The sequence below is a fragment of the Ctenocephalides felis genome, unplaced genomic scaffold, assembly GCF_003426905.1.
Source record: "Ctenocephalides felis isolate EL2017-DRISC unplaced genomic scaffold, ASM342690v1 CF-g0.4_SCAFFOLD_01886, whole genome shotgun sequence".
Lineage (NCBI taxonomy): Eukaryota > Metazoa > Arthropoda > Insecta > Siphonaptera > Pulicidae > Ctenocephalides > Ctenocephalides felis.
This window is the reverse complement of record NW_020538040.1, coordinates 113694907-113804796: the sequence shown is the minus strand read 5'-3', so window position 1 is coordinate 113804796 and position 109890 is coordinate 113694907. Positions and strand designations below refer to the sequence as shown.

Below are 109890 nucleotides of genomic sequence, written 5' to 3'. Positions count from 1 at the left end.
ATTCAATCAAAGTTTGTATGGGAAGAGCATGGAAAAAATTTTGAAAATTTAAAAAAAAAATGTTTTAGGTATGACTTAGCGACAAATAAATGAGTTTTATTCATTCATTTGTTCGCTAAATTACATCTAAAAAACATTTTTAAAATTTTTGAAAATTTTTCCATGCTATTTCCATACAAAACTTTGATTGAATTGTGCTCTATCTAAACGATAATATTATATTAAGAGCTAAAACTTTCAGAGAATTGTTTTTTATCTATTTGGAACCATTTGAGCCCCTGGGAGCAAGGAAATTCGAAAATGACCCTTTTAAGGACCACCCTAATATATATATATTTATATATATATATATATATATATATATATATATGTACATGTATGTATGTCAATGGTGGTCCTTAATCTGGATGTTTTCGAATTTCCTCGATTCCAAAGGCTCATATGCTTCCAAATTGATAAAAAAAAATATCTGGAAGTTTTAGTTCTTAATATTAACCAAAGTTTCTATGGAAATAATATAAGTAAAATTCCATTTGTTTTATAACTTAGGAGAACCCGCGCGTTGCTCGCCTCGGATTTTGATGAAACTTGGCACAATGGTAGATTTGATGCCCAAACTGACCGTGGTAAAATATTAGAGGCCTATGAAAAGCGGTTCAAAGGATTAATTAAAGTTTGCATTTTAGCAGCGCGCGGTATGCATAGCTTGCAATGCTTTTTGTTATCAGTAGCAGATTGGCTGAGTGGCTATCGTCATGGAATTATAATTTTTGTTTCGGGGTTCAATTCCCAATTCAGATTTAATATTTTTTATTATTTTTGTTTGATATTTATAATTTCACGTGTAAATAATATCAACAATTATTTGAGTTTTTGATTAATTATATATCTTTCGCTAAATATTCCATAATAAAGTCCTCTGTAACACCTGTAAATTTTTATTTTGATATTACTTATGAAACTTACGATCATATAAATGTTAAGTGATTCCTGAAACATTATAATTTTGTATTAATAACAAAAAAAAAAATACGAAAAAGCGATATAATTTATTTCCATATAAAAACTATGTTCAAATTTACTGCAATTTCAAAGCATTGCAATTTGGTAGCAATGCTTTGCAATTTGAGCCTTTGGAAGCAAGAAAATTCGAAAACATCCATATTAAGGACCACCATAATACATATATATATATATATATATATATATATATATATATATATATATATATATATATATATATATATATATATATATATATATATATGTTAAAGAATTTAGTTTTGATGTTGAGAAATATGAGTAAGTTCTTCAAGGGCATACATCAAATAAAAGGCAAAGATTTAGAAGTTAATCTTTAATTTTTCCAAACATTTCGACATAGGATTTTATGTCATCATCAGTGAATCTACAGAATGAACATTGAAAAATTAATATAAACTAGGAAAAAATGACAGAAATTGGAAAAAGAACTATAGATATAAGTAATATAATTATAACAATAACAATTATAACTAAACAGATAGATAAACAAGAGAAATGAAAAGTAAAAAGAAATATATACAAACATACAAAAGCGTAATATATATACATATTAACATACATATATACATTAAGATGAACTTCTAAATCTTCGCCTTTTAGTTGATGTATGCCCTTGAAGAACTTACTCATATATATATATATATATATATATATATATATATATATATATATATATATATATATAGCATGCATTTATGAATATGAATGAGTGATAAATGTTAAGTTATGCTGATGTGGGTGTCATTATATATTACATATTTTGTATAAGTGTGAGGCTGGTGTACAAATTGTTTATTCTATTTAAATTTTTGTATTTTATTTGATTTTTTCTAAATTTTATTTTCAAATATAATTTACAATGAAATGTAAATGCCATTTTTCTGACCTAACTACAAATTTGTGTAAAAAATGTGACTACTGAAGCAAATAAGTTTTAGATCATTTTCAATCTCCAATTATATATATATATATATATATATATATATATATATATATATATATATATATATATATATATATATATTAGAAAGTCGTATTTGATGGGTCAAAAAAAGACGCTTAGACACATATGATTTTCGGATTTTAGGCATCAAAATAAGATACTTTGCTGAAGAAACCATACCTCTAAAATGAATTCTGATCTCTCGTGCATTGACGCTAAGATAGGGTTGAATTTTGAAAAATTCCGTTTTGCGTCCAAATGTATGAGCAACCCTCCACTAACTTTGAAATGCTGCCTTTATATTTGCTATCAATCGCTATAACAGCCTCTGCATTTGCCAGTATTAATTTGGAAATGCTAGCTAGCAATTGAACATGTTGTTCTGTTTCCTTCATGTGTAATGGAATTTTGAGGTATTTTTTTTGTGTATGTGTACGAATTAATATGCAAAAAAAGGGAATACATTATATAAACATTTGGACGCGATTGGGGTACTTCCAATTGGTCAAAATGAAATTTTTCAAAATTTAACCTCCGCGTTTGGGTCAATGCACTTAAGCATCTCGAACGAGACTCTCTCGCGCACCGAATGCGTTCCGATTTGCTCTTGTCCGAGAACCTGTGATTCTTACGATTTGACGTATTTTTGCTTTGCTGTGAATAGTTTAAAAAATATTTTTTTTGAATTTTTAATTTAAAAAAAAAATTGTAGTTGACTACACCTAAGTCTGTTTTTACACGGTCTTTTTGTACACGGTTTTGATATAACACGGTTTGAAAATTGAATATTTTTAATGTTTTTACATGATTTTATTCCATTTAGCACGATTTGAAATTTTATGTACTTAAATTTTTTTGTCAAATTTAATTTTTGCGAAGTATGTTCATATCACAAAAAAGTATTTATGAAGGAAAAATGTCTGAAACCATCGATAGTATCGATAGTTTGCGAATACTAGCTTAAAGATTTAAGTGAATTCCCCTTTAGCGTGTACAAACAATTTTTACTGGTCAAAGCAAATGTGAATAGCACTAATTTAGGGGAATTTCCTTTATGTGCATACAATAAAATTTTACTGGTCAGAGCAATTGAAACGTGTTAATATTTTGTGAACTGTCAATGCAATAAGACGTGTTTGGTAAAGAAATTTTTTGCAGGCAAATTTGATTTTCCATTAAATTTAATTTTAACGCATTAAGATAAAAGGTAAGCCAAAAAATATTTTGTATTTATTCACTTATTTATGTTTTTTAATTTTGTTAAATATTTTATGTTATTTAGTTACCCATTTTTGTATAAGATCAATGTCTTTTTTTACACGGCTTCTTCTGGAACCAATCTACCGTGTAAAAACAAACTTAGGTGTATATGTATATTATAATTTCTACAATATTATTATGTCGATCAAAAACAACAAAAAAAACTGCTTATTTTTTGACGTTCACAAAAAACCCTAGCATTAAGTGGTCAAAAACATTTTTTACTGGTTTTGTCATGTAAAGTGCCAAAATTTCTAATTTTTTGCAATTTTTGTATGAGGGACCTAACAGGCTAGGTCCAGGTGGTAAATCATGGACATGTGCGGACCGGCTATTCAAAGTTACTGGTGGTCGATCATTCATTTGTGTATAAGCGACTTTTAAATCGACCCTTCCTCATATATATCTTTCGTAATTTAAATAAAACAATGGACGGTGGCTGATACGTGAAATGTCAAACGTTCTTGGCAGATGATGTTCAATTACTTTTGATAGGATGTCTTACGTGAATATTGTTTAATTGTGATTGAATTGTACTAAGTAGTTTTGTTTGTAGTTTTATTTTTACACAGAAACGTTATTAAACGGATCACAAGTGTTACTAGAAACTCAAAATATCAACATTATTGAAATGTTAATATGAAAATGCACTTTTTGGCATTGCAGCACTCTTTTTTTGCAAATCATATTTTTCTCAAACACGGTGCTCTGAAACATCTCATTTGTAAAATTGTATACTCATTGGTATTTATCATAGACCTTATACAATTTCATGGACTGCTAGTCCCCATACATTTCTCAAGTAAAAAAGTGCCAAAAGATGTTCTATGGTATGAGGGCATACGAGGGTAATTTCGCGGCCGAGATATGTCAAACTCGATTGCTTAAACGTCAAATGAAAGTCCGTGTGTTCGAAATTGTTGGGTAAATATTATATAATATACAATTTAGGTTGAATTAATGAATGTAATGAACTATTTATTCATTTATTTATTTTAGGTATACAAAGTGTTCAAGGAAAATTAGAAAAAAAAATAAAAAAATATTTTACATATTATAAAATTCACTGAAAATAAGAACAGTTGGCTAGAGCTATTATGGGAAATTAGAAAGAAATAATGAAATATTTGTTTAATTGTAATATATTTATTATTGATGTTTAAAAAGCACAATTTTCGTGTGAAAGTGGCGTACATGTTTATCAAGTTTGCTTTTTTATGTTCTTCATGGTGCATTCTATTTGTTAAGTACATTTTACCACAGACCAAACACATTTTAGAAGACATTTTACTTCTTATTAGATTTTGTCTGTTACTAACAATTTTAAAACGTGTATTTTTATCCTCTTTTAGGCAAAAAACACGAGCGATCAAACATCTCGTGAACCCAAGTAACTGTAAAATTTAAGTGATCGAGAGCATTCGACTCATAGATAAACAAGTATAATAGATCGCTATGTCTGGCGGGTCTCCAAAAATAGTAGACCTTTGGAGACTTTTTGTACGACTTATTCCTTAAATTATTGCATTGTTTATGAATCCTTCTTGTCATTACATATTGCATTCCTTGGTTGTCAAAAGTACTACTGCGCTTTGTTCGTGCATTTTGCAGCAATTTGCAGTACCCCCAAGACACCTATTCAATATAATAACATGTTGACATATCTTGATTATATATAATTATTGCTGCAATTATTATTAAAAAATACCTTTGCGGAAACTTGTATTGGAATAGCTAAATATTTTAACCCGCACTTGACACTTTTTTGGGTACTATAAAAACACTTTGCCATATTAAATTTCACAAATGTTCACTTAAACAAAATTAATTAATTAGAAACAACACGAGTTCAAACAGTTAGGTTATTCGTACTTGACATACAGCGATCAAATACTTGACAGCCACATGAGTGTCCTTATGCAGTCACTACAATGTTCCTTTTTAGGGTGTGAAGTTTGCTGTATTAAACGTCAGAAGTGTTTCACATTCGCTGCAAAGTTGAATGGGATTTTAGCGTTATTATGTTTTATTTTGTGTGGTTTTCGTGCTATGTGTTCTTCTGTTCGTCTATTATTTTCCGGCGTTTTTTGCTACCTCGTTTTTTAATTATTTTGTGCGTTATTAATACGGTTTTAGTATAATTTTCTTGTGAATCGTGTGTTGCTCGTCATTATTATATTAACATTTATTTTTTTTAATTACTAAGTTTATTATTTTGTTCATATTTTTACAGGTTAAGGTCTTTTTCTTTGTTTTTACGTGTTTTATAGGTTAGGGTTATTATATTACTATTTATGTTCTAGCTATTTTACAATTATTAGATCGCTTTAGAAGTAGGTATTCCTGCATTATTTTATTTTTAGACAAATATATAAGGTACGTTTTAATCACTTAGGTTAGGTTGCATTTCAATTCATAGCTAGGTTACATTTCATTTAAGAATTTCATATTTATCTCGTTAGTTGATTCCTACGTTACTTTTAGCTCATATTATAGGTTTAATATTTTAGTTCATATTTCTTTTTTATACATAAGTTATCTTTTAATCATAGCTTAAGTTAGTTTAGGTTTATACTATAGTTCAACCCCTTTCTTTTTATATTCAATATGAAAAGGTAAAACCAATGTATCCATTGCTTTAAAACTTTTGCTTCCACTAGTTCTCTTTGCCGTCACAACAGGTTAGTACATCACATACAGCCTAAGCAGTACTTTCAAAATTTTGAATGTACATTTTGCCAAAAAATTTTGCATGCTCCTTCCTCATTACAAAGGCACATCTCCTACAGACTCCAAACTCCAATGCACGTATTTTTATGATTCCCGAAGTAATCCAGAAATATCCCTTGCGCTGCATTCTTATGCTCTACCCTCTTCATTAATTCCTTCCACTACTTCTTATTCATGTACCCTTACTGCTTCACAAACTTCTTACACAACTCTTCCTGCTTTGCCAAATCCTTCTACATCATTTCCTTCTTCACCAATACCAACGACAGCCTTCCATTCATATGCTCTTCCTGCTTCACCAATTCCTACAACATCCTTCCACTCGGATGCGCTTCCTGCTTCACCAATTCATATGACAACCGCTAATTCCAATACTGTTTCCTTTATTCGACAACCATCTTCCCCACTACTTTTCCAATCATCCAGATCGCTCACATTCTTTCCAGTGACCCCAACGCGACCCAGACCCCAAGATAATGCTTCGCTGTACTCAGAACATTTTACAGGTATTAAAATATAAGTATTATTTAAATATATTTAATATTACATCCACAAAGTTACCATAATTGTTCATTTATAGGTTCTACAAGGGTTCTCAGAATTACTTGCCCCATTGAGGATTGCGGGAATGCTTACACACGGTACAGCGCACTACAAAAACATACTGAGTGTCATCATCACATCAATATTGAACACAAAGACAAACTGTTTTCTTCTATTAATGGTTTGTCAACTTTTAATTATGAAGATTTTCAACAAACATTTCTATAATTTCATCTTTTGCTATAGATTTTTACAGCTGGAAAACTGAGATTGAACAGAACAGTATTACGTCATATGTGAAGGACACTGCAGCATACATAACAAAAGACAATTGCTGCACCATTCAATATTATAATTGCCATCGATCACACAGTCACCATACAAAGGAAACATGTTTAAGGGGTAGCAAAAAATTGGGCATGCTTGTCCCTCACGAATTATGTGCAAGGTGTATAATGACGGACATGTTGAAGTTGATTACTGAAAGACACATGTGGGACATGAAAATTTGATAAAATATGTGCGACTGGATCAAAATTTAATCAGAAACATCAAGGGTATAATTAATTTATTTTCATAAATGCAATTATCACATTGTTGTAAGTTCTTTGTCATTTGTAATATATTTTTTCCAGATCAAATTAAAGCAGGCGTAGATGATGACTTTATTATAAAAAACATACATGAAGATTGTTATAACAAAAAATTACTGAGACCACTGAGAGCTTCCATAAAAAGGCGGGTGTTACCACCAAATGATACCTTTATAAATAAAAATGATTCAAGAAGTGTAGCCGATTCTTTGCATTCTTTGCATTTAATGCTGGAAATAATTTAATTATCTTCATAATTAACTATTATTGATGTTTGCTTTATTTGCATAATTCATTTAAAGTTATGCCATTCATTCAAGTTATGGAAATGTGTTTCAAATTGTAAATATCTATACATTATATAGCTTTGCCAGTATCATAACACACTGCTTATGTGTGCATTTTTGTGTCTAACGACAAATAATTTAATTATGTTAATTAAATGTGATTGGTATTTGCTTTATTTGCATAAATATATTTATTATACCATGCTTTAACAATATTATGGAAATAGGTTTTAAATTGTAAATATATGTATATTAATATGTTCTATAATTTCAATAAATTTTTATTATTATAAATGAATAGTTTTTCTTCTTTTATAAAAAACAGTATATTTTTGATAAAAAAAACAATGCTAAAGCTTATGTTAACGCATTAATTTTTTATTTGTTGACCAAAATAAGGTTCAATTTTTCAATACCATACGTACTGTTAATTTTATAAAAAGGTTGAAAATAATTTCAAATGCCTGAACAAAACTTTGTGGCACCTTACAGAACTCCACCTAATTGATTGAGAATTTAACAAAATTCAGGTATATAAATGCACGTCACAACTATTTCGACAGATTATTATTCACATTTTTATACAAGAACTTTTTCGGAGAAAACAGTTGTACGTTTATTTAACTTACTGAATAAAACTTCTTACATAAGTACTACATTTTACCACTTTCAGACTCAATATGATTATTACTATATACTATGACAGTACTAAATCCTCTACGTAATATTATGATCGTAGAGAAAAATTAAATATATATAATATATTGATATACATTAATATATGAGAGCTGAAATTAAATTGTAACTGTCACATTGACGTCTATGAACTGTCATTATGTACTAGGGTTATTTACACTTTTATATTGGTACGCCTGCTTTGTTTGTCACCTCTTCATGAAGTATATTGTCGTGTCAAAAAATGGCCGCCAGTGACTGCATGAGGAACCGTGTGACAGCCACTTGCATGAACCACGAACAATTTGTAGTTGAAATTGAGTGCACATGAGCCATCTGTTTTTAAAAATTGAAACTACTCAGGACCAAAACAGTGCAACGCGCATTTGTTCGAAGATAACTCCCCATGATTCGACTAATCTCGGTAAAGCTCGTGTTCATAGATAAATAAGCATAAATAGATCGCTATCTCGGGCCATTTGACGTTACTCTCATTTTAAATTACGAATAGATCACTACATGGCAGCACATGTACATACAGTATGTAAATTAACCCCTGGTATTACTTCTACATTTGTACATAAAATCAATACAGCCTTTATCATAGATAAATAAGCATGCTCGTGTTCGTATTTGACATATCTCGGCCGCGAAATTACCCTCGTATGCCCTCATACCATAGAACATCTTTTGACACTTTTTATGCGCTCAACTAGTAGTCCATGTATTGTATAAGGTCTATGGTATTTATAAAACATTTTCTAGGTTATATTATTTTATATTTATGTTATTACTAGGCATTAAAACATGCTAAGAATAGGAGTATCATTATACAGTGATGGTTTCACACCGTTTGACACATGTTTGACATCGCTCAGCATACTCAGTATACCTAAAATGAGGTGTGAAGTTTGCTGCATTATATGTCAGAAGTGTTTTACTTTTGCTGCATGCTCAATGGGGTTTTAGCGTTATTATGGGTTTGTTCGATGTGCAGTCGCCGACAGTACACAACCGTCAGACGCATGCGCAGATCGTTTTGACCGTTCGATGTGTCCAAACTGAATCCCAAACTGTCGTGGATTTTTATCTACGCGTTCGGTCAGCTCGGTTTGATGCGTTTGTACCAGTTTGTGACTGTCGATTCGTGACTGCGAGAATTGGTATTATTGTCTATGTATTGGTGTCTGACGGTTTCAAATTTTAATCTGAGCGTTATAGGCTTACTTTGTAGCTTTGTTTATTTTTGACTATTGTGACTATTATTGTTATCTTCTGTGCGATCAAAATGCATTTACAATCAAATTATTCATTCAAAACGAGAAAAGACCCGAATTTCAAAAACTTTTTTCTTATCGATAGTGTTTTGTGCGAAAGGATATTCCAAGTTATTAGAGTTTATACGTATTTTATGTGAAAATGTTAATAATTATAAAATTATGAATCAAGGTAATTATAATAATAATAATATTGATATATAAATATAAATATATAAATATAAATAAATATATATTAAATAAATATATATTATTAAAATTTTTCAGCCACAAGTCGAAAAAAGAAAGAAAGTAAATGCAAAATCTTCTTTAATTTAATTTTTTAAAATATTTTTTAATTTACATGTAGTTTTCTTTTATAAACATATTTCAAAGTCATATTATATATATATATATATATATAATATATATATATATATATATAATTATAATAATAAATTGTTAGTGCTTATTAATTTCTCATTTTACTAAATATATATTATTTTATAGAACTAGAAGAATTTTTAATATTTCCTGATGGAGCCGTAGGTGTTCAAGATGCTGTTTGGTCTAATGAGAGAACAGCATTTTTAATACAATGTTTTAAAAAATATAAACCGAATGTTGGGTCAATAGAAATAAGAACAATCAAGGCAATGTGGATTGTAATAAAAGCTGACATGAATAATAAATTTGGAACTACGTTTACGGAAGGCAACATTGAGAATCGTTGGAGAGTGCTGCAACGTAATTATAAGAAATATGTCGACAGTCGAGCTACTGGTACGAATAATGATATAAATATATAAAATAATTTTATACATATTAACAATTATGTCTAATAGGGGAAGGAAATTTCAGTTTCCAGTATGCAGAAGAGTTGGATGAAATATTTGGCAATAGCCACAATATAAATCCAGTCTGCATACTGGAAACAAATGATGTACAAGAAATAGAAAACATTCCACACAACCAACAAGCGCGGGATGAAAGTGCACATGAAGTTAGAGAAATTATTGAAACTTCAAGGAGGAGGCAGCGCCGTAGAAGGCAAAGTATTTTAGAGAAAATGAGAGAAGACCGGTTGAGATTTCAAGAAAGAATAATACAAATAGAAGAAGAAAAATTGGCAATTTTAAAACAAAAATATGGAGTGCTCTAAAATAAAATAATATTCATAAATTTGCAATAAATATAAATAAATCATTATCCAATATAAACGCCTGACTTTAATTTATTAATTCATTTAATTTTTTTTCAATACAGAACATTCACAGAATAATACATTATAAGTACTTGACAAGAGCATGAAATAATATTTATTATTATTATTAAGACGTGCTTATGAATAAATTATTGAATACATAAATAATGTAGGTTTTGCCTAATTAGGCCTATAATGGTAAATTAGCTGCAATTTGATCCCGTAATATTGAAGCATCTGTTGAATAAGGATCAGAATCTGCCACATCATCTGATGTCTCATTATTTTCATCTTCCATTTGCAAATATTCAAATTCATCAGTGAGACTCATATTATATAGAACGCAGCAAGCTCTTATAAAGTGAGAAATAAGAGTTATATTTCTTAGTTTTAAATGATATAGTTGTTTGAACTTTTGTTTTAGCATGCCAAATGTATGCTCAATTTTAATTCGATTACTGCTGAGTTTTTTATTAAAATTTTTCTGAATTACTGTAAGGCCATGAGTATTCTTATAAGGTGTCATCAAATTTGCATTTAGTGGGTAGCCATTATCTCCTAATAAAATAAAATGTCCACATTTTTGAATTAAATTTGAGCCCAATTTTGATTTTCGAAATATTCTGGCATCATGAACAGAACCAGGATTTCCAATGCACACATCTATAATTTTCTTTTGGTCATCACAAACTGCCTGAATCTGTAAAATACATATAATTGTAAACTGGAATACTGTAAAACACATATAGATGCAAGTAGATAAAAAGCAGTACATGAATTGAATAAAATCCTTTTCGGTTCATATATGAATTTGGATCCTCTATCGGTTTATCTATTCGAATGTGGCAACCGTCAATTGCACCAATTACATTTAGAAAATCATTTTTAGCAAATTCTGCGGCAATCACCAACTTTTCCTCATCACTCGGCCATTTAATAAATTTTGGGGATAAATTGCTTAAAAAGAAAGCAACCCTTTGCACTATTCCATGTAAAGTACTTAACGTTATATTAAAACGATCACTGACATCCCTGTAGCTGGATGTTTGGTGTCCCGCAAACCATAAAAATATTAGTATCTAAAATAATATGTAATTAATTATGATTTTACTGGTTTGTCAATTATAGTACATTTTTTACCTGATTAAATGCACAGATTTTTCCGAATGGTCCATATTTAATTTTGTTATAATATTTACTATCTTCATATATTTCTGATATATTAGAACACGTTGTTTTGCTTATTCTGAAGTGCTCGAGAAATTGTATGTCATCAAACAATGGCACCACTTTTTCTGTCAAAATAAAACTATAAAATGATTAAATTGCACTTATGGAATATTATATTATATTAACCTCTTTTAATTATAATAACTGATACTTACCAAGATATTCTTCATTTTTTGTAACTTGAACAAACTCTAATAAATCTAACTCCTCCTCATCGTTCTGCAAAAAATCATAAAAAAACTCGTTGTCACTCATTATGTTAAATTCTCTCCATAAAACACATTAAACATTTCATTTACTCAAACTGAGCAAATAAACAGAAACACGAAACGAACTATACCGAAGACATGCGAATGAACTCTCGGCAGTTTCGTCGCGTTCGATGTAAACCGTCTTGTCAAACCGTTGGAAACTGTCATGAGATGGCGCATGCGCAGTGTAACAAATCAGAATGAGTTTGGAAGAGTTGTGGACTGTCACAAACTGCTCACTGCGAACAGACCCTTTTTATTCGTGGTTATTTGTTCCCTCTCCTCCAGTTCATTCATTCTTTTTGCGGCGTGTTTTTGGTTGTTTCTTCTTTTACTATTTTGTTTTTATTATTTTGTGATCTATTCATATTTTTTTAGTATATTTTTTAGTTAATCGTGTATTCGCCGTAATTATCATATAAAATATTTATTTGTTTAGATTATGTTTTCATTACTTTTTACTTGCTTTATAGGTTAAGGTATTTTTCAATAGCATTCACTTTATATTTCATACATTTTTTATCTTTTATATAGGTTTATAAGTAGGTATTATTGCATATTTTTATTATTATTGATATATGAAAAGTTTTAATAGGTTACCTTAGATTACATTAAATTTGATTACATTAAATATTCATGATTTTAATACGTTTTTAGTTGCATTGTTCACTAGATTCTATTCTTTACATAAGTTATCTTTTAATAATAGGTTACGTTGCGTTAGGTTTACATGAATTGTCTTTTAATAATAGATTATGCTAGGTTAGGTCACTTTTTTCATTCAACGAGAAAGTGCAGAAGCAATGTAATCATTGTTTCAAAACTTTTTAGTGCATTTGTTCACTTTTTCGGCACAACAGATTGGTACATGGTAAACAGCCTAAACAGTTTTACAAAAATTTTAAATGCATATTTTGCCCAAAGATATTACATACTATTTTCTCATTGCAAAGGTACATCAAAACCTTTCAAACCTCAATTCCTAATATATCTTCGATAGACTCCATTATCTATCCACTGCACATTTTCCAATAATTTCAGAATTAATCCGAGAACATCCCTTGCATATCATTCTTATGCTCTGCCTTCTTCACTAATTCCTTCAACATTATTTCATACATATACTTTTTGTTCTTCACCTATTCCTTCAACATTCTATTAATCGCCCACATTCTTACAAACAACCCCGACGAGACCCAGACCACAGAACATTTTATTGTACAGCTGCACTCTCAACTACTAGTTTTTACAGGTATTGAAATATAAATATAATTTAGAATTACATCCACAAAAATTACAATAATTGTTAATTTATAGGTTCTTCAGGGGCTCTTCGAATTACCTGTCCCATTGTGTATTGTGGAAAAATACAGGTGTATTAAATATTGCAATTCATATAACCTTGTTGCAATTTTAATTATAATGGAAAATATTGATGGATATAGATCGAGAATTATAAATCAAAACCATATAGAATGGAGTAATTGCAAATAACAAAATAAATATCAATTATGTAATAAGTGTATAATTGTACATTGAATAAGATTTTAAACATATTGGCAAATATTAAAAAAGTCTTAAGCTTAATCAACTACGATGGCGTTTATATATAAAAACTTGAACTGTTATATTTTATTTAACTTCAATTTTGAGTGGTTTGAATTTTCAATTAGACTGGGAGATCTCAAAAATGAAAGTACAACCATTCGGAAATATTGTGCTTTATTTGCTTAAATATATTAAGCCATTACTTAATAACTTCTTTTACTTATCTTATGGAAGTGTGTTTTAAATTGTAAATAATTATATAGCTTTGTCTGTGTCATAACATGCATTCTTTATATCTAATGTCAAATGATTTAAATATCTGAATGATTAAATATGAATGTTATTTGCTTTATTTGCATAAATGTTTCTCATTTTTTTAAAACCATGATGGAAATAGGTTGTAAATAAATGTATATTGATATGTTTTATAATTTCAATAAATTTTTTTATTACAAATCAATAGTTTTATTTGAGTCGATGGCTATGATAGTTTATCAACATATTTTCAATTATAGGAAGTCATATTCATGCTGATCGAAACAATGGTAAAGTTTATGTTAATGCAGGTTTAAAGTACACTTTTATTTTGTTAACAAAAATTAGGTTTATTTATTCGATCATTAAAATTTTTAGTATCTTATTGACCATATGTACTATATAGTATAATATATAATTTCTAATTCCTACACAAAACTTTATTCGACATCTTATTTACAGAATTCCACCTTATCGATCAAAAGGAAATTCATTTATACACATATATTAAATATTTGTAGATATAAATATATATATATATATATATATATATATATATATATTTAATATATACAATATTTGTAGCTGTAGGTATATATATATATATATGATATTCAGTTTTCAGGGCAATACATCAATTAAAAAATTTGTATGACTTTAAAACATTTTTATTTATTCCATACGTTTCGACACATTGTTTTGTGTCATCTTCAGTGGACTATGCAATTGAATTAATCCTAATTATTTCATATTATAAATGTTCACAATGCACAATCTTAATTATTTCATATTATAAATGTTCACAATGAACAATCCTAATTATTTCATATTATAAATGTTCACAGTGCACTAAAAAACTAATCCTTGTCATTTTAAGTTGAACAATATATAAATTTTTGACTGAGATTTTTATGAATTGGTGAAGTACATCGCGCCATACATTTCTGTGCTCCGATGTACGGGTGCCTACTTGATTCAGTAGACAGTAGGATTCATTTATAATATGAAATAATTAGGATTAATTCAATTGCATAGTCCACTGAAGATGACACAAAACAATGTGTCGAAACGTATGGAATAAATAAAAATGTTTTAAAGTCATACAAATTTTTTAATTGATGTATTGCCCTGAAAACTGAATATCACATATTTCAACATCAAAATTATATAAAAAATTTAATATATATATATATATATATACCCAGTAAACCACAAAACGTAACAAAGCCATGAACGTTACGTAACGCTGGCACGTCCGCACGAACCAGGTACGTAACCTGGGAGGCACACAGAAGCATCTATTTCGCGGGCAAGAACGTAACGGCTGTTTCGTTGCACACTAATACATCGCGGTTACATTTTTGCTACGTATCTAAATTGAATAAAAAAGCGTGTAGGTGTCTTTTATGTTACATACTTATTTAATTAAATTTCCTGCAAATATAGAATATTAATAATAATTTCGGATATTTAGTAATTTTATTAAATATTATCATTTACAATATACAAAATTTACATATTACATAGTTAACATTAGAAAACTAAAATTTGACAGTCCATAAAATGTTAGCCTATAAAAATAATTATTTATTCATTCATAATATGTATTATGTTTAACTCTCTTGGCAACTTCAGTTAAATCAGACTTGGCAAAGTTAAGTCTTGCATTAAATATGTTCAACTCACTTGCATCTGTTAATGTATATAAAATAGAACCTTAAAAAAAACCTTAAAACCTTAGAAACATTGTACACAAATTTTGAATTGAAAACATTGTTAATAAATTAGTCATTTGTGAACATTACCTCTAAACATACTCATTTATTTGAAGTTAATGACTATGTAGTTCCTACGATCATATGACAGAGATAATTATTCCATGAACACACACTCAATTTTCTTGCATTGATTTTATCCTATTAACTTTCAAGATCTGAATTACCTAAAAGTAAAACACTACAAATTAGTACTAAATCATATTAGTTAACATTCTCTTCATGTAGAACCTTAATATACCAATTCTGTAATGCAAGATCATCAGGCTCGAAATACTCAACAATTCATGTTCTCTTCAACACTTAATCCATATAATGTGTGATATCCGGTGCATTCTTTGTTTTCCTTCTTGAATGTTTTTAAGTCTTGCTTGTTTCTTTGGTAACAATTTATCTTCTTGATTAGAGCAAATTTCCATAGTTTGAATTCCATTTTGACATAACCCATAGGGGTTATGAGCACTCTTTCTCTACAATTGAAAAGCAATTTATATCAGTTTTTGCTTAACTGAATAGTTCTGATACTAATGAAATTATAAAGAATATGTATGATCCATATATATTACACTTATCTACCTATAATATTCATATCATATCACTGAATTGAGGTTATGTGATTTTTGACTGGTCTGTCAGAAATTTCAATAATTATGTGATAAATCAATTATCACAATACATAAACAGAATTTGCATTGCACATGACCTATATACTGAAAATAACTAATTAGTCATTACTATAATAATTTGTAAATTAAAAAAAAAATATTGCAATTATACTCACCTTTGCTGGTTTCGTATTAAATATGTGAATTTCCTAAAAGTACAACATTACAAATTAGTACTAAATCATATTAGTTAAAATTCTCTTTGTGTAAAACATAAATATACCTATTCTGTAATACAATATCATCACTTAAGAAATACTCCACAATTCATTTTCTTTTCAACACTTAATCTTAATATGTGTTCTTATTTATCGATATGTGTTCTTATTTTTCTTCTCGCATGTTTTCAAGCCTTGCTTGTTTTTTTTTTTGGTGGCAAAGAATTAATAATTTCTAATATATTATCTAACTTTGTATTTATCTTCTCTATTGGAGAAAATTTCCCTAGTTTGAAATCCATTTTCGTAGGGGTTATCAGCACTGTAATTCTCTCTAATATTGAAAACCAACTTATATCAGTTTGTGCTTAGCTAAATAGTTCTGATACTAATGGAACTATAAAAAATGAAGATGTATAAAACTATATAACTTACTTCTCTTTATTCATATATCACTGAATTGAGGTTATGTTTCTGACTGGTGTGTTAGAAATTTCAATTATTACATGACAAATCAATTATCACAATACATGAACAGACTTTGCATTGAAGGCGGCCTATATACTGCAAATGACTAAACATTATTATAATAATTTATAAATTAAAATATATTTCAGTACAATTAGACTCACCTTGTTTGCCGGTTTCATATTAAATACTTTTCCAGCTGACTGTAACTAATTTCTACAACTGATTTCGCACTAAATATAAAAGCTATTAATAAATAACGCTTCAATAAAGGAAATATCTTGCATTTCAAACATACACGATAAAATACTCAATTATGCGTCCACGATGCACTGACCGAGTTAACCTATATTTAATTTGACATTTCGATCATAAAACACTTCACGGCTATGTTCAAAGGCAAATGTATGTAGTGATGGGCGTTGAATCAACGAACGGTTTTTTTCAACCGTTTCTCCTTCGCTAACGAATCAACCGTTTCGACGCAACGAAACAACTAGTTGAAAAATCAACTGGTTTGTCAATGAGTTAAAAACATGGCGCCCAGTTACTTTTCAACGAAATGCATATTCGTTCGTTGTCGAATATTACAATTGAAAAGCAATAGAGTACTCTAGGGGTTCTTTCTTAAACTTATAATAACCACAGAAGTTACCACAACGTAACACATTTTGTAACTTTCGTTTCGAAACTGATGTTAAGTAAACGAACCGATGCTGTTACGTATAGTTGTGAGCTTTAACCACCGTCGACGCGTTTAAACGTTTACAATACTGCTTTGTTCGCATCTGTCGGTACGTGGCGTGGTACGTTGCACGGTCACATAGATTCGCCTTTGAGAATAGCCGTGAAGTGTTTTATGATCGAAATGTCAAATTAAATATAGGTTAACTCGGTCAGTGCATCGTGGACGCATAATTGAGTATTTTATCGTGTATGTTTGAAATGCAAGATATTTCCTTTATTGAAGCGTTATTTATTAATTGCTTTTATATTTAGTGCGAAATCAGTTGTAGAAATTAGTTAAACAGTCAGTTGGAAAAGTATTTAATATGAAACCGACAAACAATGTGAGTCTAATTGTACTGAAATATATTTTAATTTATAAATTATTATAATAATGTTTAGTCCTTTGCAGTGTATAGGCCGCCTTCAATGCAAAGTCTGTTCATGTATTGTGATAATTGATTTGTCATGTAATAATTGAAATTTCTAACACACCAGTCAGAAACATAACCTCAATTCAGTGATATATGAATAAAGAGAAGTAAGTTATATAGTTTTATACATATTCATTTTTTATAGTTCCATTAGTATCAGAACTATTTAGCTAAGCACAAATTGATATAAGTTGGTTTTCAATTGTAGAGAAAATTATAGTGCTGATAACACCTACGAAAATGAATTTCAAGCTAGGGAAATTTTCTCCAATAGAGAAGATAAATACAAAGTTAGATAATATATTAGAAATTATTAATCCTTTGTCACCAAAAAAAAACAAGCAAGGCTTAAAAACATGCAAGAAGAAAAATAAGGACACATATCGATAAATAAGAACACATATTAAGATTAAGTGTTGAAAAGAAAATGAATTGTGGAGTATTTCTTAAGTGATGATATTGTATTACAGAATAGGTATATTAATGTTTTACACAAAGAGAATTTTAACTAATATGATTTAATACTAATTTGTAATGTTTTACTTTTAGGAAATTCACATATTTAATACGAAACCAGGAAAAGTGAGTATAATTGCACTGTTTTTTTTTTAATTTACAAATTATTATATTAATGACTAATTAGTTATTTTCAGTATATAGGTCATGTGCAATGCAAATTCTGTTTATGTATTGTGATAATTGATTTTTCACATATTTATTGAAATTTCTGACAGACCAGTCAAAAATCACATAACCTCAGTGATATGATACGAATATTAGAGGTAGATAAGTGTAATATATATGGTATCATACATATTCTTTATAATTTCATTAGTATCAGAACTATTCAGTTAAGCAAAAACTGATATAAATTGCTTTTCAATTGTAGAGAAAGAGTGCTCATAACCCCTATGGGTTATGTCAAAATGGAATTCAAACTAGGGAAAATTACTCTAATCAAGAAGATAAATTATCACCAAAGAAACATGCAAGAAGGAAAACAAAGAATGCACTGGATATCACACATTATATGGATTAAGTGTTGAAGAGAACATGAATTGTTGAGTATTTCGAGTCTGATGATCTTGCATTACAGAATTGGTATATTAAGGTTCTACATGAAGAGAATTTTAACTAATATGATTCAGTACTAATTTGTAGTGTTTTACTTTTAGGTAATTCAGATCTTGAAAATTAATAGGATAAAATCAATGCAAGAAAATTGAGTGTGTGTTCATGGAATAATTATCTCTGTCATATGATCGTAGGAACTACATAGTCATTAACTTCAAATAATGAGTATGTTTAGAGGTAATGTTCACAAATGACTAATTTGTTCACAATGTTTTCAATTCAAAATTTGTGTACAATGTTTCTAAGATGTTTGGTTCTATTTTAGATACATTAACAGATGCAAGTGAGTTGAACATATTTAACGCAAGACTTAACTTTGCCAAGTCTGATTTAACTGAAGTTGCCAAGAGAGTTAAACATAATACATATTATGAATAAATAAATAATTATTTTTATAGGCTAACATTTTATAGACTATCAAATTTTAGTTTTCTAATGTTAACTATGTAATATGTAAATTTTGTATATTGTAAATGATAATATTTAATAAAATTACTAAATATCCGAAATTATTATTAATATTCTATATTTGCAGGAAATTTAATTAAATAAGTATGTAACATAAAAGACACCTACACGCTTTTTTATTCAATTTAGATACGTAGCAAAAATGTAACCGTGGTGTATTAGTGTGCAACGAAACAGCCGTTACGTTCTTGCCCGCGAAATAGATGCTTCTGTGTGCCTCCCAGGTTACGTACCTGGTTCGTGCGGACGTGCCGGCGTTACGTAACATTCATGGCTTTGTTACGTTTTGTGGTTTACTGGGCATTAAATTTTGATAATATAAAAATTTATTGACTTATAATTTTTCTTTTTGCTAAACATAACAATTTTACAACTATTCATAGTACTCCGAATTGAATTTTTATAACAATAAGGTTATGATACTTACTTTATTTTTCTAACCGCAGCGATCCACTTTTCCCATTGATTTTCTTTCCACTTAGCTGTAGAAAATGTATAAAATTTGCAGTCACTTTTTCTGCTAGTATTTCTACAACCCACTATACTACAGCTTTACATATAATGGCTCATTTTTAATTATTTTATTTAAATTTGAATTAAACAAATATTTTATGTGTTTTTGTCATAGACCTTATACAATACATGGACTGCTAGTTGAGCGCATAAAAAGTGTCAAAAGATGTTCTATGGTATGAGGACATACGAGGGTAATTTTGCGGCCGAGATATGTCAAATACGAACACGAGCTTTACCGAGATTAGTCGAATGCACTCGATCGCTTAAATTTTACAGTTACTTGGGTTCACGTGATATTTGATCGCTCGGGTTTTTAAACTAAAAGAGGATAAAAATATACCTGTTGTAAAATTGTTAAAAGTAAAATGTCTTCTAAAATGTGTTTGGTCTGTGGTAAAGTTCCTGATTGCAGTAAAACCTGTTCTGAATGCTTCGCAAGTATTCCGGGAAATTCGATATTCATCGATATAAAAAATCGAGATTTCATATCCTTCCGATGAAATGTTTAAATTATATTTATATATAGAAACCCTAATTCGAAATTCTTTAAATTTAATGTACAAAAGACCTTATCAGCTTTGACGCAAAAATGTATTTAACAATTAGAATGCACCATGAAGAACATAAAAAAAGCAAAGTTGATAAATATGTACGCCACTTTCACACAAAAATTGTGCTTTTTAAACACCAATAATAAATATATTACATTTAAACAAATATTTCATTGTTGCTTTCTAATTTCCCATAATAGCTCTAGCCAACTGTTCTTATTTTCAGTGAATTTTATAATATGTAAAATATTTTTTTAATTTTTTTTCTTATTTTCCTTAACCACTTTGTATAACAAAAATAAATAAATAAATATATAAATAGTTCATTACATTCATTAGTTTAACATAAATTGTATATTATATAATATTTTCCCAACAATTTCGAACACACGGACTTTCATTTGACGTTCAAGCGATTGAGTTTGACATATCTCGGCCGCAAAATTACCCTCGTTTGCCCTCATACCATAGAACATCTTTTGACACTTTTTTACTTGAGAAATGTATGGGGACTAGCAGTCCATGAAATTGTATAAGGTCTATGGTTTTTGTTTAAAATTTTGGTTATAATAGCTACATTTAATGCTCAAAGTAGCCACTATGAACGCTTCGGTCGATTTGACTTCCTCTTCCATGCCTTCGCACATATCTGTGGTACGTATGTGCATAGATAAACAAGTATAATCTATTCGTAAATTAAAATGAGTGTAACGTCAAATTGCCCGAGATAGCGATCTATTTATGCTTATTTATCTAGGCGTCAAATCGCCAGACATCTATTCGTAAATTAAAATGAGTGTAACGTCAAATCGCCCGAGATATCGATCTATTTATGCTTATTTATGTAGGCGTCAAATCGCCAGACATAGCGATCTATTATACTTGTTTATCTATGTTTTAGGCCGTATATCGAAAACGTACTTTAATTAAAAGGTCTGTTCGCAGTGGCAGTTTGTGACGATCCACAACTCTTCCAAACTCATTCTGATTTGTTACACTGCGCACGCGCCGTCTCATGACTCTTTCCAACGATTTGACAGGACGGTTTACATCGAACGCGACCTAACCTTCACAAACCGTTTAGTATAATTCGTTTTGTTTTTATGTTTGTTTGGGCAGTTGAATACTGATCTAATACTACTAGTTTTAATCAAATTATATTATTTATTATTTATATTTTTTTTAGCTTTATTGTTTAATATAATAATAGATTAAAAATATAATAAATAAGTTTTTCGATGTTTATTTTCATCAAATATATAAAACAGTTATTTAATTATTTATTTTTAATCGTTAAACTCCTGTAAATTTGATGAATTTATTAATCTCATACTTTATTTGAGGTTAGAAAAGTCAAGAATTAATGTTTTCAAAGAATCGGCATCCATGTTCTCTGACAGTCACAAACGCATCAAACCGAGCTGACCGAACGCGTAGATAAAAATCCACAACAGTTTGGGATTCAGTTTTGGACACATCGAACGGTCAAAACGATCTGCGCATGCGTCTGACGGTTGCGGACTGTCGGTGACTGTACTCCGAACAAACCCGTATGTAGTGATGGGCGTTGAATCAACGAACGGTTTTTTTCAACCGTTTCTCCTTCGCTAACGAATCAACCGTTTCGACGCAACGAAACAACTAGTTGAAAAATCAACTGGTTTGTCAATGAGTTAAAAACATGGCGCCCAGTTACTTTTCAACGAAATGCATATTCGTTCGTTGTCGAATATTACAATTGAAAAGCAATAGAGTACTCTAGGGGTTCTTTCTTAAACTTATAATAACCACAGAAGTTACCACAACGGAAGGCCTATAAAGAGCGGCCGTATAGCGAGGCCCGGGTGTTTAATAATGGCTACCTCTAAGACGGAAGACGGAAGTGTCTGGTATGAGAGATTGTTCAAAACATCTATACAATAGTATTATTTTATACATATTATTATATGTATATAATATGGTCATTACAAACACTTTTTATCATTTATTCTATAATTCTATCATAGGTATATTCATTTTTACATTCATACTTTGGTCTAATTTATTTATCTATCTTTATAATTTAAGAATATAAAGATATCATATTCTAATCATGGCCATACCAGGCCATACTTTCTTATGCATAGCGTTAATATCTGATCGCTACATTAACTTGAAACTTAAAAATACATTTTGTTAATTTTATGTTTTCTCGAGAGTCAGCATCAAATGAGAAAAAAGATAAGAACTAGCATTGAGTAGTTTTGTGCGACGGTTGGCCGAGGCCTTTTTTTTTTATAAATAACAGAATAGGTAAAACTTTTCTTACGTTATAGCTTACATTAGGACATATTCGAAATCGTGCTAAATAGATTTCAGTAAAAACAGCTGGGCTGTTTTTTGAGAAAAAAATTTTCGACGAATTTTGAGAAACTTTGTTTGACAATAAAGATCATGGTTGTATCTTAGAGTAAAAAAAAAACCTCTAACCTATGCTACCTATATCGAAAAAAAAATAAGATAAAAAAAAAAACAAATATAATTGATAAATTCCACTCACAGAAAAATCTAAAAATAAAACTGGCCTAACCTCTAATTACAACACTACTCACAGAAAAAATAAAATTAGTATCGATCGAGAATGCGATTAACCATAATATTCATTTATCTATACGATTAGCAATGATTACAACATGACAAATTTAATATGCCCATGCGCGAAGCACAATTATGGTCGACAGACTCAAATTTCACACAGCCAACTTCACAGTGTTTTTACACATTAATACATGCAAAACCGTACAGTAAGCTTCTGTCAAAAAGACTGACTGGATACTCTTGCTGGTACCCTTGTACCAGTCTGTCAAGTTACACAAATAACACCCCGCACACACTACGGAATACATGTGCAAGTAATTGGTTGCGCAAATATACAGTAACGTTCTAGACAATATAATTATATGGTAACGCCTGTAGCCGGCTCAAGAAGGAAAGTAGGTGAATAAATAATGAGTATGTGAATGAAAATAAATTAGCAATCTACAAAAAATTCTTTAATAAATACTTTCAACATATGAGTTTTCAACTTATAAAATCAAAACATTATATGTTTATTCATAATTGATTAATATTTTAAATTTATACCTCAGATTGACAAAAAAAATATTCAGAATACTGATTATTAATATGTGACATTACAAAAATTATCATTGATTTCTCTCAGATTCTGTTATTAGTTTTTCAATCTTCCATTTTCCTTTTTTCTCAGGATATTTCTTGAGATGATTTAGCCTATAACTGTTAATATTACCACCTGAAGGCATTACAACTAAATCTGTTTTACTCAAAGCTTTAGTGATGAAGTCGAAAGTGTGATTTGAGCTTTGAGAATCATCATTGGATACAGCATCATCATTGTCATAACTGTAAATATTCTTATTGACTTCTTCACATTTAATATCATTTATACCGTCCAATGCACTGTTATAATCACATTTTGCATTTTTCATTTCATTTTCATTCACATTAGTTATTACATTTTCAGAAGAAATCTGTTTGCTATGCACCCTCTTTGTTTTTTTAAATGATGGAAAATAGTCTGATATGCTGGTAACTCCTATAATAAGTAGAAACACATTATATATATATATATATATATATATATATATATATATATATATATATATATTAAATGGTAGAGTCTTGGATTTGTGTATATTTTGTAGTTTCGAACAAGAATCCAAAAAGTAATAAAAAACAAGAAAAAAGTTTTTTAATAAACCATTTCTTTATTTATTTATTTTTTTACTGTCGACGTTTCAGAACTAGGTACGTTCCATCTTCAGGACATCTGTCAAGAAACATGATCTTGATGAGATTTAAGCTAACAATATGTTTAAGAAAAGAAAATAGATTTTTTAATTGATAAATTAGTTGAAAAAATAATGTACAGAAATATGATAATATGATCAAAATGAAAATGATAAAAATAAATGAGTGGATTATATAACAGGATATTAAAAATGATAATTTTTTGAAAGTTATGGAAAATTTTAAGAAAAGGTTAATGACAAAATTGAATTAATTACCTGTATGTTTGAATATACGTTAGCACTTTTTCACTAAAAAAGATTTTAACAAAAATTGAATTTATGAGTTATTTTTCAGCCGAATAGATAAATTTTGTAAATCAAAATTACTATAAGTTCTGTCTTTTTCAAAATTATTATTTGAAAACCAAACAATATTATTAATATTAAATCCTGTTATATAATCCACTCATTTATTTTTATCATTTTCATTTTGATCATATTATCATATTTCTGTACAATATTTTTCCAACTAATTTATTAATTAAAAATAATTAAAAAATCCAATCTTTTCTTAAACATATTGTTTGCTTAAATCTCATCAAGATCATGTTTCTTGACAGATGTCCTGAAGATGGAACGTACCTAGTTCCAAAACGTCGACAGTAAATAAATAAATAAATAAATAAATAAATAGTTTATTAAAATCTTTTTTTTGTTTTTTATTACTTTTTGGATTCTTGTTCAAAACTACATTATATATATATATATATATATATATATATATATATATATCTTAGTAAGATACATTATTGATGGATCAATATTTTTAATTATATTTCATGAAATAGTTTATAACATTACGTAGCTACCTGAAAATCCTGAAAGTGAATTAGTTGAATCTTCTGTTGGCTTCATGAAAACATACATTGGTTTATAGGCTCTAAATGCAATATTCACATTTGGCTTCTGATTATCTGTTTCAACCTTAGAAGTTTCTACAAAACAAAAACAGTCAGAGTTTATTTAAATTAACATTATATTTTTAAATATCTAATTTATATATAATTTAATTTAATTTCTACTTACTATTATATTGAGCAAATTGCTCATTTAGTAGTGCAATAGAGTTACTGAGTCCTAACACCCTGTCATGTTTGATTGAAGTGATCTCTGAGCATCTCCTATTTATTAATCTTTTTGCATTTTTTTCTCCTGATTAAGGTAAGCAAGACAAGAAAATAGTGTCAAATCAATTGATTTTTAACATCAGACTTAATAACAAATTTATGTGATACCAGACGTTTTTACCTTGTTTGATAGAATTACTACTTCCAAATTTTGAATTATCATTTATTGAACAACTTGCACTATTATCCATTTGTTCTAACATTTCATGAATATCATAAAATATATCAGGCCTATCAGAAGTTACAAATTGCTTTGATTTCAAATCATTTTGTAATTTCAAAAACTCATTTTCTTTTTTCTTTCCCTCATGTTTCAATTGTACTGACTTGTTTTTTATCTTTTTCTTCATGCTTTCAGGTTTTTTCAGACTATTTTCATGAATTCCATCATTTATAAGCTTTTTATTTGCTTTCAATAGCTTCAATTTTTTCTCTAAATAATTGGAATATTCTTTTAACAACTCATCTATTGTTTTTATTTTCAGTGCTCTTAACATAATAATCAAACGTTTTTTCCTGATAGCAGCATCTTTCTGTAATTTTTTGTCAATAGTTGGATTGGCAACTGTATTTTCATGTGTTGTTACCAACTCTTTCCTTGCTTCAGTTTTCATGGTTTCTAAAAATGTAAATATATTTTTATTATGCAAATTATAATTTGTATTATTTTCAGCAGCAGCAATTTTTGTAGACATACCCTGTGTTGCAGAAGATGCAAATTCATGTGAAACTTCAGAATTAGAAATAATATTTTCGGATGTCTTTTGTAATTTTGCTTTTGTTTTCATTGTTTCCAAAAATCTATACCAATTACCTTGCTTCACAGAAGTATTTTGCTTCTCATTAGAAAAGTTAGACTTGTTCATAATTTTTAAATTATTTTTCTCTAAATTAGATTCAAAATTACTATTCTGAGTAGCTTTAGATGCCTGACCATCCTGTCTGTTGTGTGAGCTATTCATAACGCCTTCCTGATCCTTAAATTTTTGTAAAAGAACATATAGCGGTTTTTTTAGGTATCTGTTGACTCTTTGTGGTCTTTCTTCAAGAATATCTAAGCTTCGGGGCTTTGATGCAATTATTTCCATTTGATCAGGATTGCATAAAACATCAAGTTTATCATCAGAATTGTGGGACTCCTGTTTTGAATTTTCTATGTCAAGATCACTTTCATCTAATGGTATTAATGGAGGAGGTCTCGATAGATTTTGATATTCATGTTCTATATATTCTTGTGGCTCATAAAATATTTCTGTATGTTGATTAAGAAATCTGACACGTTTCTGAAGTTTTGACACACTATTTCTTCCTTTTGAGATATCTGAAGCCCCTGCACAAATGTTTCCAGAATGAAATATTTAAAGTAAATTTAAATTATTATTACATGGATTCAGAGCACTAAACTGATTGAAAGAAAGATACAATAATACATAATTTATTTCGGTCATAAAAATTATAGATTATATGTTTAGATTTAAATACATAATTACTTTCAGGTACAAGAATCATAATTTTAAGATCTTATTTCACTTTACTATTAATTAAATAATCAACATCTGACAATAATTGTTAAAACAGTCAATTTTTTTTTTTCAAAACCAGCATAAATATTAATTGTATCAATAAAACTAAAACAGGAACTTATGTAACAAGTCACTTTCTATAATACATTACATTACATTAATAAAAATATATATATAATTAAATCATTCATTCTATTCTAAAATTGTGTTTTTAATTGTATCATTACCCCTCACAAATTTTTTTAATGAAATTCATCTAATAATTATTTATGTACATATTGCTATTCAAAAGAAAAAACTAAGGTGCATTGTATTTTGTAACAAGGTGCAGAATTAAAAGCATGAAAATATCTTAGTTATTTGTTAAATTACTAACTATTAATTAAAAGTTAAAATTAAATACCTTTAGATGATTTCTCTTTATCAAATTCTTCATATTCAACATCATCTAAAAAATTACATAAAAATTCTTGTTCAGTTATATACTTTGTAACACTAGATTGTGCCGTTTGATTGTGATCATTGTCGTCATGGTCTCTCAACTCTTCTGGCACATTCACACTTTTGAGATCAGGGTCTGAATTAACTAATTTTTTGAACATATTGCAATCGGAAATCGACCTCAAGAGAAAACAGTGAACTAGCAAATTAATCAGAATAATATCTGAATATAGATATTAAATATGTTTGTTATCAGTTAGACAACTAAAGAACTAGTCAAATCAAATAACAATATAAATGGAATTAACAATAAAGATTCCATGTACACTTCAAAGTCATAATTCCATCACACAACAAATAATCATAAAACTTCAAACAAAACTTACTACAAATTTTCTTAATTGAACACAAAAATTATACCACAAATTTATGAAAATTTAGCTTGTAAACAGCATCAACAACGATTTAAAATAATTTTCGTTAATGATTAATTCTAATGTCGTATTAAACAAACAATCAACTGTACACGCAACACGCATATACATATTTAAGGTTATGTCATAGACAATATATAATAATAATATAATATGGGTTATATTACATATCATATTATGATTTTGCAATAATACATTATTATATTATATTGCTTTTAAAAGAAACATTACTGGTCGCACATTTCAGCGACGTTGATTCGTGTCAGAATTTCATTAAATAAAACACAGCAAAAAGAGTAGTTACTACTTCAAAACAGACTCAAAATCGAAAAAATTAACCGATTGCGTTCCATGCATAGATAAAAGAAGAGTATGGTTCCATGTTCCATAATTCTATAACGCCGCTATCTTCACTCCGAACTTTATGTACAAATCAAATGTCACTTGCATTTTGCATCGCACTAATCGATATTGTATGTGAAATTTTTCAACAACAATAAACAGTAGAATTGTTTTCTTAAACAATGAAATAAATAATATAATGATACCAAAACAAAACTCAATTGAAAGTTTTTGAGTAAACAGTTAGACCCTGTATTTTGGTTTTAGTTTATGTTTAAGCAATCCAACAGTTCAGCGACAGTATAAGTAAACTTTGTGTGTGTTCACAGTAAAACAAAAACAGTAAAATAGCAATAAGAGGGTTATATTTATTACTTCATAAGTAAAATAAAACATTTCAAAATTCCCGTGAAGTTTAATAAAAAGATTGTAAATATGCCTGCAGCCACTACCCCTCCGGCTCAGGCAGTTTCTGAAAAACCAGATAAATCAGAAGAAATTTGGAATGCGCTCAAGAGACATATTATGAGAGAAAGGCAGCGCAAAAAACAAGGTTAGTGATATTATTTCATACTAACTAACAATTTCTTTAATCCGTTTTTGAATCCTTCAGTCAAAGATCGATTTTTCACTTAAATCACTTGAGTGATTTCATTTGTACTCCTAGTGTACAAAGGTTTCCATATGTGAATGTAAACAATTTCACATTTTAAATACATATGAAACTACACATTTTTTTATTATTATAGAACAGGAAGCCGAAGTTGAAGAGGAGAGGTTAAGAAAGGAAAGAGAAGCACGGGAGAGGCAAGATGTTATGACATTAGGTGATCAGTTTTACTTGTAAAGTTTTGTTTATTTTGGCTTTTGAATAATACAAATTGTAATAATTCATCTCTATTTTTTAGCAGAGAAATGAATAAAAACATTTATATATTCAATTCTAATAATCTTTTATATGTATAAATTTGCAGGTGAAACTAGAGAACAAATACTTCTATTGGAAAAAAAATTATCACAGTTGAAAGACGAGAAACATCTATTATTTTTGCGTTTAAAAAAAGTATTAAATGAAGATGATAATAGAAGACGGCAGTTGATTAAAGAAAATAGGTGTGAATATTTTAATAATCTATTTGAAATTTTTTGTTTCCGATTTATTTCAAAACAATATGTTAACATTAGTATTACTTATGTAAAACTGCTTGATTTCAGTGAACAAATGATGATGCATTCGATGCCCCCTCAGCCCATGGTTCATCAACAGATATTTTTACCTCCTGTCGGAGCTTCAGCTAATGCAAGACCTATAGGACAACCTCATATTTTAGGCCAGCCTCAACAGTTATTACACAAGGTAAGAAAAATTTCACTGATAGGCATGCAGAGTAAAATAATAATATTTCATGTAAATACACAACATACACATATTGATCAACAAAATTGAATACCAGGCACCAACACAAATAATTGGTGGAGGTGCTATAAAACGTGGAAGAAGCCCTTCTCCAACTCCTAATGTTGGGGGTTATTATAAAACAACTAACTACATTCCACCAAGTGAGTAAAAATAAATTTAATATGTCTAAATCAAATAATTAATTCAAAAACATCTTTTAATATTCATAGAAGTAGATGAAGGCAGGAGAGGGGGTGAAGTTGCTCGTGCTGTGCTCTGGAATAGTGAGTAACATTTTGAATAAACTTATAATAATTGTATGAGGATTGATACCTTAAAAGTATTTTCTACAGTGTATACTTGTTAAGAAAATACTTTTTCTCATAATATTCAGAGATTTCATAAAGATTAATGTTCACTGACAACAAATTGCCCGTTGTTCTTCATAAAAAACTCTTGTTTCTTTAACAAACATCAGATTTCAAGCTAAGTTTTATATGCATATAATTTTTCCATTATTTTTCATTTTACAGAACCATCTCAATATACAAATCCTCCTGGTACACCATTCTATCAGGTTGCTCCTCCCATGTCAACAGATAATCGTCCAACTCAAATGATTTATTCTACATATGCTCCAGTAAGTTTAATACAAGATATAGGTCAACAAATCAAAAATATTAATTATAGATTCACATTTTTAAAGTAGAATATAGTATTTATAGTGAATTATTTTATTCAAATTATTTATTTACTCCACAGAAATTGCAAGTGATATCACACAGGCCTGAACCAAATATTCGACAAGCCCAGAATTACCATATTGATTTAAAACAAGAACCCGGAAAAGCTTCCACATCTGTATATCACATAAATGTAGATCCCAAGCCAACTATTAGTGACCAAAATATGCATATGTCTTTATCAATGCCTGAAAAAATGATAACTGATAGAAATTATCACATTGATCTGAAACACGATGAGAGAAAAATGCAGCAGCAAGAGAGAACTGGGTACATTGATAAAAATTTAGCTCCTCATGGTTTAGCAGTAGCACCTCCTCAGCAATCTCAAGAAACTATCGTGTATAGCAGACCGATGCATGGAGGTGGCATGCCAATCACTAATTCACCACAGGTATGTATATGTAACATATTTACATGTCAGAAAAATATCATCAATGTACTAGATTTTAATAAATGCATTTTTTTGCAACAGAATCAGAAAACAGGTAGTATTACTTCTGGATATCCAATAAGACCACCTAATGCTCAGCAGAACCCACCTATGTTGTATCCACGGCATCGTTACTAGAAAGTTAGCTAAATACATCCCCTGTTTTACATAGAAGATATGTTTCATAAAAAAGTGTGTAATTCGAAAAATTCACTTTTATATGGAAAAACCGTGCTAAACGAAAATCGCTATAAAAACAGCTCTTTTTGTCAGTTTTTAATATAATATACTAAGTTATACACACATAAAATTAAGTTTTGATCATAAAACCGGGAGTTCCCAGCATTTTTTCAAAAACAGTGTAAGTCCAAAAACTTGTTAAGAGAGTACTGTGTAAAACAGGGCATAGGGCATATGCATGTTTAGTGCGCAGTCAAATCTTGCTTAATCATATTTCATACAGTCTTTACAAAAATTTCACTAATTTCTTTATTAAGCTGTTAATAAATTTTGAATTTTATTCCACATTCTGTGTCTAAATAATAATAATCTCAATATCTAAATACTTAGATATTTTACAGGAAAAATATTAAATTTATGCAGTATTATGATATTATTGCCACATTTAGAAAATAAATGTAATATTTGAATTTTTATTAAAATTTTAAATTGTTATGCAAAATATATTTTAAAAATAAAACAGGTTTTCAATTCATTTAATTTATTTATATATCAATTTCGAGAAAATAAATGTAAGACATTATTTATATATGTATTTATTTGATTGAGAACATAGAGTTGAAATATACATTGTTTGTAGGAGTTTTTTCTGCATTTATATATGTTCAATCAAACTATAAATTTGAATGTTGTAATATAACATGAAATCTGTCTGCGTGATTGTTGTGAAAACAATAATTGTGATATAATAACTCAAAACTATCAAACTAATGTAGAGGCACTCGAAAAAGAGATGAAATTTCTTAGAGGATATTGTTACATTACTTTTAATATTGTAAGTTAGTGATTTATATATAAGAAATTTATAAAGTTACTCCACATCATAATTATAATTATTCTTTATAAAGGTGTAAGAATATAAAAATATTGAATGATCAATTGGTGCATGATTAAATTAATGAAAAGTTTATATATGTATGACAAATCAAAATTATTTTTTAGAACTTATTATTATAATCAGAAAATCTGCAATAAATGAATTGTTTATTTTATATATATAATGTATTTTAATTAATTATATAAATTTCAGTTGTTAGTTCCTGAATTCATAGAGACAACATTCTCTATTATTGATTTGGAGAGCATACTTAATCGTTTTAACTTTCTATGTATTGTTAATTTGTTTTAAATTAAATTAAAATTTTATTATTAAACAAAAAAATGATTTAAGACGGGATTTGAAAGAAAGTACAAGTGTCAATGTTTGAACAAGTTCGAAATATAGCGATGTAGCTTTAAGAGCTTTTGCTTTAATTTCAAATCGTTCAAATCGGTCGTGTTACCAGAGAAGAAAAACATACCAAACTTGAAAAGTGTTGCACGAAGCGATTCAGGGAACAAATGCTCTCAAGGCATATTATTGACTGCCGCGGGTTCATGCTATTTGACAGACCAGTGTCTTTTCTACGTGTTGACTAGGCTTGGCACATATTGAGATTGAGATAGTTCGCAGGTAAAATTAAAAATTATTCACGCGATATGCCCTCGTGTGTTGTTTTGGTATTAATATAGTGCATTGTATTGTTGAGAGTGTGTGATTTGAAAAGAAAAAACGTGTTGACATTTTGTAAATTATAAGGAAAACCCCTATTTTAAAATGTTCACTGGACTGACGAGTCAAGTTAGTTCCTGGATGGGAGCAGCAAAAGGCGAAACGCAGGAGGAAGATGTACCTACTCCTACCGCCGAAGCAGATGTTGAATTAAATACCGATGGTGATAAAAAACAGAGGTGATATACAATATTGTTATAGTATCTTAAAATCTTTATCGATAAAACTGATGACCAAGTTTAATTATCTTGTTTATATTTATTTATTTTATTTAATTAATTATTTGAATTATTGGCACATGTATTAGATTACTATGTTAGAAATCGATAAGCTTAACATGCCATATAAAAATACATTGGCCTTTTGGTTGGTTGTTTTTTTTTCATTAAAAATATTAAAAAAAAAATAAATAAAAAAAAAATAGTTGGAGTAAAGTTTGAGTAGGTATGTATGTTACTATAAAATTTAATCATAGTATAGAATTTTGTATGTAGTGCAGAGTATGGTTGTACATCTGCGCCACGCCGAACGTATTGATTTTCTGATGTTCCTTTGCCTTTGCCTTTATTCAGGCACGACTTTTAATGATTTTTTAGATTGCTGGAAGTTGTTTAAAATAAAGCTTATGAAAGCATGACTTGTTTGAATTTTGAAATGAACTACTAACATTGTATTTATAGGTATTTTTTTAACATCATTTAAATGTGCGTACATTCTTCTAAAATTTTCTGTTTTTTTCCATGCGCAATATCAAGACGTCTATCTTCTAATTAAAAATTAAATTGAAAAGCGATTTTCATCTGAAATTGATCAAATCAATCTATTTTAAAATTTTCAATAAAACCAGTCATTGTAAATATTCATACTACTTGTACGCAATATATAAGCCTCTTGATTTATCCATTTATAAAATATTCAATCATTATTTAGCGACAAAAATCTTTTGTGGGTGTTAACCGTAAATCGCATTTCTTGTTAACTTCCCGTAGGGCAAGTTATAGTAATCGCAAAAAAATCGAAAATGAAAATTTTTATATATCTTTACGTTTCAAAGGTTTCTGAACATTTTGGCATACCTTAGAAAAAATGGATGTATGTGTGTGTGTGTATGTATGTGTGTGTGTATGTATGTACGTGTGTGTATGTATGTGCGGATACAAATTTTCGTCGACGATTTCGGGAACACGGATCAACCGATTTGAATAATTCAAAAAACATTCGATTCGTATTGATAAGGAGACGTGCTGATTAGTTTTTGGCGCAGGGAGGTCTAGCCGTTCCGAAGATACGGGGCAAAAAGTGCCGAAAACGGTAACTCAGTTTTTAAGAGAACGGAGCGTCCGATTTTAATAATTCAAAAAACATTTTACTTATATTGACAAGGTGAAGAACCGATCAAATTTACTTAAAGGCAGGTCTAGCGGTTTCGGAGATCTAATGAAAAAAGTAAAAAAAAATGCCATTTGGCGGTCAAAAATGATCATTAAACTTATGCACATCAAATTATCAGATATTTTATAGAGATTTTAACAATAAGTATGAATTTGGTTTACAGTCCTATGGGTTCCGTACCAATGTTTACGCGTTAGACGGCGACGCGGCGCTTACGCGCTTTGATATTTCGTCTTTATGCAGTTAAAGCAGTACGATTGCTTTGAAAAAAAGTTTAGATCCTCCAAAATATGTCAAAATAAAGAAAAAAAATTTTTTTCCAAAAAAAAAAAATTTAAAAATTTTCTTTTTTTTTTTTTTTAAAAAAAAGTAATTTTTGGTCCAATTTATAGTTTCTCAAAAATCTAATTTTTTTTTAAGTAAATTTTTTTCAAAAATGTTAATCGTTTAAAAAAAAAAAATTTGGTACGGGAAGTTCCAGCAATTTGCCTTAAGGCACGATGCCTTAATTGCCTTAAGACAGAATTCCACTTACAGCTAGTTCAGGTAAAATTCAAGACGCGAACAGAAGCAAATTGTATAATAAAATTTAAAATATAAAATATTAAATGCAAGTTATAGTAATATAATAGTAATCGCAAAAAAATCGAAAATGAAAATTTTTATATATCTTTACGTTTCAAAGGTTTCTGAACATTTTGGCATACTTTAGAAAAAATGGTTGTACGTGTGAGTGTGTGTGCGTGTGTGTGTGTGCGGATACAAATTTTCGTCGACTATTTCGGGAACACCGATCAACCGATTTAAATAATTCAAAAAACATTCGATTCATATTGATAAGGAGACGTGCTGATTAGTTTTTGGCGAAGGCAGGTCTAGCCGTTCCGAAGACATGGGGCAAAAAGTGCCCAAAACGGTAACTCAGTTTTTAAGAGGACGGAGCGTCCGATTTGAATAATTCAAAAAACATTTTACTTGTATTAACATGATGAAGAACTGATCAAATTTTCATAAAAGCAGGTCTAGCGGTTTCGGAGATTTAGTAAAAAAAAAGTAAAAAAAATGTTATTTGACGGTCAAAAGTGATCATTAGACATATGCACATCAAATTATCAGGTATTTTATAGAGATTTTAACAATAAGTATAAATTTTGTTTACATTCCTATGGGTTCCGTATCAATGTTTACTCGTTAGACGGCGACACGGCGCTTACGCGCTTCGATATTTCGTCTTTATATAGTTAAAGCAGTACGATTGCTTTGAAAAAAAGTTCAGAATTTCCAAAATATTTCAAAATAAATGATTCAAGATAGAATGATTTAATATGGTTCGAAATTCTATTAAAAGTTTCAAATAATTGATCAACTTTTATTGATTATTATTGATTATTTTTACTCGAATTTTGAATTGCGGTACGGGAAGTTCCAGCAATTTGCTTTAAGGCACGATGCCTTAATTGCCTTAAGACAGAAATCCACTTACAGATAGTTCAAAAGATAAATTAAAAGAAGCCAAAAAAATGCGGGTTGAAATATTGATTCATCGTCATAGTTGGGAAATAAACGAACTCTATTCATTCTGTAAATATACTTTATATATAATAATAATGATTTACTTTCCATAATTTTGATATGTTATCTGCATTATTTTCTAACGCACTACGTTACAACTCGATCAATATCGCAATCTTACGATCTTACAAAAAGAGAGGATAATTTATAGGGCGAATTATTAAAATATTAATTCATTTTATAAATTCCCCGTTGTATTTTCTGCGGTTAATATTGCAAACTATTACGCAAGTATTCAAATAGGCAATTGCCCTGAAAGTGGTAGCTGAACGAGAGTAGTTCGACGAAGCACACAACTCGTGCAGTTTCACGTATTAATCCTTCGAGCGAATCGAGCTTCAAAAAGTGAAAGCTTGATTCGCAAAATTCTAGTTCCACTAGGAACAAGGAACAAGGCATAAATATAGTAGATAATGCAACGGCAAAATTATTGATCCAATGATTCCGATTTTTAGAATAAAATAACGTATATTTGATCAAACGGTACAATTATAACTGCTGATTTATAAAGCTTTACTTAAGAATTACATGGCACAGTTGTGTACGCTATCTCAGAGAAGCCGAAATATATTTTCAATTTATATATTGGGCTCGTTCCCCATGGATTAGTGATTAGAGCTGTGGTATTTCAAGCAGAATTTCTAGACTCGATTTCCACCTCGTACAGCCTGATTTCAAGCATTATTTAAATCAATCTTTATTCGGAAATAAATATAGTAATATGCAATATCCAAGTGAAAACGATTTTCGGGGTATTGCTGCAATATCCCAATTAGAAAGCTGGCCGTGGTGTTGTATTCTAATAGCGACTAGTATTAAATATAAACTATGTCTTATATGGTAAGGACAACCAATTGATTGCCTACTAATAACATTGCTTTTAGTAATAAGCCTTAGTACAATTGTATCTTAATACAATTTATAGTAAAGTAATTTCGATTGCTGCAAAAAAACAAAGAAACAAAAATATTACGTTTAAACAATGAATATAGTTTTGATGATCATGTAATAATGAAAATGATTTAAAATGTATTTAATTTATATTTTCGATTGCATATATGTAATCACGTCTACCATCTCCGTATTTCCATAAATAAAAATAAAACTAGTGGTGCATGGCATCGTGCCTTAGGGCAAATTGCCGGAACTTAGCGTACCGAAAATTAAAATTTTTAAGAAAGCTTTCAAATTTTTTGAAAACTTTGAAAAAAAATGATTCGTGAGAATTTTGAAATTTATGAAAAATATTGAATTAAAAAAAAATTATATATAGTTTGAAATGTTTTGAAAATTTTGAACTTTAATCAAAGCAATCGTGCGCTTGGCAGTTTTTTTTATTCAAAGTGCGTAAGTGTCGCGTCGCAGTTTAACGAATAAACTAGCTGTAAGTGGAATTCTGTCTTAAGGCAATTAGGGCATCGTGCCTTAAGGCAAATTGCTGGAACTTCCCGTACCAACAATTATTTTTTTTAAAAACGATTAACATTTTTGAAAAAAATTTACTTCGAAAAAAATAAGATTTTTGAGAAACTATAAATTGGACAAAAAATTACTTTTTTTTGAAAAAAAAATTTTTTAAAAAAGAAAAAATTTTTTTTAAATTTTAAAAAAAAAAAATTTTTTTTAAATTTTTTTTTTTGAAAAAAAAATGTTTTCTTTATTTTGACATATTTTGGAAGATCTGAACTTGTTTTTCAAAGCAATCGTACTGCTTTAACTGCATAGAGACAAAATATAAAGCGCGTAAGCGCGGCGTCGCTGTCTAACGGGTAAACATTGATACGGAACCCATAGGAAAATAAACAAAATTTATACTTATTGTTAAAATCTCTATAAAATATCTGAAAATTTGATGTGCATATGTCTAATGATCATTTTTGACCGCCAAATGGCATTTTTTTTTACTTTTTTCGTTAGATCTCCGAAACCACTAGACCTGCCTTTATGAAAATTCTTTATCCTTTATGATCAATTCTTTACCTTGTCAATACAAGTAAAATGTTTTTTGAATTATTAAAATCGGACGCTCCGTTCTCTTAAAAACTGAGTTGCCGTTTTCGGCACTTTTTGCCCCGTATCTCCGGAACGGCTAGACCTGCCTTCGCCAAAAACTAATCAGCACGTCTCCTTATCAATACGAATCGAATGTTTTTTGAATTATTCAAATCGGTTGATCCGTGTTCCCGAAATCGTCGACGAAAATTTGTATCCGCACATACATACACACACGCACACACACCCACACACACACACACACACACACACACACACATACATCCATTTTTTCTAAGGTATGCCAAAATGTTCAGAAACCTCTGAAACGTAAAGATATATAAAAATTTTCATTTTCGATTTTTTTGCGATTACTATAACTTACCCTACGGGAAGTTAATAAACATTGGTATGAAACCTATAGAAATGTAAACAAAATTTATCCTATTTATTATTCTAATGATAATTTTTGACCGCCAAATGTTTTTTTTGACCTCCTGTCTTCCCAAAAATTTTATCAGTTCTTCATTCAGTCTGTACAAGTAAAATGTTTTTTGAATTACTGAAATCGGACGCTGTGTTCTTTTAAAAACTGAGGGACCGATTTTGCGGTAAAATAGACCAATGTAATGGCAAGTTTATGTCATGTAGAAATTTTCACACAAAATCGTTCTCAATACTGTCAAAAGCAAAGTGGATGCTGTGCAGTCAGGCGTTTTAGATAGAAAACCTAGAAAACGCACAAATGTCAAGAAAGAAATCTTATAATAACTGTTTTTTTGTGATATAGCTTGATACCATACAAGTGAAGTTGCAGTCTTTGTGTAAAACGCCTGATTGCACAGCAAATACATGGCTTTTTGACACTATTTGGTAGCATTTTATATGCACACTGGAACGTAACATAGCCTTGCCATAACATTGGTCTATTTTACGGCAGAATCGGCCCATGAATTATCATTTCTATTGACTATTTTACTAAAAACTAAACAGCACGTCTCCTTATGGGAATTGAAAGTATTTTGAATCATTCAAATCGGTTCAACCTTGTTTCCAAAATCGTCGACGAAAACTTGTATCCGCATACATACGATCACACGCATACACACATTTTTTTCTTACAATAAGGTATGCAAAAATGTTCAGAAAAATTTGAAACATAGAAATATATGAAAAAATTTCTTTTCGATGCATTTGCAATTACTATATCTTAGCCTATGAAAAGTTAATATGACTCATACATATCTTAATGATTTAAATCATTTTTTGCAAGTTTAATATAATATGATAACATTACTGAACCATAAAAAAATATAAACTTATAGATAAAAAATGAAAGTTGAGGACTTGGATGATTTTCTAGAAGTAAGTTTTCTATTACATAACAAAACAATAAAATGTAAAATACGAGGGCAATTATCGTTTGATTTTATAAAATTTGTAATTTATAAAATTCAAAATTTATTCAATAATCTCCCAAATATTTGTATATTTGTTTATCGTCTACAAGCATAAAAATGAATATCAGCGGAATTTCTTAGAAATTACAAAAGTTGTTCTTGATTCTTATGATATTGGAAGCTCTAATATCTTAATTGAATCTATTTATTAATTCCACTCGTTCAAATTTAAGTTGTGCTGTGATAATTATGAAGTGTCTTTTTCTCAGTCCAACGAAGACGAGCGGTAGCCGACTAGAAATGTTCACGAACGTTAAATCTCAAATGACGGGCTGGTTAGGCAACGCGAGCATACCGGGCTTGCGTAAGGGAGATGATCAGCAACAGGGTGCAGGTGATCAGCAACAACCAGCAAATACGGCTGATCAACAACAATCAGCAACAGCCACTGAAAAAGCGGACACGGGGGTCAAAGACGAGGACGACAATTCGAGGTACAAAATTAGGTACGGGCCTTTCTCCATGATGATTGATTTGATAAATATTTTAAAATGAGTATAATAATTTAGAGGTCTTTGAAAGTAATATAGAGATCTTTGGTAAAGATCATATAACAATATTTGCTTACACGGTGATAATACCCAACGTCATAAGTCTCTATACAGCTGGATGTTTTTTTTTTTTTTTGTTCATTGACTGGTTCTTAATTATAAATTCGATGATCAAAAGAACTAAAGTCCAAACATATATGCTGATATATCATAACAAATGTTTCGAAAAACAAATAATTTAATTTTAAATTCCTACTATAAATAAAAACCAATTCTTCATGCGTCGTCGATTAGTAGTATTTAATTCGAAACGTATGTCAACAATGAGTTTTGTAATAGTTTGACCTATTACAAAAAAGTCAACATTCGCATTTTTGCTTTCTTTTGGGTGATATTATCGTTTGACTGTGCAATAGAAAATGTTACGTTTGATTAGTAAAGAATTTGTAAATAAAATAACAGTAAATGAAGATTAGACGATTAAAATTAAATATTCGATTTTCGATTTTGTTACCTTTTTTTTTGTTTGCATTTATGTTTGAATGATCATATGAATCAACATACCTACATATATCAATAATGCCTACAGCTTTTTATTAAATTTATAAATTTATTTTCGCAGTTCGACAAAAATGTTTTTTCTTGTTTATTTTATAACAAATAATATTTTGATTAATATAATTTCTTTAGGTCGTTTTTTATCATAGTTGCAATGATATTACAAAAAAAAATTATACATTATTATACGTTTTAATTTGTTAAAATATCAGAATTGAATTTAGGATAACATTTTAAAGATTTTGAAATTGGTGCACATATATTTTTTCTAATGATCTATGAACATATGACCATGTTTCAAGTCAATTAATCAAAATTATAATTTTTAATTAATAAATAAATAAAATTACAATTTAAATATAGAATCATCAAATCTAGTATTTCATTTCATACACGTAAAATATTTTACTTTAATCTTTACAGATATCAAGAAATACAAAATAATGTGACTGATATTTATTTTAATTTATTATTGTTATTATTATTATTATTATTATTATTATGAATTATAACGCAAAAGCATTAGAAATATATAATTAGATTTAATAATCATACATATTACTCTTACAATCATTTATGGTGAAGGCCCTCATTTTAATGTTTATCTGTTGTGTTATTGGTGTATATATGTTATGTGTGTTTTGTTGTGTTCAAGTGTATTTTATCACTGTTCATTTTATGTATTCATCACGTTTTAATTTATAACATATAGAATCAAATGCATTTCATTTCCGTAACATATAAGAAATGCGACACATATTTCACACATATCTATGTTATTCCGATACAAATTACCAAATGCACTATAATATACTGTCTAGTTGTAATCGTGTAAGGCACACAAAGACTATGCAAATTTATTTACTATATTTGATTATTTTACGTTTCATACATAAATTCATACGCATCATCACTGATAAAGGATGATGGGTGTGAATCTTGTATAAATATATCACACCGTGTGATATATATATATATATATATATATATATATATATATATACATATATATATATTAGGGTGGTCCTTAAAATGGTCATTTTCGAATTTCCTTGCTCCCAGGGGCTCAAATGGTTCCAAATAGATAAAAAACAATTCTCTGAAAGTTTTAGCTCTTAATATTAACGTTTAGACAGAGCGCAATTCAATCAAACTTCGTATGGAAAGAGCATGGAACAAATTTTGAAAATTAAAAAAAAATCGCAGATTTTTGTCATGTTGAAGTACCCAAAATGATGCAACTTTTTTTGGGGGGACCTCTAAAGGGAGCTCCCAGGGGGTGAACTATGGGCATTGGTAGATCGGCCTTCCAATGTTACTGGGGTCGGTCATACATTTGAATATAATTAAGGCGCTCTAAATGAGCCAAAACAGGATTTTTTAAAATTTGACCCAATCTTTGGGAGAATGCACGTGACATCAGAATTCATTTTAGAGATATGGTTTATTCGGCAAAGTATTTTACTTTGATCCCTAGTATGCGAAAATCATATGTGTCTATGTGAATTTTTTTAGCCATACAAATCGACTCGCCCTTCGAAGTTTGCTATATTCGATATATCGAGTCCTCAACGGCAACTATATTGAATAAAAAAAGAAAGAATTTGTTGTATTGTTTTATTTTAGTTAATCTACAGACTAATTGAGTGAATACTTTATACGGGTGCGCCATTTAGACCTGCGGTATTTCAAAGTTGAATAACTCTGTCGGTAATTATCAGATTTTGACAAATGAGCAAGATTTATTTAGAATATTTCATGCCATTTATTTCAAACCAGGTTTAGAATACAACGTCGATTAAATGACCACCTTCATTTGATACACAAAAAGCAGCTCTTTTTCGCGCATTCTGCATAACATTGGCCAGCATTTCAGGCGTTATAGCAGCTATTTCGGCCTGTATGTTACCTTTTAATTCGTCGATTGTCTTCGGCTTGCTGGCATAAACTTTGCTTTTTAAATAGCCCCAAAGAAAAAAGTCAGGTACGGTTAAATCTGGAGAACGAGGCGGCCACTCCAAATCACCATTTTTCGACACAACGTGTCCCGGGAACTTGCGCTGCAAAAACTGCATCGTAGCAACTGCGGTGTGGCAAGGTGCGCCGTCTTGTTGAAAATAAAAGTTAGTGAGGCCTTTTTCACGCATTTGCGGACACACAAAGTGCGCCAACATCCAACGATAACGTGCGCCGTCAATGGTTTCTCCAACTTTGAAAAAAAATGGTCCGATGATGGTTTTGGAGCACACTCCAGCCCAAACAATAATTTTTTGATCGTGCAGTGGTGTTTCAAGAATCACGTGTGGGTTTTCTGTTCCCCAAATCCGACAGTTTTGTTTATTGACTCCGCCGGAGAGGGTGGAGCGATTGTTTTCAATGTAAAGCGTTACGATTTCAGCGCGTTCTTTCGGTGTGTATTGACTCATGTCTAAAATGGCACTAAATGACGTTTCAGAATCATGCTCATTTAGTTCAGTCATTTAGTAGTTTTACCTAAAGAGTGCGGTAGTTTTGAAAATTTGTGATTTTATAGATTTTGATGTGATCTTTACGAATTTCAACTTTGCCACCTCGAATTTTTGCCGCTGCCGCCGCTATATTGGAAAAATGGCGTCAAAAATCAGTTTTTCAACGATATCTCCTTTCTGACTCATGTTACATTAAAATAACTATATACAAAATTAAACTAGACAAAATTTTCTATAACTTATTCAATCACGTTTTTTTCTGTAACATCAATAGTTTTAGCGTACGTGCGCCGCAAAGTTACTGCTGCTCGCGCCACCTTCGAATATTTGGCCGCTCTTTGCACTTGAACGCATTCTCTCTAACAAATAAAAAATTTCAATGTTGAATTAAGCTTTGCTGCTCAAGTCTGGCCTAGAAATAACAAATTAATTATTTTTGTTCTTCATTTTTATTTTTGCTGATGATTGAACATTTTAAATCATACAATCAGTGGCGTACCTAGAACTTTTGCCGCCCGGGGCGGTCTCCAGATTGCCGCCCTTTCAATTATAAGTCAGTCAAATAGTAGTTTTCATAAATTAATACAAATAAACTATGGAGCATAACATCATGCCTTAAGGCAAATTGCTGGCACTTCTCGTACCGAAACATAAAATTTTTAAAAAAGATTAAAAATTTTTTGAAATCTGAAAAAAATATATTTTTTTGGAAATTTGTAACTTTTTTTCAAATCAATCGCGCTGCGCAGCTGTTTTAGATACGAAATATCAAAGCGAAACGGCTAGACATTGATACGGAACCCATAGAAATGTAAATTAAATTTGTTCTTATTATTAAAATCTCTAGAAAATATCAGATAATTTGACGTGGATATATCTAATGATCATTTTGGACCGCCAAATATGCCATTTTTTTACTTTTTCTTATTGATTCTCCGTAATCGCTAGACCTCTAGACCTGCCATCCCAAAAACAGTTCTTTGTTTAGTCAATACAAATAAAATGTTTTTTGAATTACTTAAAACGGACGCTTCGTTCTCTCAAGATCTAAATTACAATTTTTGGCTCTTTTGCCCCGTATCTTTGGAACGGCTGGACCCGTTTTGCCAAAAACTAATTAGCACGTTTTATCAGTACGAATCGAATGTTTTGTTCAAATAGGTTGATGCGTGTTCCTACAATCATCGACAAAAGTTTGTATCTAAACACACACACACACATCCATTTTTTCTAAGATATGCCAAAATTCAGTAACCTCTGAAACGTAAAGATATATAAAAATTTTCACTTTCGACATTTTTGCGATTACTATGTATAACTTACCCTACGGAAATTAAAAAATTATTAAGTTATTTAATCAATATTAATTAATACACAGAGTAATTTTTTTCAGACATATTTACATGCACTCGTCAACATATTTATATAATGCCCTAAGGCTTTGCAGACCTAGCAGACCTCGCCTTCCGCCAGCCCTGATTTTCAAAAGAAAAATTGATGTTTTAAATATAAACTTTTCAAAATAAATGACATTTATAAGCTGATATAAAAAAATAGGAAAAATCGCTGAACAAAATCGTAAAGATGCTTATACGAATTCAACGAATTTTAATGAATACAATAAAATAAAATTATTAACCTGTTCTTAAATTAGAATTCAAAATTTACGCAAATATACATTTATATACACCGAGGAATAAAATTCTAAATCATATGGTTAATCATAATTTATATAAATCAAATATTGACAATAATAAAAATCATAATAATCATTTATAATTCAAGAAAGAAAACTAGTTGGTACTAGTATTTTGCCTTGAGGCAAGTTACATGAACTTCCCGAAATGTGTAAATAATCGACTTAATCAATAAAAAATAAATTAATTTATGAGTGATTAAAAGTATTCCGAGTGGATTTATTACACATCATTGCAAACGCACGAACAAACACGTTAACTCGGAGTATTTTCTAAAAGCAAATTTTCAAAAATCAATAATTTTAATTAATCAATAATTATAATTGAACCAGTTTCCGTAGGACTTTAATGGTTTATTATGTTCAAGACCAAGTACACTATCGTTATACCAACTAAATCATCTAATTTTATTTTTAACAAACGCCAAAAACACATTTTCTCTAACTTTGATAAATTTTTAAAATTAAACTACTTGTCGTAAGGCCGTAATAATTCAGTATAAGGTAATGATAAACATCGCCAAAGAAAGTTTCATAAAAATCGACTTAAATTTTTTTTCAACAGTTAATTGCAAGAAAACGGCTTAGTAGATTTTCACCTAAAACTGATCAGTATCAATCCCAACTAATATCTTTCGAAAATATCTTTTGAACAGTTTTTAATTTTTTAAAATCGGTTCGGTAGTATGAGCTTAAATGTGGACGAAATGTTTAACACTTCTTTCCAAATTACAAAGAAACGGCTCGGACGATCGTCGCACAAAACTGAGAAACGATATGCCTCATCGAGATACATCAAATGGTTTCTAGATTTCTGAAATTGGTTCAGGCGTTTTTGAGAAAACGTCGATCAAAGGTCTAATTTTGACAAATGCCAAAAATACAATACTAATTTTTGCAAACTTTGACGAATTTTTAAAGCTAAACCAGTGTCGTAGGACCGTAATATTTTAGTATGATCTAGAAGACTATGGTATCTACCGTCAAAAAATAATCATAAAAATCGTCGAATTTTTTTTAAAAAAAACTTTATTAAGAAAACGGCCCCGGCGATCTCTACCAAAAACTAATCAGCACGATTTCCAACTAATATCTTTCGAACGGTTTTTGAGTTTTCAAAATCAATTCAGAATTGCAGGCTAAAACGTAGACAAAAAATGTTTCACTTTTCTGCGATTTATAAAGAAACAGCTTGGCCAATCGTCGCACAAAACTGACAAATAATAGTCCTCATCGAGATACATCGAGTGGCTTTTAAATTTTTGAAATCGGTCTAGCCGTTTTTGAAAAAACGACAATTTACGACAAAAAATCTGTTCACATACACACATACGAGTATACTTTTTCCAAATTTGGGCTCATTCGATTCAGAATGGCTTGAAACGTCGAGAAAACATAAAATTCGTAATTCGGATTTTTTTATGAAAACATAAACTTCTCCTTAGGGAAGTTAACTAGTGGTGTATGGCATTGTAAGTTAAGGCAAATTGCTGAAACTTCCCGTACTGTAATGATATATTCGAGGAAAATTAAATGTTTTCAAATATATAATTATAAATACTGTAACTTACATATGTTTACAGAAAAGTAAATAAACAAAACTCAATCAATCAAATTTGAAATAAAGGGCATTGTCTAATATTTATAAGAAATATATAAACTGAATTACAAAGTTAAAATTATTTATTTCAAGTATATAAGTGAGCATTTGAACTTTAGGTAGAATTCAAAATAAAATCCACGTAGATTTTGCTTGGTATCTCTGCCTTTGCGAAAAACTAATCACCACTTCTCCTCATCATTACAAATTGAAGTTTTTTGCATCAATCAAATCGGATGTTTCATTCTCTCAAAAACTCGATTTCTAATTTCTGTACCATCAAATCGGTTGATCGGGGCGCCTGAAAACGTGAACGAAAAAATACGGACACACAAAACACACACGCTTCCATTTTTTCTGAGGTATGCCAAAATGTTCAGAAACCTTCAAAACGTGAAGAAATGTTAAAAATTTCATTTTCGATTGTCGGTCCATTACTATAACTTACACTACGGAAGTTAATAAATATAAAATGAATAAGTTGCTTTTTACAACTATGTATAGATAAACTAAAAAATGCCGCCCCAAAATAAGTGCCGCCCGGGGCGGACCGCCCCCACCGCCCCCCCCCTAGGTACGCCACTGCATACAATTTAATGCATTTTTTTCTTTCTTTTTTGGCAATATTTATAAAAATTTGGGATTATTAAACTATGAAATTTTGAATGAACTAAAATTGGAACTGTATACCACCATATAGGAATAATCATTGGCGATAATCGTTATAATAACTCGATTGCAACGAATAGATTACTGCGTATTGTATATAAGATTATATTATCTTCTAATAACAACACATAACGTCAATTATCTGTATTTCTACATCTACATATGTATAATATGTTCAGAATAGGGTTTATACAAAAATCTACATTTCAGAAAACCGGTTTTCGAATTTTAATTTTACTAAAAAACCGGTTTTCGAAAAAATAAATTTTTGCTCCAACATTCTGTAATTTATCCGCAAATTTAATGTAATTTAGAGCAGTATTTGACTGAAAATATTTATTGTTCAATTTTATAGATAGTAAACAAAATTATTATAATTTTAATTATTATAACTAAAAATAATAGTTTATCTTGATTAAAAAACTTTGAAGATAATTATTCGTTATTCATGCATCATTTTCACATATAAGAATGAAAATATTTTTATGATAGTGAAAGGAAAGTTTTCGAATAAATAAAAATAATACATTTATAAATAAAAAAAAATCATTTGATTAAAAAATAAATAAATAAAAAAAAATTAGATTTATTTTGATACATACTTTTTAATATCAATTTTAGTTTTAAAAATAATTAAGCTAAACTCGGGTATTGTTTGTTCCGAGTAATTTTAATACTTTAAACTAATTTTAAACATTCTAATTGATTTTTTTGGTTTAATAAAATACGATTTGAAAAAACTTAGAACATCTATCGAATTTTTACATAGACGTGTCCTTTGCGAATCAAAATTTCCTGAAATAGAAAATACTCTCATACTTGCGACTAAATTATGCTTAATTGTTTTTAAAGCCTGATATGATAATTCTAAGTTTTTTGTTCTTTAATTTGTGGCTTCTAGGGTTTAAAACTCTTTTTTTTAAGTTTGAGTAGGAAGTTCTTCAAGAAGAAGTCACACTGATTTAAATTAGGTATAAAAATCTAAATTTATATATACAAAACCTTTCTGGGAACCATTACAGACTAATAAAATATCAAATGCTACTGAACCGATATGATTTCAAGAATCAAAACTCTTTCAACTATCTTTTATATTTGGCTATATTTCTCATTTTCCATTTATACAGTGAGAACCGACTTTAAAATGTTTAAAATGTTCAATCGTGTCCTTTGCGAATCAAAATTTCCTGAAATAGAAAATACTCTCATACTTGCGACTAAATTATGCTTAATTGTTTTTAAAGCCTGATTTGATAATTCTAAGTTTTTTGTTCTTTAATTTGTGGCTTCTAGGGTTTAAAACTCTTTTTTTTAAGTTTGAGTAGGAAGTTCTTCAAGAAGAAGTCACACTGATTTAAATTAGGTATAAAAATCTAAATTTATATATACAAAACCTTTCTGGGAACCATTACAGACTAATAAAATATCAAATGCTACTGAACCGATATGATTTCAAGAATCAAAACTTTTTCAACTATCTTTTATATTTGGCTATATTTCTCATTTTCCATTTATACAGTGAGAACCGACTTTAAAATGTTTAAAATGTTCAATCATAAGCAAAAATAAAAATGAAAAACAAAAATAATTAATTTGTTATTTCTAGGCCAGACCTGAGCAGAAAAGCTTAATTCAACATTGAAATTTTTGATTTATTAGAGAGAACGCGTTCAAGTGCAAAGAGCGGCCAAATATTCGAAGGTGGCGCGAGCAGCAGAACTTTGCGGCGCACGTACGCTAAAACTATTGATGTTACAGAAAAAAACGTAATTGAATAAGTTATAGAAAATTTTGTCTAGTTTAATTTTGTATATAGTTATTTTAATGTAACATGAGCCAGAAAGGAGATATCGTTGAAAAACTGATTTTTGACGCCATTTTTCCAATATAGCGGCGGCGGCAAAAATTCGAGGTGGCAAAGTTGAAATTCGTAAAGATCACATCAAAATCTATAAAATCACCAATTTTCAAAACTTTCGGAAAACTCTTTAGGCAACAGCATTTTTTTGCACCAAATGACTGGGCTAATTTGTCAAAATCTGATAATTACCGACAGAGTTATTCAACTTTGAAATGTCTAGGTCTAAATGGCGCACCCTTATATATATATATATATATATATATATATATATATATATATATGTATGTTTATATATATATATACATATAATATATTACTAAAATAAAACAATACAACATTTTTTTTCATTTTTTATATATTCTTCTATATCGATGCTTTTCTGACGCAACCTCGTATCTCAGAAACTACTACTTTTCAGGAGAGACAAAAAACGTTTTATAACGAATTTTTGAACTGCTGTTAACAATTTTTTTTATAAATTTTAAAAATATTCAATCTTGTGACAATTATTTGAGACAAGTATTATATTACAAACAACTAATCATTATTTTTTCTTCAATTCTTTGAGATACGTGTTTGTCGCACGGAAAAAAATGTAACATACGTGGTTGCGTCATGCTGTTTTCAAATAAGAGTACATGAATAACTTTCTTCAATTGTTTTATTTTGAGAATCGATCAACTTTTTAAATAATTCCTAATAAAAAACAAACATTATTAAACTTGTGGTATATGTTAGTTTATAATTACGACAATATAGTATCTGGCCATAGTTTAGGTATTTCAATATCTAGGATATTTAGCTCTTTCATGGATTTATAATTTACTACTTTGTGATTATCATTTTTATTGTTACTTTTATTCTTTTTTGTTATTATTTCTTTATTTAATGATTTTTTATTTGCGGATGACACATTATCTAACTCTAAAAAATACAAAATTTAATTTCAATTATTGTCTGTAAGAATTGATAATTGTTTAATTTTTGTAGCTTACTGTGATATTTGTTCTCAACATAATAAAAATATAACTAGTGGTGCATGGCATCGTGCCTTTAAGCAAATTGGTGGAACTTCCCGTTCCGTAATTAAGTAGAATCGAGGAATAATAAATGATTACAAATAGATTATTGTAAATACTGTAACTTTTGTTATTTGTATTTGAATGACAAAATATAAGAATAAACTGGACAACGACGTTTATATATGTTTACATAAAAAGTAAATAAAAGTAAAAAAAAACATATCTCATATATATTTCTAAGAATTATATAAACTAATTTGCAAATTTAAATTTATTTATTTGAAGTATATAAGAGAGTTTTAGAATTTTAGCTAGCATTAAAATTAAAATTCGAATCATTTTTCATATTTAAACAAAGAAATAATTGTAAATTAAAAAAAATGGACAAAAAAATTCTGCTTTCCTAAACTAATCGATTCTTTATACTGCAAAATGTTCATTGAATCATTCGAATCGGAAGCTTTGAAACGACTGGGCCTGTCTTTTCCAGAAACTAATCACCACGTCATCAATACAAATTGAATGTTTTTAAATAATTCAAATCGGATGCTCTGTTTTCTCAATAGGAAACGATTGTTTTTTGAATGTTTCAAATCGGTTGATCTGTGCTCCCGAAAACGTGGACAGAAAATTATATCCACACACACGCACACAAACACATACATCCATTTTATTAAGGCATGTCAAGATATTCAGAAACCTCTGAAACGTTAAATATGCAAAAAGTTTCATTTTCAATTTTCGGAAAATTACTATAACTTGCGGTAAGTAAATAATAAATATATTTATTAACTATCGTTCATTAAGTTTTAATAACAAATAACTTAATTGAATAATAATTTTTATTAGAAGGATTGAACTAAACAACATTGCTGACAGCGAAACTTGTTCATATACGTCACCATGTATTCTGAGATACGAGGTTGCGCCTGACACATTTTTCTGAATTGAGATACGTGATTGTATTTTTCTCAATAAAAAACGTTCGGTTGATTTTTTTTTTTACAAAACTTCACAGATCTATGCGTCTATATTTAGTGATTGATTTTCCGATTAAAACTCAAAATCGTCAAAAATCGAGTTACGAGGTTGCGTCAGAAAAGCATCGATATATATATTTGCCTTTGAGGACTCGATATATCGAATATTCGTTCAAAGTTCAAAACTTTTCGATACCATTTTTGTAATATGATTTGTCCTTTGCTTTCGGTGATCTTCTTTTTATTCGACAAAATACAGTGGGCGGGGAAATAATTCATAGTCCAATTCATGTATTTTAGCAACTGTTTTCACGGATTTGTGACATGGTGCGTTTTCCTGATAAAGCAGCAAATTTTTCTTTTTCAAAGGGAGCCGTTCCTCCGATTTCGATATTCAAATGATATCGTGTATAAGATGAGTCGATGACGATCATTTTCTTGCGAGTCGCAAAAAAACTGACGCCATAACCTTGACAGCTGATCGTTTGCATTTTTGCTCGTTTATCGCGTCTAGTCCACTCAGATGACTGTCTATTCGATTCCGGAGTGCAGTTGTAACTGAAATAGTTGCCGATGAAAACAGGTCACAACCATGGTAAAATATTGATGCAAAAACTCTCTTTTTTCATTAAACAGCTCCAAATACTCTTCCGAATTATCAACTCGTTATGCTTTTGGTCAAATGTGAGTTCGCGCCGCTCAATTTTGCACAAGGCTTTCCCATATTCAAATATTTGTGAACAATACTTCCAACAAGATTCATTGCTATCTTTAGTGTGCAAGCAACCTCACGCAATTTTAATTTTTCGTTTACCAAAACAATTCGGTGAACTTTTTTATGTTTTCCGGTGTAACCACCCCTGTTGGCCTTCCACAGCGTTCAGCATCATCAGTGTCTGTACGGCCACGTTTAAAATCAGCAATCCACTTCTCCAGCATTTGCCCCGATGGTGGAGTCCAGATAACACTTAACAAGCCAGGCTTTGAATATGATGATATTTCAAACCATCGAAAAGCAATGATGAATCAACAAACAAATTGCTTTGAATTTTTTTTTTATAAACTCCAAAGTATCATCACTTGATACACTAATCGTCGGATTTCCATGAAATTTTAACACATATTTTTTTAAAGTTATTACTTTCTACAAATCATAAGGATTATTATATAGCAACACCATTTATATATTAGCCAAAACGTGTGGAACGCCATTTATATATAAAAAAACGTGTGGATGTAAAATAAGTTTTTGAAAAAAATTCATGTTATTTATTGATGTTATGCTCGATTACTAGACTAGTCGTTTTTGCCCCACACAAATGTAAGTTTTTAAGGTGGTTATATAAAGAAAACTGTTGAATCTCACTGAAAATTAACATTACATTTTATAAAACAATTAAATACGTATAGTTAAAATTTGTATTTAGATCTCGTGAACTAAATCACAGTGCTCACAATCCTAACAAAAGGAAATACTTTCGTTATGGAAAACTAACAACAAAAGGAAATACTTTCGTTATGGATTTTCAAAGATTACCGTTTATCTCCCAATATCAAAGTCATAAGAATCAAGGTTATAGCTGGTTATACATATTTTCCCCTCTACTTTCAAATATTGTTGTTGAACAATGCTAAACTTTACTGTTTTTTGAAGTATTGATGGCGGACTTTATTAACCTCGGATCTTCATATATTACTATCCATTCTTCGATAAATTCATAGAAAATTTTTTCAGTTTATTCTTCAAAATTAGTGGAAAATAACCATTAGTGAATTATGTTTTACATGGCATTATCCAATGATTGTTGAAGTTTTTCATCTTTTTTAATTTGTAGAGTGATTAATTAAAACATAAACGATACCTGACTGTGTCTAAAATGCATTGATTTTGACATATCGTTTGGAAGGAATTCCTTTAAAATTGTAGCGAATCATTCTTCTGCTATACTTGTTCTAGTACCCGAACCGTCGATACATTTAATTGATTGCGAGCATTATTATCAATTTCCAAAATATTTTATTCCAAAGAACTTGTAATTTTGTGCATTGACATTTTTACAGGTGTGTGTTCCAAAGTTATATTATCAACGGAATCTTCTTATTTAAGTAGTGGTCTGTTATATTTGAGAATAAGTTATTTGACAAAATGTCCCCTTTGATCGATTCCAAATTTAGGTTTTTAATTTAAATAATCTAAATAAAATAATGATATAATCTAGAAAATGTTTTATAAATACTAATGAATATAAAATTATGCAACTAAGACTAGCCCAATCCGTACAGCCATTTTAACGTTTTACCCTGGATTGTTATATAGCAATATAAAATGGACATTTCTTCTTTATGAATTTGCTTGAACATATGTACAATATGAGTACATATTGTGATAAATTTCAAAGTGTTTATTTTGATTTTCCTTTTTTGCAACCGCGTATCCAAATTAGAGGCATCTTTGTTATTACCATGACTTGTATATAGTATGCTCGGAAGTAATTGAAAAAGACCCGATCGACTGTATGAAGAATTTGTATTGTAGTGTATTTGAAATGATTCTTTCATATCTAATTAAACTGCACTTATGTTAAAGTCACATGTCATAATGCGATCTTTATAAGCAATTTTCAAACAACTTTGTTTCCGAAGATATTGTATTTGTACGTACACATAATTGAAATTTTTATGAATATTATTTCCAAAATTACTATATGTGTTATAATCAAATTTTCTTAATCATATCGCTGTCTTTTTACCTCGCAATAGGTGATTAGACAAAAATGTCTATAGTGTCCCCTTCGATGAATTCCAAATTTAGGATCTCAATTTGAATAACCTAAATGCAATAATAATATAATTCAGAAAATGTTTTGGTAACACATTATTCACATTAAACCAATAAGTACTTTTACAGCACAGCTTTTGAAATAAATAGGATTTATCAAAAATGAATAAAAACGCAGTGAGCAAACAAATGGTCACTTGAGAATTAAATAAAAACCTCATATAAAATCAAAATAAGCATTCTTATTAACATTTAAAAATACATATTTTTTAATAATAATTAAATTTCGAAATTAAAAGAATAACAACACTATCTATCACTGAACATAATCTGTTTCAACTTCAAAAACTTCAAAACCATTTGACATATGAGTAGGCGATACATCTGTCATCATGAATAATATTGTGCAGGAAGCCATTTTAAATCAAGCGCTGTTTACCAAAAATTTTCAAATTAAAAATGTAAAGTTTCTACGCGATTTTGAAATAATAATTTACCTTTCCGGCCACCTACTGATTAGCACGAATTTTTCAAGACCAAAATTGGCCAAATAGGTTTAGCCGTTTTCGAGTTTTACCGGATCATTTGATCGAGAGCTCCATTTATATATATATATATATATATATATATATATAGATATTATATCTTATATATAAAAATGGAGCTCCATTTATATATAAGAGAGCTCCATTTATATATATATATATATATATATATATATATATATATATAAGATATTATATCTTATATATAAAAATGGAGCTCTCGATCAATATATATATATATATATATATATATGTTACGGTAAATGTGCATATTTCGGTGAATGTGCACATTCACCGGTGAATGTGCACATTTACCGGCTCATTTGGCGAATGTGAGTTTAACGCGCGGGTGAAATACTAATTCATATATTTATATTTATATTTATATTTATATTTATATTTATTTTTATATTTATATTTATATTTATATTTATATTTATATTTATATTTATATTTATATTTATATTTATATTTATATTTATAATTATATTAATTATTTTAGTCATATGCATATTAATACCCATTATTTATTACTATTGATCAATTAACAATTTATTTATTAACTATTAACTATGAACTATTAACTATTTAATTAATAACTATTAACTATTTAACCATTAACTATTACCTATTTAACTATTCTTAATTCACTATTTACTAATAATGATTCCCTATTTGCTAATATCTATTCACTATTTACTATTAACTATTCAGTTATCACTATTCACGACTCACTACTTTACTATTCAACTGCTATTATATATCTTGATCAAAATGAACAAATCTTCAACAGAATGTTATTAATCATTTATCACCATAACACCATTTTGGTACAAAATTTGTAACATGCTTGACGTATTTCGCGCATAGTCTTTATTGCGCATGCGTCAAATACGCGAGATGTTCATAAGACCGATCCAAGTACGCACGTACACCATTGTTTTAATTTGATTGTTTGAGAACACGCCACATTCACCTAGCGTTTTGGGGAATGTGCACATTTACCGGTGAATGTGCACATTCACCGAGAGTGCACATTTACCGTAACATATATATATATATACACCTAAGTCTGTTTTTACACGGTCTTTTTGTACACGGTTTTGATATAACACGGTTTGAAAATTGAATATTTTTAAATTTTTTACACGAATTTATTCCATTTAGCATGATTTGAAATTTTATGTACCTAAATTTTTTTTGTCAAATTAAATTTTTGCGAAGTATGTTCATATCACAAAAAAGTATTTATGAAAGAAAAGTCTGAAACCATCGATAGTATCGATAGTTTGCAAACACTAGCTTAAAGATTTAAGTGAATTCCCCTTTAGCGCGTACAAACAATTTTTACTGGTCAAAGCAAATGTGAATAGCACTAATTTAATTCTTGTTCTTAAAAATTCTTGTTTTTTACCAATTTTAATAGGTTTTAGAGATTAGGAACAAATCACCCATTTTTGTATAAGATCAATGTCTTTTTTTACACGTTTTTTTTTACACGGATTCTTCTGGAATCAATCTCCGTGTAAAAACAGACTTAGGTATATATATATATATATATATATATATATATATATATATATATATTTAATAGACAAGTTCTGGATTTTTTCAATAAATTGATATATGTTTCTTTTCACCATAAAAATCAGTTTTCAAAGCACCCTAGTCCAACATTCCGTTGAAAATTCTCATTCCTTTGTTTTTGAACCTAATATTTTATATAGAGAGGATTGTACTTTTAAGACTTTTTTTCAGAAAGCAGTTTAATCTTCTTGAATTCGGCAAGTTGTGTTAATAAAAGATTAGATCATAATATCATTCATGACTCGTATTTATATTTTTTAAATCTAATTAAAAACGATTAATTTTGGCATGATTTCATGTGTATATGTACATTATATATAGTGTATGTGTGTACATAGGGGTATGCGTATATGTATATGTATACTAGTGTTTGTATATATATGTATGTACATGTATATGTGTATATGTATATGTATTTGTATATATATATATATATATATATATATATATATATACATGAAAATAATTCTACGTTTTGTCTAAATGCAACAAAATATTTATACTTTTTCAAACTAAAAAATAAATCCCGTTTTTTCGTAAATTGCCAATGCAAGGCAATTTACGTTTGGTCCTTAGACACTGTAATAGAAGTGCATTACTGACAGTAACTTAGTCGTGCGAAGTCGAAATTTTCGAATATTCTCAAAAAAAATTTCCAAATGTTTTGTAACAAAAAAAAATTAGTGATATGGATATATAGATCAATATTGCAGGTAAATAATTTTTGCTACTCAATTTTATTTTTTATTTTCCTATATCTTTCATATTTTTTATTATTATTTTTATATACCTTTCTTCACTTTTATCTGGTAGAAAATCCATTCTTTTATATTAAAAATCTTTTTTACTTAATATTCTGTATTCCTTGTCATTAATAGAGTTAGTCTATATAAAATATGTTTTTGACAGAAGAAACCCGATGATGAAACGTATCTAATTCCGAAACGCCGTAATTAAACATCTACAAAAAACAAATTGTTTTTTATTTATTGGATTTATTGTTCTGAAAAGAAACATATATATATACATATGTATATACATACATCTTCTGTAATGATGTATGAAAGGATACTTCTCTTAAACGATTATTCGGATTTTGATAAATCTTTGAAGTTTGTTAATGGGTTAGGGGTACTTGGATGCACGCAAAAATGAGAATTTTTAGTATATTTTTTTGTTCATACCTCATAACTCCTTAGAGATTCATCTAAAATCAATCAAATAAAAAAATAGTTTTATAAATAGATATTCCTGGGCCTGATTGAAGGTTTTCTTTTTTTGCAAAAATTAACAAAATGGCAGCATCAGAAAGAAAATTTCTAGATTTATGGATAAAAAATCAACAGTTAATTCGTCTTAAAAAATTGAAATTTTTGAAAAAATAAAAATCTTTCGATCAGGCCCGAGTTTATTATGTATTCTAAAAGCTGTATAAATTTCATTAAAATTTACTAAGCGGTTTTTGAGTTACAGTGGTCACCGGTTCAAAAAACATAGTTTTGAGAAAACGCGTTTAAAGTTTCACATTGGATTTTCGTACAGAAATTTGAATTATTGAATTACTTAAACCGAGTCATCTATTTCTGGGCCATATAATAGTTCATCAGTCATAGTGCAAGTTTCCAAAATTTCCACTTGCTGTTGCCTACGAAGCATTCTGGCCTCTCGAGTGTTCTCGTTGGCGCGCTGATCTGCCACTTTCACACGTGCAGCATCCAATTTTTCAGCGTACCAATGGGAATTATACCCACAATTAGGTCCTAGGGTATCCATAATCAATAATAATGATTATGTATATGCATTGAGCAATTTCTACGATAGTAGAACTAGTACTCATGGATTCTATGCATATTTTTTACACTAGTTGGTTGAAGCTTTTAATTTTTTCTGATTATGGATTCAATTTTGAACTACATATCTCGAAAGCAAATTATCATTGCTGAGATCGTCGTAAATCGGTTTAAAAGCTTTTAAAACATCAGGAGGTGAGAAAGAATAATCTTGAGTATATGTATCGAGCTCTCCACTTGCGTCAGCGCGCTGGTAAGGGTCCAATAACTCAAAAAGTAATCATCGGATCAACTTGAAATTTTCAGAGAACATTTTCAAGATATTACACTTAATGAAAATGCAAAAAAATAAAAATCGATTTTTCAAAAATTCCAAGTACCCCTAACCCCTTAAGGAATTTTTTTTATGATGTATGTGATTATAAACATTTAGTTAGATTGTAGAAATAAATGAAACACGACATGTCATTGTTTGACATTAAAAATATTTGAGACATTGTTTGGCATTGAAAACAAATGAAAACTGTCATCTGCCAAATTTTTCAATTCACTTATGAGCTAAGACAATAATAAAATGTAATATCTACATTATTATTGCCGAAAAGCATCTGAGATGTGCCAAAAATTAAAATAATATAAGATACAGTATATGGTTTGGTAGATGAACAGCCTGCGTATGCGTCTGACAGTTGTGGATTGCGCATCGAACATATATATATATATATATATATATATATATATATACCCAATATAATTCAATTTGACAAATTATTATTTTTTACCTAATTCAGCCGTGTTTTGCCTTACTTTACTAAATCACAATACAACAAAAAATTTACTTATTCAAGAAATTATTTAGAAGTTTCATTGTGTCAAAAATTCATATGTTTGACATTGGATACGGAATATTTACACCAGTCAATGAAGCGTTTTGGGCCTGAATTTTTTTATTGTGCTCCAATTTGTATGAAATGTTGGAATTAGGTTCATCTTACACTCAAAGTTTGTTCTCAAAGTTTTTTGCCAATATTTTTGCCTTGTCTGCTGGTGTCGTTGCGTAATTATTGTCAGTTAATTTGAGTGGAGGTATGGATGTTGGTTTCTGCGTCAGTCTTTTTGCTATCTGCCAAATTTTGTGTGGGTCAGTATTTAAATTTTCGAGTCTTTTCGTCCAAGTGTTGTTTTGGTGGTCACGTATTTCATTGAAAATAATTTTTGTCAGTCTGTTAACATGTTCCTTGAGTAGTCTGTCACCGGTACGTTGCCACAGTTTCTTCGTGTGATTTTTGAGTTTAATTTTCAATAAAATATGTTCTGGCAAGTCGTTGGCTGGTGTTGTTCTTGAGTCTAGTGTCGGTATAGTCTGTTGTACGGCGTCTGTGATTGTCAGTGTAAGGTGTGTTACAGCCTCCTCTATGTCAGTGTTGGTATCGATTGGCATTGTGTGTCGTGTGTTGTCGGTGATGATGTCTCTGAAAAATGGTCAGTTGGCTCTGGAGTAATCTAGAAATTTGCGTTTGGGAGTCTGGTCGACGTCTAGTCTGTCTGAAATGGTCATGAAAACTGGATTATGGTCGGAGTTGAAGTGTTCTTGTTATGGGTTCGGATGTTACGTGTAGATTTTTTGTCAATGCCAAATCGATCGTGCTGTGATGGTGTGTCTGTACGGTGGCGTATCTGGTCGGCGTGTCAGGATAGTGTAGTTGTGCATTTGTGGTGTTGTGTTCGGTCAGATATTCGTAAAGTCTGTTTCCGTTCGCATTGTTAAAGTTACAGTAGTCTTTGTAAGTCCGTATGTTCTAGTCCGCTTGGCGGGATGTAAATCGATATTATGGTTACTTTTTGACCTCACTTGTATACATTAATAGCTGTTATTTCAGAACCGCCTGCTGTCAGGTTTGGCACTTGCTCGTGTCTGATGTTAGACTTGATCAAGATCGCAGTGCCGCCCCATCCGCGTGCGTCCGTCTGTCTCTCGTTTCTGTAAACTTTGTAATTGTTGATATAGAGTCTGTCCGTAGGTTTTAAATGTGTCTCATTAATCAGTACTATGTCCAGATCGTATTTTGTTATCGTCTGTCTCAGTTTGTCAACGTTGTTTTTAAGTCCATTTGAATTGAAATGCATTATTTGTAAGTCTTGTGATTGGTTTATGGTGATGATGTAAGAAAGTTCAAAATTGTTGTGTATTTATCGTTATAAGTCTTGTTTGTGTTTAGTGTTTTTGTCAGTTTGTATAGCTCACTGAAAATTTGTTTTACCTGGGGATCAGCAAACAGCATCCTGATCTCGCCCATAGCAGTAAAAAGTCCCTCTGGCGATTTGAAATCTGGATCGGGCTGGCTGCAGACAGGCCGGGCTGGTAATTGCGATAGTGCAGGCCGGATTTGTGATGATGGTGGTGCAGGCTGGACCATTGTTCGTGAGGACTGGACCATTGATCTGTATGGTGACGATGAAATAGGGAGTTGAGGATACTCATGTCGGACGTTGGGACCATTGTTGGTGGAGTTTACAGCTGACGAGAAGCTCCTCGTCAGTGGCACTGGTGTTGGTGCTGGCCTATACACTTGTCTTCTCCTGAGAGCGTCGCTTTCCTTCTTTTCTTTGTAATTAATAAGAGCGCTGCATTTGAAATAATTTGCCGGGTGTTCGCTCTTGCAATTGACACACATCGGTGCCTCATGTGGTAGTTTCTGGCACGCTCCTGGCGCGTGCACATTGAGGCACTTTATACACATGTACTTTAGGTCACAGGTGTACGATGTGTGACCGAAGTTTAAACATTTGTGGCATTGCTGCGCTCTATTCTGCGGCCTATAGGCCACCCAGGAGAAGATATGTCCCCCAATATTCGTGATGCGTTTTAGCTCCGACATGTCCTGATTTTTATCCACCACCACTATGTATATGGGCAGCTTATGTTGACTACCATCAGGTAGTTTCCTTTTTATTTGAATTGCTTGTTTAATTTTGGCTCCTTTCAGCTGTAAGTCTTCGCAGATCTCTGCCTCAGATGTTGATGGATGGAGTCCAGTTATTGTGATTTTTTTACACAAGTTTTGCTGCATGGAGTAATTATAAAAAGGGTAGTTACATTCGCGCAGAATGTTTTTGATGTCTTCATGGTCTGAAATTGAATCCGTGAAGATTTTATGTAAATTCGTTTTTATAAACTGATATCGGAAATTTATTTTTGTTGTCTCTCGTATGTAGCGAATAGTCTTTAATTCCAGTTCTGTCTTTATGATAATGGGAGGTATTTTTTTCCTCGCTCGACTGGGTTTTCTTCAGTGGTGCTCTCTTAGGTGCTGCTGCCTGTATGCCTGAGGTGGATTGTTCCACAGTAGCTTTTTCGGGCTCTTTGCTCTTCTTTGCCCTTTTGCGGCGTGTTACCTTCTTATAATCATCAATTTCCCTATCGGAATCCATATCTGTTCTATCCGATAGAGCATAATATTTATTTTTCAGTGCGCCGCTTGTCTGCACTTCCATTTCGTGGTTTTTCGACATCTTGTACTTTTTCTCAGGCTCCCGCCTGGGAAATCCTCTGTTTTCTTCAGATTCTTCCGCACTGATTTTAATATTTAGTGAAAACTAATTAAAACACAAAAACTTCAATTTTGAAAATTAAAAAGTCACTCTAATGGGTGCCTACCCTCTTCCCATTACCAATCTCAATCCAAAATTTGGGAAGAAAAGTAGGCTATAAGGCACGTTCACCTTTAAAATTTGGACAGATATAATAATATATATCTAACTTGTAAGTATCAAGCCCGGTGCCTTTAAAAAGGCAAGATTTAGAATCAATTCCGAACTTAATACTTATTTCACTAAAATCTATAGACACTTCACTGAAAAACTAATCCTCTCAGTTATAACGTGTCCTAGGAACAATATTAAGCTAGATATAAAAATGCAGAGTCGTTTTTATTTCGTTCGAGTTTTCATTGTTGTATTTGAAGCCATCTAGCGGCGAGCTGTTACATTTTATATATTCCATGGGGTTTTATAGTGCTCAAAATAAGCTGTAAAATTATTTTTTTTATTTTTTATTTACCATTCAAATTACAATCTGTCTTAGTGAAGACATTTAGTAATTGGTATGTTATAATATATGGTTTATTTAGAAAGATTACCCAATGGTAATTCTTTCTAGTGTGGATATATGCTGTTCCTATTTGTTGATTACTATATAAGTTCTTAAATAGCTAATTCTATATAAACTCATATCTATAACTATCCTAGTCTAAATAAATAATAAATAATAAAGGAATGTAATAAAGAACAATGAAGTCTTGAGCCCCAGTAAGTATTCTTTGCGTTAAAATCTTCTCCTCCTATGAATTTGTTTCCCAGCTTAGTGAAGAAGTTGGAAAAGTGATCTTCAGTGATGGAGTGTCTTAGAGGACAGTAGACTGCCGAAAAACATATTAGTTCGTGTCGAAGTTGAACACAGGTGGTTGCTTGTAGAAATTCTTCGTTATATGGATCAAGTTCATAGTGACAAAGGCTTGTTTTAATAATAACTGCAGTACCTCTATGTGACCTCCCGCTGGGATGTTGCGTGCTGTACATGGAATAATTTGGTATTTTTATGTGGCATTTATCGGTCAGGTGTGATTCAGATATAAGCAAAATATCAATTGAATTGTGTACTAAAAAGTATTTTAGTTTTTGTACATGTTGGTGTGCAGTCCGTTGGCGTTCCATAGGCAAATCCTTAACAAGGTTGCCATTATTTTTTGTTCGCTAGTAATGTGGTTAGAAGGTTTAGCATTGTACACATTTGTTCAGTTAGAATTTTCATCATATGTTTAAGTTCGTTTATGTCGCTGTTGTTGTTTGTCGCATTACTATTGTTATTTGTGGTATCGTTTGCTGTACTATTGTTGATATTGATAAGGTTTTGCTGAGTTGTAGTTTGTTTCTGTGTTACCTGAGAGTACGTTAAGCCTGGGTGTGCCAGTGAGTTCCTATTGTTGTTATGTTCTTTGTTGCGTGCTGGCGGGTATTTTCGATTAGGATGTTGTTGATATATGCGGCAGTCTTTGTAGTTCGCTGGATGACCTTCATTACATAAAACACAAGTAACTTTTTCATTAATTTTATCAGTTCATTCACAATCTTTGGTGAGATGGTCTTCCGCGCATTTGACGTATCGCGGCTTCCTGAAACAATAGTTTTTTGTATGCCCCAGATTCTGGCACCTTGTACATTGCACAATTTCTCGTCGATAACGTTTGGGTTCGATGTCTACTTTTGTGCTATAAAGATATTCAATTTTGAAAAGTTTTTATTGTTGGCCTGCTGTTCTAATTCAATGGCGAAGATATTTAATGGATAGTTATGAAATCTGCTTTTTAGATTATATATTCTTACGACTTTATGGCCCAGTTCTTGAATTTTTTTTGTCAGCATATCAATATCAGCGCTGTGATGTAGGTTTTTTACAACTACTTTGAATGACCGCTTAGCTTTTTCTTGAAACGAGTGCATTTTTGTTTCCTTTTCTTTTAGCTTAAGAATTTTGTTGTAGGTTTTTGGACTGTCGAAGTTTATTTTAACTTGACTGGCACTAATTATTTTTAATTTATATGAATTTTTGGCTTCGTTTTCAAGTAGTGATGTCAATGGTTTAATGTCACCCACCTCATGAACAAAGATAGGCGGGGGTTTATTATCGGTTGCAGTTTGTTCGGTATTTTGAACAGTATTTTGTGTTTGTTCAGAGTTTGTTGCGCCAGTATGTTTGCTTAATACGTCATAATAATTTTTAGTTGGCGTCGGGTTTAGCCAGTAATCAGCAGATATTGTTTTTTTTTTAGGCGCGACGTATCATAGGCTTCATCACGTTTTTGTTTTTTTAAACGAATTGTCGTCCAATCTTGTGATTTTTTGTTAATATTATTTTCGTTATGTCGAGCGGGAGTTTCGGCGACGTTGTTTTGGTCCGTCTACACTCATTTCTAAGTCGACACTACTAGCGGTATCACTGACATTTGGTATATTATTCACACAATCACTGACATTTGGTATATTATTCACATAATTTATTGATTTTAAATGATTTTCAACAAACTCAGAATTTGTTGTTGAATCATCTAGTAATATATTTGTCGCTTCGACAATAGGCAAATAACAATTCGTTGCCATTGTTGCGTCATGGCAAACTGTTTATACGCCAACAAAGGTTAGCGGTAATTTTCCGATGACTCACTCACTAACAATACACTTTAATCCGGTAATATTTATGTTTATAGGTCCGATCCCTTCGGCAGTTGACGAGCGACTGAAGCTGTAAAATGTAATGAAATATATAGTACGAGATTATAAAAATTATGGGCAACATTATTCAAGCATTTATTTTGAGTGAAAAAAATCCATGGTCATATTGTACCTTTACCGCGGATACTATATATTGATTCTTTCTGAATTCGTTATACTGTTTAAAAGACTGCAATTTCCAATACGTATATCTTATGCTATAAATCACAAAGGCAGACGATGAATTTTTAGTGATAAATTTGGAAAATCGATGTTTTAGTCATGAATAAACAAAAAATCATTTATTTATACATCTACATCTACAGGTATGACTCAAAATATTGGATAACTCTTGGCAATACAATAAATTGAGCTATTGGAAATAAATTTGTTCAATAAATTATAGTGTATATTACTAATATACTATTTCATTGAACATATTTCAGTATTTGTTTGTTTGATGGTGTTACGTGGCTGATATGAGTTTCACAATATAATTAAAGTGTGGTTCTGATACTCATCATTTTATTTAAAGCAGTTGTAGGTTCAAGATCACCCATATGGATGTATATACATTAATAAAAAAAATTGAACTTTTTGATCAATTGAATCAAAGACATTGGTACAGGAAAACGCCTGTCGGGTCATCTAGTATATATATATATATATATATATATATCTTATATATAAAATTCTTCTGTAACAATGTAAGTTTCATATTTCCTCCTAAACTATAATTCGGATTTTCATGAATCTTCCTGAAGTTTGTTCGGGAAATTTTTTAGAATGTTTTGATTCATAGAAATATAGTTAAATTGTAGAAATAAATAGAAAAAATTACAAAAAACCGCTTATCATTGTTTGCCCTTGAAAATATTTGAAGCTTAGTTTGACATTAAAAACAATTGAGGACTGTCATTTGCCAAACATTTCTATTCACTTATAGGCTAAGGCAATATTAGAATATAATAAATTCATAATTATGAATAAGGAAAAAGTAATGTCTACATTATTATTGTCGAAAAGCACTGAGATGTGCCATAATTAAAATAATATAAGATGTAAATAATATAACATACGTCTGACAGTCTGCGCATGCGACTGACGCGCACGGCGAATCGTGTTCTCAACGCACTTTGCGAACAGATTCGCCGTACGAATTCGTGCAAAGGAGACGAGCCATAAGTGATTGCGCTCAAAAATATTCAATTTGCGGTCGTTTTGCCTTACTATACTAAGTCACAATACAAAAAAAATTACTTATTCAAAAAATTATTTAGAAGTTTCATTGTGTCAAAATTTCATATGGTTGGCATTTTGTACGGAATAGTTACTCAATGGAGCGCTTTGGGTCTGAACTTTTTTTTACTGTTTTCCAATTCGTTTGGAATTTTGGAATTAGGCTCATCTTACTCTCAAGTTCAAAAGTGAAAACAATTTAGACTCCTTTGCACTACCCGGGGGGATGCCATTTCTTTTCAGTGGTGTAATAACGTTAGGTGTGGATAAAAGAACTAATTATAAGAGAAAAATGTTTAATAATGTTTTTCAAAAAAGCACATACTTTTCAAGTTACTGGCTACTGAAAATTTGTTTCTTTTTTGCGTTTTTTATCAATAAAAATAAAATTATATCAATAAAAATCCTAATAAATCGCTATTTCACAGTGTTCTAGGAACAATATTAAGTTAATTATGAAAATGGGTTTTTATAGTTCTACAAATAAGCTTTAAGAAAGTACTTCTTTGCGTGTAAAATGAGTGAGCTATCATGCAATTAAAAGACGCATACAATGTTTTTTTTTCATTTAAATCAAATAGTTTATGAGTGCCATTTCCACCAAAATTAAAAATAATCGTTTTCCATCTAGAATTAACTTGGTTTGAGAGATCTTGATGGATTCTAAAAAAATACCATAACATTAGTACAAACGATTTTCAAAAAACTCATGATTTCATAAAAAAATCCATTTAAAAAAAAAACAATTTCTCATTATAATATCTCTGAAAGAATACGTATAAAAGTATATATATGAAAATTCAAGGTATTTTTCAGACTAATTATTGCTTTTTATTATTTTTTGTTACACAAATATTGTTAGAGTTCTAATTGTTTAAAGAGTGCGCGGCTGTCCAACCGGAGTGTCTTTCGAGCCCTTTAACCCTTCGCCGTTTCAAAATAAGAGAAGTTACGGTAAAATTTATGATAGAGAAAGTTGTAGCTCATTTAATCACCTTTAAAATAGTATATTACAAGTTATGATAAAAGAATTAAAATCAGAATTAAAAGAGTTATAATCCAATTAATGCGGGGGGTGGTGACGAAATGCAAATTGTTTTCACTTCTGAACTTTAGATTAAGATTAGCTGGGCATACGCTTTTTTTCCTCTCCAATTACTGCAATAATTTTGTTGATAGTAGGTTGAATAGAGCACATGTGAACAAAATTTGACAAATTAATCCACTTCAAATATGAACTTAAGTAATAATGTATATTGAATTATTAGTGTGAAAAATGCAATTTAGATATTAAAATACTAAAAGCCAGTTAAAATATGGTACGAAATTATAAAAATTGTAGGCAACATTATTGATGCAATTATTTTGGGTAGAAAAATCCAAGGTGATATTGTACCTTGACCGCAGGCTATATATTAATTCTTTCTGAATTTGTTATACTTTTTAAAAGATTTCAATTTTCAACACGTGTATCTATGCTATGACAATAAATACATGGTGATAAATTTGGAAAATCAATGTATTAGCCGTGAATAAACAAAAAATCATTCATTTAAACATCCACATCTACAGGTATGTCTAAAAATATTGTATAACCCTTAAATTCAATAAAATAAATTGAGCTATTGGAAATAAATTTGTTCTATAAAACGCAGTGTATAATTTTTAATATATAATTTTATTGAAAGTATTTTATTATTTGTTAAAGGGATAATTAAAGTGTTAACTGTGGGAATTGAGAATAATCATTTTATTTGAAACAGTACTACATTTAACATCACTCATATATTGGTGTAAATAGTAACTCGAAAAACAATAATGATTATTTTTAACTGAACGGTATAAATATTAGTATCGGATATTAAAAAAACGTAGAGGTGGGTACAGGACAACGTCTGTCGGGTCATCTAGTATATATATATATATATATATATATATATATATATGTAGTCGTGTTTTGCCTTACTTTAATCACAATATATATATATATATATATATATATATATATATATATATTAGGGTGGTCCTTAAAATGGTCATTTTCGAATTTCCTTGCTCCCAGGGGCTCAAATGGTTCCAAATAGATAAAAAACAATTGTCTGAAAGTTTTAGCTCTTAATATTAACGTTTAGATAGAGCGCAATTCAATCAAAATTTTGTATGGAAATAGCATGAAAAAATTTTCAAAAATTTAAAAAATGATTTTTAGATGTAATTTACCGAACAAATGAATGAATAAAACTCATTCATTTGCCGCTAAGTTATACCTAAAACATTTTTTAAAACTTTAAAATTTTTTACTATGCTCTTTCCATACAAACTTTGATTTATTTGCGCTCTATCTAAACGTTAATATTAAGAGCTAAAACTTTCAGACAATTGTTTTTTATCTATTTGGAACCATTTGAGCCCCTGGGAGCAAGAAAATTCGAAAATGACCTTTTTAAGGACCACCCTAATATATATATATATATACAGGGTGGCTGATATGTATTGCAACAAAGTAAAGCGCTATAACTTTGTCATTTTCATTTTAAATTTCATTGTTCAAAAGCAAAAATGTCAGGAATAACATCAAATTTTAGAATCAGTTTATATTTGTTTCAATTGGCCACTTTTGGCACGAATTATGGCCTTCAAACGACAGAAAAACCATAACACGCTGCACGAAAGTGGCTCTGGGGTATTTTGGCCCATTCCCGGCGAGGCGCCTTCTTGGGATGATCGACACTTTGGTATTTTTTAGTGCGAACCTTACTCTTCAAAATGTCCAAGACACAAAAGTCCAGCAAATTTAGATCCAGAGATTTTGGTGGCTATTGTGCGATGCAAATGAAGCGAAAAACCTCTTTTATAAGCCATTTTTGGTAGACGCGTGCTGAGTTTGATGGTGCTGAGTCCTGTTGGAATGTCCATGGTCTGCGATCGAAATTTTTGTCTACCCAGGACTTCAATACTGCCTTTAACACATTTTCCCGATAATTTCGGCAATTATTTTGATCCCACGGTCGATGAATAAGAGTGGAATGTCACCATCGGCCGTTACAGTGGTTCACACCATTACCGTCGGCGGCGCTCGAGTTCTGGTGGCCAATCGAAGGTGTAAATTTTTAGCTGACCTTTTTGGCAAGTAATCCCTATCATTTTGTTTGTTCACAAACTGCTCGATTTGGAAGGACTTCCCATCTGAGAAAACCAAATTTGGTAACTAGCCACTTTCGTGCAAGCGAAGCAACCCCTTCGCTTCTTTCCGTCTAAATTTTTTTTGTGCATCAATGAGCTCTTGCACTTTTTGGATCTTCAATGGCTTTAGTTCAAGCTCATTTTTCAATATGTGCTGCACCCGTTTTTGCGATATGTTCAGCTCACGGGCCATTTTTTTACCACTGCGACACGAATTTTGATTGATTTTTGCCTGAACTTTTTGGATCATTTCTGGGGTTGTTAGTGTTTTTTTTCGTCCACTTTTTGGACACGGTGCAACACTGAGTGTATCACGGTTACGAGATATGGTACGAGAAACAAAATATTTGTTCGCATTTAAATACTGTAGGGCTCGAAATTTAGCCACCTAAGGTTTTTCAGCCAAGTATGAAGCAATCGCACTATCACGCTTGACTTCCATCACGAATAACTTTTTTTCTGAATGCAATAGATCAAAATGCTTTTGTACGCTTGTAAACAATTAAATGAACAATCACTGGAATAAATCTGTCATCTGTCTGATGAGCGGTTTAGAAATGATAGCGGTCTGAAATTGGTTGCAATACATATCAGCCACCCTGTATATGGTCAAGGAAAGAGTTCGCAGATTTTTACTGAAACTCAACAGGAAATTTATTGAAACCAAATATGTTCCATTATTATCGACAATTTTTTGCAATTTTTTGGGTAAAATCATGATGCTATCGGTAAAAAAGCTTATGTGGTTTCCGGTTAAAACTCCTTTTGAATTCCTTTCAATTCTATTAAAAGAGTTCTACAGAGATTAGAACAAATGTGAACAAGTCAGAGGGTACTATACGGTGTCTGGACTATACGGTGGACGCATCAAAATTTCTCAACCAAACTTTCGCAACTTTTGGCATGTTATGAAAAGAGTGTATGGTCGATATTGGATATTGACAACATCTTCAATTCAGGCAGTTTTTTTTTAATTGTCTGGAGTAATCTCTCAAGTTATTTGCTGTATACTTAAAAATAAATTGTCTGATCAACTAGAAGTAGCTCTTGATACTAGACGATTCTCTTCAAATTCCACTACAAACACAGCATAACCTTTTTGGGTGTCGCTCATCATAACTCAACCATTATCTTTTTCGCCTCCGATTCTCGTACGTGATCACCACTCATGGAATGTTTCAGAAATGGTGCGATTTTATTGCATTTCAGCAGAGCTTCGAAGACGTTAATTTGATCTATCAAGTTTTTCGCGCCCAACTCATGAAGGTCCCACACATCGAGCTTTCTTTTGCTGCCAGCTTTGTGTAATTACTTCAAAACATTTTTCTGATTTCATTTCACACCAATGTCGACAGTGCTGATATGCTTATCTTGCTGGACTATTTAAAGAGTACCATCAACTTTTTAGTCATTGGAGTAGATTTTGCACAAATCTGCGCACCGTTCTTCCCTTTATCATAATAATATTGCAAAATATAGCATATGTTTTCATTACTTTCCTCCATTTTAGAACGCAAATAACTTTACAACCACTTGACTAATTTTGATGGTTATAATCTTTTAATAATGCTCAAGATGTCAAAATACGCTGCGATGCGTATTTTCTTAATTATTTGTAACTAACGCCGCCTATCGAAATAAAATCTGCGAACTTTTTCCTTGGTCTCATATACAGGATTAGTGTAGTGCCAGGGCTTCAAAGACCGCATGCCATTTTCTGCCTAGCGTCCTCCTCCATTTTTTAAACTTTTTTTTACAGTGTGTCACTGAAATTATATGAAAAGTACGTTAGTTTCTTGATTACTATTCATTACGTTTTCCATAAGTTATATATTTAAAAAAATATATAATAGTAAAATAATATATTTAATATATCATATAATATCCAAATCTCGAGATGGTGTGCCTCGTCGATGCACCCACATTTTTTTGCATATTTTTCTATTCGTTTAGAATAATCATAGAAGGAACATTATTCTAAAAGCAAACCAAAGCTTTATATGAGATTCGTGTGCAATTATGTAAATTACTCTTTTAAAAAAATGCATTTCTGAAATGTTATAATGACCCCTCCTTAATATATGCTTCAATCAAAGTTTAGCGATATTTTTTATATTAGTTTATTTGAAATCCATTCGTTTTGGCTGAAGTTATATATCTAGTCTTATATCAGGGGAAAATTGTGAATCAACGAAGTTATAAATTTATAACATTAATATCAAAATGGAAGTGTTTTTGTTTGTTTTTTAACTTCCCGTAGGGCAAGTTATAGTAATCGCAAAAAAATCAAAAATGAAAATTTTTATATATCTTCACGTTTCAGAGGTTTCTGAACATTTTGGCATACCTTAGAAAAAATGGATGTATGTTTGTGTGTGTGTGTGTGTATGTGTATGTATGTATGTATGTATGTATGTATGTATGTGTGCGTATGTATGTATGTGTGCGTATGTATGTGCGGATACAAATTTTTGTCGACGATTTCGGGAACACGGATCAACCGATTTGAATAATTAAAAAAACATTCGATTCGTATTGATAAGGAGACGTGCTGATTAGTTTTTGGCGAAGGCAGGTCTAGCCTTTCCGAAGATACGGGGCAAAAAGTGCCGAAAACGGTAACTCAGTTTTTGAGATATGGAGGAAAAAGTAAAAAAATGAGCCATTTGGCGGTCAAAAATGATCATTAGACATATGCACATCAAATTATCAGATATTTTATAGAGATTTTAACAATAAGTATACATTTTGTTAACATTCCTATGGGTTCCGTACCAATGCTTATGCGTTAGACATTGACGCGGGGCTTACGCGCTTTATATTTTGTCCCTATGCAGTTAAAGCAGTACGATTGCTTTGAAAAGAAAGTTCTGATCTTCCACAATATGTCAAAATAAAGAAACAAAAATTTTTTCAAAAAAAAAAAAATTTAAAAAAAAAATTATTTTTTTTTAAAAAATTTTTTTTCAAAAAAAGTAATTTTTTGTCCAATTTATAGTTTCTCAAAAATCTTATTTTTTTCAAAGTAAATTTTTTTTCAAAAATGTTAATCGTTTTTAAAAAAATAATAATTTTTGGTACGGGAAGTTCCAGCAATTTGCCTTAAGTCACTTACAGCTAGTTTATACTTACAATCAGAATACAGTAGAAACTCGATTAACCGGACTAATTGCTGTCGATGGGCATTCGGATAATCGAAAATGCGGATAGTCGAATGTATGAAGAATAATGTTGTGTATTTATTAAAAATTACAAATACATACATATATATCAACGAAAATCAATGTTTATTAAGAAATTAACACTTTCTTATGTGTATATATACATAGTTTCTTAGATTACATTACATACAATAAACAATTATGTACATAAAAATAGTGAACTGCAGCATTAATCATGCAAAAATTCGAATTGTAGGTATGCACATACATATAAATAGGTCACGGTTGGTAGTCCGGATAATCGCGAATCCGTATAATGCTACCCATCCACTAGGCCACCAGGCAACCGAGCAATTTATGACCAAATGACCAATAAATGTCCAGTTGTAAAAATTTTACGGTGTCTCAGGCGATCGAACCAAATTTCATTCATATTTCTTGAACATTAGAGAAAAAAGTATGTATATTTCGAACGTGAAATGAGATAAAATCGACTTTTGTTGCAAATTTTAGATCGTTTTCATTTTATTTAAACATTTATTTTTTATATAAAAATCATATTAAAGTTAATCATATAAAATTAATGTTGTACATTTGCAACAGATGAATTTGGAATGAATTTTGTCTCAAATATATAGCTCAAAATATTGTTCAAACGTAGATCAATAGCCGTTATAACAAATTATTCACGATTTACATTATATTAGAACCTAATTTTAACCTGAAATATGGTCTTTAATCTTGGAATATACGTCTACAATATTTATATTTATATGTATATTTACAATAATGCAGATGCGAGAATGGGTCGTGCAATGTGGATTTCATAAGTGGAATTAAATTCCAAACCAATGACTCATATTTTTTGAGGTGCAATTAAAAACGGACAACTTTTAAAACAAATTCAATATTTTATTTATTTTTGAAGGAAAAAACACGAATTAAAAATCAATTTTTTATTCATATGAATAAAATGTGGAAAACTTTATGTATGTATTTCCCCAGTATAATCAATTTTTTGTAGTATATAAAAAGTTTTTTAATAGATAATAATACATTGCATTGCCGTTCTTACTATATTTATTTCTAAGATTTTATTTATAATATATAAAGAAATTTGGTTAATTAATTAAAGAAAAAAAATTTAATATTTTTCTTATATTATTGAAATCAGCGCAAGAAATGGATTTTGCGATCTAAGGTGTTAACGGTTAATTTATAGAATTAAAAATCAGATTAAATTTATTTGGGGACTTTGGGTTCGAATATTCCTGGACTCAGGATTAATACATTAAACGAAATGTTAGCTTTTACAAAAAGGAATACCCAGGCATTATTGACAGACATTTAATGAATTATGTTAATCAAAGTATGTATTTATAAATACATATTTTACCTACAGCAATTTTTACAATGCAATGTATTAAAACAGCGCAATGTTTTATCTGTTTTTATATATTTATTTATATATAATACAATTAATAGTACAATTGTTAATATATTCATCAGGTTTAAAAGATATATATATATATATATATATATATATATATATATATATATATACAGTGGCGGCGCTAGACCATTCGTGGGCGTCGGCGAAATTCGTTTGCGAGGCCCCCCTTTTTTGCCAGTTGCAAGTTGACTAGTGGTATATGGCATCGTGCCTAGAGGCAAATTGCTGAAACTTTTTTCAAAGCAATCACGTTGCGTTAGCTGCTTAGAGACAAAATATCGAAGCGCGTAAACGCCGCGTTGCAGTCTAACTTAACTCACTATTAATTAAAATCTTTATAAAATATCTGATAATTTGATGTGCATGTGTCAAATGGCTTTTGTTGTGATTTTTTACTGGATTTCCAAAACCGCTAGGTTTAGGAAACCTGCTTTCCTAAAAATGTAATCAGTTTGGCACTTTTTGCCCCATAGCTTCAAAACAGCTTATCCTGCCTTTTCCAAAAACTAATCAGCACGTCTTCTTACCTTCAATACGTGTCAAATGTTTTCTGAATTTTTCAAATTGGTTGATCCATGTTCGCGAAATCATCGACGAAAATTTGCCAAAATGTTCAGAAATCTTTGAAGATATATAAACAGATTTGTTTTAGATTTTTTGCGATTACTATAACTGTTAATTAATCAGATAAATACACCAATTGGAATAGACAAAAATTACACAAGTTAAAATAAACAAACTCTTCGGCAAAAATGGTTTGTTCTCCAGCTATTAGAAAAGCACTAAAATTGAATAATTATCGCGAAAAAGTTTCCTTTTGCCCAACCATTTGATTAGCAAATTTTATGTTTTTTCGATCATTATGAATAAAAAATGGTTGGAAATCACCGACTTAATAACTAATTAGACAAAATTTTGCAATCTGCAAGTGATTAATTAGATTTAAAAATTCTATGTTCATACTAATTTGAGTGCACAAATCCGCACATCACATAGTAGGTACACACGGTCTAAAAGCTCGTCCCATTATTCTAAAATTTAATGAGTTTTTATAATTAATCATTTATCGTAGTTCCATAAAATTTATGTTAGATAAGACTAACAAGTTTTTTTGAAAAAAGATTTTTACAATAAATTACGAAGAAACTGTGCGGTCGATCTTGACGAAAAACAATTCAGCACGATCGCCAACTGAAAACTTTCGATCAGTTTTTGAATTTTTAAAATTGGTTCAGAAATGTCAAAATGACGTTTTTTTAAGACGCTTTAATTTTTTGTTGACGACATCAGAGCGGATCAACCTACAACCAATTTAAAGGATTTAAAAAACATTCGATTCGTGTTGATAAAATTTCAAAGGCAGGTTCAGCGGTTTCGGAGATACAAAAAAGTTTAAAAGGTTATCAATTTTATTTGAAAGAACTGATCATCCCAATAGAATGTTTAAAAAAATATATTGCTTGTGTTGACGGTGTGAAACAATAATTAATTTCAAATTAACAGTTTTTGTTATTATCTCATTGTTATTTCTCATTGATCAATTTTTATTGATCATTGATTACTTTTATTCCTCGAATATTTAATTACTGTTTCGATACATTAAGATTTCCACTCGTATGTATTTCCAAAAAGAACGATGATTTACATTGTGCTCACATAAGAAATACACAAATATAAACAACCAGAGAATTAGCTTGCGCGAAGTTGTTTAGATTTAATAATCTATAGTGTTGACAGACGATATTAGATAATGTCCATAAAAGATAAAAGAGTAAACCACTAATCACCTAGTGCCTGTAAACCACTAATCACCTTCTTTACTCGCACATCCGTATAAAAATAAATTAAATTTTAAATAATTAAAATTTTTCTGGGGCCTCTTGCGAGGCCCCCCCAGGCGCGAGGCCGTCGGCGGCCGCCGACACCGCCGACGCCTAGCGCCGCTACTGTATATATATATCTTGATAGTTTTTTCGACGTTGAAACATATTTCAAAGTAACTAGCAGCCCATTCGTCGAAATAAAAAAGGTATAAAGTATAAAAACTTTTATTTATACGTTTCGACACAAGATGCGTGTCATCATTCAGCAACTACAACAATTTGAAAATTTTATTAACTTTTTTTAGTTATTCATAATTTTTTCTAAAAAATGTTTTTTTCTCTAATATGTTATTAAGTTTAATTTTTTAAAATAAATTTTTGTTGAGTGTTTTTGTCCTGTGGTGTGTATAATGTTTCTCTATGCTATAATTAATTTATATTGTTGTTTATATTAGTTAATAAAATTTTCAAATTGTTGTAGTTGCTGAATGATGACACGCATCTTGTGTCGAAACGTATAAATAAAAGTTTTTATACTTTATACCTTTTTTATTTCGACGAATGGGCTGCTAGTTACTTTGAAATATATATATATATATATATATATATATATATATATAACAAAGTCTAATAATCGGGCATAACATCAATAAAAAACATGAATTTCTTTCAAAAATTTATTTTAAATCCATACGTTTCGGCTATAATCCTAGCCTTCATTCAGTGGAAACTAAAAATAAAATTAAAAACTAAAACAATTGAATTGGAGTGAAAAGAAAAAAATAAAATAGTAATTAGTACTTACAATTAGTTGATCTTAGTGTTAAATTGGAAAATTTTAATAATCCATGGTATTAGGATATGGTAACTAATTACTAATAATAACTAATTGTAAGTACTAATTACTATTTTATTTTTTTCTTTTCACTCCAATTCAATTGTTTCAGTTTTTAATTTTATTTTTAGTTTCCACTGAATGAAGGCTAGGATTATAGCCGAAACGTATGGATTTAAAATAAATTTTTGAAAGAAATTCATGTTTTTTATTGATGTTATGCCCGATTATTAGACTTTGTTAATACATATGTCAACATCAAATTCAGAATCATACAAAATATATATATATATATATATGCATACAATTCTGAAACAAATGTCATAATATACATGAATTCTGAAGAATTTGAATATTTTTATATATTTTTTGTAATGATTAATTAATGATGATACAAGTATATTAAAAATTTCATATTCTATCGTGCTGCTAAGTAACAAAATAAGTTTTAAAATTGTCACGAACTGCAGATGCGCTTAATGAGTGTTTCATTTCGAAATTGCTTTGGCTTGGATCATCATCAATTGCATCAATATCGATATCGATGTCAATGTTTTCCTTACTTAAAAAATTATGCAAATAGCAGCAGGCTAATATTATTAGATTTACTTTTTTCATTGATAGATTAATTGCTCTTGCAAATATTTTAAATCTGCTCACCAGTATGCCAAAAGCATATTTTTACCTATGTGATTTTGAAAATATGTTTTTGTATTTTATGAAAAAAGGTATCGTTTCGAGTCATTTTATGATTATGGTCTCATAAAATTGGCAAAATATTCAGGTAATATCTGGTTGCTCCGATGTCCGCCAGAACTGCGAACATCATTTTATTCGCGTGAACTACTAATTTTTATCATTTTACTACGGATCTTCATAAAAATCTTCAATTCGGGTGGTAATGATTCTTTTGTATTGTTAATTTTTTTTATAATGCTTGTTGAAACATATAATAGGCGATGTCTTGCGAATTCGAAAATATTGCTCATGACATCATGTATCTGCCTCTTGTTCATTCCATAATAAATCTTGCGATTAACTGAGGTCCGGATAATCGAGGTTCTACTGTACAGTGTACACGCATGTATACAAAAGCTTTCGAATGAATTTTTCGTAGTTTAGTTGTGCGCAGATCACGCAACTAGTATTGATATACTGTTCTGCCACTACATACGACCACCTATAAACATGTTGCATTTGAAATAAAAATATCTAGTTAGTTTTGACATAACTAATGAATCTAATTAAGAATATAACAAATATCTTTTTGCATAATGATCTTTATCTGTTATTTAGTATTCCGCTGTGGAACAACGATTAGTTTGATTTTATGTTGAATTTTTTGTTTTCTAATTCGATTTCAGCGCGACAGGTGGCGCAGACAGCGGCCCCGCTTCGGCCGCCAACACTCCGACAGATGAGCAAGCCGGCCAACTCGGAGCAGGTACACGAATTAAATATAATGTGATATAAACGTTATAAATTATTTGAATTGATTTAATCGTTATTTCTTATTCTCAACATTTTAGTATTATTAATCATTTGTTTCTTCAAAGTAGTATTGGATATTATTAAGGCATTAAGTATATCTAATGGTTTTTATGTATTTTGCAGTCACAAACAAAGCCGTAGCAGGCGTCAAATCTTTTGGTGGGTTTTTGTATTCAGCAGTCAACAAAGCAGGTGCCAAAGTGAGCGAGGCTGGTGCAAAAATCAAGAAAACCGTTGAAGAAAATGTGAGTCAAAATAATTGTTTTTTTAAAACAAGTAATCGTTAGCATATTAAGAAATAATACAGTTTATATTATTTATATATCTATTTTGAAGTTTTATTAATCGTAGTTTATCAATATAAGTTGATTTGAGTATTTTAATTGTAATAAGCAGTGGTGTTGTCGAGCCGGAATGCTCCGGAACGTCGTTCCGGTGCTTCCTCGTTTGTAATAACGAGAACTGGCTGAATTGAGTAGTATCGAGGCAAAGTATCGACACTGAGTACTGAAAAAAGAATCGAAACAAAATATCGATACCAAAAAAGTATCGTGGCAAAAGTATCGATACTACTCAGTACAATATAATAATACAGTTAAATCAATACTTATTATCGTTGATAAACATATGTTCTCTGGGGTAACAGAAATTATATTATCGACATACGTAATCTTAAACTCTAATTCTTTTATTTATTGTTAATCGCTGGCTTCGAACTGAGCATTCATTAACAATTTCTTTAACAAAAACCATATCGCGCTCGGCTTATCGCTTATCTAAGAAGAGCCGTGCCGCCGCGTCAAAAGAGAATGAGTGGTTTCATAAAATTCGAAGAATTTCGAATTCGATCGAAACTTTTGGCGGGATCAAAAAATATGGCCGATACTTTTTGAGTAGTATCGGCGAAAGTATCGATACCGCCAAAAGAATCGGCCCGAAGTATCGATTCCAAAAGTACTCAGTATCGAAAAAAAACACAGTACCACTGGTAATAAGTGTGATAAAATATGCTCTTTATTCTAAATTTATCTCAGAAGTAGTTTCCTTATTTTATCATTTATAAGATCCACAGAGATTGCAGAAGTAGCATAATAAAAAATGGCCTTATAAATGAAATTGATTTATTTGCAGTAAATTTTATAAATACGCAAATTAGTAAAATTTCTTCAACAGATTCTTATATTTTTGATATTTATACTATTTTATATAATTTTTTGTCATCTTTTTGTGATCTTTTTTCGGAAAAATGCCGTGTTTTAGTATCTTCATTAATGTAAAAATAATAAATCGTGCTTTAAAATCAACATGCGGTTAATGCAATGCCAATATCACCGTTGAACATACTTGAAAAAAAATCAATATAGTAATGAAATCAATCAAATCAATATAGTAATGAAATCAAACATTTCAATAGTCATAAGTTAATGTATATCTGCAAAAATATTGAAAATACTTATTTTTATTTGGGACTATAGATGTATTAAATTTTTGCTTAGAATTAGACGGGTGTTTTTTACTAGTTTATGCGATATGGCAAAAATTATGTTTTTTATTTGACTTCAAATAACTGTATTAGCCATGTTATGGAACCTTCATCGCGTGAAAATAATCAGGATTTTCGTATGATTTTTTTGTTGAAAACGTATATTTTCCTCATTACACATCGCTTATGTGTTTGCACGCATACAGCAGGTTATTCTCTCTCGCTCAGCTTCTCTAGTATTGATTCGCACAGAAGCCTTCTATTATATAATAAACATGCATACATATAAAATATTCAGAACTTACTACTATTTAGAAATTTTTTATTAACTTCCCGAAGGAGAAGTTTATGTTTTCATCATCGCTAATTATATGTTTTCTCGACGTTTCAAGCCATTCTGAATCAAATGAGACCAAATTTGGAAAAAGTATGTGTGTGTGTGCGTGTGTGTGAACAGATTTTTTGCCGTAAATCGACGTTTTCTCAAAAACGACTGGATCGATTTCAAAAATAAAAAAGCCATTCGATGTATCTAGATGAGGACTAACGTTTCTGAGTGCGACGATCGGCCGGGCTGTTTCTTTGTAAATCGCAGAAAAGTGGAAAATTTTTCGTCCACGTTTTAGCCCGCAATTCTGAATCGATTTTGAAAATTCAAAAACCGTTCGATAGTTATAGATTGGGAATCGTGCTGATTAGTTTTTGGTAAAGATCGGCCGGGCCGTTTTCTTGTAATAAAGTTTCTTGAAAAAAAATGTTGACTATTTTTATGATTTTTTTTTACGGTAGATACCATAGTTTTGTATATCATACTAAAATGTTACGGCCCTACGACAACTTGTTTAATTTAAAAAATTCGTCAAAGTTTGCAAAAATTAGTATCGTTTTTTGGCATTTGTCAAGATTAGACCTGTGATCGACGTTTTCTCAAAAACGCCTGAACCAATTTCATAAATTTAAAAGATTTGATGTATCTCAATGAAGACTATAGTTTGTCGGTTTTGTAAGAAGATCTGCCGAGCCGTTTCTTTGTAATTTGAAAAAAAGTGTTAGACTTTTCGTCCACATTTAAGCTCAAACTACCAAATGGATTTAAAAAAATCAAAAACTGTTCGAAAGATATTAGTTGGGAATGATACTGATTAGTTTTAGGTGAAAATCTACCGAGCCGTTTTCTTGTAATTAACTGTTGAAAAAAAATGAGTCGATTTTTATGAAACTTTTTTTGGCGATATATATTTGGTCTTATAGAACTTACTGAAATATTACGGCCTTACAACAAGTCGTTTAATTTTAAAAATTCGTTAAAGTTTGAGAAAATGAGTAGTTTTTTTGACGTTTGTTGAAATTAAAGTTAGGCGATTTACTTTGTATAACAATAGAGTATTTGGTCTTAATGAACGTACTAAACCATTAAAGCCTTACGGAAACTGGTTCAATTATAAAACTTATTGATTTGTGATAATTTGCTTTTAGAAAATACTCCGAACACGTTAAGTTCGTTCTTTTCCAATTATGTGTAATAAATCCACTCGGAATACTTCTAATCACTCATAAATTTATTTGTTTATTATTGATTAAGTCGATTATTTACACTTATCGGGAAGTTCATGTAACTTGCCTCAAGGCTAAATACCGATGGCAACTGGTTTTATGTTCTATTCTTTGTTTTAATTGAACTAATTGAACTTATTCGCTTTCATACTTATACTCATTCATGTGTCTGTTTTAGAAATCGACAAATTTGACGTCGAGATTCGATACGTACTTTCAAAAAATTAAAGAGTATCTCAATAACAAACTAGTGGGGTGGGTGGCATCGTGCCTTAAGGCAAATTGCTGGAACTTCCCGTACCGTAACGAAATGTTCGAGGAATATTGAATATTTTCAAATAGATTATTATAAATATTGTAACATTGTCTAATATTTATAAGAATTATATAAACTGAATTGCAGAGTTGAAATTATTTGTTTAAAGTATATTAGAACTATAGTCAGAATTAAAAATAAAATCTGAATTATTATTTTCGATATACAAAAAATTAAAAAAAAAAAAAAAAAAAATTAATTGAAACAAATTTTTTTTTTCCAAAATCAATTATTTTGTTAAGACAAGCAGAAAGTTCTTTGAATCAATTGAATCTGACGCTTAGTTCCCTCAAAAACTGCCATTTTTTGTACATTTAGCTCTGTATCTCCGAAATGGCTCGGCCTACCTTTGCGAAAAACTAATAACCCCTTCTCCCAATTATTACTAATTGAATGTTTTTAGATCATTCAAATCGGATGCTCCGTTCTCTCAAAAACTCGATTTCTATTTTCTGCACTCTTTGCTCGTTATCAATTTTTCGTCCACGTTTTCGGGCGCACGGATCAACCGATTTGAATGGTTCAAAAAACATTCGATTCCTATTGATAGGGAGATGTGCTGATTAGTTTTTGGCTAAGGCAGATCCAGCCGTTACGGAGATACGGAGCAAAGAGTACAGAAAATAGAAATCGAGTTTTTGAGTGAACGGAGCTTCCGATTTGAATGATCTAAAAAACATTCAATTAGTAATGATTGGGAAAAGTGATTATTAATTTTTGGCAATGGCAGGCCCAGCCATTTCGAAGATACAGAGCTAAATGTGCGAAAAATGGCAGTTTTTGAGAGAACTAAGCGTCCAATTTATATGATTCAAAGAACTTTCAGCTTGTTTTAACAAAATAATTGATTTTGGAAAAAAAAATTATCATTTTTTTTGCTTTTTTTCTTTTCTTTTAGTTTTTTTAACATTTCGTTACGGTACGGGAAGTTCCAGCAATTTGCCTTAAGGCACGATGCCATACACCCCACTATTTTAATTAATGTGTTTAGCGCGAGGTTTACTTCAATGTGAAAGTCAGTAAATAATAGGCAGACAAAAAGTTTTTTCAACCATACTTTGATTAGCTCAACTTTTGGCAAGTTTCCATAATATCAATTATTATATTCTGGTACTGATCCAAATATATATGTTCATTTAGCATGACCCAAAATATGTCTAGAAGTAGCAGTAAGAAGAAAGTATATTAGAATGAGAGATCATAATTAGAGAAGTAGAAGTATGAAAATTTTAATATGAGATCTTTTTAAGGTATACAATTTAATTTCTTTTAATCACAAATTATAATGTTTTTTTATGAATGTGACTTAAATTCATTAAAGCATTCGTTAAGAAATAATTATAAATTAGTAATTTATAATAAATGACTTATATTGCATTATATTTGTTACAATTGAATATTTTGTAGAACTTATTGGGCGAATTCAATAAAGAGCAAGAAGCGTTTATTAAAGGCCAACAGAGCAATACTGCGGCTGCCGTTCCTCCTTGGGCAGGACATCCAAATGAGGAGGCGCTGAAGGAGGAATGTCTAGGATTGTCAACGGTAATTGTTCTTAATAATTATTTAATTTGGTATAACATCTCAATGTAGGTAATAATTTATCGCACATTTTTATAGCTAGATTTCGAAGAATCGCTACTTTTCAGACATTAATTTTAATTATGGCGACACCGTTGACTATGAGTCGACGAGTTGTGAGATAGTCGAAACCTTACAAAGATCATTTAATTTCATCGATAAAATCATTAAGTATTGTTATGAATTGCCTAAATAATAATACATATAAATAATTTACTCACCATAGGACCGTCGCAACTTCGTACGGGCGCCGCCAGCGGGCGTTGATTTTGCATTCGACTACGACGTGTCTTATCCGACCGCTATCGCCATTATGGCCGAGGACCCCAACCTGGAAGAAATGAGATTTGAACTTGTCCCGAAAATGTAAGAACAAATCAAGAATATAATTTGTAAATAAAATAATGGCATTTATATTACTCTTATAATAAAATGTTTCTTCATCAATATGTTGATACAATCTAAAGATGTAAAATAACATTTATTATAATTTATTATAATATTATATATTTCAGAATCACTGAAGAGAACTTCTGGCGAAATTACTTCTATCGCGTATCTCTGATCTGTCAGGCCCATGAGACTCAGCAAACTGGTAAGTAGCATTTTTATATGATGGAATTCTATTCTTATGTTGTTTGATAGCAATAATAGTTTAAAATGACAAAATAAGCAAAACTTTATTGAAAGAGCATTTTAAATTCATCAGATAGTCCGTTACGTTTTTTGATTTTGTTAATTTCTAATTTATATATTAATGATTTAGTTGTATTGAACATAATGTTTATATTATTTCTGTTTTCATTATAATTTTGTTTTTTTTTTGCATTATTACTTTCGTTTTTTACTGAAATCTTATCGAAGACAAAACATTAGCAAGTGAAGGCGATAAAGCGACAACTGGTGACTTTAAAGATTCGGAAACAAAATTGCCAAAATCAATGAATAATTTAGAAATCGATGTCAGTACAAAAGGTAAGCACGGCTCGTAATAAAAATATCTCTGTGTTTTAATTCATGTCGAATATTACTTATAATGAATTTATTTTTATATTGCATCATATAAATTACCAAAGATTGTACTAATACATTTATATGTCCTTCACTTCACTTATGTAGCTGAGTATCTAATATAAATCTATAAATATATAACTATAAATATATAACTATAAATGTTGTTTTTAAATCATACTATATCTTTAAAAATATAGCAATGTGCGTAATTCGCAACGAAATTTTTATTAAATTAACATAGTGATTATGATAAGTTGTATATAAAAGTGGTAATTTGCCGCAATTAGAAATGTGCAATCAAAAGTCGTAAAGGTATACATTCATAATTGGCAAAGTTTTATATAAATCAATTCAGTTTTATTACTTTTAAATATTCCTACTATAGTTGTTGTGTAATCAATAAATGGTTACGCACTAATCTTCGATAATTGGAAAATATACAACTTTTTACAGCCGTTTCGACTGACAACTAAATTACTAATTTACTGAACTTATTATTATTTTTGTTTATTTATTTTTTGCACACAAGACACGTACTACTATTGAATACAAATGAAATTGTAATTGAATAAGATATTTAGGCGAGGCGATCTGTTCCGCTTATTAATGATATAGTAATTCTACTTTGCCATATTAATAAATACAAACTTAACAAACCCAAATCTTTTAAAAACAGCGTTGTTAAATGAATTCAATTTATATTTTTACACCAATCGACTTCTTAATTTGTTTTAGATTATTTTCTAAATCTTCTTGCAAATACTATTCCATACGAATAAAATAAAAACAGATCTAATCGTTAGATATCAGTATAATAATAACTTAAATAATAGCAGCCAAGTCCAGGGAATTGGAGCGAAAACATAAAAAATGACAATGGTAAAATAAGTTTATTTATGAAGTAGTATGACTTTTAGATTTGGTTTCTTACTATACGATGAATATTTGTCTCTGAAGTCTTGTTTTTGTCAAATTATTCAGACAATTAATTAATTTTTGTCTTTATTCCCTGGACTTAACGAATGAAACTTTGTCATTGAGTGTTTTTAACCCAATCTTCGTTTTTCTTTTTTCTAACAGCCTAAAGAAGATGACAAAACGACTATACTAAAACCAAATGGCGTCATGACTTTGATATGATTGTATTTATAGAAGCGTAATTTCGTATCACAAAGATTTCCTATCAGTAATCCCAATTCTTCACCTTTCCCAAGAAGCCTATTTTGTAATTTATTAGTTTAGTTTAACGCTGTATAGTTTGTGTTGTCATCAATTTGTCATTTATATTTTTAATATCATATTTATTTTAGCATACGCTATTGTATTGCGACTAACCTTTGACAAAAACATTTATAATTACATCTCCAAACATGATAAAAACGCTGACACAATGGTAAAAGAAAAAATAGATTATATAATGAGTTATTGCGACCGTAAAGTTTCCGTAAAATAGTTTATATATGTTATAGTTTATCAATCAAAAATCAAGTCAATTGGCACAAAAATGGTCAAGGATACACTAAGTATTCTTATGTTCACCTTTTTGTAATGATACGGTTCATTATTTGTAAGCAGATATTATTTTTTACCAGCGTGGTAAGTTTTCCATTGGTCTGGCGAACGAGTCTTCTTATCTTTAGGAGAACGACCAGAATTTAAGAAATAAAAATTGGTTAATATTGTGAATACCCTGGACGCATTTATATTCCGTTTATGGAAATCTGTATTATCTGAACCTACCTACATTCCGATTGCTCTATATATGTACAAATATAGGTAAACATATCTGTCCGCGTACTTCAGATGTTAAGTGGAATAATAATATTTCAGTGCACGAACGAACGGCATGGACATCGCTCTCTGCCCGTCTGCCGTCGGTCTCTGCTCTTAACTCAAATATGCGTTGCAAAGTGGGATATAATTCAATCTTTAGCTGTATTATTCATTATTGAAATGCATTCTTATTCTATAACACCTTTTAACGTATCGCTTCAGTGAACGTATATTGTATTGTGACTTACGCCGGACATTGAAAGACGAATAAACCGTTTACACTCAACTAATTCTGGTCTGACATTTCGACATATAATTTTCGGTCAGAATTTTATCATTATAAAATGATCTCACTTTGCAAGAAACCACGCGTTCTAGTCGTAGCAAAATTTTAATTTATATTTCAATAGGGGAGTCGGCGAAATATGAATTGTTTTAAAACAAGCTCTTCTGATTTATAAATAACTAGTTGTAATTTTAGCATATACATACATATAAATATAAACAAATTAATTCTTACAAAAGAAGTACTATATATGTGTCATAACTATTACTGTACATTATTTAAAATTAGTAGCACAGTTACTTAGAGCACTTCGACTTTAACTATTGATTAATATATAATTGCCTTGTTCAAAAACTAGGTAATTTGGAAGTTTACTACTGCAGGTCTAGAAATTGTCTTTTTGTTAAATTTTACATTAGCGCAAATCTTATTCCGAACATACATCTTTATATAATAATAACCGCGTTTGGTTTATGATAGAGATCAATTCTACGTTGGTATATGAAGAAAGGATGCTCATAATATTGTAAATATTTGGTTGTGGTATGATTGCGCTAATCTATGATTGAAAGAATGGCATAAATCCATTTGATAATCGGTTCGATGAAATAAGGCAAAAATCATTATTCTTAGCCCAAACGTAGCAAGCTCGCAAACTGCCTATTATTGGAGAAATGATATTTTTTTTCAGCGTGTACATTGTAAAATATTAAAAAAGCTATATCTAACAAAGTGATATATGGACTTTTAATCTAAGATTGTTATTATTGCATATTATATAGAAAAGATTTAATTCGACGAAAGTGCAATTTAAATTCAACTAATTGTTATGTATCAATTTTATTATGCTGTCAATAGTTTTGTTGTAACGAGATCGGGACGACAAAATTATCTGTAAAAAGCTTTGTATTAAATTTTATGTGTATTATAAAATAATGGATTAATATCCAATTAATTTATACGCTTTATTTTTAAAATTCATATTTACCATGACTTATTAGTTATTACTAAGGATTATTAGTTTCACTCACCCATTTGTTAATGATTATTTTTATATTATAAATTTCACCTCTGCACTAACTCACGTATGCATATTATTTGTTCATTTTAAACCCTCACGCAACCTAACACCAAACCTAATTCCATCTCTATAGGCCAACGGTACCGAAATCAATAACGACAACAGGTTCAAATTGAAATAACATTTTAACATTTATTGTAATGGTCTTTTAGTATTTAAATGAAGCTTCGCTGTTAGAATTTTCACACGTAATCAATAAAGACGATTATACTTACAATTAGATTTGTTTAGTTCGTTAAGTGGAAAGATTTAATAAGTTAACGCTACTGTTACCAAAGTAAAAAACAATCGAATCAGAATGAAAACTTTTCATAAAAAATTATGGGGATGCCCAAATGATTAGGGAGGGCATACTGTTGTCGTTTTTTAACGGTTTAATTGGCCTCGACTCGTGAGATTTCATATTTAAATAAAGCGATGTCATGTAGAAGAAGATTGGGAGCGAGAGCTCGAAGCCGAGCTGCAGGACTATGAGGTAGTCAATGAGTCCGCTGGCGGTAGCGCAGCGCCCAAAACCGATGACGATCTGCTGGACGATGAGCCTGACTTGAAATAAGTGCATTCTTTAGGAAATATTTTTAATAATTATTTTGAATAAATTTGGGTGAAGTCAGTGTGATTTTAAATGCCATAAGAGTGTTTTAACATCCCAATTACTCTTGCACCAAAAGTCACAAATCTTAATCACACGTGTACATATAACATATGAATATATGTATATGTATATCATGATCATACAATGTATCATGATCAGACGTATACATACTTACATTCCGCATGCACTGTGCAAGTGTAATTACTTTAGCGCTCGAAGAATGTCTCTTGTGTTACTTATAAGCATAATATATTATTACATTACTTATACATTGCTATTGATCTCTTTCTGTGTAATATATATGTGTGTATATATATATATATATATATATATATATATATATTTACAATTCAAATATTTGTCGTGTGGAACATCAGAGTATACAACTAATAAATGCTGCTAGTAATAATTGTACATTGAATGTCAATTGTTTTAAATATGTAATTGTTACACAATGGATTCCAGAATTGAAATGCTGGATTGTTTGTTTATTGAATGTTGTGTAATACTTCTTTCACACTATAGGTAAATTAGATCCATGGTAACTACTTGGAATGGCCTATTAAACAAATTTAAAGAAAGGAAACTCATTCTATTCAGCAGAATTTTTTTTTTCAAGTTAAATCTGTATTGCGGTGAGAAAAATTAAATGATAAATTTCGTGTAATGTCTAATATCTCAATATGCATACATATTTAACTAAAAAAAGAGGAAAGTAGTAAATTGCCTAAAGTGTGCAAGATGGATTAGATTTATTAGATGTCTAATATTAATTCAATATATGCATTGATTACAATAAACACACATGCTTTTATAGATGTTACATGTGTATGTTTGAGTGTATGTATGTATATACACGCATGCATATGCATATAAAAATACTTGTTCATGTGCTTTGCTGTACATTATAATGAAATGTACATAACATACTGTTATAAATAGTTCTGTAATTACTAAATATTGTGTATATTGATTACGTCATTTATACTACATGTATTATCTAAAATAGAAAGAATTTTATGCATATTGATCCATTATTGGTTTTTGTCCATATATCTAATCTTGACCAATAACAATCATGGTGTTTTGTTGGTTAAAGAGATTCTACCAGTATCATGGATAAAACTTCAAATATATAAAAAAAAATTAAAAGATTATATTTATGTAAACTATTAATATTATAAAATTGACAATAAAAATGTCGTTACTTCAAGTTTTAAGTGCATGCTAATTAGTTAAGCCGTGAATCTAATGTTTTAAAATATTTTAGATAAATTTAATCGCTTAATTTCAATCATTTATGTAATGAATAGCATTAATAGATTTTTGATAACTCATTCTCATTTTCTGCTTACATTAACATATTCACAAAATTGATCAATATACACAAGCGGTCTTAAAAGCATTTTAAGAAAAATTTCTCATAGAATTGCTTAAATAAAAAATTATTAAATAAATGGTTAACTTGTGGACAGAAAAGCATACTTTGAAATATCTAGATTCTCATTTCTGTTCTATTAGAATATCATTTGTTTTATAATTGCTCATTGCAAATATTTAATTGAAATAAGTGTAAATATCTCTTTTCTTAATGTAATATGCAACATTTATTATGCTAAATTCTGTGATGTTTTTAATTGTGTAAAAAAACATTGCTTGTAAGCAATGTATCAGTGCACTAATGCATATGCATATATACATAGTTAGTGCATATAACATATATATATATATATATATATATATATATATATATATATATATACATACATATATATATATATATATATATATATATATATATATGTGCATATCTTGTATGTATATAAATGCATAGGTAAGATTATGCACGCATTTACATACAACGGTCTCAAAATATTTCACCTTCGATGAAGTAATCTTCAGACATCTTTGGTGTATGTTTATTTATGTAATAAAAAATATTTAGCAAACTAATACTTGATTCAATATCAAGTTGAAATTTAGTTTAGATAATACATGAATGATTATAATCAAACTTGTTCTTGTAGAAAAGAAAACTATATGTAATGTAAAGGGTAAAATTAATCAAATAAAATCACTTCCAAAAACTAGTTATATTTTTTTGAATTCCATACAATACAAAAAATATTTGACTTAATTAATAAATATATAATATTTATACATAATCACATATGCACACACATTCAATCATATAAACTCATCATATAAATTTATAATAATTTTCAAACATTGTCTTCTCTACAGTACACGGCCTAAATAAAAATTTATGAGTGTCTCACTGACATTCCAACCTACAGCTAACGAAATAAGATAAACAACAAAAAGCGCAGGTAATGGAGCAAGTAACAATCGAAGGTGTCGCAACTCTGGTATGCCTACGGATTAAAATTTATGAACATTATACGTGAACAGCAGAAGAATGTGCATTATTGTTTCAATAGCTAAAGAGGCAGTTTGTATTAATTAGATCATACATGATAATTTTATTATCACTTTGCAAATCTCAATTCTATATCAGAAGTATCAAAAAATCTAATTCATATATTTATAATCTGTATTTTTAAACTATTGTTATTTTTATTCTATTTGTTGAGATATAATATTACTTTACATCTATTAATACATGTCTCAGCTATGAAATAATAACATATTGTGACTTTACGTACAGCTGTATCCAAGAAATGTGATATAAATGTAATAAGACACCGCCATCATCCAGAAAGAATTACCAATTAATCGGGAAATAAATAAGTCATGACTTATAACTCCTAAAAAACATTTTTTATAACACATGAAATAATTGATTCCATATAAATAAAAAAACTCACCATAGTAGAAAAATAGCTGTAAAAAATGTAGAATAATTAGGGGTGGTACAAACGCATTGAGATGCACATCAAAAGCATATCCCCATTCCACATCTGCATTTGGATTTATTCGTAAATATCGATTTGTAACAAACCAAAACATTGTGGCTACAAGAACACCCATGAAAATGCAATCAACAAATATCACATACAGTAAAAAATACAATGTCTGGCTAAATTGCAGGTTGAAAACCCAACCAAAGCCTAGAGATGTCACTATAAAAGAAAAGTTAATTATAATATTATCGAGAGCAATTATTAAGCATTATAGAGCACATATCAACACTTACCACACAACATTCCTGTGAACAAAACTAAAAACGCTGGATCATCCCTAGCAAATTGTGATTTTGTTTCTATAACATCACAAAAATTAGTCGAACATAAATTATGTAATTTATTTCAAATACAATGCTTACGTTTCCTATAATTAAAGTTTCGATAAACCTTTTGAGGAGCTATAAATAAATAAACCATTTGCCATACAGCAAATTCGAAATCCATTTGTTGAAATTTGAATAGTCTGCGCACATATCGGTGAATTTTTGAGAAAGCGCTCATGCAATCATGACGATGGTTAATTGGCGCAGGTAAAGGCGATGTGCTTCTAGAATAGCTAAATAAAGAAGCCGAAGGAGACCTGGGCTGTTTCATGATTTTGAATTTCAATAGTGAAATATGACTAATTTTAGAACCTGAGCATTTCAATAATCATCTACTTGAGATTAAAAAACTCTATTCACAAAAACATAATCAACTGCACAGATTTTATTAATTAATTTTTTGGTTATCGTATTTTCTGTGCTGATTGCTGATCTCTTTGACGTTTGACTGTTTTGACAGCAAGAAACGGCCGCAGTATTTTAAGGCTGTTCTGTTGGTACACGCATTAATTTGAAATATGAACGTGCATTTTCTGTGATGAAAATAATTTACGAATTTAAAATAATAACAGTTGTTAACGTGATGTAATAAATATTATTGGAGTAAATTAGCTTCAAATTATGTTAAGTGTGCCATGACATTGTGATACAAAAACAAAAAAGTGTACATAAATATATCTAATAATCGATGTCTAATAAAATCATCGCTGAATTACAAAGTATTGAATTTTAATTAAAACTACTTAATTATTTATGGAAATGCTCCAAATATATTTTGTGTATTTCGAGTGTAATTCAAAATCAAAAAGCTGATATGATAATTTTAAGGATCAAGTAATCTTTCGCTTTTAATTTGGCTTTGTTATTATATTTTTATTATGTTTGAACATAAGCAAATAATTGAAAGAATATTTAAATAGCTTAGAAAACCAGCTATATAATTAAAGTAGTATTTTTGAATTATTTTTCTGCACGGTAAAAACGGTATATATATATATATATATATATATATATATATATATTCTCATTTAGAGAAATATTTTAATGATAATACAATAATTTTTCATGAATAAAAACGTTCATGTTGATTTTTAAAATCGCTCTTGAAAATAAAGTGAGGGAAAATATTTGTCAGTCTTTTGAATAATTCCGTCTATGGTTGTATATGGGATTAGACGGGCAGCCATCTTGTCGATCGAGTGAATTAATAGAAAACACACACTGATATTGAACAATGTTTACGGTGTTTGAACTATTGTCTTTATCAAGAATTGTTACGATGTTATATTAATGTATAAGGCATAAAACATACAACAGAACAGTGAATTGTGGTAGATAATAATATTGTTATAGGAGTTACGCTGAAAGAATCAACTACAACGTTCATATTCAACTTCAGTCATTTAGGAAATGAAGGACGCTGTGCTGCCTTTGGATATTAATTTCCAATCGAGTGATAAATATTATTATTTATTTCACCATATTCGCTTTAACAAAAATGATCGAAAATGATTCAAGAATTGAGAACATTATCGAATTATAGAATTAGCAAGGCTTAAATCAACTTCGTAATGTCAATGTTTTTTTCAAATTGTATCATTTGTTGTTTAGTTTCTAGGTAAATGTTATTTTCTTATATTTCTAATTAAGCAACAGCAAAGTTTTATGGTAGTTATTCTTAGTATGTAATTAATATTTTTGATAAGACGTGGTGGAGTGACACTGTGATTGTGTGCTTTTGTTGAAGTATTCACTCAACAAGAATTTCATAAGAGGTGTGAAGTATTCACAGATAACCAGAGGGTATGTTTTTAATTAATTTTTCTAAAAAAAATAACTTAAAATTACGACGTATTTTGTCACTTTCGTACTCAGTTTATTATTATATCCACTGGCAAACTGACAAAAGTGCTTGTTATAGTTCGAAATATGCACACATTAAGATATAAATAAAATTATATTTCAATTTATGCTGAACAGATACTTAATATAGCTATTTGAAGTAATATAAAATTTCAGTACCTATTAATTTACAAAAATTATTTATTTTGCTCATGGTACATAATGAAATGAACTGTTTTTTAAGATGGCTTTCAGCGAAATATACTCATATGCTAACTGCTCATTCCATTAGCAGAAAATTATGTTACACTTGTCATAATCCTTCTACTTTTAAAATATGATTGGGAAGAGTGTTTATTTTTTGTGCTTGTAATTCTAGCTGCCATCCATTCCATTATCAGAAGTTAAATATGTACATTTTTTAATCCTTCATATCTTTAAAATATGTTCATTTTTAGAATAATATTAAGAAAAATATTTTATGTAGATCTTAAGATGTGCGTGCGGTCCGGGGGGCCATTGTGGCCTGGCTCGCCTTTTGTCCGATGGCAGCCCCAATGAGAAACCCGCAGGGTGTTCCATACCAGCCCACGCCTTCTGCAATTAATTTTGACACTGATGACAACAGCGAGTGGGACATAGGCGTCGGAGACTTGATCATTGATCTAGACGCTGACATTGAGAAGGAATCGGACAACATGGCCTCTACCACTCCTGTAGATTCCACACAGACCACTCAAGAGCAAGACCATCGTGCCACATTAGACAACAAAGGTCTCAAAATGAAAATAAAACGTACTAAGCCGGGGACAAAGACTTGTGAAGCAAAACATGAGATAGTGAAAAGTGCTCATCAGATATCTCCCTTGCAAAACACACTCAATGACAGTAAAAGTTCTGGACTACAAAATGGTTCTAGTGTTAATAAAAGAAATGTGGCTAGTAATAGTGCAGTCAATGTTAATAGTAATAGCAATAATGCTAGTAATCATAGAAGGGAAAAAAGGGAGGCCGGGGTCGTCAACACTGGGCCTGGACCGCCAGAGGAGCTAGATAAGACCACAGAGACACCAGACTTGGATGCTCAACCCGTGCTTAAGAAACGCAAAGAAGAAACTAAGGTATCTTATAATTCTACTTTTAAATAACTATGCAAATTATCATTAATTGAATTATTTTCAATTTTAAAGCAAAATAAAGCTACAACAATCATGATACATAAGTATAATATATGTATCAAACTAGTTCACCATTACAGTTAGACTTATATTATTATATAAACCTAAAATAAATATTTATGGTAGAAGTTCATTAGTCTATCACACTAGAATGGCCGATAGTCCGGCATACATCCGAAAAATTATAAATTGCTCGGAAGTTTTTGGGATAGTTCAAGATCATCCCGCAGAACTCCGTATTGTTTTTTTCTGGCAACTGTTTTTTCCACTTCATGTCTGAGGTGAAGAAGTTCTTCAATTACATTAGTCTACCAGAAGATATCTTTCTTTTGACCAATTTGAAAACCATCCGCCAGTATATGAGTTACTTTATGGAAATATTTTTGCTACACTTTTCCCTCCACAACATCTTTCATTAAACTCATGGACTAAGGGGTTATTTAAATTTTGAAGGACTTTATAGGAGATTTGTAGTTCAAGTCCTGAATCTAATCAGAATCACTCAATAATCATTTATGCTGTGAATAAATAAATAAATAATATACATGAATAAATATTAAATTTAATACAAAACTTCAAGAGCCGAGAAAATAAAGATATTTGCGACATTTTTAAACCTATTTGAAATATTTTATTTGTAGTTTAATTAATAACCATAATTGTTCTACTGTAAATGGACTAATTGAGCTAAATATTTGTAACATGTAAAATCAATGCATTCTACTTACTGCTTCATTTTTTTTTTTTTTAATATTTTTTAGGACATGTTGGATGTATGTGTGGGTACATCAGTAGGAACTATTACTGAACCTGATTGCTTAGGACCATGTGAACCTGGCACATCTGTAACTTTAGAAGGGATTGTCTGGCATGAAACTGAAGGTGGTGTTCTAGTAGTTAATGTTACATGGAGAGGTAAAACCTATGTCGGAACTCTTTTGGATTGTACAAAGCATGATTGGGCACCACCTAGATTTTGTGATTCACCCATAGAAGAAATGGATGCAAGAACTCCCAAAGGTCGTGGAAAAAGAGGTATATATACAGTGTCTTCCACAATATTTCAAAGACTTAGCATGTAATAAGATTAGCAAAACCAGTTTCAAAATGGCTTAAGTGATCATTTTAGTTGTTTTTGATGAATCAATAATATTTGCTTATGTGGTTTACTGTCAGAAAAGAGGGTTTTTCGATCAAGTACTTCAGTTAAATAAGTTTAAATTTACAAAACTGTGTGATTAATGTGTACTTTCATTTAGGCAGGGGACAAGCAACAGTAACGAGCTCAGGACTTTCAAATGATTTAAGTAATTTTACTGAGACCAGGTCTTCTGTTCACAGTAAGCTGCGAAATGGTGGTAATAAAACAAATAGAAAAACTCCTTCTGAACCAACCAATCCAACGATTTCGACTAAGGTAGATAAGCGCAAAAGTCGTGTTGATGAACCTCCAGAAACAACTGCTACTCCAGTAGCTCCTCCTGTGAAAAAGACTAAAAGTGTCATAAATCATAGTCCCCCAGGGTCACCTTCACTTTTAGAATGTCCTGAACCGAATTGTAATAAAAAGTACAAGCATGCCAATGGGCTGAAATATCATCAGAGTCATGCTCATGGTGGAGAAGATAAAGAAGAAAAAGATACAATATCTGCATCGGAAAATGATGATTCTTCAAATATTGATCCGCCAAGTCCTTGCACAGAGAAGGTGGTTGTTAAAAAAGATGAAGCGATGGAAATAGCAAAAGATGATAGATTTAGAGCCGCTCCACAGCAGTCATTTAATAAAGAAAAAGTTATTTTGAAAAAGGATGAGCCCAATGAACTGCCTCCAAAGGATGAGAGTTCATGTGATAATACACTAAAAGCAAAACCCATGTCAGAGTTGATGCCTGAGGATAAACAAAAGGTATCATGTAATTTCAAAAAAAAATTAACAAGGGGTAAATCACCATGTTTAAGAGATGATGAACAGCCTACTAGTCCTGCATACTCAGATATTTCTGATGATGGAAACACATCAGATAAAAATAAAGATTCTCAGGCCGAAATGGACAAAAAAAATTCATTTGGCATTTATCCATTTTTTAACCAGCAACAAACTTATGTCAGGACTACAGAACCTGGGAAGTGTGAAGAAAAGGTTGGCACTGCTTCTGAGAAAGAAGGCGATAAACATGAAATGATGAATGTTTGTGATAAAAATTCACAGCAGCATTATAGCTATCCATACGGGTATGTGACTACAGGATTTCCATATGGTGTTGAAGGCAGTTTTGCTTTGCAGCAGGATGACAAGGTAATAATCAGAAATTCAAGTATTATGGTAGCCATAACTCTTCATAACCAAAGAGAATTAATTCTATTAATTGTTTGTATGGACTGCAGGCAAAATATAATACGTATCATTATGAATACAATATAATTAACTAAATATTTTGTACATCTTATAGGAAGAACAGCAACAACCAAATCCTAAGCAGAATAATGACTCTAAATCCAGCACTATTGTGATTCCAAATAATTCACAGGTATTAATTAAAGATAACAATAAACATATGAATACAAGGCCCCCATCTCCTCATAATATTCGAGAACAACCAATTTTACAACATGGTACAATGTCATCACAAAACACCCCACAACCTCAGAATGCAAATGATAATCATCAAATTTTGAAAGAGAGCATAGAAATGAAGGAACAGATGCGCGCTGGTTTTTTGTATAGAGAAGAGGATATTAGAAGGTTTGCACTTTATTTTAAGACTTACATAGGCAAATAATATAATATCATATGCTTTAAAATTAATTATAGATCATTTGCATAGCAACTATATTAGAGTTGTTTTCTTTGCAGATATTACATGTATCCAGATAATCGTAGAAAAGAGGCAGAATCAACACCTACGAAGCTTCAAGCACCTATTAAACCAGCAAAAAGTCCAAAGCCTGCTACAATTCCCAGTAATGCAATCAAAGTAGAAGATTTTGTCAAGAAGGAAGATAATGTCAAATTGCAACAAAAGGATGGATCTAAAGTGAATGATACTCAAAGTCATCCTCAACAATACGCTTATATCCATTCAGGATATCTGCAAAGTAATCCTTATGCAGGATTGGCCTTTGACTCAGCTCATCCTGTATACCGAAATATGAGCCCTGTGCAATTGGTACCAAGTCCTTATGGCGCAGGGCCGTATTTACACAGGTTTCACAATCCTGAAGACTTGTCTAGAAGTCAAAATCAAACTCCAAAAACTATTGATATCTTGCAGCATGCTAATCAGTTCTACCCTCACAAAATTCATGAACTTCAGGAAAGGGCTTTGAAAAGTCCACCTACGCCAAAGGGAGGGCAAGTTCCTTCTAATACAGTCACTCAGGCAAATAGCGGGGACCAAAATCAAGTTGGAGATAAAAGCAATCCAGAAAAAATAAAGACTGAAGAGGGGAAAGAGGGCCCACCCCCTCAACATCATGTGCACACACATCACCATACTCATGTAGGACTCGGATACCCTATTATGGCCCCACAATATCCAGCACCATTTGGAGGTATGTTTTTATAAGTTAATAGAAGCAACTTGTTCTTGATAACATCTTATTTACTTCAGTTATGTTGAATTTGCCCATTCCTTTTTGATTCATTGAAAAAATTAAACTGAACCTTTTTATTGCTTTTAGCAGGTGTAAATGCAGCTGTCAATGTAATAAATCAGTTTCCTCCCAAATGAGGAGAAGCCCCCCCTCGAAAACAACTAATGGGGGGAAATGTGGGACTAAGGAGCAACAAGAAAGAAAAGAAATCAGAAGATGTATGAGCACATTTTACAATTACAATTCTTGTTATTAGATGTGATTTGGAAATAAAACAGTGATAAAAGTCTTCGCTGTTGGTGTTGCCTTGATTATAATGTAAGACAGTTGCATTATTAATTAATATGAATCTCAAACTTAAGCATATAGATGAGTATATATAATAGTGTGTTAAGTTGTTTCTGAAATTGTGACACTCAGATGTCCATGTAAAATAAATTTTATGATATATACACATAAGTTAAATACATTTATATGTACGTATGTGAAATTGGCATCAACAATTGTTAAGATTTTAGTTTGTACTGAATTTAGAATATTATCTGATATATATTAAATTTTAGGTTTTTATTTAAACAGTGAAATTCACTATGGTCGACATTTTATACAAACATTTATGTTTCAAACTATTTCCATATTTTACAATTGAACTTTGGTTTGTGCTTTACTAATAATGTGAAGTTTAAATTGAATTAAAGTTAATAAATTTTTACAATCTGGAGATGTATATGCATTTTCTTGTATTATACTTTAAAAAAGACTATTACATATATTTGCATATATAAATATGTGATTTATAAATTTGTGCTTATGTAATACTATAAAGAAATTATTAATCGATAAAAGTATAATTAATTATACATTCAATGTAGATTTATAGGTATGCATGTTGAATCTGCATTGAGAATGTGATAAGTGAGTTTTTTAATATTTTGAAAGATAGATTTTTTAAACAATCTGTGTTGCCATAGTGTAGACACAATTGTATATATTGTAAATGTGTAAGTCAGAATGGCTGAATTGCAAACATGTTCTTTAAAAAAAATGTATTGTAGTCCAACAGATCAATGTAATAAAATTGGTGATTATAAAAATTAAATTTAACTTTTTATATTATAAAAAATCATAATTTAACTCTTGACCTCTTCTTGATAAGTCCTACAAAAGCGAGTGAATATTCTTCAGTAATTCAAAAGAAAAATGTATGAGATGAAAAATCAAAATAATTAGGGTTAGGTGGCCCTTAAAGCAAGTTTTGTGCACATCCCAATATTGAAAATAATTTTAATGAAATAACTGTGTTTTAATTAAATAATTTTTAAACTAGATTATAACAAAATTAACTATTAAGAAGAAAAAATCGTTCAACTTATGTTCATAGAATCAATACAATTTCTTGAATTTTAAATGAAGTCAATTTTTCAAAAATTCATTATGATTTTCTAGTTAAGTTTTCATCTTTGAATCATCAACACCTTTTGAAAAGTTACAAAAAATATATGCCCTGTTAATTATGAAGAAAACTGATAATTAAATACATATGAAAAAAAATCCACAAGTGTCAATTTCAAAGAAAATTAATGTATAATAATGTATATCATTTCCATATATTTTTGATTATGATCAAGTGTTTTTAACTTAATGATGAAGATATTTCCTCCATTCATGGATCAAATGATCTTTAGAAATAGTTAGTCGATACGATTTCTTTTTTGATACTTTTTTTTTAAATTCCCATAGGGTAATAAGTTATTGTAATCGATCAGAAATCGAAATTGTAAATATTTGCGTACCTTCACGTTTTGAAGATTTCTGAATATTTTGACATACGTAAAAAATGGATGTGTGTGTCCACGTTTTCGGGCGCACGGATCAACCGATTTGAATGTCGAATTTGAAAAAAAACGAAAATTAATGTTTTTATATATCTTCACGTTTCAGAGGTTTCTGAACATTTTGTGTTGTATGTGTGTTCGGATACAAATTTTCGTCGACGATTTCGGGAACACGGATCAACCGATTTGAATCATTCAAAAAACATTCGATTCGTATTGATGGGGAAATGTGCTGTTATTGGCAAAGGCAGGTCTGGCCTATGCTTATTTATCTATGGGTCTGGTCGTTTCAAAGATTTTGGGCAAAAAGTACCAAAAATGGTATTTCAGTTTTGGAGATAACGGAGCGTCCGATTTCTATATTTAAATAAATATTTTACTTGTATTGAAGTAAACAACTGATTAATTTTTGGAAAGAAAGAAAAAACAGACTTCTTCTGGTAATTTACTATATTGAAAATAAACAGAGAAATGTAAGGTTCAATTAACAATATTGGTGATCCATTACTATAATACTAACCAATACTAACTATATTACTCATCATTTAAGTAAGTTTACATATGGTGGACAAAATTATTCATTCTTACACTTTTAAAAACTCTGCGTACTCTTCTTTTGTCTATGGTATGTAAAGGTGCTCCACACCTAACGAACGAACATGAACAAACATAAATGAACGTACCAGAACGAACGGCAACAGCATAGTGTGGACGCATAGACCTTATACAATACAATTGTATAAGGTCTATGTGTGGACGCCACAACGATCACGAACGAACATAAACAAGCATGGCGAACAATGTTCCGCAACTTGTCGGTACATCAAAGGGAATTGTTCGTTCATGTTTGAACTCGTATGTGCAGTGTGGACGCTACCACGAATGTTGACAAACATTTTTCTTTTTTTATGTTAAAATGTGCATTAATGCATTAATTTATGTTGTGTTTATTATAAGATATTGCTGTTATTGACAAATTTTGTAAATTTGATGACTTTAAATAATTTTGCTCTTTCCCGCCACTTTAAATAAAAAATCTGACATTTCACGGTACATCCTCGAACAAACAGATTCAAGCCCTCACTGCTTTGAGGCGTTTGTTTGGAATTTTTCGCGTTCGTTCGTGTTCCTGTTCGTTCTTCTTTGTATTTTCTTGTTCGACATGTTCGTTCGTGTTCGTTCGTTAGGTGTGGACGCACCTTAAAATAAACAACGCTCTAGCGCGTTTTCTCGGCTAAATGATAACTTTAATAATTCGATTAGTGAAGTGAGACATTTGAAGGATTTATTATTGCTGCATTTGGGTCTAATTCAGCAGCAAAGTGAACAATTACTGTCAAAAGACAAAGTAATATCATCGCTTAAGCAAGAAAACGATTTAGTAAGTTCAGCGACGCTATACATTACTACCTGATGCTTATTTATCTAGGCATTACTACTATTGGCCATTAGTATTGGCTATTAGTATATTGTCTAGGACTATTGGCTATGTGCCATACGCACATACGATGGTTACACACATAGCGAATATATAGCGAATACTCTTCTTTTATCTATGGTTTGGCCCAATTTAGAACTGTGCTGCCACTACAAGCACCAACAAGTATGTGGCCACAGTTAATAAGTGACCGCTCTATAGTATATTTAATCTGTGGTGTATAGACAAAATTGATACAAGCAAACATACCAAAATAATGGAAATGTCAATTGTCAAGTGAAGCTAGTAGGCTGATATGAATTGGAGACGCAATCACGCTTTTTTGAGTTTGTTTACGTTTTTACAAGTATTTCTTTACAAAAAGTAGTTGTAAGTTTGACACAACTGTGATACGCCTTTTGTAAGTTAGATTAAATATTAAAGAAATGGAATTTTCTTCATCTTGTTTACCAAATGCTTCTTCTGATGGGATTGATGTAGGGAACATTAGTTCGGATAATGCCAGAGACACTAAAAGAAGAAGGTATTTTTTTTTTCGAGCATTATCATAATGTTAGGACACAGCAGAAGTTAAACAACGCACAAGTGTCTATTTTATCTAGTAACTTAAGCTACTACTAAATTACCAGAACTTCACTAAACTTTGGCCTACTGAAAAAATGAAAGAGATATACTAAATAGTATTGTTGTAAACGTTTTAGGTATGACGTTTGGACGAATTTTAATTTGTTTTATGACGCTAACCATTGCAGAAATCCTTAATTAATATGAGAGTACAGTGTCAGACTTCTATTTACTTTATTTCATATGGTTATTTGTTACATCTTTAGTAAAAGTATGCTTTGAATTATTTTAGCTCACAAAGATCAATAAAACGCAGAAGATTTGATGATGAGCTAGTTGAATACAGTTTAGGCTTGCCCACTGGTGCTGGTTCAGTATCTAAAGTGTCTAGATCTCGAACTTACTCTCTAACAAATCAAGATATACCAGCGTCTAACATTGTTCTTCCTCCTTCAGTAGCAAATCCCCCTCCCGCTCCTATAGAGATAATTAAGAAAAGGCCGCCCCCAAGACCTTATGTAGGAGGAAGTCATAGTTCTCATAAAGGTCGAAATAAAAAGAGGAATGGACCCTTGCCACCCATAACAACTAAAGATTTAGGTAGATGGAAACCTACAGATGATTTAGCTCTAATAACTGCTGTCCAAAGAGTGAATGATATCAGACAGGTTCATAGGGGAATTAAATTTTCCTGTAGATTCACTGTTCAAGAAATACAACAAAGATGGTATGCTTTAATGTACGATCAAGTTGTGAGTAGAGTGGCTATAACAGCCATGCGAAATTTACATCCAGAGTTAATTGCAAATGTTCAAGCCAAAACATTATATAGTACTGCAGAGGAAGAGTTACTAGGAACTATTAAAAGTGTATGATATTGTATTCAAATTTACTTCATTGAATATAATTATAATTTGCACCATTTATTGATAATCATTGTCAATACATTTGTAGACGGATTCACCTACATTAGAGACATTCACAAAACTTCTCCAAGAGAATCAATCTGTATTTTTTTATGCTAGGACTCCCAAAACATTAATGAATTATTGGCAAATGTTAAAGTTATATAATTTGTTACCTGACCAAGTTTCTATACCGCCTTCGACTGGGGATCAATTACATGCATTTGCTGAATTAGAACAACTTGTCAAATCAATAGAGCCTAGTGAAATGAAGGAAGATTGGCTAGAAAATGAAATTAGATATACAGACCGGTATATAAGCATATTTTTATCTACTTTATCTACTTATCTATTAAGCTACTATCAGCAAACATAAGACATTTCTAGCAATATCATATTATTGAATGATTTATTTTAGTAAGAACAAATGTGAGATTCGTCAATTAGAGGATGAATTAGTTCGATGGCAGGTACTTGTTGATTCTGTGACAGGTATGCATCCACCTGAATTTGACAATCATACCTTAGCTATTCTTAGAGGTCGCCTAGTGAGATATCTTATGCGATCCAGAGAGGTATAGATATTGAAGATTGTTCTCAAAAATAATTCTATTTCAATTAATTTTAATATATATATTGAATTTTTTTTTTTTTCATATATAGTCATTGTTCTTTTTTCCTCTAGATCACTATAGGTAGAAATTCGAAAAATCAGGATGTGGATGTAGATTTGGCATTAGAGGGACCTGTCTATAAAATTTCAAGGCGTCAAGGAACTATTAAACTACGAAACAATGGCGATTTTTTTATATCATCTGATGGTAAGCGTCCAATCTTTGTGGATGGACGGCCATTAATGCAGGGCAATAAGTACAAACTTAGTCATAATTCGACAATTGAGGTAAGACTGCATATATATATATATATATATATATATATATATATATATTGAATGGTAGAATCTTGGATTTGTGTACATTTTGTAGAGTTTCGAACAAGAATCCAAAAGTAATAAAAAAACAAGAAAAGTTTTTAATAAACAATTTCTTTATTTAATTATTTGTTTACTGTCAACGTTTCGGAACTAGGTACGTTCCATCTTCAGGACATCTGTCAAGAAACATGATCTTGATGAGATTTAAGCAAACAATATGTTTAGGAAACGAAAATAGATTTTTCTTAAATAATAAATTAATTGCAAAAAATAATAATGTACAGAAATATGATAATATGATCAAAATGAAAATGATAAAAATAAATGAGTGGATTATCAGAACAGGATATTAAAGATGATAGAATTTTTTTGAAAGTTATGGAAAATTTTAAGAAAAGGTTAATGACAAAATTGAATTAATTACCTGTATGTTTGAATATACGTTAGCACTTTTCCACTAAACAAGATTTTTAAACAAAAAATGAATTTGTGAGTTATTTTTCCGCCGAATAGTTAAATTTTGTAAATCAAAATTACTAAAAGTTTTGTCTTTTTCAAAATTATTATTTGAAAACACAAATAATATTGTTCTCTCGATGTTATGCGATCGGCTTTTGGAAACAAACTAACTGAATCTGATGATTCATTTGTAACACATGTAAACACTTGAACGAGAACTGTGAGATTGTAAGTGTGTGTTTTTAATGTTAGAGTGTGAATACTTAAATTATTAATTAAAAAGGAAGTCGATATTAATTGTTTGTCAAAAAGTGTAAAAAATTTAAATATGAATCATGTAATAGGTTGTGATCTGATCTAATGTTGACACTGTTAGAAACATTCATAAGAATAAGACAACTCTCCGTGAATAATTTCCTAAAGATGCAACTTTCATGATATAAAATCCTTGGAGTGAAATTAAATGAATGGGCGTTTTCAATAGAGTGTTGTACTAGGGTACTTTTGAAATTTTTTTGTTTATGGTGGACCACACTTAGTTCATGTTGTCTCATTCTTTTGTGTACATATTTTATGTTTCTGACATTATTATTTTTTGCAATTAATTTATTATTTAAGAAAAATCTATTTTCGTTCCCTAAACATATTGTTTGCTTAAATCTCATCAAGATCATGTTTCTTGACAGATGTCCTGAAGATGGAACGTACCTAGTTCTGAAACGTCGACAGTAAATAAATAAATAAATAAATAAATAAATTGTTTATTAAAAACTTTTCTTGTTTTTTTATTACTTTTGGATTCTTGTTCGAAACTCTACAAAATATATATATATATATATATATATATATATATATATATATGTATGATTCTGAATTTGATATTGACATATGTATTAACAAAGTCAAGTAATTGGGCATAACATCAATAAAAAACATTAATTTCTTTCAAAAATGATATTTTACATATCAAAAATATTTTTAAAGTCTTCTCCATTATATCAGTCTATGATCAACACATATATTACACACTATCTATTTGTGATTTTTTAAAATTAGTATTTTGTGAATTTAATGTTTATATTACATAGTGTAGTCTGTAGTGCATTACCATATCCTGGTACCATGGATGATTAAAATCTTCTAATTTAACACTAAGATTAACTAACTTTTTATTTTTTTTTCTTTTCACTCCAATTCAATTGTATTAGTTTTTAATTTTATTTTTAGTTTCCACTGAATGCTAAAATTCTAGCCGAAACGTATGGATGTAAACTAAATTTTTGAAAGAAATTCATGTTTTTTATTGATGTTATGCTCGATTACTAGACTTTGTTAATATATATATATATATATATATATATATATATATATATATATATATATATATATTATATTATATTATATTATATTATATTGTTTTTCAGATTGCTAGTTTAAAGTTTACTTTCCTTATAAACAAAAGCTTAGTAATGGCTGTGAGAAATGAATCTACAAAACTCAACCTCTTGGGCTTTTGATGTAATTTCATTAGAGTCTAATTAAATTGTATGTACACATATATTTAAAGATATTTCACTGTTTACAATTACAATTTTTTTTTTACAAATAAAATAATTTCAAACGTATATGTTTTATTGATTTGAAATATAGAACTTTGAAATATAGGAGTGTTTGGCATCGTGCCTTAAGGCAAATTGCTGGAACTTCCCGTACCGTAATGAAATGTTCGAGAAATATAAAATGTTTTCAAATAAATTAATATAATTACTGTAACATTGTCTAATATTTATAAGAATTATATAAACTGATTGCAAAGTTGAAATTATTTGTTTATAGTATATTAGAACTTTAGTCAAAATTAAAAATAAAATCTGAATTATTTTCGAGATACAAAAATGATTTGAAAAAAAATTTTGGAACAATAAATTTTTTTTTTTTAAATCTATTATTTTGTTGAAACAAGCAGAAAGTTCTTTGAATCATTTAAATCTGACGCTTAGTTCTCACAAAAACTGCCATTTTTTGCACATTGAGCTTTGTATCTCCGAAACCGCTGGATTTGTTTTTGCCAAAAACTAATCACCCCTTCTCCCCGTCAATACAAATTGAATGTTTTTTGGATCATTAAAATCGGATTCTCCGATCTCTCAAAAACTCGATTTCTATTTTCTGCACTCTTTGCTCCATATCTCCGAAACGGCTGGACCTGCCTTTGCCAAAAACTAATCAGCACATCTCCCTATCAATAGGAATCGAATGTTTTTTGAACCATTCAAACCGGTTGATCCGTGCGCCCGAAAACGTGGACGAAAAATTGTATCCATACATATACATTGCACATTGAGCTTTGTATCTCCGAAACCGCTGGATTTGTTTTTGCCAAAAACTAATCACCCTTTCTCCCCGTCAATACAAATTGAATGTTTTTTGGATCATTAAAATCGGATTCTCCGATCTCTCAAAAACTCGATTTCTATTTTCTGCACTCTTTGCTCCATATCTCCGAAACGGCTGGACCTGCCTTTGCCAAAAACTAATCAGCACATCTCCCTATCAATAGGAATCGAATGTTTTTTGAACCATTCAAACCGGTTGATCCGTGCGCCCGAAAACGTGGACGAAAAATTGTATCCATACATATATATACACACACATATCCATTTTTTTTGAGGTATGCCAAAATGTTCAGAAACCTCCAAAACGTCGAGAAATGCAAAAATTTTCAATTTCGATTTCGATTTTTAGAAATATTATGATATTTCAGAATTTGTGTCACAATTCATTTAACATTATTTTACATTAACACAGCAAAAACTAGACTAAACTAAAGATTAAAATTACCAATAGATTAATTCAAAGTGATAAATCTTGAAGCAAAGTCCAACAACCAACATGTCGTCCAAGAATGACATTCGTACACACAGCACGTCATCGGACGTCGTCCATGAATGGCATTCATATACACAGGCAGTCGAGTGGATGTCGTACATGGACGACACTCGTTGCGAAAGGTTAACTATTTCTCATACATTTACAAAAATGCATTAAAAGTAAATTTTAATGTTTTAATACTTTCTAAGTTTACATTTCTTATTTATATATAAATATGAGAGGAGTCTACATCATCCATTTATACTTCAATGCTTATGTAGTAACAGAATATGGGTTTCAGCAAAGACACTAAGTAATACAATGCAGATACAATTGGAATTGATGAGCTGTCTAAGATATTTATATAAATAAACTAGCAAATCCGACGAACTCCGTTTCGCCACCAGATGGTTTCGTGAGAAAGACGAAGAAATTTTTTGTTTGTTTCATATTTGTAAAGGAAAAATTTGATTTTATTATACAACAGTAATGAATTTATTTCGATTACAAAATTGAAGTGTTTTTTAGTTGAATTTCCTTAAGTAAATGAAAGGGAATCCGCAAATTATCCGTTTCATTGAAGTGCTCTTTGGTAAACCACATTTTTTGTTTTTTGGTCTGACGTTAACACAAACAAAGCGGATGGTTTTCCAACTCGTGAACAGGCAACGTATAACTGCCCATGTAAAAAACAATGATTTTCTAAATAATCTATCTGAAATTTATCCCGCAAACATTAAGCGATTGGCCTTGAGACTTGTTATTGCCAACGCAAGGCGAACTGGAAATTGCAATCGTTTGAAGTCAAACGGAAGACCAGTCGGAATCATTGGTATATCATCAAATCGCCAGCAATTTTTGATTGAATGGTGAAATTCAGTGCATGTACATCATTATTCTTTGCGGCAAGAATTGCTCGTTGACTTAACCAATCATAATTCTGATTGGTTAAGTCTGATTCTCACACTAATGTCATTACTCGAATTTTTAATTACGGTGCGTGAAGTTCCAGCAGCTTGCAAAATTGTCGAAATCGGTTTGTGCGTTCTGGAGTTATATCGTCAGAAAGGAAAACCCGACTTGTTTTTATATATATGTAGAAAATCTATTTGAAATTATTTAAAACAATTGTTGATTATTTTCATTACTCGAATTTTTAATTACGGTGCGTGAAGTTCCAGCAGCTTAAGGCACGATGCCATGCACCACTAATCTTCTTAGCTATGAACTTTGCGGAGCCCGAGACCTTTCCAACGCATGCAAAATTGGCGAAATCGGTTCGTGCGTTCTGGAGTTATTTCGTCAGGAAGGAAAAACCGACTTATTTTTATATATATAGAAGAAGAAGATAAGCTATTTGATATTATTTAAAACAATTGTTGATTATTTTTATTACTCTAATTTTTAATTATGGTGCATGGAGTTCCAGCAATTTTTATTAGGGCACGATGCCATGCACCACTAATTTTCTTAGCTATTAACCTTGCGGAGCCCGAGACCTTTCCAACGAATGCAAAATTGTTGAAATCGGTTCGTGCGTTCTGGAGTTATTTCGTCAGTAAGGAAAACCCGACTTATTTTTATATATATAGAACATATATATATATATATATATATATATATATATATATATATATATACAGTGCCGGTCCTGGGATTCTTAGCGCCCGCATGCAACTTTTTTTCTAGCGCCCCCCCCCCCTGTTAATTTTAACTGTTTTAACAGTTTATAATTAATTAATTTTTTAATTATTCTGGATTTAGTACTCAAATAATTAGATATAATCTAAAATCGTATGAAATATATTCATTTTAAATTTATTTAGAAAATCGTGGCGATTATAATTAAATATTTTTAAATTTTCAATTATTTTTAGCGTATGTGCAATTATAATATTTGGGTTTTAAAACATTTTACTTATTCATTATGCGATATATTTTATTGAGAAAATCATTCCAAGAGAGCTAAAAAAACTAGCTTTCCATTTTCAATCATAACACTCGTATTTCATGTTGGATTTTTTAAATTTTAATTTAATTTAATTTTTCATCATTTACAATATCCAAAATTGCGTCGTAAACTTCTTTTTATTGATATCGTAAGAGCCGAATTGTATTCATCCAGGCTTTCCCGTTATATTCAGAGTAAGAATTTGTTGTTTTGAAGTTAAATTTTAGAAGTATTGTCCAAAACTGTAAAGAAATTACACATTTCTTAAACTATATTGAAAAAAATGTCATTATATTTGATATGTATTATTTCCGCATAGTTAAAAATTTAGAGTATGGGCACCACTAGGTATGAAAAAGCCTTAAGATTTTCGTTCCAAAGTAAATTTTGCTTTTATTTTTCATATTTGTTCCATTTCCATAACCCTAACTACGCATATCTTCAACATTCAAAATTCATCAGATGCGAAACATTTGCAACAAAAATAAAAATTACAATTCTATTCTTCGGAGTAAACATGCCATTAAAGCACTGACTACCCTTTTTTTCCGAATTTAATCTTTCGCAGGTTTGCGCTTATGGGATTGACACTAGATGATTTCTTCTTTGATTCCACGGCAACTTAAAAAAATGAATAAGAAGATTAAGCAATAAATAGAGCTGGTATTTACTAATTTGCAGAGTCATTTATTAATCGATTAATTGCTTCTACTGATATCACATTGCAAAATAAATATGCTTTTTGGGTCTCCCTATCCCTAGTTAAGTTAGATTGTTTATTATAATTTATTAAGTATTCTAGATTTTATATAAATAATTCCAGATTTTATATAAAAAATATAAATATTATAATATAAATTTAATTTTCAAAACTCGTTTTGGCGCCCCCTAAGGCGTGCGCCCGCATTATTTGCATGCATCGCATGTAAGGCAGGACCGGCCCTGTATATATATATATATATATATATATATATACATATATATATATATATATATATATATATATATATATATATATATATACATATATACACCTAAGTCTGTTTTACATGGTAGATTGGTAAAAAAATTCGTGTAAAAAAAGACATTGATCTTATACAAAAATGGGTGATTTGTTCCTAATCTCTAAAACCTATTAAAATTAGTGAAAAACAACAATTTTTAAGAACAATAATTCATGTGTATTTTATTAAATTAAATATATAATGCTTATTTTCATTTTTATGTATAGTTCTTATTGTGGCTTCATTTAAACCGAACGTTTTACTAAGAGCAGTTGAGCCTTCTCCATTTCGAAGGCGATCTAAAATTTTAATCTTGGTTTCCAAAGAAATTGCCTTCCGTTTTAGTTTTATATCTGACATTTCTTTTTAGGGATACATAAAATATTTAACAAAATTAAAAAACATAAATAACTGAATAAATACAAAATATTTTTTGGCTTATCTTTTATCTTAATGCGTTAAAATTGAAAATCAAATTTGCCTGCAAAAAATTTCTTTACCAAACACGTCTTATTGCATTGACAGTTCACAAAATATTTACACGTTTCAATTGCTCTGACCAGTAAATTTTATTGTATGCACATAAAGGGAATTCCCCTAAATTAGTGCTATTCATTTGCTTTGACCAGTAAAAATTGTTTGTACGCGCTAAAGGGGAATTCACTTTCGCAAACTATCGAAACTATCGATGGTTTTTTGACTTTTAAAAACCTTTTCTTTCATAAATACTTTTTTGTTATATGAACATACTTCGCAAAAATTAAATTTGACAAAAAAAGTTTAAGTACATAAAATTTCAAATCGTGCTAAATGGAATAAAATCGTGTAAAAAAATTAAAAATATTCAATTTTCAAACCGTGTTATATCAAAACCGTGTACAAAAAGACCGTGTAAAAACAGACTTAGGTATATATATATATATATTCCCTGGCAGAAAAAATAAATACTTTGCGTTGTCATCAACAGGCTCTGTATACTTAAGAATAATTTGCTGAATTAACGTTGATAAAGATCTGAAATAGAAATAACATTTAAAATATTATATTTATATTTTATTTTATTTTATTTTACTACAAATTATTTTAAGAAAGAGTTATTAAGTCAGCGGTCTCCAACCTTTTTTGCACCGCGCCCCTCTGTTCAATAGTTTAATTTTATAAATATTATGTAAAAATATGCATAAAAACTAATTATTTTTTGTTTAGTTAACAGTTTTTTCAACAGTTTAATTTTATAAATACTCTGATTAGATAACTGATATTATCAGATTACAAATTAATATGAAATATTATGTAAAAATATCCAAAAAAACTAATTATTTTTTGTTTATTTTTTAATATGATTTCAAAAATGTTGGGTTATTTTTGATGATAGCATTCTGGAAACAGATGTACGCGCCCCCCTTAGGTTGGAAAACGCTGTGCTAAGTGTTCACCGACTTAGCTACAAAATGAGAAAGCAATACTGCTGTGTTTACTGCTTCAGGATATATGTATAGTAAGTACAATGGCAAGTAGCAGTTGCCTTTTTCAGATCGCGATTCGTGATGCTAGTCTTTTATTCAAAGTTCTCAATTTTAGAACTAATGTCGCGCATATTCCAATCAAAACAAGTAGTGGTAAGCATGATCTAAATATTGTCAAAAGAAGAAACAATAATAATGAT

The 109890-nt window shown here is 30.0% G+C and overlaps 8 protein-coding genes and 2 long non-coding RNA genes across 19 annotated transcripts; 6 read left to right on the top strand and 4 right to left on the bottom strand.

Moving 5' to 3' along the window:
* The first annotated feature begins 5885 nt into the window (after positions 1–5885).
* On the top strand, positions 5886–7329 carry LOC113378131. Its single transcript, XM_026618654.1, has 4 exons — positions 5886–6483; positions 6558–6701; positions 6767–7077; positions 7156–7329. Exons 1-3 carry the CDS (start codon positions 6000–6002, stop codon positions 7030–7032), a joined length of 894 nt encoding a protein of 297 aa, XP_026474439.1. The 5' UTR covers positions 5886–5999; the 3' UTR covers positions 7033–7077; positions 7156–7329.
* Positions 7330–10725: 3396 nt separating this feature from the next.
* Positions 10726–12254, bottom strand: LOC113375744 (putative nuclease HARBI1). Its single transcript, XM_026615690.1, has 5 exons — positions 12106–12254; positions 11921–11984; positions 11676–11830; positions 11309–11614; positions 10726–11235 (listed from the first exon to the last, which is right to left on the bottom strand). Exons 1-5 carry the CDS (start codon positions 12112–12114, stop codon positions 10726–10728), a joined length of 1044 nt encoding a protein of 347 aa, XP_026471475.1. The 5' UTR covers positions 12115–12254.
* Positions 12255–15438: 3184 nt separating this feature from the next.
* On the bottom strand, positions 15439–17278 carry LOC113377984. 5 transcript variants are annotated; one of them, XR_003367126.1, is made up of 9 exons: positions 17184–17260; positions 17050–17118; positions 16853–16981; positions 16483–16751; positions 16376–16408; positions 16171–16304; positions 15836–16064; positions 15625–15761; positions 15439–15535 (listed from the first exon to the last, which is right to left on the bottom strand). It is a non-coding gene; the product is annotated as an uncharacterized LOC113377984 (long non-coding RNA). The 5 variants fall into 5 exon arrangements; XR_003367129.1 differs by having other exon boundaries at positions 16853–16991; positions 17184–17244; XR_003367127.1 differs by having other exon boundaries at positions 16853–16991; positions 17050–17278.
* A 396-nt stretch (positions 17279–17674) lies between these two features.
* On the top strand, positions 17675–19579 carry LOC113378166. Of its 3 annotated transcripts, none has more exons than XR_003367148.1 (8): positions 17675–17955; positions 18024–18152; positions 18254–18520; positions 18595–18627; positions 18699–18827; positions 18935–19146; positions 19221–19356; positions 19445–19579. It is a non-coding gene; the product is annotated as an uncharacterized LOC113378166 (long non-coding RNA). The 3 variants fall into 3 exon arrangements; XR_003367150.1 differs by having other exon boundaries at positions 18935–19156; XR_003367149.1 differs by having other exon boundaries at positions 18014–18152.
* A 4320-nt stretch (positions 19580–23899) lies between these two features.
* LOC113375743 lies at positions 23900–28344 on the bottom strand. The gene is made up of 7 exons (XM_026615688.1): positions 28322–28344; positions 27619–27855; positions 26390–27022; positions 25814–26311; positions 25592–25717; positions 25375–25500; positions 23900–24309 (listed from the first exon to the last, which is right to left on the bottom strand). Exons 2-7 carry the CDS (start codon positions 27815–27817, stop codon positions 23900–23902), a joined length of 1992 nt encoding a protein of 663 aa, XP_026471473.1. The 5' UTR covers positions 27818–27855; positions 28322–28344.
* Positions 28345–28550: 206 nt separating this feature from the next.
* On the top strand, positions 28551–31602 carry LOC113377640. The gene is made up of 9 exons (XM_026618020.1): positions 28551–28985; positions 29182–29259; positions 29407–29545; positions 29648–29789; positions 29887–29992; positions 30062–30115; positions 30365–30471; positions 30594–30968; positions 31050–31602. The coding sequence occupies exons 1-9, from the start codon at positions 28868–28870 to the stop codon at positions 31143–31145; spliced, it is 1215 nt and encodes a 404-aa protein (XP_026473805.1). The 5' UTR covers positions 28551–28867; the 3' UTR covers positions 31146–31602.
* A 1053-nt stretch (positions 31603–32655) lies between these two features.
* Positions 32656–86693, top strand: LOC113377904 (synapse-associated protein of 47 kDa). Of its 3 annotated transcripts, XM_026618357.1 has the most exons (10): positions 32656–32978; positions 39425–39649; positions 66456–66488; positions 76587–76666; positions 76837–76958; positions 81474–81611; positions 81874–82013; positions 82163–82242; positions 82512–82622; positions 86230–86693. In XM_026618357.1, exons 1-10 carry the CDS (start codon positions 32845–32847, stop codon positions 86355–86357), a joined length of 1191 nt encoding a protein of 396 aa, XP_026474142.1. In that variant the 5' UTR covers positions 32656–32844; the 3' UTR covers positions 86358–86693. The 3 variants fall into 3 exon arrangements, with proteins under 3 accessions (XP_026474142.1, XP_026474141.1, XP_026474140.1); XM_026618356.1 differs by lacking the exon at positions 66456–66488; XM_026618355.1 differs by lacking the exon at positions 66456–66488 and having other exon boundaries at positions 39425–39661; positions 86230–86692.
* A 1855-nt stretch (positions 86694–88548) lies between these two features.
* Positions 88549–90079, bottom strand: LOC113377847 (protein unc-50 homolog). Its single transcript, XM_026618284.1, has 5 exons — positions 89683–90079; positions 89554–89619; positions 89225–89479; positions 89063–89164; positions 88549–88771 (listed from the first exon to the last, which is right to left on the bottom strand). The coding sequence occupies exons 1-5, from the start codon at positions 89915–89917 to the stop codon at positions 88635–88637; spliced, it is 795 nt and encodes a 264-aa protein (XP_026474069.1). The 5' UTR covers positions 89918–90079; the 3' UTR covers positions 88549–88634.
* An 841-nt stretch (positions 90080–90920) lies between these two features.
* Positions 90921–96736, top strand: LOC113377357 (zinc finger protein 608-like). 2 transcript variants are annotated; one of them, XM_026617647.1, is made up of 7 exons: positions 90921–91449; positions 91976–92609; positions 93428–93701; positions 93926–94965; positions 95120–95412; positions 95524–96221; positions 96354–96736. In XM_026617647.1, exons 2-7 carry the CDS (start codon positions 92034–92036, stop codon positions 96398–96400), a joined length of 2928 nt encoding a protein of 975 aa, XP_026473432.1. In that variant the 5' UTR covers positions 90921–91449; positions 91976–92033; the 3' UTR covers positions 96401–96736. The 2 variants fall into 2 exon arrangements, with proteins under 2 accessions (XP_026473432.1, XP_026473430.1); XM_026617645.1 differs by having other exon boundaries at positions 96351–96735.
* Positions 96737–99791: 3055 nt separating this feature from the next.
* On the top strand, positions 99792–103951 carry LOC113377335 (microspherule protein 1). Its single transcript, XM_026617618.1, has 6 exons — positions 99792–100059; positions 100393–100969; positions 101055–101317; positions 101424–101580; positions 101691–101906; positions 103823–103951. The coding sequence occupies exons 1-6, from the start codon at positions 99962–99964 to the stop codon at positions 103913–103915; spliced, it is 1404 nt and encodes a 467-aa protein (XP_026473403.1). The 5' UTR covers positions 99792–99961; the 3' UTR covers positions 103916–103951.
* Positions 103952–109890: the final 5939 nt, after the last annotated feature.

Coding starts and splice junctions, on each gene's coding strand:
- LOC113378131 (XM_026618654.1), top strand. CDS start 6,000: ATGCTCCTTCCTCATTACAAAGGCACATCTCCTACAGACTCCAAACTC. Junction 6,484..6,557: donor GTACTCAGAACATTTTACAG/GTATTAAAATAT, acceptor GTTCATTTATAG/GTTCTACAAGGGTTCTCAGA. Junction 6,702..6,766: donor ACTGTTTTCTTCTATTAATG/GTTTGTCAACTT, acceptor CTTTTGCTATAG/ATTTTTACAGCTGGAAAACT.
- LOC113377640 (XM_026618020.1), top strand. CDS start 28,868: ATGCCTGCAGCCACTACCCCTCCGGCTCAGGCAGTTTCTGAAAAACCA. Junction 29,260..29,406: donor GCAAGATGTTATGACATTAG/GTGATCAGTTTT, acceptor ATAAATTTGCAG/GTGAAACTAGAGAACAAATA. Junction 30,472..30,593: donor TTTATTCTACATATGCTCCA/GTAAGTTTAATA, acceptor TTTACTCCACAG/AAATTGCAAGTGATATCACA.
- LOC113377357 (XM_026617645.1), top strand. CDS start 92,034: ATGGCAGCCCCAATGAGAAACCCGCAGGGTGTTCCATACCAGCCCACG. Junction 94,966..95,119: donor CTTTGCAGCAGGATGACAAG/GTAATAATCAGA, acceptor TACATCTTATAG/GAAGAACAGCAACAACCAAA. Junction 95,413..95,523: donor AGAGAAGAGGATATTAGAAG/GTTTGCACTTTA, acceptor TTTTCTTTGCAG/ATATTACATGTATCCAGATA.
- LOC113375743 (XM_026615688.1), bottom strand. CDS start 27,817: ATGTTCAAAAAATTAGTTAATTCAGACCCTGATCTCAAAAGTGTGAAT. Junction 26,312..26,389: donor TGCATCTTCTGCAACACAGG/GTATGTCTACAA, acceptor TTACATTTTTAG/AAACCATGAAAACTGAAGCA. Junction 25,501..25,591: donor GCAATTTGCTCAATATAATA/GTAAGTAGAAAT, acceptor TTTGTTTTGTAG/AAACTTCTAAGGTTGAAACA.
- LOC113377847 (XM_026618284.1), bottom strand. CDS start 89,917: ATGAAACAGCCCAGGTCTCCTTCGGCTTCTTTATTTAGCTATTCTAGA. Junction 89,480..89,553: donor GTTCACAGGAATGTTGTGTG/GTAAGTGTTGAT, acceptor TTTCTTTTATAG/TGACATCTCTAGGCTTTGGT. Junction 88,772..89,062: donor CACATTTCTTGGATACAGCT/GTACGTAAAGTC, acceptor TTTAATCCGTAG/GCATACCAGAGTTGCGACAC.
- LOC113375744 (XM_026615690.1), bottom strand. Junction 11,831..11,920: donor AAAAAATGAAGAATATCTTG/GTAAGTATCAGT, acceptor TTATTTTGACAG/AAAAAGTGGTGCCATTGTTT. Junction 11,236..11,308: donor AAGGATTTTATTCAATTCAT/GTACTGCTTTTT, acceptor TGTATTTTACAG/ATTCAGGCAGTTTGTGATGA.
- LOC113377904 (XM_026618357.1), top strand. CDS start 32,845: ATGTTCACTGGACTGACGAGTCAAGTTAGTTCCTGGATGGGAGCAGCA. Junction 32,979..39,424: donor GATGGTGATAAAAAACAGAG/GTGATATACAAT, acceptor TCTTTTTCTCAG/TCCAACGAAGACGAGCGGTA. Junction 39,650..66,455: donor GACGAGGACGACAATTCGAG/GTACAAAATTAG, acceptor TTTTATTGAAAG/TATTTTATTATTTGTTAAAG.
- LOC113377335 (XM_026617618.1), top strand. CDS start 99,962: ATGGAATTTTCTTCATCTTGTTTACCAAATGCTTCTTCTGATGGGATT. Junction 100,060..100,392: donor AGAGACACTAAAAGAAGAAG/GTATTTTTTTTT, acceptor GAATTATTTTAG/CTCACAAAGATCAATAAAAC. Junction 101,581..101,690: donor ATCTTATGCGATCCAGAGAG/GTATAGATATTG, acceptor TTTTTCCTCTAG/ATCACTATAGGTAGAAATTC.